The following is a 144179-nucleotide window of genomic DNA, read 5'->3' on the forward strand; positions in this document are numbered from 1 at the left end:
GAAAAGAACTTTTGAGGGATGTGTACAGGGAAATGTGAAACAGTTAAAGGAGCATAAAATAGAACCATATGCCTATGGTAATGTGAAGATTGAAGTTCTTGGGAAATTTCACGCATCAATAAAATATAAAGGCAGAAGTTGTGATTCAGACGTTTATGTCACACAAGAGGGTTCATCCCTATTAGGATGGGGCGAAAAGCGTAAATTTGGAATCAGAATCCAGCCAAACGCTGAAAATCCAGTTACGGTTGCAGAGGTGAAAGACAAATGGGAACAATGATTCCCGATGGTAGTTAAGGAAGAGTTAGGAATGCTAAAAGGATTTTAACATGAGATACGTCTAAAAGCTGGAGCCATCCCAAAAGTGCACAAAGTGAGACCGGTGCCTCATAATCTCAGTGACAAGGTGAAACTGGAGATTGAAGCACTGTTACAGAAGGGAATTATAGAGAGAATTGAGAGTTCAGAGTGGTTGTCATCCGTGGTGGTGGCTGCGAGGTCCAATGGGGAGATAAGGATTTGTGTAGATTTGGAGACCTAAACCCCACCTACTTATCCTGGGAGACCCGAAGGCCCGCCTTCCACTCTCGAAAAGATGTTTGGTGGAGGCTGTGAAGAGTGCGCCCTTGCCAATTGATAAAGACCAGGTGAGATCCATTTTAGGGTTAGTGGAATACTATCACAAATTTGTGAAAGACTTTGCAATGATATCTGCACCCTTAAGATTACTGCTGAAAAAGGCTCAAAGTTTGTGTGGACTCCAGAGTGTGGAGAGGCTTTTGACAAAATTAAGGAGGGAGTGAGCAAATCACCTTCAATTGGGAAGTTTAATCCCAGGGACAAGAGTGTTCTGGTAGTAGATGCTAGTATTTTGGGTTTGGGTGCGACCTTGGTACAATACGATGAGCAGAACACAGAAAGAGTTTTAGCGTTTGCTTCAAGGGTGCTAAGGGATTCAGAGTGTAATTACTCAGTTATTGAACGTGAAACTTTAGCAATGTTTTGGGCGATCAACCATTTTAAATACTTTTTGTGGGGAAGGAGGTTCATAGTTAGGTCTGACCATAAACCCATGGTACAATTGTTCGAGAGTGGAAGGTGGGCCTCCCAGGATAAGTAGGTGGGGTTTAGGTCTCCAAATTTATAATTTGATATAAGTTATCTACTTGGAAAAAAGAATGTGGTTGCTGATTGCTTGTCCAGATTACCAGTAGGAAAGGAAGAAGAGATTAAGACTGTAGAAGAGGAACAGTTAGTAGTGGCAGAGGTGGAGGGTGCTGTAGGACGGGAAAGGTGGTTACAGGCAGAACATTTGGATACAGACCTTAAATTGATCAAAGAGTGGACAATAAGAGGATGGCCAGATAAGAAGGTGCTGGATAGAAAGTTTGATGTGTGGTAGGAAATCAAAGAGGATTTGAATATCTATGAAGACAAGTTAAGAAGGGGACGTTGTGTAGTTCCTCCGGAAACACTTAGGGCCATTTTAATTGAACTGGCACATCAGGGGCATCCAGGGGAAGGGGCCATGAAGAGAAAATTAAGACAAAGTTACTGGTGGCAGGTATTGATAAAATGGCAGAGAGGCATGTAAAGGGTTGTATGGTGTGTCAGACAGTTGATAAAAGCAAAGTAATTAGAGAAACTCTGATGATTCCCAACACTATACCAGACCAGCCATGGACAAAATTGGCAGTAGATATTATGGGTCCCATTGCAGGATTAGGTGAAGGTTTAAGATTTTTGTTTGTTGTAGTGGATTATCATTCTAAATGGATAGAATGGGAAGCTGTTAGTGAAGTCACAGCCAAGGATTTGATTTTACTTCTTGAAAAGGTTTTTCTTAAAGAGGGGGTACCTACTGAATTGGTGTCCGATAACGGAGTACAATTTGTAGCAGTGAAGAGTTTCTTAAAGAGTTATGGTATAAAACACACTAGAACTGCTTCATATCATCCTAGAGCTAACGGCCTTGTAGAGAGAATTAACAGGTATTTGAAAGGGGGATTACAAATGGCAATGCGATTGAAACAACCATGGAGGGAGGTGCTAAACCTGTTAACATGGAACTATGTGACCACGCCGCATTCAATTACGGGTGTTTCTCCCTTTCTCTCTATTAAAGGGAGAGAAACTGGAACAACACTTTGCCCAGGATGGCTAGGTATGGCGAAGGTTGTTCAAGTAGACAGAAATCAAATAATGAGACTTGTTGCCCTAGGACAAGAAAAAAATAAAGAGCAGTTTGACAGAAGAGAAAAAGTGAAGGATCGAGATTGGAAAATTGGAGATTTGGTCTATGTCAAGAATCCCAGGTCTGTAAATAAATGTGTGGAGAGTAGGTTTCTTGGGCCGAAGAAGATAAGTGTGGTGAGGAAGAGTGTAGTTATTTTGGAAGGAGTGGAAGTGTGGTCCAAAGGAAGAATTGCAAGGGTGATTGTAGAGTGGGAAAAGATATACAAGGAGGAAGTATGAGTGGAAATAGCCTCAAGAGTAGTGAGAGGTTGAGTGGAGGGACCTTACTGACTGGTGGGCATGTCACAAAAGAAGATAAAGTTGTTGTGGGTGCTCAAAGGTTGAGGTCAAAACCAGCATGGTTAGATGATTATGTATATTAGGAAACTGTTTGTGTAAGTTATATCTTTTCAGGTTGCTGTATAAGAACTTCCATTTTTAACCAATGTTTATCCTTGTGTTCAAGTTTCCCTTTTGTAAGTTTTACCGTTCTAGTTTGCTGCATAAGAGTTTCCTTTTTAACCAATGTTTATTCTAATGTTCTAGTTTTTTTTGTTTCTTTGGGGAGGAAGATATGTAGAGAATTGTATGCTTGGCTCGTGGTCCCGTGGTTGTCACGCATTGTCCTTGTTATTCTTTTAACTCGGGCATCGCGTTACAGTCAGGGACCGTTGAAGATGGAAAAAGAGCAGAGTGCGTCTCCGGGCGGGCTCGTTTTATTAAAGGGCTCATTTTATTCACTTACCATGTCTCCAGACCATAATTTCATACAGCTTGTTTTGTACTTCAGAAAACTTTACATTACAACACAAAGTATTGTCTTTAATTGTTCACTGAAAAAGGTGACGTTAAATGATGATGCTCACTCAATTCAAAAGTAATCAGGTGCCATTCATGGCCACCCATGAGAAGGTATGAATGGGTTGGATGGTTATAAGGCTGGGAAAGAGTTTGAACCTTGAAGGACCCACAGAAAGAATTAGGGGAGATGAGACAATGTGTAGGATTGTGGTAAACATGGGCACCCAAAGGCGTAGGCCAGAAGACCTGTGCAAGGCAACAAGGGTATGTGCCTGCTCACGTGCCAGTACTAGAAAGAGGAACCTCCTTAAGGGTCTGCTATATGCTCAGTCTTATGTCTGCACAGGGGTGAAGGATAAACACTGCTTTGGGAGCACTTTCTTTAACTGCTTGTTTGGAGAAATGAGGGAGACCAAGGATGGAGCGGTTTCATTTTAAAGTTATTTATTCTAACATTGCTATTCTCATAAATGAATATGATTTGCAAGTGAATTTCTACATTCAGTATTTAAAGGTGAAACATATTAGTTTCTAATGAAAATGCAACTGGAAAAAATATAAAATGCACTCTTTTAGAAAGTGAATATCCGTCTAGCACCCACTCGTAGCAAAACATTTATTTTTTAAAAAGGAGGGGTAACAAATAGAAATGCCAAGACCAGCATTGTTTCCAACAAAAAAATGGCTAAAATCGAACTGAGCCAGATAAAAACCTGTGGCATTTAGATGCCCATCTCCAGCTGTGGCCCAGTCTCTCAACCACACCCGCCCCCAAATCTTACCTCCACCCACCCAGGCCTGTGATCCGACGGAGATGGGCTCCATTGCAAGCCTGCAGCATTGCAAGCCTTGCGATAAAAGAAATGGCAATTCTCCTCCAATAAACAAAGAAACGGACAATTAAGCCCGAGAGTTAATTAGAGAACAGCTCTCACCACCAAATCTTGCGAACTAATGGAAAACTCTCAGCATGCAAAATGGGGAAGCAGTCCCCTTCCTTTCTGACGGGATGTGTGTTTAAGTGTGGCGGAGAAGGAGCCTCCTTACACTGGCAGATGATTGTCAGGGCTTGTTTGGGCAGACCGGAAGGTTGTGGCATGCACCACAGCTTCTGCTAGTCTAACCCATGGTGCAGAATTTCCAGGCCTCAACCCCCACCAGTGCTAGTGCCTCTCCAGCCGCTTAGCTGCTTTTCTCCCTCAACCCACTTTTGCTGCAGTCTCTGCTTGCTATAAGGTCTCCTCGTGCTGCCCATTTATGCATAGAACTACGCAGCATCCACGCTCACACCCCACAAGCATCCTCACAGTGCACAGATACGCTCTTACTACACACACATGTTCACATTGCAAACAAAAGCTCAAACTGCAGACACATCACACTTTACATGCACAACCCACACTGCGGAAGAATCCACACACTATACGTGTATTTGCACACTATGCATACACCATCACACTACTCTACACAGCCAGAATATGTCCAGTGACAGACATTATGAGTGGAGTAGTGTGCACCTGGAATACTGATGCAGTCTGTTTGTGGAGTCTGTGTACTCTCTGCACACAGGTAGGAGATGACAGCAAGCCTCATTCTATTCCGGGGATAGTCCCAGTCCTGGCTTAACCTTTGAATTCTGAGGGTCGCTGCGCCAGCTGCATCATGTTTGGGCTTGGGCCTTGCTGGCTGGCTGCAATTCACCAGGCCCCGCCGCCGCTGAAGGTGAGCAGGGGCCCATTTCCTTGCCAAGACCGGGGATCAACCATGCCCCCTGATGCCCTCATGGTACAAATGCTGGGCCCCCCCCAGTGCCACCTGCCAGTCTGCCAACGCCACCGGAGGAAGCTGAACGCGAGGTTGCGGGTTAGACAAAGAAGCCCCATATGGCGAGACTCCATGTGTCACCTCCACTAGTCGCTATGGCAAGACACAACGAAATAATTGAGTGCTGTGTATATGCAATCCGCAGAGCATTCCACAGTAGCTCCAACCCGGACACCACCAGCCTGCATGAGTTTCATGTATTCGTTATTCCATTGGTGGAATGCAAGGCCACCAGCAATCCCACAATATCCCGCAGCAGCCTCACCTCCGGGAGAAAGCTGATCGAAATATCCACACCTTTGCTTGAGAGTGAGTGAGCCTGGACGACCTCCACCTATGCAGGACCGCAAAAGCGCATAGCTACCAGCATGGAGCACAGTCTTCCCTCTTGCCACGCCGCCAAACTGCTCTCCCAGACACCCTCCACTGAAGACCTGCACCACTTACTCCAGGTGCAGTAGCAGAGCTTCCAGGTGTGTGTCTTTGCCGCTCTCGCACATCATCCGTTCAGGTCAGGGTTACCCATAGCCTTTTAACTGCAGCCTGCCCAGTGCCCATCATGCTGACTTTGAGCAAACAGGTCAAAAAGTCACAGTGGCTGAGCGGCCCTCCCCTGCCTGCAGCTATTCTTCCCCAGGAAAAGTATTTCAATTTTAGGGCTTGTAAATGAGGTTACATTACAAGCACCAGGTGGACCAGAGGCTGCCAGTTACGCTAACCTGGCTCCCACAGAGGCGTCAATCTGGACTGGACTGCTGCGGTCTCCACCGATGCGAGATGACGGACTGGACTGGCCCACCTAGCTTTGTTCGCTTGGCCCGTAGGAATATTCTTCTGCAAGTGGAGAAAGGGAATTAACCACCCGTGGAGTTGAGCGTAAATCCCCCCACCCCGCTGTTCTCCCCACTGATCACCTTGGATGTTCCCTCTTATAGTCTCACCTGATGATTTGAAAAGATGAGCTCTCCATCCTGCATTGAGCACAGGGGCGCGTAGATAACCAGTTGCTTCACTGGCTCGAAGGAATAGGTGAGTTCCAGGACAATATTGACTCCGATGTTCCCGGCAAGACACCGTAAGTATCTAGTTCGTAAGAGTTCAAATGCCTGACTTTCACTCTTGTCCGATTCCTTGCAGGTTGCAGCTTGACCCTACTGAAGAGTTCCTTGTGGCAACCGGTAATGTTCTGGTAAGGATTTGTATTATCCAACACAGTTCGATAAAGTAAAGTCCATATGTAACCTGTTGCTTTCTCCCTTATTCAGGCGCTGAGAGAGAGTATGAAGTCTCGGGGAATAATGCCTCCGGCGGTAAAATTAGGTAAGTCTTTTGTGGTGAGGAGGGTTCCCCTTGTTAGTCCCTTGTTTCACCTTGCTGTCCTTTTGTTTCCGCTTAGGGGCCGGGGTTCGGCTAGGATGCAGTGGAAGCTGCGCCGACCCGTGAAGAAGAATAGTACCCCCGGTGGTAAAATTAGGTAAGTCTATGGGGGGGATTTCCTCTGTGTATTCCCTTGGCTCACCTTGCTGTTCTTGTCTTCTCCTTAGGTGCCGGAGTGCGGCGGTAACATGCAGGAGGATGCAGTGAAATGTGAAGATGCTGCGAAGGCCGGTGAGTTCAGAGTGGCGCTGCAGCAGGCGAGCGACGCGCATAAAATAACTTCTTTCTTCCAGCTCGAAGGCGCGATGGATCGGGAATTCAGGTAAGGATCAAAGGTATTGCTCTTGTTCTAACCTTTTCTCCTTCTTTCTCTATTTTTCTATGAGCTCCAAACTCGAGGCGGGCGTGGCAGAAGACTGGATGCAGACTTGCAGGCACGGTGAGCGTTACGCTGCTGGATGCAGAATAACGCGAAGCATGTGCTGCTCTTCGGGCGTGGTTTAAATAGTCCCCGGTAAGTATTCCTCCCCAGCCCCACCCGAGTAAAAAAATAGTCCCTAGGTAAAATAGTCCCTTCCAAGCCTCGTTTGGCTTGGAGATCTTGCAGCATGGTCTGCATCAGGTAAGTTTTAATCTATGAGCCTGGCGCCTATGGTGCCAGGACTGACTCTCCATATGAGCCTGGCGCCAGGACTGCACCCAAATAGCCCCTAGCGGGGGTTGTTGGGCTTGCTTGGGGTAACTTGATGCCTGCTTCCGGGGTTGCTGGACTTGGTCTGGGTCCCCGGGGGTAGTACAAAGTTATCTTACATGCAAAATGTATGTTCAGCACAGGCAGGGAAGTGCAATTTTGCCTAATATATATGCACATCAGGTGCAAACTTCTCGCCCATGAATAACATATGTGTAACCTGAGGCCCGTAAGGCTTACTAAAACATGAAGAATGTATGCACCGCATGGGCCTCCCTGCTGCAAGCGTCCCCTCAGAAGGAGAGTATATGCGCGGCTGGGGCAAGGCCAATGCAAGCTACCTAACACCCACAATAAATTGCACAGCACAGGTACATTCCCTCGGATAGGCAACACAGCACCGACAGGGTGGCCCACACTACTCCCTAGATTGCCATGAAGGAAGGAATACTCTAAAACAAGTGAAATCCAGACGCTTAGGATTATTTTTAAGATGCATTCAATTTTGCAAATGAAATCTAATTTGATCGCAGTTATGCATGCCATTCTGCTCTTAGTGACGTATGCGGTTCGGCTCAGTTTGCTTGCCTTTTACAATTGAAACATGCAAATAAATCACGTCACCACATACAAATAAAAAGGAATGGCAACCGCTGGCGCTGCAAAAAGCAATTTAACTCTCAAGTGATTGAGACAGTTATCATGTAACGCAAATGCAAATACTGCAACTTCAAACAGGCACTAACTTGCAGACCTACAGCTTATTTAATGTAACCTACCCATTGTAGAAAATGTAGAAGTGAGAGATTCTGCGATTGGTGTATATTAGGGAACAATCGCTTCCCAAAGTGCTGCCCTGCCCTCGCGACCCATGCACATACAGACACGTAGTACTCTCTGCCCTTCTGAAGCAGTCTACTTCGCTGAGCGGGCGTATTACCTTGTTCGCATAGCATCATCGTATCTGTTGTTTTTCTACTCACTTGTCTCTTTTTCTCATTTACTAAACACCTTTGCTCACGTTTTTACACAAAACTAACTGCCGCCCATTATATGTGCAACATTATCCATTCTGGGGACACTAGTCAAGTCCTGGTTTTAACTTTGCATTCAGGGATGTGTATTCCTGGGTTTATAATGGGTCAATCCAAGATTACAACTCCCAGAATGTAAGCTAAAAACAGGATTGCGGAAGTGTCTCCCGCATGGAATACACGTTGGCATCCATGCATCATTCGTAATAAACCTTGCTGGGTGAATCCTTTTTTAAAACATTTGTGAGTGCTCGTGACCCCAGGATCTTGTCTTTTTCACCAGTCACCATATATCCTATGGGGAAGTTTGAGATTTTAAATCCTAGAAATATTTCAAAGCATAACTTGAAATTGGAGGGAGTGCTGCAGGGATGGGACAACATTGACAAAGGAAGGAGCACAAGACAGCAGATGATAGTTCTGGTAAGAGTCAAGTTGAAATGATGACATCTAGTCACTGGACTCAGTATTGTCATGATGGGAGAAACAGAGGGAAGACAGAGGATGAGAAACAGGGTATAACCATCCGGTATAACCAAAACATATGGAACGTGGTAACCACATCTCTCTTACAGCACCAACAGAGATTGTCTGGCCGCAACTTAAAGGGCCACATTTTCCACGGGGACCAATACATATAGTAGGATGTCCTCTGCTGTGTGTATCTCAGATTCTGGTCAATTTTAAACCTACCTGGATCTGCACTTATATGGTTCCTTTCAATGTCAGTCAACACACATCCCAAGTCAGAATCCCAATTAACCCTGCCAACTTTAGACGATAGGTTGAAACTAGAAGGTATTAGAGGTTTACATAGCAGAGAGGCGGGAAGCGCATACATTTAGACAAAAGAAGAACCAACGGGAGATCATGCACACTAGCATTTGGGGGTGAAAGTACACCTCAATAAAAGCATCATAGCGACAATGTTAAGTGAGCTTCAACTTATACTTGAACCGCAAAAATCTCAATATCATGCCTAGGTTGGCCAGTATGTACCTGGCCTAACCGCCAAATACCAGCTCTTTGCCAATTACATCAGGAAAGAGGGCAATTATCAAGTTGCCTGGCTGAGTTTTTCCACAGGCATGAGTCCTCACAGAGCAAATACCCCTCCTCACCCGAGTCTCATTACATTTCTTCCATTCCTTTATAACTGGCTCAATATAACGTTAAGCCAAGCGAATCAGAAGTGGCTTATCCATGAAAAGCAAACAGTCCAACGGGGTTGGAGCCACCGACCGTCCTCAGGAAGGACCCAATTCAGACAATCAGCACAATCCAAACTGAGCCACCCATGCAGTGTGCGCAGCATGAAAGCAGTATGATATTGTCTAATGTTAGGACAACCAAAGCTTCCCAGGTGCACTGGCCTCAGAAGAACATCCATTGGAATCTTCGACTTGCTCCCTTGCCCCCACAAAAACCTGCTGAACAGTTTATGTATCTCCCGAACCAGTGTCCCCGACGGGAGGAGGAGCATGCTGAAAACAAACAACAATTTGAGGAGCGAAGACATTTTAATTGCACTAATCTTACCCCATAGAGTCAGACACAACTTTTCCCATCTACGACACAGCACATCTATCTCAGCAAACGTCCCATCTACGACACAGCACCTCTATCTCAGCAAGCGTAAGTCTAATGTTGCAAGCCAGGAGTTTGTCAACATATCTATTGACCCGGATGCCCAAATACACAAATCTGCCGACTACCCATACATTCCGCTCCACATCAAACAAGCCCCTATGACACGAGGGCAAGATCGGGCAAGGATTTCTGTTTGCACCTGTTTGTCCTTCTAAGCTCCCTCGAGCCCTAAGATCACATGCCTGCTCAATATGTTACAGATTAAGTTATCTGAGGTACCAGGGAGCACACCCTCGACCCCAATGAGCAACAAACATAGCATCCAGAACTAATTAGATCACTGCTGTTTGTCACCCAACAGGGTACACGGGAATTGCATTGGGAGACACTCACAGCATTGGCTGATTGTATAGTCATACTTGGTGCAGTTTACCCTCAGAAAAACTGTAAATAAGTCAAACCAGAGCACGAAGACTGTGCACAGCTCTGCCCTCTACAGGGGAAAATGCCACACTGCAGTCACCCCAGCTCACTAATTTAACTGATCCTTGGGAGTGATGTCCCTTTCAGAACAGGAAAAAATAAAAGATTGACCTCTGCATGCCCGGATACAGCCACAAGTGAAAAAACACATGAATGGCTAACACACATTAATGCTCCTTCAAACACCAATTTAGATTGGGGCAGTCACAGAAGATTCCACAAACAATGGCGAAGCCAGGAGAGGGGCAAGGAGTGCTAGGCTAACCCTACACATCCTGGTATGATATTATATGATATGGCATTTATAACACCCCTGTACAAAAGTGTTTATAGGCTCGATGGTGCACTCCCTCAACCTCAGACAACCTGCTTGTAGTCTATGCTTGACACAGTCATGCATCTTGCTGTTACACATGAAGTGTGGAACATTGTCAGTCTCTCACAAAAGGCATACACGCCAACATGCCTCCTGTCCATGAGGAGATGCTCATGTTTTCCTGTTTGTCTCTTTGCATTTCGGCACTTGTAGATAGGGTTGATGTTAGGTCAAAGGTCACATTATTTGCTTTCATGTGATGTCATCATCATGCCAATACCTGTTTTTTAAACTTCAAAAATCCTACCTCTTTTTGCTCACAGAATGTTCACAAGTATGTGTTATTCTAAGTGGTTTAGGGCTCTGCAGAGAAGTAGAGCTGGGAGTAAAGCTAGTTTTAGCTGCTGAAGGGGCAGCCACAACTGCCACTGTTAATAAGTGGTAAACACAGTCGCCAAAATCTGTAGTCTGTAGTTATGCATAAAAAGCAGCAGCCTACTGTCCAAAAGCCAAGGGTTCCCAAGTATGGTGTGCAAGTATGATGCTGCATATGTGTGTTTGTTTGGCTGAGTTTGATGAATGTGTTTTGCAATGGCATTTTGTCATTTATGGTGGACAGCAGCTTCCTGAATTGTTCTAAATCGAAATACTGGAATGGAATATATTGTGCTCATGGTATCATGAAAGTCCTTTAGAATGGCTTTACTGCTATATATTGTGGTTCTATGTCATTTCATCGCCTGTCATTTCAGCGCCTGGCATTTAAACGTGTACATTCTAACGAAAATGTTCATCGAATTTGACCCCCCCAAAACCTCCTCCCCCACCAATGTTTACCTATTCCCTACCCCCCACCCCCAAACCCTTATCTGCCTTTTCCCACCCCCACCCCCTAAAAAATGTGATGAACATTTTCGTTATAATGTGCACTTTTAAACGCCAGGCTTTGAAAGTACCGGCGATGAAAGGACGCTGTACCTATATTGTGTACACGGCATGATGAAAGCGTTTTACAGTAGAAATGATGGCAAATATTGTGGGAATGAAAACCAGACAGTGCTTTACAGTGCTAATTCGGATATATATTGCGGGCACAGGCATCATGAACATGTTGTCAAATGCTCCTGTGTACTGCTGGTGGCCCTGCAATCTAGTGTTCTAAAAAAATCTGCTGTTAAATGCACCATTTCCAAACGTAATTTTAAATCTTTTCTCGGTGGAACTTGCCCCTGACACCCTAACATTAGTTAGGGCTCTCTTGTTACACTTGCACGCTTGTGCTAAATTGGGGGAAGAATCACACATTGCCACTGAAAATATACTCTAGCCACCACTGACGGTAAATCCTTTAGGTTGCCAGTGCCCCCTCAGGATCCACCCGCATTCCCTAACCCCCCTGGAACCAAAAGCTGCCTCTGTCAATGTCCACATCTTTTCGCAAAAGATGCCTGATGCAAAAGATGGGACAGATTTCAGAGAACTGCAGGGACCAATGTGCATAATGGTAAACTTTAAAAAAAAAAGGGGCCAAACTTGTATTTTAAATGCTGTCTTCCGCTCATCCCATTCTTGAATCCACACCAAGTTATAGACTGCCTGGCGATTTGATTTAGTAAATCTCTAACTTTATCAGTGAGGTTTATGTGATGATGTCAGGAGGACACCAGTGTGGTGCAACTGATGCGCTATGTGTTCCACCTGCGCACAGACAGCCATGGACGCATGCAGGCACGTGGTGTTGCCAGGAATACTCAACGCGCTAATGAAGGAGAGACCCTATGTGCATGGGTCGGTATACTCGTGCAGAAGAACCAAAAGACCTTGCTCTGGTGCTTCATGCTGTATGCTGGACCCTCCCGCTCTGCTATCACGGACCAGGAGACGCCTAGAGAGGTCTCACTGCTGGGGACCTCAGTCCCTGAGGAATAATACAGAGCACAGCCAGTTTACTGTGAGCCCAGCGCAGGAGAAGGTAAGACATCTGGCAACAAAGGTGGGATGCGGGTCACCTCTTGGTTTGCTTGATTCCCAACCCACACCCAGGCTGTGGGAAGACCCTGCCACAACCTAAGCCCCATACAAGAATTTGAGACTCTGGGTTCACCATCGGCCCTATGCCCCAAATGGGCACCATGGGTAGGAATATTAGAACTATGCTTCTCTACCCCAAAAGAACACAATGATTACTCAAGGAAATCGGCCATGGTGTTCTATGCAGCATAGGTGTACACAAAGTCTTCAAGAAAGTGACATCTGTTGACAACTCACATAAGGCGGCAAAAAGATAATTGGCGGACTACTTGAACCCCCAATGCGAATGCGGATTTTGAGCATTTTCAACTCTGCCAGGCAAAGTAGGTGGTGCATGAACCAATCAAAACTGTCGACATGAGACTGTGTCCCCTTGCCTCCATGTCCATCCTCGTTGACGAAACAGACAAAGTATGAATACAGTTCATCCAAAGGTGCTATCCCAACAAACTATGAAGGCAAATTCTGTGAGAGCTAGGCCTTCCTCTACAACGTATTCTCGAACTTGCGCACACTCATGAGCTGACGGCAGTAAGAGCAGAGAAGAAGGAAGCGGCCTTCCAGAATGTTGCGTGACAAGAAATACATGCCCTAGCAAGAAAGGAATTGCATTGAAAATTCATGCTCGAATATTTACGTTCAGGGGTAATACCAGAAAGCCCACAAGTACTGAATATTCCAAGGGTCTTCATTGACCACCCCAGATTTTAAAAGAACTTTATTGGGGTGGAGAATAAATGCTCCAGAGATTGGATCATTTTGCTCATTCAAACATCGGAGGAAGAAGTGAGGAAGCATGGAGAGGTACTTAAAACCATAGAACAGAAATGTCTGTATAATGCATTGATAACAGATGCCAAATTGAAATTGGAAAGTCTGAATGAAGAGATTCATACATTTAAACAACTCAATATGGATAAAAAGATATGGAAATTGCGAAAAGGTGTGTCAATTTACAGAGAAAAGTAGACATACCCTTATTTGAAACCTGAATATTATGAGGAAGCCAACAAGAGACAACAGGGTCAGATGTCAGAGTCTGGATACAGATTGCAGAAAAAGCAATTTGTGACTGTCTCTGACACGAGTGCTAACTCCAGTGGGAGTGATTTTGAAGAGGTTTTTCAGGGAAGTCGCAACTGAAGAAATTATGGGAATATAGATCAGGGAATACGAAGAATGCAATGGAACAAGAATCAGCGAGAACAGAGATGCTGACAACCATATTCAACTTGTCTAAACATGCCTTAATTTTAAATGAAATATCCCCTTTCGAATATAGGATTAGGATATCAAAAAAAGTAGTACCTTTTGAAACAGAAATTGGATTAGATAATTTTTTCAGAAACATTAGATTGAGATAATTCTTTACTGGCAAGTCCTTTGATCAGAGAGATAATCTCACAGGTTTTAAAAATCCTTCCACTTTTTCTCCTCCTTCCTCCTGTCCAGAAATTGAGACTTTTGAAAATAAGATCATAAAAGGTATGCAAGAGATTGGACAGAAAATTAGCAGTCCAAGAGATAACTTGTCCTTAGGTCAGAGAGCAATAATAAGGTCCCTGCAGAATGATAATGACTTAGTTATAAATCGTGCTTATAAGGGCGAAGGAGTGGTTCTGTGGGTTGTGAAACCTTATGAGAAAGAAGTGTTACAGCTTCTAAATAATATGACAAACTATGTCAGACTTGAGGAGAATCCCACAAACCAACCCAAGGGTGACTTTATTTGACATACTTCCTAAGGTGCACAAGGATTTGACCAATCCACCGGGAAGACAGATCATAACGGGGATAGGGTAGGTATTACGACTGTCAGTCTAGAAAAATAGATACCTCTCACGACCAATGGCAATGTATCATATTGGCCGACAACCAACCGTCTCATGCACTAAACGTCAGAAATATAGACTCATACGTTTGACCAATGTGCGGCCATTTTGATGTAGCTAGAATCGCCATTTTGTTCACTAACGTTTGCTCATTGCTTTTTGTTCAAAACTGCTTAGCTGAAAGCTTTTCTGCTTATTCTGCTTATTCTGCTTCACTGATTACTTTGTCGTTCTAAGCGAAAGAGCAAGGCCGCAAGGCCGGGAGTTATTCGTTGAAACATAACGTAGGCAGCCCCAGAGAGGAATTCCCAATCCCCTCCCGCATATAGCCTTGGAGGAGAGCAACACAGCATTTAATCATTTCACTGATGCCAGCCAGTTTTGTAAATATGGTAGAAATTCTAGAAAGAAACAGCTAAAGGCTTGAATTATGCGTTTCTTACGCCCCCCCTTTCCTAAGCCCAGCAGAGCGTGCTGACTCCCAGGACACAAATAGCAAATAGTAGATAGCAAGGCCTGGAATGCGACTCTTCCCCCGTACGCAGCTTGCCTGCAAGAAACAGAAGCACTGTGTTCTGTTCAACAAAGAAATATGTCTCTAGACTCGCAATGTTGCATATTGTTGCTAAAATAGATGTTTGAAGGTGTCATATTCGACGAAATTGGCAATCATCAGACCCAGTTCAAAGAAACTGTACAATGGGTGTAATGAACATGTCATGACTGATTGCAGGATGTCCATTTTGTATATATGTAACTGATGTATGTTATTTGCTCTCTTGTGTCCCTCGAGCTGGAGACACACGTCGTGGGGCATGAGACCGAGTTGGCCAACTGAGACTAGGGACCCCTTCAAGATGGCACCCGAATAGGGACCCTCCCCCACTTGTTCCATCGTGTACGTTGTAAAATAAGAAAGGCGGACAGAACGGCGAGGATGGGACGATCGAGCCGGGATCAAGAGGTGTTCGGGGCGCCCCTGTGTAAGAGATGAGACTCCTATGCAGATCTGCACACATCTGATCCCTGATCGACTTACCCGGCCAGAGAACAAGGAGGCGAGGGTCCCGAAACGAGGCAGAAGCCAAGAGACGCAGACACAATGTCATTGGTTGCGTCAGTATACGGACAAATTGTGTCTTGGAAGACCAATTGACTTATCAGGTGAGTCGTACCCCAATTCAAAATAGCCATGATATTGGTTGAGAGTTGACTTTGCAAAATCAAACGTCCAGTGGAAGGTTGATTAGCTGAGGGTAAGGTTAAAACATGCCTGGGGTATTGTCCACCCAAGCAGGGTTTTTCCGCTGCGGTAGACAATCTTTGGAAGATGGCCAAGTTGCACCACCTGGTGGAACGCCGGCGTACGAGATGTATGTAAAGCATGGTATGAGTGCGATAATGTTCTGTGAGATTTGGCATAAGCAAACCAGAAACCAAGAAGATTTTCAGTGGCCGATTAATGGGAGTTTTGAGATTCAGAGTATAGATCACTTGGAGAAGGTGTTGATAAGAAAGAAAGCACGTCCCGCAGCATTCAATATTCTTAGGGACTGGAGAAGGGAAGCTATGCTTCGTTGGAGAAGTAGAGAGAAACATGCGCGCAGGCATAAATCAAAAACTGAAATTGCGGAGGAAAAGGAGGAGGAGGAGTGGACTGAGAGTCTGAGAAGGACAGGTAGAAGCGAACAGTTGAACATAGAAAGAAAAAACCCACAACGAGAATTGCATATAGCAGATGATTTAATAGAAAAAATGTTGACAGATACAAAGCGGGGTCCAAATCCAGAAAGTAAAACAAACACGTCAGGAACCACTGTTCAGCCCCCTCCTGTTACCCAAACCCCTGCGCCCCTCCCAATTGTTCAAATCCTAGCACAGCCCCAGACTGCGCACATAGCACCTCCCATTAGCCAGCCAGTACCACAACAGTCACTTCCCGTTCCTGTTATCCCATCCGCACCTCCCGCCCTAGAAACAGACACAGTCCCCATCCGTCCCACCCGCAGTTGAACTTGAAACTATGGAGGCGAGAGATGGGACTGTACAAAGTGGATGCACAAGAGTGACCCGCAGTACGATCAGCAAGGAGAGGAAGTGGGAATTGCAAGTTCAGGCAGAGATGTATATAGATTGGAACGATGGGATGACAGCATTGGACTCGATGTATGACTTCCGAAGAAGCAAGAAGCAATGAAAGACAGGTAGTGTTGGAATGCATTGGTGAATATTTAGTGGGAAGATGGAAACAGTTAATTGGGAAATTACTGCCACAACGATTGTTAGATTTAAATGCATTAGCACGTTGTAGAGAAAGAGATGAAGAAGTAAGGGAACATGTATATGGACTTTTTGAGCTTAAAAATGAACTTGATAATGAATATGCTGAAATGTTTACCCCACCTGGGTATAGAAGCAAGGACGCTGGGAAAGGGAGGACGCAAAAGACGATTGTTGATGAGTTATTATTGTTAAAACAGATTGGGGAGGATTTGAGAGCATGCTTATTGAAGACGAGAGTGCTACTTCAGCAAGTAGCGGGACACAACAAGGGAGGGGGAACGCACAGGGAAGGAGTAATTCAAATATGCATGGAGGACCGTTGGGGCAGAATCAGTGTGCATACTGCAAAGAGGAAGGGCACTGGAGAGCGCAATGCCCACATTTTCAAAATAGAACTGGGGGTGGTCAGAGAAGACAGCACCGGGGGCACCCAGGAGCAAATGGACCGAATAGAAATAATATGCAGCAGCACCAAAGTAACCAAGGAGGTCGGAATCAAGCTCAGCATCAGAACACTACCAACCACAGTCAGGGGTAGAGTAACCAACAACATGGGAATACCCAGAATGGGGGAGCTAGAGGAAGGGATGGGAACATTTTTGATACACAACAAAATGCGTATTACAGCAATAGCAGTGATTACATATCGGACGATGTGTTATTCCCTCAATAGGACAGCCCAAGACAGGGGTCGGAACCAGTGTCTATTCCCGTGAATCAGAAAGGACCCTATGTAGAGATGAGAGTCGGGGATACAGAGCACCGTTTTTTTGTAGATACGGGAGCGCAGAAGTGTTCAATAGATCATCACTTGGTTCCAGATATACCACTGTCAGGGCAAAAGAATATTTCTGTAGGGTTCGCAGGTACACCAGTAATTAACCAAGTGTCCCAATCAGTCCCAGTAACAATAGGTCCATTCACTGAGCATTGTCCATTTCTCTTAACAGATAATTGTGGAGAAAACCTTTTGGGATTAAATGTATTGAAAAAACTAGGTGCAGTAATTCATTGCACTCCCGGTGGTGTGTTTTTAACAATTTGGCCACAAGATGCACAGGTGTCTGAATCTGTGTCTAAACCTTTGCCAGGAGAGTTGAGTAAGGTACCAATCTGTATATGGGCAATAAATGACAATGATGCGGGATGGGAGACGCTGCATATTCCACAGTACAGAATTTCAGCTGACTGAGAGCAAGGATTGAAAAGGATTGTTTCAGATTTGGTGAAATTAGGGGTAATCGAGGAAATTGCGGGTAGTACATGCAAGAGCCACATTCTTCTGGTATACAGGAAAGGAGATAACGAGGTAGCCTATCGTTTCATAATTGATCTGCGCGCGTTAAACAAGGTAGTCGACCCTCAATTTCCCTTAGTGCCAGACGTCACCACCATTTCGACAATGATACCTGCATCAGCGGAATATTTTAGCGTGATTGATTTAAAGAATGCTTTCTTTAGCATTCCAGTGATCAAGGACAGTAGATATTTGTTCGCGTTCACTTTAGGAGGACGGTCATTCACATTCACGCGCATTCCACAAGGATACATGGAAAGTCTGAGTATTTACAGTAGGGCATTGAAGGAACAACTAGATATGCTAGAGCTACCAACAGGTTGTGTATTGCTACAATATATAGACAATCTGTTGATCGCTGCAGACACAGAGAAGATTTGTAAAGAAAGTACCATTTTACTATTAACACACTTAGCAGTGCATGGCCACAAAGCCAGCTTGAAAAAATGGCAGTATTGTCGAAAGGAAGTGGCGTATTTGGGTTACTTACTTTCGAAAGAAGGGAGAAGACTAACGCCAGAGCGAATAGAGAGCATTTCTGGTATGCCTATTCCAAAAACACAGAAAGGAGTCAGAGCCATAATAGGCATGGCTTTTTATTGCCGGCAGTGGATTGGAAACTTTGCGTTAATTGTGAAACCAATGGTGGCATTGACGAAAAAGGATGCTGTGATGCCTTTGCAGTGGAATGAAGAATGCCAGAGAGCATTTGAGTTGTTGAAAATTGCATTATGTTCTGCTCCAGTTTTGGGCACACCAAATTATGAGAAGATTTTTAGACTGTTTGTATGCGCAAGTGAAGGATGTGCATTGGCTGTTTTGACACAGGAACAAGGTGGAAGAAATAGGCTGTGCGGCTAGTTTTCTTCCACGCTGGACCCTGTAGCGCGCACACTGCCACAATGTTTGCAAGCTGTTGCAGCAACTGCTGCGTCAGTGAAACAAACGGAAGGGATGGTATTGGGGCACACTTTAATTTTGATGGTGCCACATGCCATAGACGTTCTACTAAATAGAACACAGACACAACACCTCACCTCTGCTAGACTGACTAGATATGAAATCATCTTATTCGCGCCCCACATCCAAATTATGAGGTGTATCGCTTTGAATCCAGCAGAATTAATGCCACTGCCCACAGAAGAACTTGGTGACAACGAATCACCTCCCCATGATTGTTTAATGGTTACTGAGGAAGAAACAAAGGGGAGAGTTGATTTAAGTGACACCCCACAGAAAGAGCCAGATGGAGAGTAATTTTGTGACGGCTCCTGTTTTAAATTACCTGATGACACATCAACTGCCACCTATGCTATCACTACCCTACAGAGCATTGTAGAAAGCAAAAGAATCCCCTACAACTCGGCACAAGCTGCAGAAATAATAGCCTTGACCAGAGCCTGTGAGATTTCTGAGAATTTAAACGTGAACATATATACTGATAGCTAGTACACCTTTGGCATGGTTCATAACTTTGGCCGACTCTGGGCTGAGAGGGGTTTCTTGACATCACATGGGGCCAGAATCCAACATGGCCCTTTCATTGTACGATTGCTGTCTGCACTCACGTTTCCAAAGCACCTAGCAATAGTGAAATGCCAGGCGCATAAAAGAGTGACATGTAAAGTGGGAGAGGGAAACGCATTTGCAGACAGGATTGCGAAACAAACTGCCACTGATTTAAATACCAAAATGATGACAGTACAGTCTGAGGAAGTGCCTTGCATGATAGAAGATGGGATTGCCACTGTCAAAGAAATGCAGGCTGAAGCTACTGCAGATGAGATGCAAGGGTGGGCTGAGGGCTTTGCTGAATTAAATTGGGTGGACAAGGGAACTAAAAACTGGATGTTGCCGAATTCCTATGTAAATTCAGTGGTCACAATGGCCCACAGCCCTACCCACATATGTGCCAAGAAAATAATCCAGCATCTAGCTACGGTATGGGAGAATGTAAACATACAAAAAGAATGCAGAGAGGTTGGTCCAGAACTGCATCACATGCTTACAGCATAATGTAGGAAAGGGAACGGTGACTCCGACAGGAGGTTTTGGCCCTCCCTCTATGCCTTTTGAGGTAATCCATTTTGATTTCATAGAAATGGAGCGATGCCAAAACTTGAAATATGTTCTAGTGGTAATATGTGCATTCAGCAAATGGGTGGAAGCATATCCTTTAAAGGACTGCACGGCAATGAGCATGGCAAAAGTAATGCTAAAGGATTATTTTTCCCGGTTCGGCCTGCCCCGTGTCATATGGTCAGATAACGGTCCACATTTTGTGGGCGCAGTGATATTACAGATATGTGCAGGTCTCCAGATTGTTAAGCGATTCCATAGTTCGAGACATCCGAGTTCGGCCGGTCTTATTGAACACCATAATGGAATCTTAAAATCTAAGATCAGTAAGATATGTGCAGAAAGCAAGTTGAGTTGGGTGGACGCATTACCATTAGCGCTATTGTGCATGCGCACATCAGTACAGGCAAGGACTGGGCTCTCCCCGTACGAAATTGTCATGGGGAGGCCGGAGAATGTTTGGTGCGCACCTCAGCCTAAGCGGCTTTGTGAAGTTGAGCATCCTGTGCTTAGTACTTACTGTGGCCTTTTAATACAAAAATTGCGTTTGATTCATCAGCAGGTGCAGGAGGCTTTACCCGTTAGGTATACTGGTCCGGGGCACGCGCTGGAGCCAGGAGACTGGGTGCTACTTAAAAACTTTGAACGAAAGACATCGTTAGCACCCAGATGGGGTTGCCCCTATCAAGTACTTCTGGCAACACAAACAGCGATTCGTGTGGAAGGGAGGAAGACGTGGATCCATGCCACGCATGCTAAAAAGATCCCACCGACGCTGAAAGACTTGCCTGACCGAGACGACAAGAAAGAAACAGCAGCTCCAGAATCGAAAGAAACTGTTGCCAGTCCCTTACTACAGAATCTGCCTAAACCTGAAGTGAAGCTTGAAGCGAATCCTGGAAGGATTGCTATAAAGGAGAAAGGGCAAAGAGTGCCCCAACGTTGGCCAGCTGAATCTGCATCACTGCGGGCCGACACACAGCGTGTGCCACTTTAGCGGCCACCAGCATCTGCCATTGTGCCACTGCCTGAAACGAAATCTGAATCACCACTGTGGCACCCACGGCCACTTGTTATTGCGCCACAAGACTCTGAGTTTGAGTGTGGGAGTGCACCGGCACCATTCACTGACCACACTGTACCAGGAGCTAAACAGTAAAATCTGTGGCTTCGCAAGAAGGAGTGATCGAATCTGCATTTCATTGATCTTTCATCATTGCCTCTGGTTCCCATCACGGATGGAGAGGGAACTGGAGGTCTAGAGGAGAGAAGCGTGAGAGTTGTGCAAATCGGGCAACTCAAGACTCGCGGCTCCTCAGTGCGATCATAAAAATCCATGTGTCCGGAACCCGAGTGAACAAGCGGGGCGCACGTGGTACAAGGGCAATTGATAAACTGCTCTGGAGTTCTTTTGAGCAACATGCAAATGCATAATGATCTTGCCTAAATGAGTAAGCAATCCAGGCTGCTAAGAACTGGCAAAATGAACTGTTGACATTTATCTAACTTATTGACATTCGGACGAGTACCACAAGGAGAGATATTCACGACGGCAGAAGAAGGACTGTGAGAGAGAGAATGCCAGAACCAGCTTTAGCCTCCTCCTGCACCGCTGCTGATAACAAATTAGGTATAAAGACTGAAAAGTTAGAAAAACACATTGTCGAAAAAACTGTATGCTGATCTTAGCGATAGTTATGTGGGTTATGAGTATGTTAGCACCAATAATGACAGCGTTGATACTATGGTATGTGGAAACAACGCACCCATTGAATATGCTCTTACCAGTAATTAATATTTCCACCACTGAGAGCCTGGTTCATGTAATTACTTACACCTTGTCCCCAATGGAAGAGAGGCACAGAGAAGGATATGGGAATAATACCCTATTGCTCATAATGAACATGACACATGCAGTTTTAAAGACAGATAATTGCTGGATATGCGCCCATTTACCACAGCATGCTGGGAAGGGAATAGGCTGGTATGTGCAGCCATTACTATTAAGTTCTGCATGCAGTGCATCACTGAGTGCATTATTTTATGGGAAATGGAATAAGAGTGATACGGGTCAATTAGATAAAACAAACACGAATGAATTTGAGGAAATAATTATGAGACCTGTAGGCTGTTCTATATTTCATAAAGCACGAATGATAATCCAAAAACCTACGCCTAAACCTGTACGACGAGATAGATTGTCTCCACCATCCAAAACATCAGTAATCACGTTTCGTGCTAGAGCAGAAGAAAATAAAGATGCAATGCCCCCTTCCTATACAGTGAATTATAGCCCACGAACTGTCCCTTTTTGCCTAAAGAAGAAAGGCTCCTATTCAGTAGGAACGTTTACTGGTTGCATGAAAACAGCGGTTCTCAAAAGAGAAGTAGAACCAGTGTATGTAGGTGATCCCGTTTATTTTATATGCGCAGAAAAAGTGTATCGTTGGTTACTCAGAAACTGGGGAGGCACATGTTATTTGGGTCTACTGTTCCCAGGAGTGTTCCTCTTGGAGACAGCAGATGTAGCTAGGCTATCCAGATCTAGGCCACGAAGAAGTACAGAAGGCTCTTTGATTACAGAAGACTTAGCAAAATCATTCGTACCATTTCTGGCCCCAGCAATAAATTCCTATAACATAAGGCAACTATCCAGATTATTAGAGAATACAATAAACATAACAACAGATATACTATACAACATGACGTTAGAAGAAAAGGGGATTAGATTAATGACGTTGCAAAATAGAATGGCTCTTGATGTAATCCTGATTGATCGCGGGGGAGTTTGCAAAATCGTGGGATCAGCGAGCTGCATATTTGTAAATGACTCCTCCCCTACGATTTTTGAAGCGATGAGAAAGTTACACGTCCTGTGTTCTGAACTCCATACCATAAATGGTAACTGGGAGGTAGGGTCCTGGTTCTGGGAGATATTACGTGCGTGGGGATGGAACTAATTGCAATACTAGTAGTAGTGTTCGGAATATTTATGACTTGCTGTTGTTGCATGCACTGTCTGCCCCTAGTTTGCACTGAGATAAGTGAAGAGTGTATGCGTATGGTAACCCAAAAACAAACATATGGCCAAGATCATAAAGATACTCATGAAATGAAAACAATAGAAGAATTCATGGCCATAAATATTGGTGAGAATGAAGTCGCATATAGTGGCATGCCACATTCAGGTTCAAATTCAAATTCAGATATTTCAGACACATCATCAGAGGAGGATGCAATGTATGGATAAGGCGTTTGGCAATCGGCCAAAAGAAGGGGTTTGTCAGTCTAGAAAAATAGACACCTCTCACGACCAATGGCAATGTATCATATTGGCCGACGACCAACCGTCTCATGCACTAAACGTCAGAAATATAGACTCATAAGTTTGACCAATGTGTGGCCATTTTGATGTAGCTAGAATCGCCATTTTGTTCACTAACGTTTGCTCATTGCTTTTTGTTCAAAACTGCTTAGCCGAAAGCTTATTCTGCTTATTCTGCTTATTCTGCTTCACTGATTACTTTGTTGTTCAAAGCGAAAGAGCAAGGCCGCGAGGCTGGGAGTTATTCCTTGAAACATAAAGTAGGCAGCCCCAGAGAGGAATGCCCAATCCCCTCCCGCATATAGCCTTGGAGGAGAGCAACACGGCATTTAATCATTTCACTGATGCCAGCCAGTCTCGTTGATATGGTAGAAATGCTAGAAAGAAACAGCTAAAGGCTTTAATTATGTGTTTCTTACGGCCCCCCTTTCCTAAGCCCAGCAGAGCGTGCTGACTCCCAGGACACGAATAGCAAATAGGAGATAGCAAGGCCTGGAATGCGACTCTTCCCCTGTACGCAGCTTGCCTGTTCTGTTGAACAGAAGTACTGTGTTCTGTTCAACAAAGAAATATGTCTCTAGACTCGCAATGTTGCATATTGTTGCTAAAATAGATGTTTGAAGGTGTCATATTCGTCGAAATTGGCAATCATCAGACCCAGTTCAAATGAACTGTACAATGGGCGTAATGAACATGTCATGACTGATTGCAGGATGTCAATTTTGTATATATGTAACTGATGTACGTTATTTGCTCTCTTGTGTCCCTCGAGGTCTGGAGACACACGTCGCGGGGCGTGAGACCAAGTCGGCCAACTGAGACTATTTGCTTTGCAATAAACCCTAGCTTTTGGGAATACAACCTTGTGTCTGGCGTGTCAGTTCGTGTGTGGTGATTTGCCTTGTTTCCACTTCGCGAGGGTCCCCTAGGGGCCCCTTCACAACCATTACACAATTATCTGGATTTTTTCTTGAAACCATTTGCAAGCCAGATGCGCTCATATGTAAAAGTCACTACAGCTATGATATTAATACTGAATGAACTTAGTGTACAGAAGAATTATATTTTGGTTACACTTGATGTGGAACCCCTTTACACGAGCATACCGCAGGAAGACAGTCTGAGTGTAATTGAGAAATTTCTGAAGGAACACACTGATGAAAGCAGGTTGGTGGCAACACAATTTATTGTGGACTGTGCGCAACTAGCATTAATTGAAAACTTTTTTTTTCGTTTAACCAATGCCTTTACAAACAGGTGAAAGGTACCAGCATGGGGGCCACGTTTGCTCCAAATGTGGCCAACTTGTACATGGTCAAATTTGAGAGACAGTTTTGGATCAGAAAATGTGTTTGGACAGAGGATAGGTACCTGGCAAAGATTCATAGATGATATGTTCTTGGTTTGGAAAGGAGGGCGAACGGAATTAGATTCATTTTGAGAATGATTGAATCATGTAAATGCACATTTGAGATTCACAATGGACTCAGATGAGAAAAAGATTGCCTTGCTCAACAGATTGATCACATCTCAAGATAAAAAACCCACAGACCATAACAGTCTTCTCCATTATGGTAGTTTACACCCCAAGGCACCCAAAGACAATCTTCCATGTGGACAGTTTGTACACATCAGGTGGAATTGCCCCACTAGAGATGAGTTTGATAAACATGCAGGGATTTTACAGCAGAGATTGGAAGAGAGGTCATACCCGAAAAGGGTTATAAAACAGGCTAAAAATGAGAGCTTGAAATCAAAATAGAGAGGTTCTCCTACAAAAACAGGAGAGAGCTAAGAAGGAGATGTTGATGTGTGTCATGACCTTTAGCCCAAAAAGTAATCTATTGTGGAGCTTAATTAGGAAAAATTGGCAAACCTTACAAATTCCAGGGTTTACGTTGAATAGGCCCCTATTTGTATTAAAAAAGAATATGAATCTGAAACAATCTCTGGTGCACACTCAGCATATACCTAGGGAAAAAAGGAGAAAGGACCATTGGGCAAGCCCTAGGTTTACCACCTGTCAGAGGACATTATAAGTGTGGCAGGTGTTCTGTATGCCCACTAACTAAGAGCTTCAAGAAGATTGATCTGAATGGAAGAGAGTGGGAGTTCAGACAGTTCACGAACTGTAAAAGGAGTAATATCATCTATGGGATTAAATATCTGTGTCACCTTCTATATATTGGCAACACCAAAAGAGAAGTGAGGCAAATAATTTGTGAGCACAGGTCCTGTGTTAAAAATAAAGTTCATGATAAGCCACTTGTGGAGCATTTTATACAGAATCACCATACAAAGAAACATATTTTCTGGTGCGTGTTACCAGTGGACGAGCCCAATCCCAGAGGAGGGAAAGTTGATGCTGCTTTAAGCAAGATTGAACAGCGATGGATCAGGAATTTGAACACAATGGATGAAGGAGCTCAATATTTGTATTGAATGGAAAACTTTATTGTTCTGTTGAAACTCTTGTAAGCTCTTGTGTACATGAAAAAAACAGAGCAAGAAACATTTCCCCATTTGGTTCATATGTAAAATGAAAGCAGAGTACATCTGGTTTTATTTTTAACATAGTGAATGAGAGATTATGACTGTGTCTGTGGAACAGTCATGAAGTCATCATGCTGTGATCATAAAGATCGATACCATGAAATTCTTTCAGCAATGTGAACATTACATGTAAATATCATACGCCGCTATATGAATGCGGATGTGTTGAAGGACCAAAATAGAATTAACATTTCAGCCTTTTGGCACGCTACTCCGACGTTCATGAAGTCAGGTGACAGCTCTGTGTTGATGCACGGAGAGAGAGCATCAGTGCTCCGTGGCAAACCGCAGTAGAATGGACTTCGAAGATGCAGAATCGATCATGTACTCTGCGTTGAGAAAGCATTTTATGGGCTTTACAAAGAATCTTTGAAAGGTGGGTGAGAGTTGACTACCTCAAGGATGATGTATATGAAAATGGATTCTTTCAGTAGTGTGAACGTTGGATGCAAATATTGTATTCTGGTGCGGAACGAAAGCGGACACATTGGAGGAAAGAAACAGAATTATCGTTTCAGCCTTCCAGCACGTTGCCGCAACGTTCATGAAGTTAGGTGATAGCACAGTGTTCACATACAGATAAAATGTGGAAGTGCTCAGTGGCAATCTGCTTTAGATTGGGTGCAGGAGGAGGAAAAATTGAGTACATCCCATGCGTTGTCTTGTTCATGTGAATGACAGGCTTTGTCCCATTGTTGAAAGGTAGGTGCAACCTAACATCTATGAGGATGTAACAAAGGCTAGTAAGTGGATTTAAATGACACAAGGTATTAAATCTGACAGTACAAAGACCATATTTAGAACATTTCATAGACAGTCTCTAGAAAAAAAGGTTGTGTAATGGGTATATTTGTATTTGTATTTTTGTATTTGTAGCGCGCACTGAACAGAATAAATCGTATAACGGCGCAGGTGACAGTAACAATAGATAAAGGATATAGCTGGATCCATACCTGACCCCCAAAATAAAGAGGGTTCTCTATCTAAAGAGGAAGATCTTTAGTACTCTGTGAAACTGAAGAAGTGAGCTCATTGTCCTTAGCTCTAGTGGTAGGGAATTCCACAGCTTTGGACCAAAAAAACGAAGAATCTTCTGTTGCCCCGGGATTTGTATACCGAGAGAGGGATAGCCAAAAGATGACAATCACTGGAGCGTACCAGTTTCACAGGATGATACGGCTGAATTAGCTCTCTCAGATTCAGGGGGGGCAATACCATTTACACACTTGAAAACAAGGTGTCTTAAACCTAATACGGTCTTCAATTGAGAGCCAATGTAGCTCACAACGAAATGGAGACACATGAGCGGTTTTACTCAGTTTAAATACCAATCTAAGAGCTGCATTCTGTGTGTTCTGGAGTCGCTGGAGTTGTTTAAAGGGGACACCCAGCAATTGACTGCTGCAATAGTCCAGGTGGGCGCTGGTTAATGCACCCACCACAGACGCATGGTCTTCTTTAGGTATATAGGAAAGCACTTGGCGCAGCAGTCTCAATACAAAGTACACCACTTGAATCTTGGCTCCCACCTGGGCTTCACCCCACCAAGGTCCTCCGGCCAAACACAACCCAGATTTTTTATCTTGGATACAAATTTTAGGCTTTTGCCTAAAAGCATGGGGATAGGCAACTTCTTTGCTGTGTTCAGCAGATGCTTGCGTCCGAACAAGATAAGTTCGGTCTTGGCTGCATTAAGCTGCAAATAGTTTTTTGACATCCAGCCACTTACTTCTTCCAAGCACTGACCTAATTGGCTGAATGCTTCCTCAAAGTTAGCAACTCGGATAAAAATCTGGGTACCATCAGCGTACGAGTGGAAATTCAACCCATAGCACTTTAGGATTTCCAGAAGGGGTTGGATATACAAATTGAACAGCAGTGGAGACAGGGAGGATCCCGGCGGGACTCCACAGTTTAGCTTAATGAGGTCCAACAGGAACTACCCCAGTCTCACTCGCTGTTGACGATCAGTTAGAAAAGACCTAAACCAGCCTAATTCCAGGTCAGAAACCTTACTTCCTGCAATAGTTCCAGAAGGATTCCATGATTCACAGTGTCAAAGGCCGCGGACAAGTCCAACATAACCGGGAGTGAAAGTTTGCCTTGGTCCGCGGGCTTTAGCAGTTCGTCCTGTACAACCAGGAGCGCAGTTCCAGTACTTTGGGCAGAATCCAGATTGGATTCCAATACTAGTTCATGTTTGAAAAATTGGTGCAGGTGATTAGTAACAACCTTTTCGAGGATTTTGGCTGGCCAAGGTAGCCCTGAAATGGGACAATCATTTTGAAGAATCTCCACATCTAATGATGGCTTTTTCAGCAAAAGTGAGACAATTGAAAGCTTTAGACTTTCTGGAACAGTCTCACTTGTCAGTGATTTATTGACAAAAGTAGTAATAAATGGGGTGAGTTCCTGCGCCATTCTCTTTGCTGCATAAGCTGGCAAAGTAGATAGAGAATCAATGGTGGGTTTAAGAGTCCTAATAAGTTGGAATATATCATCTTCAGCAACTGGATGGAACTCAAAAATGGGTGCTAACGTCTGATTATGTAGATCATCCGACTTGCCTACTCATTGACTGTGCAAGGACACAGGTGGATTTATATTAGAAATGGATGACCTTTAGAGGTTACACCAGATAAAATGGCGAATGTTGAATTTTCAAATCTTTTTTTGATATCAACAGGAACAATGAAATCTCATAACACGTGGCAACAGAGAGTGCAGCCAGATGTTCTGGAGGACTCCTTAATAGGAGCACATATGAAATAAGGTAATGAATAGTGGTTGATCTATTACATGTGGGACCATGTGATATGGTGTTTAAATATTGTTCATATGTGTCTGTTTTTAGGTGTCTGGACTGAATATTCTGTTACGATTTAAGAAGCACAGATCTTCAATCTTTGTTGTTAAAATGTGGTGTATAAGGGGCACATATAATGTCTTATAAATGTTCAAAAAGAGATCTGGGAGCCACTCTACCAAGAACATACATGGCCAAATAAACTGTTCTTTGGGAGGGTGCCCACTCAGGTGGAGGGTCTGCAACCACGTTTTAGTTCACTGTACCTTTCAGAGAGAAGAAATATCCATTTGCATATTAGTCTTTGTCCCACCCACTTGGGCAGTCCAGCACCGAAATGCTAGGCAATTCTCCTCTGAACAAGAGTAACAAAAGCAACCCCAGACATGTGTTTCAGCCTAGTCAGGCCACATCAGTAAGGTGAAGCTGTGCCTGCCTAAGCACAGTGGACAAGGGGTCCACGTCTGGATAACCCTGGATAACCTAGGGTGAACTGCCAAGTTCCTAAATACAGGAAGAGGTCTGGGAGCCCCTCTACCGAGAACGAACATGGCCAAATAACCTGTTCTTTGCGAAGGTGCCCACCTGGGAAGGTCTGCAACCGTGTATTATCTCACTGGACCTTTCACAGAGGAGAAATTCCCATTTGCATATCAGTCTTTGTGGCGCCCACTTGGGCAGTCCTGCACCGAAATGCTAGGCAATTCTCATCTGATCAAGAGTGCTAACAGCAACCCCAGACACCCGTTTTGGCCTAGTCGGTGTCATCAGTGAGGTGAAGCTGTGCCTCTCTAAGCACAGTGAGCAATGGGTCCGTGTCTGGATAACCTTGGGTATTTTAGGGTGAAATCCCAAGTTTGCAAACATACAAAAAGAGGTCTGGGAGCCCCTCTACTGAGAATCGAGAATGGACATGTCCAAATAACCTGTTCTTTGGGAAGGTGCCCACTCGGGAGGGTCTGCAAGCACGTTTTAGCTCACTGTACCTTTCAAAGAGGAGAAATATCTACACATATTTTCCTCTGCTTACCGCACAACAAACACATAGTCATGTGTCCTCTGGGGCGACAGCCTACAGGCGTGGTCCTCCCTCTCACATTTAGCTGGAATTTGACAGCCACAGGTACATCAAAGCATCTCTGATGGTGGAAGGCAACACCTTCCTCCGGCCATGGCAAGCCTAATTAAAATATCAAAAGCTCCATCGATCCGCCCTGTTCTATTGTCAAAGTTCTGTGTGGTGGCAGCGCATACTGATGAGAGTTAAATTAAAACAAGCCTGCAAAGAGGCCTGGTCACAGAACTTAACACAAGGGACAGGAAACACCAACACCTCTTTGATATGCAATGTGTCAACCTGAAGCTAGCTCCCACCCCTCTGTCGGAAGGGCAGTGAATGGCATGTCTGGGACAACTGTTTTGTTTACAGTAGGCAACGCCTGCAGGGAGACCCCCTTTCAGAGGTAAGAAGTATGTGAATTGATGGAGACAGAAAGACTGTTCTCGCCACAAACTGCAAGGGAGACCTGTGCTATGATCAGAAGCCACAGAGAGCTCAATTAACCACAGATACACTTTGATCCACAACAGCCAGGAAGATGGGTGGGACTCAGTAGTACATGTTGTCTCCTCTTACCTTTCCTGTTGCAAAGCACTCTGGTTATGACCTCATGGATAACAGACGATTGTTGGTGGGGACCCAGGATTGGTTCCTTACGGTAGGCTTAGCCTGCACCAATCACTGCGGCCCATTTGGCTTTAAAAGAGGGTTGAGCCCTTCTTTTGGCAGATCATCCGACGTCTTCGAAAGGAGTAGGAAGACAAACTCATTTGGTTCCTGGCTGAAGATACAGTCTGCCGTACAGCTTCTGCCAGTGAAGGAAGGCCAGGATTTCCAAGAGGGTAGCAAGATCCCTCCCCTAAACAACTTCCAGGGAACAGAGGGAGATACTGGACTCCGAGGACCCATCTAGCAGCTCCAGAACTAGTACCCAGGCAGCACACAGTGTGCCCTGCTAGGTTCTGCCAGCAAGCTTCCTATGTGGGAAGTGCCAGAGAGTCTCTGGACAAAGGACAAGGCTTTTGCCTGCAAACACTCTCCTCAGTTTTGGGCCGTCCGCCTTAAGGGATGACACGAGCCCTGCAAAGAATCTAGGAGGAGTGCCACAACAAGCATCAAACATCGTCCATCTTTTAAGGACATTTTCGAGGCAGTCGAGCCCTTGATCCGCGACTGGATGCACCACCTACTGTTGTTACGCTGCAGTCACTAAAGCCGCCCAAGACACCTCGACTAGCTTTCCAGATCTGCCAACCAGCACAGAGACAACGATTCTTGACCCTGTGCTGCCGTGTAGGCCAGCCTGCAGCCGTCCGTCCAGCCTCACTTGTCTGCCGCCTGATACCCGCAGCTGTCTCCGTCTCGAACTGTGTCGCAGGAGCTGTAAAGAGTCCTGGAACCGACTCAATGCTACCGACCATCAAGATCATCTGAAGCACCAGGTGCATTGTGGTTCTGTCCCCCTGGTCCTTCTCCGAAGGCCCCTAGTGACATTTACGACCCCTTGCTCCCTTGGTGCTGAAACCAAACAACCTTGAACAGTTAAGACAAATTGCTTTACTGACTACCCTCCAGTCAGTACCCAGAGTGCATCTCTTTCCATCGTGAAACTGTCTGTCCTCTGTGTTCCTTTACAGTGCCGGTTGTATTTTGTAGTGTCCTAGAATAATCTGTTTTAATAATAATAAAGTACATCTTTTTATCCAACCTTGACTGGACAGTCCATTTTACAATTGGGTAATAATTGTATTTTCGCTGTGTTGCAACTAACCATCGATCCACGACCTTGCGGAGATAAGCCTGCCGTCCCATCCACGTTACCAAAATTGGACAAGGAGGTTTATAATTGACTTGTGTTTCCAATTTGTTTGGATCCCTTCTGGTGTACTAGAGGCGAGGGACTGATTGATGGTTTAGAAAACCCTGAACCATTGGTCACCCAGAAGTTGATTCGTCACAGATTGTGATCTCATTCATCAATGGCCTTCCTCCAACTACTAAACCCGGATACCTAGATTACAACCCCAAGTTCACTGCTAGCAGCAGGTCTCATTGAAGCCTTCACTAGTTCAACATTGAAAACGCACTTCCGCCCCTCACCAAAGGTCCGTCCAACTCTGCAAAAAAAACTGGATATGAAACGGAAAGCAGCAAATAGAACCCACCTTTCACCTCCCTCCATTGTAATTAGGCCCGGGCCCTGCCCATTTACTGAGCAGTCTCACAATCCCACGTGGAATTACGGAAGTGAAATTTAATGTCATCTCGGCGACAGGAAATTGTTTGCATCTCGTGTGCTTTGTGCTGCGTAACACGTCTCTCTAGACTAATAAAAAGTTTCCAGTCGTGAGGGTGCACGCAGTCGGCTCGCTGGAGGACAGGCAGGAGGATCCGCTGCACAACGATGATGGCAAGTACTCGTGCCTGCACCGACTCTTAACCAGTTTCATGTTTTATTTCAAAGACTTTATTGTGCTCGTGCGTGCGCGCTGTATCTTTTCATGGGACAATTTCTCAGTATTACAAGTAATGATTTACTGTACAATTGCGAATTTTGAAAGTACAGACAGGTGAGACGTACTGTGCGGTGCGCGCAGGTAGCACGAACCGCAGGCAGGACACACGTTTGGGTTATTTTCAGGGAACCGCCAGACCACTGTCGAACTCTTTAGGTGTTGAAGTCGGTGCCATGACTGATAAGGGGCAGTGAAATGTTGTGGATACGATGTCGCCTCTGGTGTGTAATCATTAATGGTCATTTTCAATAGAACAGTAAATTACACGCAGGGCACTGCCTCTGTTTGCACTTAAGTTCAAAACGTCTCCTGCGTGCAGTTTTCAACTTTTCCACCACCTAGCAGAAAAACATATAGTAAAACATAAGTGAAATCGTTTGGAATCGGCTTTTATCTTCATTTTTCCACTATGATTTGGTGAAAAGGGACGATTTGGCGAAAAAGGTGAAATGCCTCTCACAATTAAAATGTTGGAAGGCATTTACAATGGATTCCTTTGGAATCCATCTACATTTACCATGTGGTGATTTCAGAGGGATTCCATAGGACTACATTGCCACCAGCTTGATATGCAGTGCTGGTGGTAAGTCAGCCACATTTGCAGACATGGCATGTTCATATGCCTGACCAATGCAATCACACTCGCTTCTCTTTCACCACACTCCCAACGCAGTAGCACTTGCACTCCCTAAGCAATGTCTCACTAGTGTCAAAATCACCTCCACAATACACTCCACTGTCTTTTCTCCTGCTGGTCTCTTGGTCTGCCACCTCCTCCTCCTCTGACCTCACTCGAACAACCCATAACTTCCTAATTCCTGGTATCTCTTTAAACCCCATCCCTGTCCTCTTTTGGTCTGCTGTGCCTGGCCAATTTGGCACTGTCTTCCCCACCATATGGCGGTTCATCTTTTGCAATGTCCCAGTTCATGTTAGGGGGGTCTGGCCTGACCACCCCTAAGGTAAATCCTATTTTCATTTGGTGGGGTATTTCTGTTGTGTCTCTGGTGGTCTAGGGGGCATGCACCAGTCTCCTTCCCATATGGCCCAAAGCTGGTGTGTGGTGCACAGCTTTACAGACAGCTGCAAAAGCTGCTCTCGCTCCTCACTTTGTGGTTACTTCGCTCAGGCAGCATTGACATGTCACTCCTGCAGGACTCCAAGACAGTGTGCCGGGCCTCTGATTCTCTCTCTGGTGACTCGCCCTCTCACATTTAAAAATTCCTTTGCTTGGGCCGCTGATAATTCTCTCGCTTGCAGATACTCTTCTCCCACGTCTGCAGCATTTCTGAAAAGCAGAGAAAATTATTGCCCAGCATTTGGAGTTTTTGGCCTATGGTGAAGCAAATACGTACTGTATATAAGTAAACTGGCACATGGGGAGGGGACAGGAATTGGGACCATCCACATTGCCATTGTATCCCTCTTGGGTAGGAGGATCGCTGGATTCCTCCCTGGTAGGCCTCCCACCCCAGGCTGAGAGGGGTTCCCATCCCTTCTTGACAAATTCACCATATTGACCTTGTCACACTCTATGCTTAATCACTTTCTGTGATTAAATGAATACTGCTCTGCAGGAGTACACACTACTACTGTACCAGCAGTGCTGCAAATCATACGGTAAAAGAGACACGGCCAGACTGGTATACCTCCTTCGCCTTTTGTGATAGCGTCGGACAAGGTCAGGCAAAACTCTTGTTGGGAAGTGCAGGGGCCTGCGCGGATCCCCAACAGGTTTCGGGTGAAGTGGAGGCCCAAGAGGAGATTATAATTGCATGAGGAAGTTGTAGGGGTATGGGGGGCAACAATAGAAGTGGTAGATGGGGCACATTGGTAGTTGCGCAGTGAGTTTCGTGCAATGGACGAGAAGCCATTTTGGAAAGCAGCAGCCATTTTCTAATTGGGACCTAGTGTCGCACAGTAGTCTGGTTAGTGGGCCTAGCATTAGAGCATGAAAATGTATGTGTGTAGTGACGCGCATGGGCTGGATCCTGGGGGTACATGAATCGTCCTTATCACTACGGTTGCAGCCTGAAAGGAATGTGCCCTGCAATTCCATTTGTGGGCGAGAGCATTCGCCCACAAATGGAATTTGTGGGCGAATTGTGGAATGCTGTTTATCCCAAGAGAAGGAGGGCATGAGCCTCCGACCCCCCCAGCCCAAATTCTGAGTTATGGCCCCCAGATGCCCCTGTCCCAACACCCCGGCATTCCAGAATACCAGCCCTCCCAGACCACCAACCATAAAACTGTTAGGTGGTCAATCTACTTGAAAGATAAGAAGTACAAGCCCTGTGATTTGTACTTCGAGGTGCTAGGGGTAAAGCAAAACATATCTAGAACAGGGGTGGGAAGAATAGGCAAGGCACTGAGGCAGCTCAGCTGGTATCGAGTTGGAGGTTGGGAGATCATCATAACCTTGAATGTATCTAAGACGTTCCCCTGCGCCCACATCTGCTGTACCAGGTGAACAATTAGGTCTTGGTTAAAATGTGTTGCTTTGTTTTCTCTATACCAATCGGAAATGTTGGAACGGATGACGTTCAATGAAGATCCCCATGTGGAAGAAGATGGACTGAAGAAGCTGGGACCAATGACCTGGCATCCCGTATGGAGCAGGCCACCTATGTATAGGGTCTCGCCAACCAGCGTCCTGGATTTATCACCTATGCAACGTGTGTCCCTGATGACGTCTATGCTTATAATGCTTTATTCATGCTGTTTAGAGCTAGAGTACTCAGTGTTAGCAGAGTTCTTTGCTGGCACTCATTATATTTTAGGGACTAAAACTTGTTCTCCTTGCAAGAGCTGTGTGCAATAGGCCCATAGAGCTGGGGGTTACCCAATAGCACTTTAAGATGAGGCAGCAGCACCTATGAGATGGATGGGGATGCAGATTAATATTCTTGCATCAAATCAATAATGACAACTCAATGGTTTGGCAAAGGGTGTCCGTTTGATGACAAGTACAAAAAACGGGGAGTTCATGGATATCAGCAATCCCTCAGGATTCCTTCTCACTTCAAATCCAATTAATTGCATAAAAACACATCATTTATACTTTAAACCTGTAATCGTTGACGTGTAATGCTTAAAATCTGGCATGCAATTTTATCGGTTCTAGGAAGGTAACTTTAATATAGGTGCTATATCTGTATATGGTAACAAAGTGAGGGGATTGGATAAACAGTGTCAAGTGGGGTATCTAAGCCCTTCCTTCAAAATGGCTACTGTAGACGTCACTAAAAGTATGACGTCTCATTGGTTCTACTAACTATAGGACCCTAGATTACTTAGTCCACTATGATTGGGTTGGCATCAACCCCACTCATACTTTTCCAGTAGCTTAGCAGCATGCAGAATAGCAGGCCAGGTGCAGGGAGTTTGTCTGCACCCCCAGCCTCCCTCCAGTTATTGCAACAATCAATCATCACCTCAGTGGTCATGTGTCAATTATTTCTTTGTATTTTGGCCTCAAGACTACTTCTTGGTCGGGAAAAGTTAAGGCGTCTGGGCATGGCACTACTGCATGTGTAGGTGTGAACGTTTCATCCCTTCTGCTTGCTCGGTCATGTGATTTCGACACCGTGAAATCGTCTTATTCTCGCATCTGCCTTCTGTGGCTTATCTTGACCTTTCAGAATAGGATACTCTGTTCTTCTCTTCATTAATTGTATCCACTGTTGAGCTATTTCAGCTGATACAACCTTGGCTTCTTGGCATGACTTGCCTTCGTCTGACTTTCTTTCTGTCTTTAATTGTTGATTTGCTTGCTGCGAGGCTCTCCTCTTGAGACCTTTAATAACCTTTGGTTGATTCTGCTCTTGTGCATATTGGAAGTATACTTGTATAAAGTGCTCCTTTTGAGGTAGATATGTATAGGTGGCGCTTGCCGCAATCTATCCTACTACTAAGCTTAAGCAAGCCTCGTGAATTCTTGCTTCTTGCGGTAGCTTGCATATGTACACGTTTTAACTGGCTGCATATCCTCATCACGTTCATGGCATACGTTTCTGACATTTGACATCAGTTATTTCACTTTAAAGTCAGGATGTCACTTATCCATGATGTTTCGTCTCTTTTCATCATTCACAGGTCGTCATATCTTCTATATGTGAGTCAGTCCGGGTTCTTATGATGTCATCATTCGTCTTCTTTTAGTATCTTTTTGGCTTCTTCAGGTATTGCATTTTGAAAATCATCATTCTTTCTCATTTGTCGATATGGTTTTCTCAATGGGTACCTCACTGTCCAGGTTTTCTTAGGTGTTGGTATTTCAATAGGTGCTGTCAGTCTGATAGGTACTGGACAGAGCCCAAATGCGGGTCCATGCTGGTTTATTTGTTCATCATACGTCACATATTTCGGTGTGAACGTTCGTGGTACTTCAAAATGGGTGGCTAGAGTGCAAATCGTGCTTGGGACCTCCTCTACAGCTGTACCTTTTTCTCTAGGGGATTGTATTTTTTCTGGTGTGAGCGTTTAGGGGTTTATCTAAACTCTTCAGAAGAGATGTGCGCTGATAACAGTAGTAGTCCAAACAAAGTAAGTACAAAAGGCCTTGTTACGAGTTTGATCGGACATGAGTGCTAAATGTGGTGTTTTACGGCCAAATTTGTTTACCATTACTTCCACTCGGTCCCCTGCCATTACTACAGAATTACAAGTGGTGGTAATGCAGTGCAAATCTAAGTTCAGGATTTACCTCCAGAAATATGCTGGAGGTAAACTCTCTGCTTCAAGGTCAAACTCTGAATTCGGCAGTGCAGTGAAAGTGGCTGTAATTCCGTGACTGCCAGAATAAGTGACGTAACAGAATTATTGACACTTTTTTGCTCCATTGCTGAACTCCTAATAAAGATTCTATAAATATAAACACTTTAATTAAACAATGAAAATGCATAACCTAATTAAAAACACTAGAAAAAGCCCTTCCCTGTAAAGAAACACAGAAAATACAGACCGCTGTGGAATGGAAGTCTGGGTAGATGAACAGAAATATACAGGCACTAAATTGGCATTGTCAATGTTTAATATTTTCTTGGAAGAAAATGCTGAGATGGGTGGGCTTATAGTCAGAAAGGTCCAACATATTGGACCAGGGGGCGGGGCCTCTTCACAGAACCCTAGTTTTGTCTTTGAGGCTCAACCGTTTTGAACCAGGCTTTTCGGTATGAGCCCAGTATGTCATGCCCCAATGATACAGTGCTGTTTGGTGGTGGCTTGTGGGTCTAAGGCGCTGGAAATAATGGCTGGCAGTGCTGGGAGTTCAGCAAACGGTTGGATATAATCACCCTCCTCTCCTGGAACACTAGAGGACATACACATTACAGACAAGAAAGAAACAGGACTGATTATAACCCACAATATGATGTGATTGCATTACAAGAAACTTGGTTACAAAATAACTTCTGCATGGATGTTTATAGTTTTATAACCCGCCCAGCACGTAGGGGTAGGTTAGGACGACCGATGTGTGGTTTAATATTTGGGGAAAATCCTCACATTTCGTTAAAAGTAGTACTTGGTGGGACCGACAAACGAAAATGTACTATGCAGGGAAATTTGTCTGAGTCTTGGAAATTATATAAGTGCTAATGCATTGCAAACCATTATGTTGATGATCACGATTTATAATCCATAACAAATCCTAGACTTACCTCTCATTCAAGAAGTGATCATGCAGCCATCATCCTTAGTATGGAAATATCGGTACGCAATAACTTTAGGAAGCTATCTGGAGAATGTTTGTGTAATCTCCAAGGTAATCAAATAAGGTGGCCCCAGGGGAATATGAAGAAATTAAATAAGCAAATTACTTTGGGCTCCTTGCTTGATACCTATTATGAGGAGTTGGGTGGAAACATGATCATGGAAAGAATATCGCAAACAGTAAGATCGGTGGTTAAAGATATAAGAAAAACTAAGGCCAATTCTAGTGCATCGAAACACATTATAGTTGATTGACATATTGCTTGCAAAAACAGGGAGTTAAAAAGAAACATACGTGCTCTGGCAAGTGCTTACAACATGGATATAAGTAATAAAAGGTTAAAAATAACTGCACGTAAATCTCAGTTTAAAAATTGGCTGCACTGCCATGAAAATGCATTAAATTCGGTCCAATGGCAGCTTATGTATAAAATATCAGCACCCGGGAAAGGCGCGCTGACCAATCAGGATGCTGGAAACACAGCTGTATTGTCTGGTACAAGATCACATTCCGAGCAGCCCGGGTGCTGCTAGGCCTTCGCCGCTCCTCCTTCCCTTCTACAACCCCCTTCACCTTTTAGCACCCGTGTAGTTTCCTACGTGGGTGCTAAGTGTGCGTACATTTAAAAATAAAAACCTTCCTTGGCTCGCGCCCCAATGCTGCGCTGGTGTTTCCCAAGTCCATTTTCAATGTTGATGATGTCACAGTCATCAACATTGAAAACGGACGTGGGATCCACGGCGCAGATCCGAGGCACACACAGTAATGCGCGTTTCTTTTTTTTAATAAATACACACTATAAACATCCCCGTAGGGAACTACATGGGTGCTAATGATAATAAACACTTTGGCGGAGGGCCCGAACCTGCTGGTAACAACCCCACCACCCGCTTTAAGGGACCTTTGCTTCACTCAGGCCCTTAACATGGGCGGCGGGCCGGTACCAGCAGGCTCAGCCAACCTCCTCGGTATATATCGCCCCATTAGGAACCAATGATTCCAACAAATGTTGGCAGTTAATAAATCAGTATGTAACATATAGTAATAAGCGTAAAATTAATCCGGTGTCGGAAGCACAGTGGAAGCAGCATATTTGTTTAACTTTTTATGATCCCTAACCGCTCAGACAAGAATGTAGAAAAGCATATTGTGACTAATAGTCCGTATCCCTTTGATGAGATCATATTAGTTCCCTGAGCACAAGGGCCGGGCCAGATGGGCTTACAAATAAAATAATCAAAAGTAACCCGCCATTGGGGGCTCGGGTTACAAATCGATTATTTGAAAGGATATATAAGACAGGCATTATACCGGAGTCATGGAAGTAGTCACACATGATTCCAATATTTAAAAAAAGGTGAAAGAACGAACCCTGTAAATTAAAGATTAATAGCCAAGCAAGATGTCATCAGTAAAATTACCACATGGATATATGAATACAAAATATTACGCCCTTGCCAAACTGGTTTTAGAGCAGAGCATGGGACTACCCACAATATTTGGATTATAAAACATTTGATTGACAAAATAAAGAAGATTAGGGGAGAAAGACTATTACTGCCTTTTATGTAATCCAAGGCTGCATTTGATACTGTTAATAGAGCCTTCTTATGGGAAAAAGTAGAATCCTAGGGAATCCCAAAACATTTATTATACTTCACTAGACAACTATACGAAGATACTTCTGTTAGCTCCCATACCTAGTTTAACCAAATGCTATCAGATTGTATACATACTAACAATGGTCTGAAACAGGGATGCACCCCGGCACCAACATTGTTCAATCTGTATATGTCTGATTTGGGTGAAATGTTAACTTAAGTAAAAAACGTCCCACCTAAATTAGGGGCAAGACACTTAAATTGGCTAGCTATGCAGACAATCTTTTTATAATGGATAAAACGCCAGTAGCTTTACAGAGATCCATCAACTGCCAAGCTGAATATCAAAGATTAGTACCCTGCGGGAGGGGGGGGGGGGTGGCAGCCTCTCAGCCAATGAGAAGGCTCAGAACGGGGGAATTACCAGCAGTAATACCCCCGCTCCAAGCCGCCTCACGGCTGGAGGCTGCCATCTGACCCCACCAGGGAACAAGGTAAGTGTGGTTCTCCTCCCCTCCCTCCTCTCTCCTCACCCCTCCTCCATCCCTAGAATTTACTCCACACCCACAACCCCCATTTACCTTCTTTAAAGTCCATTTCGGGATCTGACGCGCTGGGAACACTTCTGTCGCCAGCACGTCCGCTCCCGATCTGCAACAGGGCGTCATGGAAAGGAAGAAGGGACTACAAGTAGTCCCTTCTGTCCTTTCCATGGTGGCCATATTTTTTGTTTACTTTTTTTAATGGGTGCCATGGAAAGAGAGAAGAGACTACGTGTAGTCCGTTCTCCCGTTTCCATGGCGGCCATTTATTTTGTTTACTTTTTTCAATGGCTGCCATGGAAAGGGAAAACAGACTACATTTTCTCATCCCAGCCATTTAAAAAAAAAAAAAAGATTATGTTCCAAAACGCTGGAGCATTTCGAAACAGAAACAAAAATTCTTTTAGTACCCTGGTCTTATGGGCCGGTGTACAACAATAAGCCCCTGATGGCGGAGTGGACATTACCACTTCAGGCAATGCCCTAGGGCATTCGTTAAGGTCCTCACTTTACTCGGGCCTGTATCTCTGGGCCCCGTGGCATTACCTGAAGTGGTAATGCCCACCCTGCTTGGTGCTTATTGCTTAAATTAATCACCTACAAACAAATGTTTCGAAAACTTAAATCATGGCCATTGGAAGTGCTCTGTTTAAAAATACATTTTGTTGGAAGCTGGATGGGAACGGGATAGAAAGGGTCAACAATTTAATCTATTTGCTTAGTTCAGGGAATTGTGCTGGTTCAAAAGCATTTATACAGAAAAAAGGTCAGCAGAAATTCACATGTGTAAAGAAATGTATTCAAAATGCTCGAGGAACATCGGTCGAAGGTTTGCTAAAGTTATATCAGTGATGTATTGTACCTTGTATATCCTATGGTTTGGAAGAATACAACGAAAAGGATCTAGAATGGTTAAACATCATGGAAGGAAAGCTATGGTGGAGGACTTTAGGTTTAAATAGATCTGTTCCAATCCAAGCTATCAGGTTGGAGCTTAGCCTAACGGCCCTGATGACATAATCTCGCATTAAGCGTAGTCTTTGGGTAATCAAGATGACATGTGCCGAGGAAAATATTCCTGAGGAGATAGGTTTCATTTTCCCTCTGTCAAAATTAAAAGGCTGTCTGTGTCAAACCTATGCTTGCCCTCACTCTATAGAACAATAATGTGTAGGGAATTGGATAAAAGAACATGGTGTATCAAAGTAATATCAGGATGGCACTGTAGTTGTGTTACAACTCCCTTCCCCAAGTTGGAGCCACTTGGGATCTTCACAAGTTTCTCCGATTTATACAGTTCACAAAAAGGCTTTTCTGGACTTTCCTCCTCCAAGTCTAGACCTTCTTGTCTTGCTACTGTTCGTCTTTTAACAATTTCTTTAACAATTTCTCAACAGGTCTTTCAAACTTCTCTAACCCGACTCTGGACATTTGTAACATAACACAGTTCAGTTTCAACAATATCTCAGGCTTCCCCCACCCGAGTCAGGACCCTCTTAACTTCAGCACAGTTCGTTTTCATTCAACAATATTTCACTTTCACAAAACTTGATGGGTTCCCTTCCCCAACCTTCTTGAATCTGAGTTTCCACAATGCGTCATGTCAGAGATTTTCGAAACCGCATAGTTTTACATGCACCTATGCGTGGCCACTCCAACACTTTTGCTTCCTTGTGATTGTGCTTCCCACACTGTGATAACACAGTTCTTTGAACTTGCCCCATGAACACTAGAAGTCCCACTCCCTTTTCACTTTATACTGAAAACACAATTCTGTTTCAAACAAGCCTTCTTTGTGTTAAGGATACCAATCGGGCATCACACACAGGACCAAGACACTTGGTTTTATCCTGTGATGTGGCACTCAATAGGAATGCTTTTTCTTTAAATTCAATTAATTCAAATTGAGCCGATACCCGACCTGTCTCACACCCCCTTTTACAACTACCCCGGGTCACAATGGACCATGAACCAGGCCGGTTGGTGAAAATACAATATTTATTTGTTTTTAGAATTCGCAAAAATCACACAAATTTTAATATTGGGCAGCAATCACCAATGGGGTGATAATTACAATAAAAACTTCGAACTACACTTGTTAACCTATTCTTTCTTCGTATCTGAGCCAATCAAGCTGTACGATAGCTATATTTTTACACAGAGTATAAGCTCACATATGCTATTTTTGCTTTAGTTATTTTTTGATACGTTACAAGACATTCCACTCAACACATTCAATATGATTCTTTGTCCTTAGTGACATATATCAATTGTGTCCATTGATTGATCAGTTCATCAGATGTGTCCACATTGGTTAATTACTCTTTCATTAGTAGAGTTGTTCCTTAGTGGTTTTTATCCATTTTGTCCTTAATGTCTTTACCTTATTGGTTGTTCATCAGTTGTATCCTGATGAATTAGTCACATTAATTGGTTGGTGTCCCGTATCCTTGTTAATTATTCATCAATTGTATCTTCATTGATAAATTCATTTCTTGTTGTGTCCTTATTGGTTACTCATCAGTTCTTATTGGTTATTCATCAATTGTATCTTCATTGATACATTTAATTTCTTGTTGTGTCCTTATTAGTTATTCATCAATTATGTGCTCATTGATTAGTTTGACTTTCATGCTCATTGATTAATTTGTCTCTCATTCATCAATTTTATCTTCATTGATAAGTGCATTGATTTTTTTGACTCTCAGGTTACATTGATTAATTTGTCTCTCTTAGTTTGTCTATCGACACATGTTTCTCCATGGGTACATCCCCATGGTTCATCAGGAGAGAAACTATCTGAAAAAAAGGTTTACATTGCATCACATTTCACTATTACACATTCATTTTTTGCACCTTATTGTACATTCAACTTAGTGTTATTGTTTACAGCGTATTTAATGATAATAGTGTTCTTATGCTTTCCTTTTGTCCACTTTGTACTATGGCACAGGTATAGATTAATCCTCCTTATGGTCGGGTGGTTTACCTATGAATTAATGTGTGGGCATGGTTGTAAATATTATTTAGTTTTTTCCTTTTTTTCCTTTTTCCCCTTTCCCCAAATATTTAATTTGTATGAAAGGGGCATTAGGGTGACATTTCTCTTAGAATAGAAAGTATGGGATAGTGAGGCCTCTAAGATGTTACAGCAGTAAAAAGTAGAGTTATCCTTTGTTATTGTTATGAAAATAGGTTTTATATTTCCAGAGGCACTGAAAGTGTCCCATTGTCATTAGAGATTTCTGGCAGGTCCAAGCCCATTTTTTATTTAAACAAAAGAAAAGTATTGTCCTCTTACCATTGCTTTCTAATATTTAGATTTATCCCATTCACTAATGGTGGTTTATTCAAATTTTAGCAAGAAAATTCACCAAATGTCTAAGTTATTGGGCAAATCCCACCCAGGTGAGGGTCAAAAGAATGAAGTATTAAAGTTAAAAAGTTTAAATGTGTGCAAAAACCCCCACTCCTTACGTTAAACAGAGATTTTTCTCAGGAGGCGATTGTCCTCAGCTCCCTTCCCATGCTGAGGACAATTTGTATCTGCTTTCTTTTATGTGCGGCAGAGTCGCGGCGGAAAAGACGCCATAGTGCACGTTTGCGCGATTACGTCATCACGCTTTTACATTTTGTGGTGCCGCCGATCCTAATTGTTGGTTTATTATGATTTTGATTATGTTTTTATAAGCCATTTGTGTTTGCAAATTGCGGCCCCTTTTATCATGAAAAAATTGACATTCGGGTATCCGTTCTTTTGTTTTTATTCTACTTAATTGAAGCAAATAACGTACAATTGGCATTTCCTATTGAGGGATAGATTATTGATATTATTACTCTAATCATGCCATTTCTTAATGGTAATTTTTAACCACTCAATGGTCGGTCTCTATTGGAACTTCGATTATAATTGTAAAATTATCATTTACATAAAGTACTGGTTATTTCAAGAGGGTGAAAGGATATAGAAGGAAGAAAAAAGGCAAATATTAGCCTACATTTGTGTGTCATTGATGGAATACTTTGTTTACAGTGTGATGTTTTCAAGAATCTAGTGCAATAGTGAAACACAAAAAATAATATATTTGTCATGCTGTCATGCATCACACTGTTGGTCACGAAAAGGTCCGATATACCTAAATAAATACCTATAGCGGCAATCAGTTTACAAAAAATATAATCGTTCAGATGATATTTCTATTAGTGAGTGCTTTTGCTATAGCCAATATGCCATCTCATGTTCTGAGTTAAGTCCTGATGTGCAAGGGTCCATATTGCATATCAATTCAGACTCTTTTCTTCTTAGTAAATGTTCTCTGTTACCACCCCTTGGTGGTGAATTCACTTTTTCCATTCCTACAAATCTGTTTTTATTCATGTCTTGTTCAGTGTGTTCCAAAATGAAATGTGTTGAAAGTGGGTATCGTAGATCGTGATTTTTGATGGTTCGTAGATGCTCTAATAGTCTCATTTTTAAAGGTCTTATCGTGCTCCGTATGTACATGTTTTGACATGCACATACAATTCCGTAGACCACATATTTGCTATTGCAATTTATAAATTGCTTAATTTTCCTTTTTTTGCCATTTGGAAGAATTTGTTCTTTGGTTCCATTTTGCATCTGAAGGCAGATTTTACAGTTCCCACATCTATATGTGCCCGTTGGTGGTTTGATATTGAAAAAGCTACTAAGGCTGCTTGGTGCCTTTTGGTTTGAGGTTGCTTGGACTGATCAAATCTTTTAGTGTCAGAGCTTTTTTGAAGATCATGGAAGGTGATTCTTCAATGTATTTTTTGATGCTGGCATCAGTCTTTAAGATATTCTATTGTTTTTTGAGAATATCCTTAGTGGTCATTACATCGCTACTGAATGTTGTTATATAGTTGACTTTAAGCAAAGTGTCTTGGTTTTTAGGATTGTCGTTCAGAAAATGTTCTCTTGTTACATTCTGCGATTTTAAATAGGCTTGGTTCAGATGTTTATGAAGTAGCAAGGGCAAAGGTCACATGGGTAAGTACAAAAACTGTTCAAGTACTTATGGATTCAAATAGATGTGTAGAGAGAAGAGGCTCAGTCAGATAACCAAATATAACTTCATATTTTAATAACAATCAATAACATCATAATAGCATAAAAGTACATGGTACATTCACACAATAACATCCTTAAAATTCATTCAATTCTATAAACAATGCAAAAAGATTTTTTCACATTTTTAAAGAGAAAGCTAGAAATTGAATCTAAAAGCAACCTATCTATTGCTACTTAATGTGACACATAACCATCTGTGTTGCCTGGCACATAGCACTTTTGGCACTAAGCACTTTTTGTGATAGCATCTTTACCTTGATTCAATTAAATCGTTTATAACTAGATGGTTATGCGTCACATTAAGTTTTGCAGGAATTTCTTTTTTAGTTGTTGCGCATGGTACTCAAATTTCTCTGGTGAGCTGCAATTTCTTTTCACTCGTAGGAGCTCTCCATAGGGGATATTTTTGATTATGTGTGCAGGATGATTACTGTCCGCATGTAGTATGCTGTTAACTGCTGTTTTTTTAATATAAAGATTGGTTTGGATCTTGCCTTCTTCAATGTAATGTTCTAGATCTAGAACTCCATGTATTCCATGAGATCTGCCTCTTTGCCATCCCAGATCATGAGCACATCGTCAATGTATCTTCCCAAATACACAATGTTATTCTTTTCTGTGAATGGTTTATGAGTCCAGGCATGGTTTAACTCAATTGTCCCATAAATAGATTTGTGTACGATGGCACGGATTTCGTGCCCATCGCTGTTCCTTGCAGTTGTTTGTAGATGATTGAATCAAACATGAAGATGTTATTATCCAATACAAATTTTAGCATCTTCAGTATCATAATCAAGTTCTGAGTGCATAGAAAGAAGCAGCAGGTAGTCAGGGATAAGAGGCAGCAAACAACATCAAAATCCAACCTCCCCTCACAAAATAAGCAAATAAAACCCAATGCAAAGTCCTAAAATGACACGCAGATTTTGATAAATAATTAATTACATGTGTGTTAAATAAACATATGCATTTTTTTAACACAGTATCAGGGATGTTATATCACTAGCAACTATCAGGCAAAGTATCACAAAAGCGTACAGTCCATAAAGCATATTGAAATGGAAAACCCAGTGCAGCCGAATTCACAGGTGGAAAAGTTGCCTTTTTTCTAGTTTGCAGTTTTAAATGTAAAAACGGCTTTTTCAAAAAACGGATGAAAAACACTAAATTGGAACGCGGTTTTTGGGCAGGGTGATGGATGCACAGCCCAGGGACAATATGGAAGTGAAAGGAGGACTATAGCTGGTGAATTGATAGAGATTTGGAAGGTAGAGTGAGGTTTGTTTTTAGGAAAATAGATCAGTGAAAAAGAGAAAATCGGTTTTAAATTGAAAGACTGATTTTACTTAAACTAGATTTAATGGCTAAGAAAAGATGAACGCCACCTGTGAATATAAAAGTTACGCTGCAGTTGTAACCTTTCACGCAGTGTACCCCTTTTACTTAGGGAAAATTAATGTATTTAATTAAAATATCGCTAATAACTTATGATCTATGCAAGACAGAAATTAAGAGAAAAGTGGTGCTAACGCTTGGAGATCAAGGGCAAGATGCACAAAGAATTCTGACAGTTGGACAAGTTGTCAGGATGTGGATAGGGTAGCTTAGAGAGTGGAACAAAGACAAAAATCAAGATTTGGTGGATGGGGTAGACTATGTGGTATACTATGTGTGATGAGATGTGGATACTCACAGTCCGCTCTTAAATTTGGGATTAGGCACAGTCAACCGGGTTCTGGACTCCAGGGCCCGGTTCACTGGACGGCAGACTCTCCTAGCGAAAGACAGCTGGGCAAAGGTCTGGTCACAGCACAGCGGTGCCTCAGCGGGATGGAGCGGGTAAGCAGGGCAAGCAGTTATTGGGCAAAAAGCCGGTCTGGTTTCAGGAGGCTTCCCACAAGAACACTGCAGCTTTTCCTCTGGTTATTGGGATTTTTAGATATGTGGTCTCTGGATTGAGGCGTTGCTGGGATGGTCAGCAATGCTTTGGCCTTTCAATGGAATCTGGAGTCTGGCAGGATGAATGTGGAAGATCAGGAGCGCAGGTAAATTCAGGAAAGGGTGTGTGTCCAGAGTCCTGTCAGTCACCCTTTATATAAAGCATGGTGACATCATAGAACTATCTGGTGGGGCAGGCTTAGCTGAGCACGCCTCTAAACAATTGGATTGGTCAGGGGTAATGGTTGACGCCTTGCTCTCAGTTGGTTGGGTTTCAAGGGCATGCTGTCAGATTAATGATGTGAGTTTTACAATGGCCAGACCCTCCCACAGTTACTTTTGCTAAAATCAATTTTTGACATAAATGGCACATTTGTACAGTGGTAGCATCTTAACAAATTACATAACCAGGTTACATATTTTATGCAGTACATACCAGTCCAACTCTGCAGTCTGTAAGACATTGTTTCGCCCTTCTAATCATTTTTGGTCATTTTTGGTGTGAAATATTCGGCCTAAAATTCTATAACTTTTTACATGTGTGTGGATTATCATTAGGCATTTCATAAAGTCCTTTCGAGCAGTCTTAACCAGCTGATGGCGAATTGGATATTTTTTAGAAAAGAGACCTTACTGTTTGGATAACAAAGATAAATTGGAGCTGCAATAGAGATAACTGGTTGCATTCAGACTGCCAGATGCATAAATTGACTGAAGAAAAAGGTTTGTCCAGTCCTTAATTCTAGCACTGCAAAAATTTAAATGGTTATGTTCATGATTCAATCAATTTGTGACTATGAAAGAAAAGTTTTCACGATTCCATTTTCATAAGAAAAAACCATTTTATTATGGCAAATAGTTTGCTGATTTATATTTGTCTCATGTTCCGGACAGTTCCCCTCGACACGTGTTTCCCCATAGTGCATATGGTTCTCCAGGAGGGTTTATACAATTAACTTTTGATTCTCAAACAGATCTACAAAAAACTATTTTTAAAGAATGAAATTATGAGAAATGAATGAACAAATAGATAAAAATTAGAATCAAGATAGAGGACTCTTGATTCATTCTTTAAACCATATGCACAATGGGAACACTTGTCGAGGGGAACTGTCCAGAACATGAGACAAATGTAAATCAGCAAACTATTTGCCATAATACAAACAAAATATCAATCCCAATTTCCCCCAAGTAACACAAGAGAAAAACGGAATTGATTGGCAAGCTGTCAAAATGATTTAAAAGTTATCTTGAGAATGGAATGTGCAAAAACACTAAATATGGTCTAGATTGCTGAAATTGTTTAAATTATCATGGGAGCCACTTTAGATAGTTACAGGCAAACACTAGCAATGATTTAATACTAAGAAGCAATGTGAAATCTTAAAACTGAGGTCGAAAGTAAGAAAAAGCTTTTTAACACGTGACAGAATTTCCCTAAACAAAAATTTGCGGCAAACTTTTCCATGCGCGATAATCGCGATTATGGGAGTACTGTATGGATTGGATGCAAATTAAAGCTGTGGGCGTTAGCTACAATCAGACGTTGAAATTATGTTTCTAGCATAAAAACTGAGGAAGTTATGGACGTTTTATTGGAGGTCATTTTTCTGAGACAGGCGCAAGAAATGGAAAACAGGAATGCACTTTTAAAAGACAAATGGAATTTCTTATACTATATTATGACTATAGAAAAAGAGAATCCCAAACATGAATCTCCACAGTCCTGGCCAGGGACCCTTCACGTGGTGGATACTCTCTTTCTGGGATTCAATTTATTTATTCACAACACTAATGATTTATGATTTTAGAAAACAAATGAGAGAAACTTAGCGCAAGAAAAGTTCTGACAATTCAAAAATACTCCTAACACTACCGGTTCTGAATACAAGAGAGGATGGAATTAAGACAGGGATTACTATGGACAGTACATATGCTAGTGACCCAGTCCTATCTATAGATACTCCCTATATGGGTTTCAAAAGGAACCGTCAGGGATCCTGGTTCTGCGACGGACTGCTGGGCACACCGGATTGGACTGGGTCTGTTCACAGCACGGGACTGGATCGGGTTGGCAATGGTTCTGGTCACAGCACGGCACAACTGGATTGGATCTTTTGGTTCTGGTGATAATTCTTTACAGCAGGGAAGCAGTACAGCACAGCCCAGCTGTTTCTTTTGTTCCCCTTAGATTTCTAGGGTTGGTTCTGGTATTTTAAGGCCTAGCTGAGAATGTTCAGCTATAGAATGAGCCTTTCTGCTTTCCAAGTTTCTGCAGTCTGGAGCAAGGAAGATGGATGGTTTGGCTTCAGGGTGCTCCGCCAGCAATCAGTTAGTGGGTGAATCTGTGTATCCTTTGTGAGTCTGAACTGTCTTTATTTATGCTTATGATAAAGGGGTGTGTGTGCTGGGTTATCCTAAGCGCGCCCCCTTGCTAGGGATTGGTCAGGGTCTCCTCTCTCCCTTGATAGAAGGAGAAAAACAGTGTGTCATCATGATGATGTGGTTTTACGAGGCCTAGAGTCCACCCCTCGCCTCTTCATCACAAAATCTACTTTTGGTACAATACATATTTACAAATGTGCAACCTCTATAACAATAACATCTATAGATTACATATTTTGTGTAGCAGATACGCCTCTAAACCTCGTCGCTGTAAGATCTTGTGTCTGCTTTTTACAGAATGTTGCCCTTTTTGTCCAGAACGCAATCTCCAATTTCGTAGCAAATTTCCACAAATGTGCGCATTGAATATGGGCATAAGTGTATGAAGTTTCATGCTTCTATCAAAAATACATTTTGTGTAATATCACAATTTCCACTGTTACTTCCTAGAACATGTCAGAGTTCTGGCGCCTTTTCACCCGTGCATCCAGAAATCACATTAACAATGCTGTTATTTCTATAATTTTCACAATTTTACATAGTAAGTTATATGTATTTAAACAAAATGTTCTTTGTGCATGTCCAGCCACAAATGGCTGTTTGTCTCCGCCTCCTTCTTCTCCCTGCAGCACAGAAGCAGTCTCCACCCATTTCCTCCTGGGCCCAGGCCATTTTACGACCCTTCACACTTAGCCTACCTTTGACTGGAGGAAGTCCATTGTCTTCGTCCCCTGGCAGACCAAATTCTTCCCCCACCCCATAATCATCACATAGGTGAGATTTCATGGTGGAGAGAGAGGCCTGGCCTCTGTGGGGGGAAGCTGTTATACTGGTTTAGTTATTTCTGTTGCATTTTCTTTCTTGGTTTAAAATAAACTTGTGATTCAAAGCAAGATTTTGGATTTCCTTCAGCAAAGCATTGCTTTTCCCCCTGTGCTCCATTTTTCTTGTTGGGCTGCCCAGTGACATGTTTCAGGAGTGTGCTCTCTGTTCCACCACTGACAACATGCATGGCAGTTTGGGCTGCTGTCTTTTTGTGTTCCAAAGGGCGATTTGCATAGGTTTTGGCACGCATGAGAGTTTTGCGGCCATCTTGATATTTCTGGCACCATCAGAACACAGGGAGGCCGCATGGCAGAGCAAAAGTGGGTCAATACATCCCACAAAAGCAAATGGTCAGCATCGTCCTCCAAATATTGTCATGCCTTTCTAGGCTACCCCCCTAAATCCAGGGTTTGTCATGGAGTTTTTCTTTGAAGCTTCTTGTAGAGGTCACAGGGAGGTGTGATTTTCTTTTTCACATCCTCGTGTCCCAGAATTTCTATTGTGAGAGGCCTCTGCCCAGACGAAAGACTGATGTGTATGTGAACTTTCTTTGTCTTGGTCAGTCAAAGTTTTCCAACCGGGTAATTATCAGCCAGGTGTCCTGGAAGTATATGCTGGTTCCTTTTGGGGGAAGCCTTAGCTTAGCCAGCAGGGAAAAACCTGTTCTGGAGCTTTCAAAATCCAGCCATTGCAGTTTAATTACTTTTCTTTTCTTTTGTCCTAGATCAAAACAGACCTGTTGGATAAAACATCCCCTATATGTTTCATTGCAACAAACCCCTTTACATTGCTAGGCACAGACAAGTGTTTGTTTAGCATGGTACTTTTAAAAAAAGGCATTTTTGTTTCTGGTTTGCAAAAGCCCATTTTTACATGTGTTAAGCCAGCTGGCATTTTCCTTGCCTCAGCCAAGAGTCTCTTCCCTCTGCATTTCCACATTGTTTTGTAGCCATAGTTTCTTGTAGGCAGCGATTTGTTTGAAACACAGATACACTGAAATAGACATGGGCCCAGAGCCAGGGATCCTCTTTGTCGCATTGATCTTTGATATTTTGTATCCCAAATGTAAAGCGTTTACTGTGTGGCTGAAGTAAAGCTTCTTTTGATTCCTTCAGAACTGAACAACAGCATGTCATTCAGGGATACTGCTCTTGTCTGCTGGAGCACAATGTGAACGGGTATCTCAGAGTCTCCTTAATAAAATAGTGTGATGAGGAATCAGAGGAAAAAGCATCAGAGCGGCATAATTTTTGTAATGTAAATATTTCCCTTTTTCAATGGGAACTGTGGGTTTGCAAGCAGCAGAGCACCGCTGCTTTGATTCGCTTCTTTTGGGTGCACCCCAGAACACAATGGCACCTTTCCCTGTGTGCTCCTGGTTCCAACTCGCCCATTTTGTGTTTGGCAAGATGGTGCAGCCATCCTTTTGTCATGGCTAGGCGCAGTTTTGACGCACTGGTGCCCCAAGGAGCCAGCGCAGCCATTTTGCTGTTGACTGCCAAAGCGCAGCTTGGTTATGGAGAAGAATTCTGTTGAGTGGGTCAATGTAGCCCACAAATTGATATCGGCTCACTTTTTCCATATTTCATGGCTTCCCTGTTTAGGCTTTGTGTTTTGCTCACTTTTCCATCTTCGCACAGCTCCCATTCACTTTAGGGAACTCCTCATATTTCACAGAGACTTTCGACAACGTGTTATCACACACAGGCCCTCTCTGTTACTGTGTTTCCTTTCATTATTCATTTCATGGTTCATCACAATAGAAGCTTTCTTTTCAGCGCGTCTACTTTCATACGCATAACCTTGCTTGCAACTTAGTAATTATTCGCTCCTTTTACAAACCGGGCTCTCCCTCTGTTTGAACTCACCGGTTGTAATTGCTTTAGCACGTCCTTCACTGTTCATCACACCGAGGTCAGGGTCTCTCCCACCTGCCACTCAGGCACTCCCAGGGAGCCTTGCTAGCCAGGCGGAATGATCTCCCTTTGATAAACCCTTTTGGCTTCTTGGAGACACAGCTCCCTCACCACGCTTTCTCCTGCCTTGACTTGCAGCCTTTTAGTGTTTCGGCACCCTGTTCTCCTTAGCCTGGTTCTCAACATCTCTCGTACAGCTCACCTCCGATTCGCCATCCAGCTTGTTCTCCTTCTCATTCATTCTTTTGCTTTTGGTACCACCCTTTATACTTTGCTTTGGGTTCAATAGGTTTCATGTTTTTGTGATTGTAATTAGTACCCTGACCCTGCCTGGCCTTGCTAGTGGGTCACGGCCATTGAGCATGCCGGTTTGCCTCTTTTCGCATCATCCTCTTCCCAGTACTTGGGAAGTCTAATGGGCAATAGGAGTCATGGGAGTTGTAGTATCCCATACAAACAGATGGTTAGTCGGGTAAGTGACTGTCAGGAAAGTGGGGATACCATGTCTCACCCTCGGGCACTTCCTCCCCAATCCTCAAGGACCACATACCCATGTGATCCTCCCTCGATAGTGTGCCCCCAGGTTCAGGATCCAGTCGTGATGGACCTCCCCTGGCCACCTGAATAAGGAATACCTGAGTACTGGGCAGTAAAACACCCTTGTGTTTTTCACAACACTCTTGGAGATTTCCACTTCAGCCGAATGGAAGAGCTTGGAACTGGTAGTGGCTCCTGGCTACCGAGAACCTCAGGAACTGATGGTGACTCTTCCATGTTGGGACATGGAAATATGCATCCTATAGGTCAAAGAAGGCCAGGAAATCCCCTTGCTAAATCAGTAGAATCAGCCTCTGAAGACATTCCATCTTGAAGTGGCGAGTAATGATGGAGAGGTTTGGGATCTTCAAATCTATAATCAGCCGTAACTTTCCCTCTGGTTTAGGCATGAGAAAAACAATCTAGTAAGTTACTTGCCCTCACTCCTTTGCAGGAACCGGCCATATGGTTTTCTTCCTGAGGAGATCCTGAATGGCCTGATGCATCGTGGTTCTCTTGGCTCTGTGTTTGGGTAGGGCAGTCCGGATAACACCTAACGGAGTCGGAACATCCTTAAACCCGATACACTATCCTCCATCTCACCATTCAATTTGCCTAGGGATCCGAGGACTGGCAGAGCCACACCCGTCAGAATGCCTGCAGGTGATCCCCACCCGACCAGGCATCAGGACTTCTGTTGTTTCTGGGGAGAAGCCGGATACTAATTTCTGGGAACCCATTTAGGTCTGTCTCTGCCCTGTCCGCATGTTGCAGAACCGTAAGGATGGGGCTTGCCTCTAGAGTAGAACAGTGGCTTAGGTTTTACATCCATTTTCTTCCTCAGTTTACCAGCATGTTTGTTCTCTTCTAGGGTATCACCGAACAAGGTATTCCCCTCCAAGGGGATCGTCAAGGGGATCTTCATAGCTCCCGACTTCTGATGAGTCTGTATGCAAGTCCTTAATATGTAGATGGTGTCTGCCAGCAATAGTAAAACTCTTGGCCATGCCAGAGGCTTTGAACCCATCATAAGCCAAATCATAAAGGAATTTGACTTGCTTCTCAATGTATTGGAGAAGAGGTGCAGGATCCAACCCTGCTCGTATCGCTCTTGACCCAGAACACACAACTCCCAGTGCTTTCTCAACAATGTATGATGAATACAGCAAAGGTTCTCATAGAAAGATGTGCACCGCCATAAGCTTTCCATAGAGCCACATCAGCCTGTCTGTCAGTGCCATCTTTGATTGCTTCATCTGGAGCCATGGAAGAGCGGCCCAACAGACTTGGCAGAATAGTGTCAATTTGAATAGTCTGAGGGAACAGCTTCTCTTTCCACTGTAACAGATATAACTAAGCAAGGAATTTGGGGACTGCAACCCTGTCAGGTTCTCTCTATTTGTATAGTATTTCATCCCTGAGCTCTGTTAACAGGGTCAGGCTTTTCTTCAAAGTCTTCTTAAATTGGAAGGAGGAATCCTGGTGGTGGCGTCCATAGGCGCAGGTCTGGTTGAGTGAATCCCACATAATGAGCCACCTGGATTAGAATTGAGGCCACAGAGTCCTTATCCAGATATGTTCCACCTTGTTCCCTGTCTCTGAAAACAATTGAATCTCATGAGGAAAACTCAGAGGAAGAGGAGAAGGAGGAAGTGTCTGGGGAGAGACAGGAAGCTCAATGCTTCTTAAATACCTTTTCCTGAATAGATCTCTTGAAAATCTGCATTAGCCTCTTTTAAGAGAACCCAGACATCCAGCACTGGTTATTGGGCCAGATTTTCCCAGATCCGAGATCCGTCAAAAAATGTCTCCCTGGAAGAACTATTTGTGCCTGTTAATTTAAACAATCTTTGTTTGTTCCTGAGGCGGGAATTCAAACTCTCGGATCACCAGGACCAAAGTCGTGTGACTTAACCATTAGACTACAGGAACCTAAGGGAAGAACACTTGTGCGTTTTACTGTCAGGATTGTACTCAGCCGGCAATATTAAAGAACAGCTTTGTCCATTTAAAAGATGTGCACCATTTCTAGTTTGCAACATTACAGGAAACTCCTCCTTTCTTACATAATGTATTAATTAATCTCCTGAAATGTAAATGTTTTTTATTGGGGGCTGACGGGGGTGCTGAGAAAAATCTAATCCTAAACACCCCCGCTCTGCACCCCGGCCCCTGGTAGTTAATAATTTCAATTTCCAGCACTGCAGACACCTTCCTCCTAGATCTGTCCGGGGAAGTGTTTTCTTTTCTGCGTGCGCTTCCCCATGCCAAAGTACAGAGGACTGCTTCCCAGCATCTCAGACACCACCAATAATAAATATATCAACCCAGGTCCGCCAACAGCCCAGATGAAAACAACTCCAATTACTATGGCAACACGCCAGCATGCAGGTGTTTGCCTTGGAAACCCAAACCTCCCATATCGTCGAGCATGGAGGGATTGAGCTACATAACGAAAACAAATCGTGCAACAGTCCCCCCCCCCCACCTCGAACCCTTTACCCATGCCTTTGGGTAGCCAGGGCCCCAGCATCCGGGGGGGGGGGCTGTGGAATGGGAGCAGCCGCTTCACCGGGTGCTGTCCCCAGCAGCAGATCTCTATGCAGAAGGCCAGCACAGCTCCACTGTACCACCGTTTGTGTCATTTCCAGCGTTTGGATGCCTCGCCCGGAGCTCCGCAGGGATGCTACTTCATCATCCCCTAAAACGTGTAAAGAAATGAAAGGCAAACAGGTGGAAGTACCACGAGAAAACGGCACTTGCCAATGCTAAGAAGCGAAAGTGGTGCATTTTTGGACGGGGTGCACATCCTGTTGTGACTGGCTTATGGGCACACGGGCCAGCCAGACAGTTGCTGGGAGCACCCAGCAGGGAACCTTGTTGCTGTGGCCATACAGACTTGGACTGTTGCAGGGATCACCCTGATTGCATGATCACACGGCTAGACATCAGTTGCTGGGGTCTCCTGGGCTGGCAACTGGGCTGTGGTCACACAGCATGACAGTGGCCTGGGGTCCCCCAGGTTACACATACTGATCTGGGGGCACCCAGATGAGTGGTGGCTGCAGTACTCTGGTCACACGGTTTCAGTCTGCAGGCCAGCGCAGCAGGGACGTGATCACACGGCATCAGCCTGCAGCCCCAATAGATGAGATATAGGACAGCAGTGCCATTCATGGAGTCTGTCGCTGTTCTGCCACACATGCCAACTGAGACTCCTTTTATTAACAGGCAGGCATTGACACATATTCTTAAAGGGGCAACACCACATATCCTCACGTGACGTTAACCCAGCTGAGTTTCTCACAGATTGGTGAATTTTGAACAGAACCAATGCTTCTCCTTGGACTCCCCTTGTTGTACCATTCGAATATCTCGAGGATCGACCCTCTGCCAGGCTCCTGATGCATATGCTTCAGAACTGGTGACGCTCATATTTCCACATTACGCCAGAGCTGGGGGATTTTTCTCGCATCTTTTTCGGTTTAGAGATCACGTGTTTGAAACTGTAGCTGCTCACAAAGTTAGTTTTGTTTCCCATACAGACCATCCCTGTTCTCTGACATGAGGCCTGATAAGTGCTATAATGACCCACAGTACTTGTAGCTTCCGATCTCAGTGCATTAAATTAAATGATGGCCTCTTTACTAACACACTGATGGCAATGCCCTTGTCAATTATTGCTGTAAAAAATGTATCAAGCTGCAAACTTATAATGTTTGATGATACAGGCATTATTTGAGGCTAATCTGGTAAAATAGACGTAAACAAATGTTGTTATGCTATTCATATGCAAGTAAAAAAGCTGGTTCATGGCACTAATAACGACAGACAGCTAACTACAACACACGAATTTAGGTACACAATAGAAATACAATTCTGGAGAAAAAAGCAACCATACAAAAACGAGGAGTGGAAAAAGGCAGATCATAAAACGAACACAGTAAACAATATGTCACCTGAGAGGTCAAGAAATTGGGCTTCAATCTTTTTTAAAAAGCGTCAAATAGGCACAGTGCCTAATATTGTGGGGAACGGCATTCCACACACAAATTCCTTCCACTCTCTGAGAGGTTTTCCATCCATGTGCACTTTTCAATGTCTGTGTTCCTTTAGCTAAGAGCTTGCAGATCAACCAGGCTGCTATTATAGCAATAGAACACGAGGAGGGGGGCATTACCCGACCAGTAATGCCCCCCTCTGAGGGTTGTATTGCTATTTATACTCCCAGACAGTGGTCGAAGTGAACAAAATGAAGTAGTGGAACTATGTGCCCTACTGGCCTGCACCCACTCCTCACAAACCCTATTACCATGCCCCTTCCCATGCACAATACAAACCCCAAACTCATGCATCTGCTGTTTAAGGGAACATTCAGTGCAGTGCACTGAAAGTGCAAGTTTTAACTTCTTCCACCACTTTTATTTTAAATAGAAACCATTCCAGAACGGTTTTGCTTTAAAATAAAAGTATAGGAACTGTAAAACTTAATTTAAAAAAGTAGAGGAGCACTGCTCCCAACCGCTCCCACCCACTTCGACCACTGCTCCCAGACATTTTCTGGGGCTACTAAAAGCAAAAGAAGCTCGTACGGAGCTTCGGTGTATGTCGACATCTGCGTTTGAACGCAGAGCCGACGCGAAATGGCCTTCAGCTGTCAGGAATCGGAATAGAACGAGAAGACTAGACTTCTCGTTCTGTTCCGTGCAAAGACGGCTTGCGGCCATATTGGATGGATTGGAGACCACTGAATAACATGCAAAGGTGGTCTTCTAGTTTTAAAATAAAACAAACACAAACATAATGTTGCTGGCATGAAGAAAGTAGAACGGGATGTTAGGGAAACAGTACACGGTTAACTCGCTCTATCTTTCGAGTTTCAGCAAACTTAAAATGGTGGATATCGCACATAAAAAAAGAATGCTGCAAATAAAAAAAGAAAGTTTCTGTCGCACTGGAATGGAACACCGCTGCTCGAATGTCTTTGTGCTTCAGGTAACGACCTGGCGAGGGCCAATCATGTCCCTGCATGAGACATGATTGTCTCTCTCTGGGTACTCATATCGAAACAAGCGTGCCTAATACAAAGGAACCGCACAACTTATCATCTTCCAGGTATGGGTCAAAACTCAAACCTGGATTTGCTCCTCCACCAAAATCAGGCCAAAGACATCTGAGCCAAAGAAATTCATCAATTATCAATGCTTTAGCAAAGTCATTCTGATCATATCACGGACATGCTCTTCTTCTTAGCAGATTCTAACAACACTCACCCTCATTCGGATTGGCGTCTAGGCAAGAAAATGTGTTGAAAAGGCGTTCTGCTCTTTTTCTTGCATCCATGCCATTCTTATGAGGGTGGCCCAGGAGGTTCCTCCCTGCACAGGGTTCCCTGTTTTATGTCGGGACCCACTGGGCAAAGGGTGCAGGCACATAGTTGCTGGGGGCACCCAGCCGCCAATCCAATAACAGGGACCATTCTGTTAGCCCGTGGTCACACAGACGCACCATGGCCTGGGGGCACCCGGGCCATTACATCACACAACCAGAGTTGCCCAGCAGGGACTTGTGACACGGACACAAAGCTGCCTAGAAGGGGCTCTGCTACTTACATTGGGGGCAACGTTGCCTTGCAGGGGCACTGCCATTGTGGGGGGCTATGCAGGAGCAGGCCCTCTGCCTGTGACGGAGCGTTGCAACAAAGACACAGCAGGCAGGAGTCAGATAAAACCGCTCTTCACCTTTATTTACTTAGTCACATGGTCACAGACATGTGACACCAGCATGAGCCCTTAGCAGGGACGTGTTATCTCTTACAGGAGCACAACACTAAACCCTATGCGGGAAATCATGCTGTGGCCGGGATCAACATCCTGATTCTATTGTACCAGATGATTTTAGCAAATTGTTACTGGCCATAATGCCCAAACAAAAAAAGCAGGAGCAATAATGAAGATTACCCCTGCTAACTGCACAGGGAGTCTTGATTCTATTAAAAACTAGGAGGCGAGCATTATGCTTCAACTTCAATTTATTTACTCCTCAGCAGTTTCAACAAAAACACAAGAAAACACTGAAAAGGATCCCCATATCACTTTTCTTTTCTTGAAAACCACAAGTCCCAATCTCTCTGTAGTCCCATCCTGCACAGTTCAGTCATGGCACACTTCCTGTCCCTGGACTCTTCCTCTCTTTTACGTGCTCTCACTGCATTTCTTGAACCTGTAAACAATGTCCAACCAACAGGGCGAACAACTTCAACTTGTCGCAGACTCAACGTAGCTGCATATCCCGTCTGGGCTAATCTGCTTCTCTTAGATCTTGGCACCCACTGAACCTTAACTCTCAATTATTATTCTGGTCTTCCCCTAAGGGTTATACCAATAACAATGTCAGGGTAGTGTTCTTGTACTGTGTATAATGTTCGCCTCCTAGTCTTTCATAGAATCAAGACTCCCTGCGCAGTTACCAGGGGTAATCTTCATTCTATGTCAACACTGGAGGCAAGCATTATGCCTGTTCAAAGCTTTCCCAATACAGTTGTAGCCAAACCTTCAATTGGCTTGAAATAAAACTCTTTAAATGTATTATCGCTAGCCCAATCAGCTGCTTGCATAATCTCCCTCAGAGATACCCCCGCTGTAAAAGCTCTGGACGCCATTGCCCCTCTCACTGAATACGCGCTCCATACATTTCTAAGTCAATACCTGCTATCTCCATCACCTCTCCCACCCACATTGCTATGGGGGCTGTCGCTACTGCCTGAAAAGGCCTCCTATGCACAATTAATAACTGAGTAGCACCGGCTGCTCTGTACTCTGCTGTTCTGTTCTCGTATTCCTTAATGCATCTCGCTACACACCATTTCGGGTTACTCAGAAAATATGGATAGTGTACTGTAGTCTTTCCTGTCTTAGTCCTTTTGACTATTGAAAAGGTCACCCCTTCTGGGCCGAAGGACTTCCTGTTAATCTCAAGCGCCGTGACGTGACATCTGCTACTCGCTTGCAGGATACCAAGCATCGAAGCATCGCTAATTTGCTGGATAGTTGTTTTATTGACAGATACCTATCTTCTGACCAGCTCGCCAATAGGTGCAGCACCACTGTAACGTCCCATACTTTGTTATAGCGTGTGCCAACTGTCCCAGGAAATCGCTGGTCCCCTCCCCCACCGGCGGGTATATCGTGACTCTCACCTGGGGTAAAGCTCTGGCCTCAGCCGGCTCCTCTACCTCTGTGCCCTCTTGGGAATCGTCCTCTGGCCGGGAAGAAGAATTTCTGGTGCTTATTTTCCCAGTACTGTGCTCTGGGATTCTGGGGTCTTGTCCCTCCGGGGAAACAACAGGCTGCACGACCCTGATAGCGGCTGGTCCAGCAAAAACTCTGCCTGGGAAAATCGTTCGAATTGACGCCTGGGCCTTCTCCAGTGAAGTGAAGGTGTCGATGAATCGGCCCATTTGCTTGCCAAACGTCCCCCCAAAGAGGAGAGCCTGTGCCGCTTCACCGGCTTAGTAGGATGCTAGATCACTTAATTTAGGATCTATTTTACGTAGCAAACCTCTCATCCTCTCTGAAGAGATGACGCAGTTTGCGTTGCCTAGTAGGCATACCGCTCTCTGAGCCCAGCTGGCCAGGGCTTCGGGATCAACTTCTTCTCCAGTATCTCAGGCTCTCTCCGCCGGGTCCAGTACCTTAGCTAATGGACCAGATATGTCTAGCACCTTTTCCTGGAAGCTCCTCCAGGCAGTGGAGTAACTTTGCTGAAAAAGTTGGGGGGACATGACATCTGAAGAAAAGGCACCCTAGCCAAATGAATGGAGACAAAATGGTGTGCCATGAAAGTTGGGGGAAACAAACACCCATGCCCCCCCCTAAAATTACACCCATGCCGCCAGGACCTATCAATCAATTTTCGTGGGGAGGTCCGGCTGCGTGCATTCTGCTTGTAGGCTTTGCCTCACTTCTTTGTCCAGGGTCTTCCTTAGTCTGATGGCCATGTACTGTGTTACTCTGGGGGAGGGCTGCCAGTCAGAGGATCTAGGGTTCCAGATACTGTCCGAGTCAAACGTATCCAAGATCCCTTCTGGCTCTTGGTCCAGATGCTTTTCCTTGCAGGCTTTCTTACCTCCCCCCACCAGGGCTCTGCCCCCTCTTCCTCTGCTTTCTCTTCCTCTTTGTGGGAAGATAGCTCACCTTCTGCTGGCTCCTCTTCCGAGCCTGGGTCTTCATCGCCCATATTTTCTTCCCCTGGGAAGGGGTTGTGAGGCCTGGCACTGTCTGCCTACTCATGAAGCCTTCTTTCAGCTTGGTGAAGGCGTCAACTGCCTCTGGGGTCTTCTCTTTCAACCTGTATGGTTGACCCAGGGGGTCAGTAGAGGTTTTCCGAGGGTCCTGTGGGCGTGCTGTCACTATCTTTGGTGCTCTCTGGGGGCTGGCTTAGTATGCATTCCAGCATCTCCAGCCTTTCTTGAAAGTGTTTCACCCCTTGCGCCACAGCATCTATCAGCGAGCTCCCCAGCACTTCCTTAAAACTGGCGGCGAGGTCTAGAGGTTGTTCCTCCTCACCCCACTCGAATTCATATATGTTTGCATGTGCTGTGTGCCTAATACCTGAGTCAGGTGTCTTTTGCACGCCCACGTCTGCGTTGAGTAAGATGCTTTGCAATCACCATCTTGCAGGAGATATTAATTCTCCTTTTCTATTAGTAACCTACGGCCGTATGCACCGCTTCCAGCTCTTCTGAGCTGATAGATCAGCTGATCTGTTATACACGCTGTGTATGCACCGGCAGCTTAGGCCTGTCGTGGCCTTCAATCGTAGTGCATGCCACGTTATTAATCTTTTATTCTTATGATCACCGCCGGGCCCGGCGTTTACACTTCTTTCTCCTTCTCCTCTGTCGCACGATTGATAGTCGTTGCGATGCAGCGCTCAGACTCCACCTCTCCAAAGGTGGGAGTCGGAGAGCTTTGCGTATGCCTAGTCCGTCCCCAATAAGGTGGGGGTTGCTCTAAACTACGGCTGTGAGGCCTGGCGAACCCCCGGGCATGCCAATAATGCGGCACAGGGATTGCCCGTCTCGCGCCGGGTAGTATATGCTAAACCTAATTGAAAAATTGCCACGTACACGCAAGATATATCGCTCTCCTCGCTAGGGTTACAGTTTCTCAACCTCTGGTCGCAGTTTCATTATTCTGCTAACATTGTACGATGCGTATCACAGATAATTCAACATCTATATCTGTATATTCCACATTATCATATCTTTAGCCCTTATTTCTATGTGATAAACAATCAATCATGCAAAAACAATCGAGACGTGATAGAAAGGTACTTATCTGCCGAAGAGGCGGAGTCCAGGGACAGGAAGTGTGTCATGGCTGGACTGTGCAGGATGGGACTACAGAGACATTGAAACTTGTAGTTGTCAAGAAAAGAAAAGTGATATGGGGATCCTTTTCAGTGTTTTCTTGTGTTTTTGTTGAAACTGCTGAGGAGTAAATAAATTGAAGTTGAAGCATAATGCTCGCGTCCAGTCTTGACATAGAATTTCAAATCAATAGTTCTGCGGCCACCATGCATGTAAATGATAGCTGCTCAGATAGCTGCCATTGTAGATCTGTCGCAGAGAGCATACAGGGCAGTGGTCGCATCTGATTCCCCCACATACGTGCGGGTTAAAGACAACGACACCCACGTGATTGCGGTTTACTGTACCTTTCAAACCACAAATGCGATGACTCCATGGTGTGTGCAGAGAAGGATCAGAATGTGGGGAAAAGAACCAAACCGAATGTTCTGCTCTTTCGCCCTAATTCACACAGATTCACCTCGTGCTTCGGAATGAGACAGATTGTGGTAGCTTTGCCACCCTGCTGTACTGGGTACACCTGTACCCTGTAATGTTTCGAAATTAAAGTTGAAAGAGACTTTTAAAAACTGCATTTCAATGCACCACAAGGTAAATTAAGTACAGTATATCTGACATTGGCAACCTTGGACCCATATCTTTTCAATGCTGTAATCGTGGCCTTAATGAATATATATGTGGCGAATCGCACGAGGAAGGTAGTCATTTTTGTGTAAAAAAGGAATGTAAAATGCTGATCAGAATCTCAAAATGATAGCCCCTTCAAAGTCTTGTGTAATGATTTTTGAAAGCCAAAAGGGGCCCTTGCCAGTGTGTAGTGCCTTACAACCCATAAATAAATGCAACCATTTAATTACATACTGGCAATATCCACCACAATACGTACTTCTCTTCCTCGTCACAGTCCTTAACAAATGAGGTGAAATGCCAGGAAAAGGCTAACCACATAAATCAAGCATTTCGAAGGCCAGGCATTTTTTGCATTTCTAAATGTTATGTTATGCTGCTGAGTTTATGTACCACAACAATCACCATCATGTTGGACATATGGCGCTCGAACCTTACACAAAAATTGATGCATTTTACCCCTGTCCAGTGTAACCAGACTGTACCTGCAGAGGAAAAGTAGATAAAAGGGCAAAAGAGATGAGGAGAAGCGGCAATAGTAAATTAACAAAACTGACTAACAAATTGTGACAAGCCGAGGGGTAGAACAGATCATCTACTATTAGATCTTAAGATCTAGTAGATATAATTTAGCTCCAATCCTATGATCCAGACAAGGAATGTTATGTTATGTTATGATTTGTTATGTTATTGGTATTTCAAATGCGCACGGTCGCCCAGGGGCATCATGGCGCGACGATAGCACAGAGAAGGACTAGTGAGTTACAGCAAAGAGACAAGTTTTGAGGAGATGACGAATCTGAAGGTGAATCTCAATACGTCTCAGGGTGACGGGCAGTTAATTCCATAGTTTAGCCGCTGCCACAGAAAAAGCAGCCAGGCCCCCTATCCTAGAAAAACAGAACTTCGGAACTGTCACCAGAAGAGCATTACTGGAGCAAAAGATGCGGCCCGGGATGTAGGATAAGAATTTTTCACGGAGATAGCTCTGTGCCCATAAACTGCTGGGAGGACAGTTTTTCTCCATCAGGCACATCTGCTGTGAAACCTTCTACGAAAACGCCCAGGGCCCTTCAAGTAGACCCCGAGTACCTTCATGACACAACAAGTTGCAATCAGCACCATGAAACCACAGTGCTGACCAAAGTGTACTTGACAAAATACAATGACATAAAATTTGAAATGTTAGCTGACACACTAAGTACCTTTTTGTTGCAATATGATCATTGGAATCTCAGTAAGCCGCTTCCCACACACATCGTCGGCACGTCTGAAAGAGTACTAACTGCACATTATCACGTCCTTCATGGTGTGAAACTAGAAAGACACTGCACTGCATCTGAGTGAAGTTTTGCTATACCCACCCCCAATGTGTAGTGGCATACTGTGCTGTTTTTAAGCTTATATACACTTGTATGCACTTCACAACCAAAGCATTTGTAGAGCAGAGGATCTGGCAATCAAATTTGAAAAAAGGGTGCAGATTTGTCAGCTGGCACGAGACTCTCTGTCAGTACTCTACTTTCTTTTCCAAATGTAAACTTCTACGACCTAAAATGGCCTAAAATTAAAACATGCTGATTGTTTGAAATGTGCAACCGTGTTTTTAAAGGAGAAGTTCTCTCAGGAATTGTATTCACCAAATGGGTAAGGTGTGTATTTTTTAGCATATATTGGTCAATTGCATTTTTTCTTCCAGTGCATCTTACCATTGATTTCCAGACATTTACATATGTGAAACGTATGCGTCGTAAACCGCCATCTTGTGATAATCTAATCCGTTGATCGATCGCCCTAAATTAAAGTGCTCTTGTGGCAATAAATCGTAACTTGCGCCTCTCTAGCTGACATCAGCTTGTCAGACCAATATGGTATAGTCCTTTTCATGACGTTAGTTCACAACGTAGCCAAACGTTTGCTGTCAGCATTTGCGCAATCACTTTCCAAACGCATAACACAGAAGACCCTCATTAAATGTACACACACAGTTAGTATGTTTAGTCGCTTCTCACAAAAAGAATATAGCAAGTTATACTTTTCAATCATTGCGCTGAGTTGGGAATTTAGTAGTATATCTTTATATTTTGTATTGCAACGAAAATATTCAACTGCATAGAATGGAACCATTCAAACTGTTTACGTATGTAATCATTGAAAGAACAGATCATCCATCAATAGGATTTTCAGTAGTCCAAGCAATAGGAATCATGTTATAAAGCACATGGCATTCTGTTGTATAGAACAAATGTTTTGTTTAACATCCGTATATAAGCCGCACTCTCCGGTTGTATTCATTGATGAAATGCAGACATGTTTGTCCTGATGATGGCTACAGCAAATGGGCAAACAGAAGCTGCATGATCATCCCAGAAGATTGAGATTACTGTTCTATTTTTGTGAGGGAGGGATGGGTGGAGGGAAATGGAGGGGGAAGGAATGGAAGGTGAGTATGGCACAACAATGTGTGTCTAGGCAGCGACAGAGCAATGCACAGCCCAAACGGGAGGGACAGACACGCACCTTTGGGCAAAGGACGTGTGGCTTTACAACCTTCAAGTCTCGAGTGATGGGGTACGTAGTCACAAACAGAGATCGAGACAATCAGGCGCAACACTTCAAACAGTGAGTTGTAGGTGGTAGAGGCAGAGTAATAGAGTAAAATGTTTTCACAGGTACAGAGAAAAAAAGATAAACAAATAGAGACAGAGAAAAAAACATTAAGTATTGAGTATCATATATTGAAAGTGAGTTTATGGGCTATATATATATGGTGAAGTATTAAAACATGGACAAAAGTTGATCTAAATATATTATTTGTTAAAGAGTTAGATATATAAAAGAAAATCTGATAAAAACCAATATGAATAATAAAGACAAAAAACGGATCAAATGATTCGTCCATGTACATTCAGACAAATCGACAGAGAAACAGAGAAGACATAATGAAACATAAACATGTTATAAAAAATGTCATGAATGCAACAGATATGCACAGACATTTTAACATGGTGATTACTTTGGATATTTGAAAAGATTGACAGAAGAGAATAAAGATTTTCCAGAATAACTTTAAAGAAAGTCTTGATTCTATTAAAGACACATTGGCGAGCATTATGCTTCTATTTCTTTTATTTAAAGTCCATATAGAAAGCTCAGCAGCAGGATTTATGCACCTGATGTATAGTAACATTACATTGGTAACTTGAATGCGTGCAGAAATCCCATATGAACAAACATTTGAACATAATAACAAACACAGTCCATAGAAAAAATGAAGTCACTGTGAAAAAAACTCTGTTTCCCATAAGGCTTAGCCAAAGTCCATAACTGGTCACTGCAACATGTGACCGCAACAGCCAATGAGGTATAGGTAGTCCCTCCAAACAGGAGCTAGCCATAAACCACTTCCTCTTTCGATGCTGCAAACCATAATAGACGAATAATCAGATGTGTGTGTGGTTGTGCTTTGCAGCTGTGGACATTGTGTTGAAACTCTGCTCCAGTAAAGAGGACTTGTCCGATGTCCCTATCGGAAAATGAGAAAAACATCAGAGGGTTACCTGGTATGTATAATAACCCTATTAGATGAGTGGCAGGGAAAGAAATTAGCCAAGTTAATACATCACTTTACATTGTTTACGATAGAGCAATAATCGTAACCTTCCAGATAATAGATTGAATAACTGTGGACCCTCCCGTTATTGTGCTGTTTAATTTCTTCATGTCTTTAATAGAATCAGTACTTTCTTAAAAGTTATTCTGGAAAATCTTTGTTCTATGTCAAGACCGGAGGCTCCCATTATGCTAGTTTAAAGCTTACTTACCATTACAGTTGCAGGTTGCTCTACCGGTTTTAGGTAGAATTGTTTGAAAACAGACTCTCTTGCCCAGTCGGCCATTCTCATAATGTCCTCTAATCCGACTCCTACTTGGAAAGCCTTGAAGGCCATAGCGCCTCTTACTGAGTGTTTGCCAAAATGACTTGTGTGTCCCCTACGCTTTACAACGTCTTTACGATGCCCCTGTTCGACTTCCTTGACTATCTGGGTTTTACGTATACAAACTATGCGGATGACACCCAGATACTTATTCCCATCAAGTGGTGACTACGCAACTGACAGTAAAACCCTTAATGAAATCTACTCAGTGATACAAGCTTGGATGGCGCAACACGGTCTTTGTCTAAATGATGAAAAAACTGAGCTGCTAATCCTTGGTACACACGCTATACTGAAGAAACTAAACACTGCCTTCAAATCATTTACTATACATGGCAACTCCATTACCGTCTCCAACAACACCAAAACACTTGCCATTTATCTTGACGCCACATTATCCTTCTCCAGACAAACCAACACGGTAGCAACATCATCCACATATAAACTAATCACCACCTGCTGGCCTTTCATCACTACACCTAATTGTATCACACTTGCCAGAACTCTAGTTCTGTCCAAAATTGATTATTGTAACGCCCTCTACTTAGGGACTTGCCGCAAAAATATCAACAAGTTACAAGTAATTCAAAATAATGCCATCAGGGCAGCCCTTAACATCCCGAAGAAGTCGCATATTTCTGAGACTAGACGCAACTTGCGTTGGCTTCCGGTGGAGCACAGAATATCGCTCAAAACACTTTCTTTAACACACACAGCTAGGGCCAACCTTGCTCCAAACTACCTTACTAACCAACTCACTTCACATACGTCTTCACGACCACTTAGAGCAGCCCAAATACACACTATGTCCATACCGAGATTCAAACTCCACAACTCAGGAGGTGCTAGCTTCCCAGTACTGCATCAAAGTTAAGGAACACACTCCCTGCTTCCCTTAGATCAGAACCCTCTTTCCATTTATTCAAGCGCAACACTAAACGCTGGCTTCAGGACATGGATGCAATGACAGCCTAACCTCATAGATCACTAGGTTTGTCTTCATACTGTAGGAACATTCTGCCTCATTTATTGTATGCCTATATTTATTGTATTTCCTACATATTTATTTGCTTCTCTTGTTGACTTGTCTGCTTACCTGACTCCTCTCTCCCATTATCTCTTGTAAATAGGGAGAGCGAGTGTCTCCTGCCTTGAACATGATTGTAACGCTATGTAACCTATATGTAAGATGATGCGCCCGGTTGCCCATGGGTCTGGCTGCGCTTTACAAATAAAACAAAAACAAATACAAAATACAAATAAACTAGTATCTATTCCCGCTTGTACGAGAGTCCAGCGTACCCAGCGAGCTAGGGTAGCGGCGGAGACCGCTTTATGTGGTTTGCAGAGTGCTATCAAGAGCTGCCCTGTGTTGTTGGTCCTAAAAGGTGCAGTCACCTCCTCGTAGACCTTTAGCCATCTTACTAGCCATAGTTTCAGTTGCTCGCTAAAGGCAGGATATGAAAACACTCTTGAGTGTCACTTTGTTCTTCTAGATATGTGAAAAACGATTCTGTCTGGAGAGAAAGATCTGCCTGCTAGGTCGAGAGCTCTGACATCAGAGACTCTTCTGCAGGAGACTGGGCATAGCAGAGTAGTGAGCCTGCCCGAGAGGGCTGTACGGGATAGTTCCTCGTTACGAGGCCAGGAAAGAAAAAGGTTGAGTACTGTGTTTGCGTCCCAAAGTTTAATGTAGCGGGCCAGAGGCAGTACTGTTAGGCGTATACTTTAAGCAGTCTGCATACGAGATGGTGTTCCCCTGCTGGGCAGCCTTCGACAAGATCATGGCTGGCTGAAATTGCCGAACAATAAGCGTTCACTGTTCTGTAAGCCAGACCACACTCCACTAGTGAAGCTAGGAAATTCAAAATCTTTTCTACAGGTGCTGAAACTGGATGGAGATCCCTCTCCAAGCACCAGCGTGTCCAGGCGCTCCAAGAGTTGGTGTATCTTTTGTACGTTGACGGAGCCCAGCTCTCATCAATGAGACTGACTGCCTTGTTTGAAATGCCGGGGACCCACCATCTTGCCCTAAAATCCTCCAGGCTGCTGAGGTCAACGACCCGCTTGGGAGAAGGGGGTGGTGTTGACCTGGTGGACCCGACAGCAGACTCGGAGATTGGGGTAGTAGGATTGGAAAATCCAATGAAAGTTCCAGAAGAATTGGATACCAATTCTGCGAGGTCCAAACTTGGGTTATGAGGACTAGCTCTGTTTTCTCCTGACGGGCCTTCGCCAGGGTCCTCGCTATCATAGTGAACGGGGGAAAGGCGTAAGCAACTCCCCCGGTCCACCGTTGTAGAAAGGCGTCTGTCAATACAGCTGCTGGGTGTGGCCTCCAGCTGTAAAATTCCAGGAGCTCGGTGTTGAGGCGAGAAGTAAATAGGTCCGTGGAGAAAGGGCCCTGTGTTTGCTGGAGGCGCGTGAAGATCTCCCTGGCGAGTCTCCAGTCACTGGAGTGGCAAGAGTGCCAGTCAGCCACTTCGTTTCTTAGCCCTGGGAGATATTCCGCTGTTACGGATAGCTGGTGTTCCAGACAGAAATGCCAAAAATCCTTGGCTAGCTCTGCCAGAGGTTTCAATCTGGTGCCACCCAGATGATTGATATATCTCATGGCAGAGTTGTTGTCCATCTTCAGTAAGATACAACAACTCACTCTGCCTCTGGTGAAGCTCCAGGCAGTTTATGTTCATCTCTAGCTCCTGGGGAGACCATGATCCCCCCGTGGCCACGGGGCTGCATCTTGCTCCCCAGCCTGAACAGCTTGCGTCCGATTCAATCACTATGTCGGGAGTCGAACCAAAGATGGCTATGCCGTTACAGGCTTCCATATGTGTGAGCCACCAGTTGAGCTCTGTTCTTGCTTCGGGCAAGAGGGCTAGATGCTGTGAATAAGAAAGGTTGCATCTCAGTTGTTGACGTTTCAGCCTCTGTAATTGTAGCGGGCTGGGAAATATTGTCTGTATGGATGCTGACAGGAGACCTATTACTCTCGCTAACTCCCAGAGGGAGATGGCATTATCTGTAGGTGCCTGTGGGTCTCTCTGTGAGTATAGTGTATCTTGGGAGTTGGCAGACGGAACTTTGAGTTCTGAGTGTCCACTATGAACCCCAGAAATTCCAGGCTCCTGGAGGGCATGAGTATTGATTTCTCCCAATTGATGAGGAAACCTAGGTTGTGAATAGGTCTATGGAGAGCTGGGCTTGATGCCTTGCCAGGTCCTCAGTCTGTGCCATGAGAATAATGTCGTTGAGGTATACGATAAGCCTGACGCCTTTCTCCCGGAGATGTGCTACGACCGGCCGTAGGAGTTTGGTGTAGGCCCAAAGTGCCGAGGAGAGCCCGAAGGGCAAGCTCGTGCATTCCCAGTACTAATTCCTCCATGTGAACCTCAGGTGACTCACACGTGCTTGGTGGATGGGCACCACTAGAAATGCGTCCTTTAGGTCTAGGCGAATAAGCCAGTCGGCCGGTCTCAGAATATCTCTGAGCATGTGAATTCCCTCCATTCAGAAGTGGCGGTAGCCAATTAAGTCGTTCAAGGCTCTGAGGTTTATTACGGGGCAAACCTTTTGCTTCCTGCGTACCAGAAATATTGGTCTGAAGAATCTGCTGTGGTCTCAGCATGAGCGTATGGGGCCCTTTAGGTGTAGACTGCAGACTTCGCTGCCTAATGCTAGGGTGTCTGAGTGCGACATTACGATCTGTGTCGGGCGGCGCGTGTATAAATACTGGCCAAAAAGTTCTAAGCAGAACCCACTTGCGGTGTCTCTGACCCAGGCATCTCCTGTTAAGGAGTCCCACGCTTGCGTGAAGAGAGCTATCCTCCCTCCTATGTGCGTTTGCGGTGCTGCCGCTGCCTTGTTTACACTGACCTGAAGCCTGTTGTGCTGGCCATCTTGCTGCCCTTCTCCAGCCGCGGACCCTTCCTCTTCCTCTGGAAGGGAAAAAGGTGTCTGTTCTGTCCTGCCAGTAGGAATGCTGGTCTCTTTATTGCTGGGACTTTCTGTCGAAGGAGTAACGGCCGGAGGAGCGGCCCCTGCCTCGTCCAGCCCAAGATAAAACCTTAGTAGAAAAGACTCTTTTTATTGAGGCTTCTACTTTATCTAAAGCGGTGAATGTGCCTACACAAGTTTAGGGTCAATTTTCATGAGAATACCCTTCCTGCACTCTGTTGAAATGGCGTAGTTGGCATTACTGAGCAAGCATAGGGCTCATTGGGAACATCCTGATAGGGTGGATGGGTCAATTGGTTTCCCTGTATCCAGGGCTTTGTCAGCGAGGTCCATGATTTTAGCTAAGGGACCTGTAATGTCTAGGACTTTGTCCTGGCAAGACCTCCAGGCTCTATCGATACCTTTTTTAGGGTCCTTGCTGTTCTTACCCAGGAAGGTGATCATTTTTTGTGTCCAGCTCAGGAGTTAGGGCTACCTTCCCTGGGATCTCGGGACTGGGACATTCCGCTTTCAGCTTGGCTTGGACCCCTTTTTCCAGGGGCCGGAAGTGCCTGTCTTTAATGTATTCCATAGCCCTGGATGATGGAGCCCAGTCAGATGATCTGAGGTGAATCAAGTCTTCAGGAACAAACATTCCTTCGAGAGCAGAATGCTCACCAGGTTTCGGTTTAGGAATGGGGATGCCACATTCCCAGATGTGCTGGGACTCGACCCTGCATCCTGTTCCTCCTCATCCTCTGTGAATTGAGGTGTCTGATCATCGTTGTGATACCCCTGATTCTCATCATCGTCATCCGTGCCCTGATGATACTCCTCTGGGCTCGAGGGTCTGCACCTGCTTTATCTTCCTCCCGGTGAGAGGGTCCTGGATCGGAAGGGCTCTCTTTCCTGGTCAAAAAGGCTTTCTTGAGCCTTGAGAAGGCATCTTTGATAGCGGTCGTGGCTGAGGTTGAGGCTGATTCTGGCTGGCTCGGCGGGGGTGTGGGAGTCAAAGAGTCCGCTTTCCTCTTTCGAGACGGTGTCCTTCCCCCTTCAGGAGCGCTCTTCCTCTTGTGAGCTATCTGTTTCCCCTGCCTGGGTGCTCCCTTTAGGTGTGCTTCCATATTGTCCAAACGTAGTTGGATAGGGAGCAGCATGTCTGCCACTGCTTTCTTAATAGACGTCTCCACTGAGGAGCCCAGCAATGTTTTGAAAGTGTCTGCCAAAGCCACATCTTGCTCTTCACATTCCTCCTCCTCCTCCTCCTCTGACCATTCCTGATCCGTTTGGAAGGTGCATTGAGCCATCATATATATTCTGAATTTGATTATAGATAATAACCCCTTTTTTTGGTTTTTTGTTGTTGTATAAAGTTTGTCAGTGGAAAAATAAAATAAGCCTTCTCGTGCTTTCCCCCTTTTTAAAAGAAAATTAGCAGAAATCTAATAAATCAATGGATAATGCTCTGTTACAAGTGTCTCCGGTACTCGCTGCACGTTAGAATCCTTTGAATCAAAAGAAATGCGTCAGCGAGCGCCGGAGATGAGGAAAGGACCAAGTGTGTGAAGGCTCCCTCTGCTGGCATGTTGCAGCAACCAGCGAGGGCCTTGCTTGAGGTAAGCGTATTGCGCGGCCTCCTCTGTTCCCACGAAGGTAAGAGAAGGTGTGGGAGGAGGGGCGCAAGTGAAGAGAAAATAAAAAAATCACTCGGAAGAGTAGAATAGAAACCGGAGGCACTGCATGTATAATGCAAATCCTCTGGCACTCCCTGGTAACGCGGGAAGTGTATTGGAACTGCTGCAAGCCTGTGTGTAAAAATGCCAGGTCTCCGGCACCGGCTGAGGAAATCAGCTGATGTCAGGAAGAAAAGGCTGCGATAACCATGCTTTTCATTAGTTTTGCTATGGCAGGGGAGATTCCAGAGCCGGGCTGTGGTTGAGCCAGTCCAGAAGGATCAGCTTTGGGAGTCTAGCGCGAGGGGCATACAGCAGCCCCTTCTGAAAGCTCTGTGCACTTTGGCCACAGTCTCCTGCTGGTGCCCTGTTGGCCGGTCCCCTCCCCCGCAACAAAAGCTACCTCCGCTACTGAACAGACTGCGCATTAGTGCCTCACCATGCATGCGTATGATGAGGAGTTCCAAGATTGCAGACCGGCCTATTCAGGGATTGGTCTGCGGCATGGAGCAGAAGACAAGGAAATCATTAATTATACTTGAGTCCTTGCCGCATGACAAAATTCAAGCAAAAAAACATCACAGGTGCAGCTCATAGATAGGAGGATTCTAGGGGATGGACTGCATACCTCAGTGTCATACGTATATAGAATATACCGTCAATGAGTTGCACATTAAATAGGAGCTATGGATGTGGGTACAGGTTTGGCAATGGCTGCTTAAATCGGATCAACATAGTCAGGCTCATGGAAACCTCAATGAGACCATCAATGCTCAACACTGTGGAATGTACACACTGGATAGTTTTTAGGTATATACCCAGGGGTGTAGCTAGGTCTGGAAAAGATCAGGGGCTAAGCTAATGGTGGGACTGGTGGGATTCGGAGCTAGCTATAGCCTTTTGGTTGTAGTCCCTGAGCTCCTATCAGGGGCTACAACCAAAAGACCTGGGGCTATAAACCCTTCACCCCCCCACCCCCGTAAGAAATCACAGTATCATTCAGAAAAGTATAATATATTCCAGCGGTGCGAAAAATACATATTGGAAAACACATTAGTGTATACATTCAGCTAACACAATCAGTACAGATAAGACGCTCTGTCTATTAGAATGTAATTCCAAAAGGAGTAATTCCATGTGACTTCAAAAGGAGTAATTCCATGTAATTCCAAAAGGAGTAGCCTCACGAGGTAAACCAGTGTGGGTCAATTGACCCTCATGAAGAATGTGATATGTACATTTAGAAAATTCCTATATTCGGGACATTCTAAATCACAAAGAGACACAATCATGAGTAGCCAATAATATGTAAAGCACACACAGGCATCAACAACCTAAGGTTAACATAAACAAGTGGTGCAGCATATACATAAATCCATTGTTCCTAATGACCAGCAGGCAAAAATTAATTGATATGCAAAATATAGTTATAATGTCACCATGTAAACGTAAAGTCATCATCATGGTATAACAAGTGATCAAGATTAAGGGGAGTGGGGTGACACAAAACACGTAAACAGGGAGAAGAGGAGATAAAATAAAAGACCCAGTTTGTCATGTATACACCCACATATTACCAATCATCCGCAGCCTTACTATACAAAATGTATACTCTTGCAAGCGCTGGGGATCTCTGTTCTTTCCTTGCCCCTTCTCCGTCTTAAATCACAAAGAGGTAAAGCTACTAATAGTTAGAACTTCTTAAGTGTACCAATTTTGTTAGCTAAATATATCCACTTATGTGTTTAACAATATGCATTTTTTTTCGCACCGCTGGAATATATTAGACTTTTTTAATTGATGCAGCCTATAGATAGCCTGGTCCGAGAGGAGGCATTAAGGGTTCATAGAAGCCAGGGAAAACGATTCTCTTTGTGAATGTTTGGAGTAGCAAGTGACAAGTCGTGGAGGGGCGAGGGGCAGAAAGAGCTAAAAGCGAAGCGGGAGAAGGTGCAGAGAGGAAAATGTGCAGGAGGTAGAGGCAGTGCAGAGAGGGGTGAAGGTGCAGGGGGTGACGGCGAGGCGTAGAAAAAGCTGAAAGTGGAGGAGGTAGAGAAGGTGCAGAGAGTAAAATGTGCAGGAGGTAGACACGGTGCAGAGACAGCAGAAGGTGCAGGAGGTGAATATCTGGGTGGTGCTGAAAGTGCAGGAGGAGGTGGAGGTGCAGAGACAGTGCTGAGGGAGCAGGAGGAAATAGGTGAGAGCCGAGGAAGCTGGAGGAGATGAAATCACAGACAGAGCGGCGGGATTGGAGTATGAGGTGGCCATTTCGCGGGAGAGGAAAGTACAGAGATTGGAGAAGGAAAAGACGGAGGTGGACTGGAAGAGTGCAGAGTTTAGAGGAGGAGATTATCACGAAGGAGAAGAGAGCACAGAAGGTGGGATGAGGGAAATTACAAGTAGGAAAAGAAAGTGCGGCACAGGTCAGAGGAGGCAAAGCTCAAGCAAGACAGGAGACTGCAGAGAAAGTTAAAAGGAGAGACTAGGATGGAGAAATGCAAGAGCTGGAGGAGGAGACACAATCAAGGAAAGTAGAGAAGGTGGAAAGAAAGCGAAAGGAAGAAAGAGAAAGAAAAGGAGAAACTGGAGGTAAAGAAAAGGAGGATGGGCCAGTGGAACAGTTAGAGGAGAAGGACAGACACCCAGGCAGAAGGATAGCAGATATCTCCTTGGAGTTTCTGGGCCAGTAACAGTCAGTCAATGAGACTACGTCCATCTACTCAATGTCTAAGAGAGGAGGGTGCCTATGGCTGAAAGACAAGGAGGTTAAACAGTCCTACCCTGCTAGCCTCTCCACCAAAACCAAGCTTGGGTATGCTAGCTCGAGAAGCCAGGGTGGATCACATGGTTGCACAGGTAGTGGAAGCTTCTGAAGGTCAGGATGTTAGTCTCACCTAAGGTTTATTCCTGATGCATTTGGATTACAGCCATCCTTTCTGACGTAATGAGCAGAGTCAGCAGGTGGTGGCTTGAAGGAACTGGTGGCTTCCGGCCAAAGGATTATCCAGTTTAAGCTGATTCATCTTCAATATTTTTTCAGGTATCTGCTCCCGCTATGGTCAGCTTTTCATACAAAGAGAGGCAAAGAGTATTCTAGCCTCGTGTGTCATCAGCGTTCATTTGCGTGAAAGTGATCCCCTGTGCCACATAATGGATGAGGGACACCAGCCAGACATGTAGGTTCAGATGTTATGAGGTTGCAGGATTCAAAACTGCTCTGGAGAAGGCCAGGTGGCCAGGTGGCAGCAATCCTCAATATGGAATGTGTCCTAGCAGTGTGTCAGACATGAACGCAGCAGGCATTTGTGTAGCAATGTTGCATCTGCTGTCTGAGGTTTCAGGCAAGGCAGATCCTGGCCTTTCCTGGAGACCAAAATACTGTGTTGCTTCCTGAAGGTACAACTGTTTGATAGTTAGGTGTGGTTCTGCGCCATGATCCACACCTAACTATCAAGCAGTTGTATCTTTACCTTGACTGATCAAGGGACTATCAGTCATAGTTAGGGTATTGCGGAAGGCAAACTCATCATATATTGAACACCTACCTCAGACGCACATACTTACTATTTTCCTTACATTCTGCATTTTGCTTCCTAAAGGGTCTTCATACTCTGTTCAACCACATGACAGGTGGTCGTACTTGCTCAGGTGTTTGTGACACCGTCTCCAACACTTGCTCCATCCACCATGATGGCATTGCACGTGGAACCAGGGGAAATCCACACTCCCTAAACAATTTGTACAGCATGGCGAGGAAATCATTGTGGATCCGTCCAGATTTGGAAACAATGAAAGCCATGTTGATGCTTGGATGGGGTTCCACACAGCCCAAATAAGGTTTCATTGACTTTAACAATCAGTAAGTTGAACAAAGTTGGCACCCTCAACTAAGATACTAGGTGGGCTGACACACTCCAAGCTTTGCCTCTCTTTCATCGGAACATCAGCGCTGGGGTTAAACAACAGAGGATCTTTATTAACACAAACCCTACTTCTAACACACATAGCTAAATTCTGCTAGCAGCATCTAACCTTTACAGGTATACGAGTTGGTCAAAAATGTGGATTTTGAATCTGCAAAACAAACTTACCATGTTGAGAGGATCAGCAAGCTCCAGTTTCATATCAAACCCATGAGTTAATGGTGCTCATGGGACCAACACTGAGGCCAGGCGCCGCGTCAGAACGCTGCTTGCCATGTGTAGCAAATCTCTGCACACCGGTTCCTCCGATTTCTTCTATGTTCTAATTTCGACAAATGTACACTATCAATGAACAGTGAATTACAAAAAATCCCATCAAATACATTTCCCACATAACTTCGATAACCACAATCTCAGTGCTGGCCAGGAAACCGATCAGATGTTTGATGGAGCAACAGTGTAAGTGGCTCAATTACAGTAACTGATGGTCCCGGAATGAATACAGGAGGACTAATCACCTTGACCCACTCCTCTATCCCATTTCTAATCTGTTCCTCCAGTCATCTGTCAGTCAGTGTAGTATTTCAAAATCACTGACATTTATCACACACAACTCCCCAGAGACAAGGCTGAGTCTATTGCTTGAAGATTCTCCCTATTCTGATCATCAGCAAGCCATAAAAAACAGATAAAAAACCTCTGAAATTGTATGTTTTGGGGCTTGCTCCTCCTTTTTAAGAGGAGGGTGCCCTGGGAGTTTAAGAATATGCATTTCTAGACTTGGTCATTTTAGTGGAATCCCTTATCAGAACACTTGCTAACGCAGGCTTCAACATGTCTGGGGTTTTTTGTGTTTGTGTGCAGAGGGGACCTAGCCTAGCAGTTTGGGCTAGACTGCTCCCATTAGTGGTAGGACCCTGACTGATTTGCATATGGCTGGTCCACTTTTGCAATGGCGCAGATGGGCTAAAAACAACGGTTGTGGAAGGTTGCAATGCCAGAGGCTAAGATTAATTAATAGCCTTGGACACATCACGTTTTTGGTTATAGTTTGTTTTCCTAAGTGAGAGAATGTTTGACCAGGCGTGGGTGCCCTGCTTGCTGCAATATATGGAACCAAGATGCACCTCACTGATGAGGCCCAGCAAGTCCAAACCCTGCCCTGATTGCTAATGTTTCTGTGCAGAGGTGACATGGCCTAGCATTTCGGGCTTGACTGCTACCATTGCTACTAGGACAAAGACTGGTTTGCAATGGAGCACATGGGCTAAAAACAATGATGTGGAAAATTGCCAGAGAAATGCCAATGGATAAGATTAATTCATAACTGTCCATCCATACCCATTTTTAGTTTTGGGTATTAGGTGGCGCCGAAAGCGCTACATATAAAGCCAAAATTATTGTCATTAAAATAAGAGCTTCACCATGAGAGCTTGAAATAGGGGCTTTGGTGGCAGGTTTGTAATGCTTTTCAATGCAGGTTCACATATGAGGAGGGATATTATGTAGCTTTGCTATGTGTCCCACCCATTCAACGCCCATCGTCAAGTGAAATCTATAGGGTTTTCCTCCCATCCCACCCATCTCCTCCCACAACACACCTCTTTTTGCACTCTTTCGCTGATTTTCTACTGTGTGGTGAATTTGTCAACTATTTTTCCTTCCAAAATGGCAGCTGCGTTGTTTTAATGTTATTAAAAAGTTATTTACCTTTATTGATGCATTCAAATATATTTACTGCAGCTTTCAAGCTATGTTACACATTGTACTGTATTTTGTATTTAAAATAAACAAGGTACTGTACTACTTAGGTTTTGGTTTAAAATGGTTCTGAAAATGCCCATTTACTGATTTGTGGGGGTTGCTCTAGTGCTTTGAAATGTAAGCAGTAGCTAATTGGCTCTCCAGTGTGTTAGTGATGTCACTATTATGTGATTGGCTCCACAGCATGTGTTTTTTCCTACACGGCAGCCATTTTATCTCACTGAATCTGAGTAGGGCTCTAGGACTGTAGCTGCTAGTTTACTATTAGTCTAGGACAGTGGGGGATGCTTATTTAGGACGGTGGCGCCACCTCCAAACCCCCAGGGAGTGCAGAGAAAATAGTGCTATGTGCATTCATTTATTGTATTTGTTCTCTGACTCCCAACACACAGTGCAGCATTGTTGCTGCACTGTTTATTAATTAAACAATTGTCATGTCTGCTGGGCCTGACCCACAGGGGCGCATCCCATTTCACACAGTTTTCGCAGTATTGTAATACTGCATGGAGCTCATGCTCCACACAGTTAACGCAATCCATTAATGTAGGAGGCTGGCAGGGAACTAGACCTAAGGCCCCGCCAGCATTAATTTCTGGGCAAACATCATCATCTTCTGCATAGTAACACATTTCATTGGCTGTTTGTCAGCCAATGAAATATGTTATGTGACTGAGTGTGGGTGGGGTTAGGTGGGTGTGCAAGCCTTCTCACTTGTGGAGCCCAGAAGACGAGCGCAGCGAAGCCACCAGCCAACCACGTGTGTGCGGCCTGGCCTTGTCTTGTGTAGCACGGTACGAAAAGTATTCCCCTGGCCTGTACTGTACCGCGGGCAGCTGCTGGACTACTCCATTCAATGGAGCAAGGTCCCGCTGTCTAGTGGCTCCCCTTCTTGGCAACCGAGAGGCCGCGGCAGAGGCAGGCCTCCCTTCATACAATGCCAGCCTGACCATGCTGTCTGCAGTTTTCAATGCTCTGTCACTCTCCTGTGAGGAAATGGCCATGGAGGGGGAGAGGAGATAGCGTCAAACTTACTGAAGTCTTGTGGTCACTCATGGCTGCGGCAAGCACTTAACTCACACATGGACATGTTTCTACTACGTGTGGTTGCTAAACACTCTCAGGTAATGATGCAGAAGGCGTGCTTTGTGCTGCAGGAGGTCTGTCCATGACATTTTAATGTTACGCTGTTGATGTTTGTGTAGCTTCTGGAAATGCAGCAAACGGTGTCTGGCAACCCGTATTTTTTTACTGCCTCTCCTTTTAAAGGTGAGAAAAATCGTACTGTGTCCCACAGCTAAATTGCTATACACGTTCAGCCGGGCTACCGGGATACCAGCACCCTTCACTCTGTGGATGATGATCTCACCGTAGCTACTGGCCACCTAATATGAGAGCCCTGGTGACCCCACAGAGCCAACCCCCCACCATCTAGCCACCAGGAATATAGGCTATGACACCATACCGGGAAGATAAAGCTCAATGCCAATGCTGCCAATATCACTGGCAGGCAGCAGACAATCTTATCAGTGAAGGAACATATCTACAGTGGTATCAGGGACGGCGTCTGTTCCTTTCAGTTGAAAGTGGCCTCGAGCTTAGGTTCGGAGCACCCAGCAACTGCACTCGTGTAGCGGCCAGTCAGTTGTCTTATAACCTGGCAATATTTCTAGAGATTTAATGCACTCGCCTTACAAGCTCCGGTTGGTGGAGCCCTTTTTGCCGTCACTTCTCTCAGCGAATACAGAAGTGTTATCTCCTCTGTGCCTATTAGCATAGGTTGTTCCATATCAGCAACTTGCTTACAAAGGAGTATGCACAGCTTTTCAATGGGCATTGAGTAATTGCAACACCATAACGATTACGGCGGGGTGTTCTTGGCAGAGCAATCATTTACAGTTGGCTGGACCTTGCAAATGCCCGTAGGAAGTGCCCTGTGAAGTGCCTGATAAGTGTGACCTCGCTGCTGCATCTCTGTCATCTTTTCTAATTCAACATTCTCAAGCCTTCTAACTACGGCCACGCCCCTTACTTCTGCACCGCCCTACAAAAAGAATGCACGCGCGCCGTTAGGAAGTGCCCTGTGAAGTGCCTGATAAGCCTGACCTCGCTGCTGGATCTCCGTCATCTTTTCTAATTCAATGTTCTGAAGTCTTCTAACTATGGTGTGTGTTCAGCAAAATTAACTTTCACTTAGACTAACATCCATATATCACTTAAAGTGATATATTTCTTACATGTAGCGTACTAAAACGCTTTATTCCTCTTTTACCTTAGGCGATACCCTTACTTCTGCACCGCCCTAAAAAAAGAACGCGTGCGCGCCCCTAGGATGTGCCCTGTGAAGTGCCTGATAAACCTGATAGGCATGAAAGGCACTAGGGCATAAGGTGTGTGTTGAGTTGTTAAATGTATCACAGATGCGTTCCATACAATTATGACAAGCATAAATGAGACAAGATAAAAAATCACGGAGAGCAATGATGATGCATCTGATCTTCTTTTATTCCAGAATGTTACTGAACCTTCGGCGGTAGCCCCACCTCTATTATAACACGTGGGGCGCAGCCCACCAGAACAAGAACAACAGAAAGGAGACTTGGCTCCTTGACAAGTGATTAATTAATAACAATAGAAAGGGGACACAACATCTCCCCCCATCCGCTTAAGTGGCTAGTTGGGATTATCAGTTCATTTCTTCTATCCATCTGGATGGCTTACGTATTGTTCTCCTCGAAGGGCTGCGTAGCAGCAAGGGTGCCAAAGTGGGAGTAGTGTCACTGTCACTATCGTCAGCATCTCAGTCTTCTCCTCTATACTCAGAGTCTATGTCTGATGATTTGTCTGCTGCATCTTTCGTGGAGACCCCGAGTTCTTGATCTCCTTCAAGGGTTCTGAAGAATGATGAATTCCTCGTGATGGTTCCCTGTGGGTTAGCCGCAGTTATCATGGACCCTTGTATGTGGGTTACTGTCATGGGTTCGGGCTTGAAGGCCGGGGTTTCCTTGGCCTTTTGAGTTTGTCTGACCAGTACTTAATTCCCTACTTGGATGAGGGTCGGTCTAGCTTGTCTCCTGTGGTCAGCGTATTCCTTCATTTTCATCTTGCTCGTCTTGTCTTTTGCCCGTGCGTCGTCGATGATGGTGGCGGGCATTGTGGCACTCGGGTTGTGAGGGATCCTTGTCCGTATGATCCGGCCGAACATTAAGGCTGAAGGACATTCGCCTGTTGAGCTGTGGGGCGTGTTTCTGTATTCCCGCAGCAGCGTGCAGATGGCTTGCATAAATGACCCATTGGTGATGGAGAAGATTTGTAATGTCCGCTTGAGATTACTCTTGAACTTTTCTACCATTCCGTTGGCTTGTGGCCATAGTGTTGGAAGCCTAGATGTTCTGCGAACATTACAAAATTCTGGCCACTGAAAGGTAGCCCATTGTCTGATTTCACCGTCGATGGGATCCCGTAATCTGCAAACGTTTTGTCCAATGCTGGTATCACTGCTTGAGCACTTGTGGAGTGGATGAGATGTACTTCCGGGAAGCGAGACATTTCATCGACGATCACAAGTGCATATTTTCCGTTTGCCAATGGTCCAAACATGTCAACCGCCACTTCGTCCCATACTTGTAGGGGCATTTCCGGGGGTTTTAGTGGCGCGGGAAATGTGCGTGGAATGACTGCTTGACATGCAATGCACTTGCTCAAAAGTGTTTCTACCTTCTCATCCATTTTGGGAAACCACACTTTGGTCCTGAGTTGTCGCTTTGTTGATACCACCCCTCGGTGTCCTGAGTGAGCGATGGCTAGGATCTGGTCTTGCAGACTGGATGGTATGACAAGCCTGTTTTTTTTCAGTCGTAATCCATCAGGAGAGGTGGATAGCGTGTGTCGGATGAGTTTGAAGGTGTGTAACTGCTCTACTTCTTTGGTTGATAGATTTTGTTTGTTATGGCATCTCTTGTGCCACAGACCAGACTTTAAGCACTCCTGAACAGCTTGGAGCAGTTTGTCGCTCTGCGTTGCCTCAAGTAGTTGGGCTGCGGTGATGGATTTTGAGAGCGCATTGTTTATAAGGTAGTTGATGTACTGGTTTGCCTTGACTGACTGACGTTCTTCCTGGGCTGGAAGTGGGTACCTGGACAGGAAGTCCGCTGGATTGCTGTCTTTCCCCAGTCGGTGAATGATATTGAATGAGTATTCCTGTAGCCTCAGCCCCCATCTGGCTAGTCGAGGTGGCATTTTGTCAGTGAGTTTGCCGTAGATGGTGGTGAGCACCTGATGGTCAGTGACAATGGTGAATGGGCATCCGTATAAGAACAGGGGATAGTGTTCCCAAGCCCACACAACTGCTAGACTTTCCTTTTCTGGTGGGAAAAGGGACATTCGGTGTTCGGTAGACTGCGACTCGCGTATGCCACTTTGTGTCTTGGTGCATTGGGTGGTGCTCCTGGTTTTGATTGCACCAGGATTGCTCCTAGTCCCACAGGGCTGGCATCTACGGTAAGTTCTGTGTTGTATTCGGGGTCATATTAGGCCATGCAGGAGGCGGACGCGATGCGCCTCTTGATTTCCTGGAAGGCATTTTCGCATTCGTTTGTCCACTGAAATTCTTGATTTTTTCCTGTGAGTAGTCTAAGAGGGGTGCTTACCGATGCAAAATCTTGGATGTACCTCGTGCAGTAACTGGCCATTCCTAGAAATGAGCGTACAGCTGATGTGGACATGGGGTTGGGGGCTTCTACTAGTGCTTGTACCTTCTCTGGGTCTGGTTGCAGGCCATTGTTGGAAAATATGTCTCCAAAGAATTTTAGAGTGGTTTTGCTAATTTCGCATTTGTCCGGGTTGAGTGTGAGAAGTGCATTTTCAAGCGCCATGCATACCCTTCTGAGGGTGTTGTCATGTGTTTCTTGAGTGGTGCCAAATATCAGGATGTCATCACTATAATTTAGGCAATCTGGAATGTGTTTGAGTACTTGATGGATCTCGTTTTTAAATATTTCGGCAGCAGATGACACCCCGAAGCTGAGTCTTTTGTATCTAAACAAGCCAAGATGCGTTGAGAAAGTGGTGGTGTACCTTGATGATGGATGCAATTCAAGCTGATGATGACCTTTGTTCAAATCCAACTTGGAGAATACTTTGGAACCATGCTATAGGTGCATCATATCTGTCATTCTGGGCGCGAGGTGCCGCTCTCTTTCAATGGCCACATTTGGGGCCTGCATGTCTACGCAGATGCGTATGCGGGTTTTGTTGTCCTTTTTGGGCACCGGTACGATCGGTGATACCCATGGCGTCGGCCCAGATGCTGGCTCGATAATGTTTTGGTGTAGTAAGGATTGAATTTCATCCTCTGCATGTCTCTGGATGTTGAGATGAATGCCTCGGTAGTATTGAGCCGTTGGTGGTATCTGTGGGTTAATATGTAGTTTAATTTTCCTGTCCTTTAGTCTGCCTAATCCCTTGAAGAGGGCTGGGAACATTTTTTGTATCATGTCCTTTCAGGTTGGTGGTGTAAGCGGACATGATTTGGTACATTACGTGAATGGGTCCCATTTGTATGGCTGTCTTGAAACTGAGTATGCTTCCACCTGGGACTTCTCCCTTAATGACATACATTTTTACCTTTTGACACTGGTCTTTGTATTGGCACGTGGCAGTGAACATGCCTTGGCAGTTGAGTGGTTTATTGGAGCCGTATGGATATATTACAATGTCAGCTTGTTTAAAATCTTTCTTCTTGGTGAGGGATCTGTAAAGATTGTCGTTGATTACATTTACTCCAGTATCAATTAGAAACTCTAGATTCTGTCCATTTAATTGAAGCAATAGCATTGGGCTATACTCGATAGCTGCTTTGTTGCCGATGGCATGAACGTAAGCTCTTTTGCGGTCCCCGCTGGATGAAGATGAGTGAGAGACGCATCTCCCTTGTGGTGATTCGTCTAGATATCGAATTCTTTGTCTCGGTTTTCTTCTTTGAGAATTATGTCTGCTCGTGTGACGGCTGGAGCTGTCTCTCCTCTCTTCCCGTCATCAGAAGGTGTGTGATTGATCACGTGATGAGCTGTGAGTGCGACACCTGCTAGGCATAGAAGGATAACTCGTGTGAGGGCGCGGGCTTTCCCGCCTCGAATTGCATTTCTTTTGTTCTGTCGTGTCACTCGGGTGTGAATGGGGCACACTGTGGCTGCCGTGGCCGTCTGCGTTATTGTGATGTTGCCAAGTGATTCAGTCTGCAATGCTATTGCTGAATCGGCTCTTGCTAGTTGGAGTATTTCTTCCAATGTTCTGCTTTTCTGGAGGAGTTTTTTGTGGAATTCTGGAGAACCACATCCCGCAATAGCTTGCGATTTGAGAGCTTCATCAGTCGAGTCCCGATCAAAGTCACAATATTTGGCTCTTTTTCGTAGTCTCATTATAAAATTGTCCATGCTTCCACTTGTGTGGTGGTGGGAAAAATGTGTCTTTCGTAGTCAACATTTCTTAATGGCGCAAAGTAGGTATTCAATGAGTCAATTATGCCTTGAAATTTGTTTGTGTTGGCTTCAGGCATTTCAAAGATGATGTCACGTACTGTGGGTCCCAGTGAATGTAGTAGGATGCCTCGTAGGCGGCGTTCTTCTCTCACACCAGAAGCATCTATGTAGATGTAGAGTTATTTCAGCCACCTGGCCCACCTGGATGCTAGGCTGCTGGTGTCTGACATCTCAAAGTGAGGCACTGCTTGCAGTTGTAAAGACTCTGTGTTCCCCTCTTCCCTGAGGTTCGCATGTCGTGATGTGGAACTGGACTGAGGTCTTTGGAGCCCACTGTCTGAGTTGCCTTCCGACATGGTGATTGCATGTGTGAATGACTCGATCAGTTTAGGGACTAGACGTGACTGCTTTCATCAGTGTTGTGACACGCTTCTGATTGGTGCTTGATGAATGATGAGTACTGCTGTTTTAATAAGTCCTTGGATAAGAAATAGAATGCTTGCCTTGTGTCTCACGTGTGCCTCGTGATGATTAGGACGTTTGTTTCAATTTTCCTCCTTGACAGTGTTTTGTGATGAGGGCCCTGCTCCATAGTAGCACGTAGCATGGAATGCAAATGCTTGTGTGACACTGCTTTCCTTCGCGGCGGCACCGTTGGGACAAATTATTCCCCTGACGTTAAGAATAAGGCATGAGAGATGGAGTCTTCTGTGAGTCGGCGCGGTTGCGTTGCGTGCGACCTTCGAGGGCTGCGGCCCTCACCGAATGCAGGGTCTTGGTGCCTTGCCTCCGGATGTGTGTCGAGCACGCTTCAAATAATCCTCGTCGCCATTGTTGAGTTGTTCAATGTATCACAAATGCATTCCATACAATTATGACAAGCGTAAATGAGACAAGATAATAAATCATGGAGAGCAATGATGATGCACCTGATCTTCTTTTATTCCAGAATGTTACTGAACTTTTGGCGGTAGCCCCACCTCTATTATAACACGTGGGTCGCAGCCCACCAGAACAAGAACAACAGAAAGGAGACTTGGCTTATGGACAAGTAATAATTTGGCATTTATATAGCGCTACGAACCCTCAGGTATCTGAGCGCTGCTTATTATTACCCACGGTGTGTGGTGCTCATTTATCGACCTCGGAAGGATGAAACGCTGAGTTTGGCGCTGCCGGGTTTCGAACCTGCGTTCGCAGGCTCTACACTGATGTCAAAGCGAGCGCTCTACTCGCTGTGCCACTTGACAATAACAATAGAAAGGGGACACAACATCGTGCAGACTTGCCTTTAACTAATTTGCCAACGGGCGACAGACGCAGCATGTCCTAATCAGTGCAGCACTGAGGAAATCAAGTGTCTGGCTGTCTTTCACAATTTGGTAGTGACTTCAGTATTGCCCCTCGAGTGAACCGATGTTCAAGTGCTGATAATTCTGATTTACCTAGACACAACTGCCTGTGCTCTGCCCTCAGTCCGAACTTACGTCCAGTGAAAAAATCGTGGTAAGCCCTGTTGTTAATCAGAATACCTCATGCACGAACACGAGCGTATGCTGCACAAACACTTTGAGCTTTTTATTTTCTTGTTTCTATTTCTGCTCTGTGGTCGCTGGAGGCGGCCATATGAACTACAATAGTAGGCGGTTCTTTCTCTAACAGTTTGAGGAAGCTGTAATAAGGATTTTATTAAGGATTGAATGTAAGTGCTATATCTTTGAACTTCTAGCATTTGCACATGTTTACAGTCCAGCACGTATGTACTGACAGGTAAAAGAATCGAATCTCATTGTCTTTTTGTTCATGTTATACACGTGTACAATGTCATGCTGCAAATTATGTTTTGACTACTGACAAGGTATATTATTGTGCGGACAAGCACAGTATTTCCATTTTTCACCACCTATAGTGCATGAATACTCAAGCTTGTATTTTACGCATAATAGGGCAATGAATTGATTTTTGAAAAAATCAGGTAGAATTTTCTTTTGGTAAAACAAATAACTTTTGCTATGGTAAGAGAACTCCGTAGTGGCAGGCGCCTTACGGAGTCCTCAGCACCCGCACTGTTCTAATGGAGGGCACCTCTAGCACATCACCAATAACCTCATCTGCATCTGGCATGAATTTACCCATGGATAAACAGAAATGTTCTGATGAGGACATGAATTTGGAGAAAACCATTCCAGAATATTTAGGCGTAACTAGCAGCCCTTCATATACGCATGCTTGCACTCAAATACATCATTCTTCAACCTCCAATCAGGATGCCACTCTTTATTCTCTACAGGAGATGTACGATCTAGAGAAATCTGTCATGCAGACCCATTTAAACAATGTGGGGCACCCACTGAGAAGGTTGTTGTCCCTCAACATGGCTGAACTTAACAACAATCCCATTTCTGACATTTCTATGCTTGCACCCGCTGTGATGGCAGAATTCGGGAAATGTGTCAGGCTTTCCTTGGGTCCAAGCACTCCTATGAAAACCAATTCTAGGGACATGGAAGAAATTAGTCTATTCTCCAAACAGAATCCTTTTGTTAAACTTCCGAGACCCACTCTCACATCTGTTCTTTTGAAAAACAAAAGTCATGGGAATCGTCTTGGATAGGTATCTGTCCATACTTCACAGATACCTATCCAAGATAAGGAAGGGTTAACGGATTGTTTGTGAGAAGACCTGCAGCCTGCTAATAACCTGCAATCCGGTATTTTTGGAAATATTGAGGATCAGAGAACTTCTTTGAGTATTAATGTTACGATCGACCCTGATGTTCCTCACACTCACTCATTCCCCGTAACTTCCAGGTTGTATAACAATACAGCGCGTAGCACTGCCTCCTACAAGTAGGAATGCACTCTGAGAGTGTGTTCTCTAAAACTGTTGTGTTAGCATCATTTGTATCATGGAGGCCTAGGCTTAGATCTCCCAGCAACATGATTTTGGAACCAGGCTTGGTGTTGCGGGTGAGGAGGTGTGTGATATCTTCCTCAAAGGAAGCTATTGGGCCAGGGCGTCTGTACAGGAGGTGAATCAATAAGGTATGTGCCACTGAAAGCGGTAGTTTGACCGAGAGAAGTTTTCTCGAGGAGAAAGGTTTGCTGGAAAATGTTCTCATTGAGGGAAGCAGAAGAAAAGAATAACAATAAACTGTCAGACGGAAATTGAAAAACAGCCCTTAGTGCCACGCAGGAACTGGAGCGATGGCTGACTACAAAAGCAGAAAGATCCCTGTTCTTTACTAGGCAGTCTTATTGGGAATTTGGTGAAAAAGCTGGGTTGCTACTAGCCAGTAGACTTCAAGGGTTGAAGAAAACAGGAGTATCCCTTCCATTGTCACAGAGCATGGTATGGTCTTGACTAAAAAGGCTAACAACGTGGATCCTTTCAGGGACTTCCATGAAGTCTTATATAAACTGGAGGATTCGGGCACTGAAGCTGACAAAACTAAATGTTTAGAGGGGCTGGTGTTGTCTACTATGCGAGATTCAGATGTTGCATTGATAGATGCCTCGCTTACCAATGATGATTTGTTAAATGCAATTACTAATATACCCTGAATGACAGGTTCCTGATAGAATTATATAGCACATTCAGCGACTTGTTAAGTCCAATCTTGTTAGAAGTCTATTTAGAGATTATAAAAAGAGGGGAATTGCCAGAAACTATGCAATTGGCCCTGATTACATTAATTCCAAAACCGGGCAAAGATCTCATTATAGACAAATTTCTTTACTTAATGTGGATGTTAAATAATTAGCGAACATCTTTGCCACCAGATTAAGTCTCATCATGCCTTGAATAATTCATAAAATCACACATGGTTTTATTAAAGGTCGATATAGCCATGATACTATGAGGGAAGTGATAGATGTTATACATCTGAATAAAGACTCATCAGAACCATTAATGGCAGTGAGTATTGATGCTGAGAAGTAATTCAACTGTGTTAATTGGACATCTTTGCAATTTATATTGGAGAAATTCTGTCTGCTGTGGCCCCCGTTTTCTTGTGGTTCTTCCATGCTTCATATAGTAGGACAAGAGCACAAGTCCTGGTAAATGGATCAAAATCTGTAGTTTTTCAAATTCAGCGTGGACCCCATCAGGGATGCCCATTATCTGCTCTTCTTTTCAACATTATTATTGAACCCTTGGCAATGGCTATTAGTCTCAAACACAATGTTAAATGCGGCAATTATGTTTCACAAGTCTTATATGCTGATATGCTTCTTTTCCTCTCTAATTAAAAAAACTCCTTCAGCAACGTAATGGACATTTATCTTAGCTTTGGAAGAATATCGAACTTCAAAGTGAATAGAACAAAGACAGCAATCTTCCCGACCACTCAAATGTGCTTTAGTTGTGTTCATAGTCGTGAGTTTCACGTGCCAAGGATGGATTTACACATTTAGGGGTATATGTATCAAGAGATACTACACTCTTGCTGGAATGCAATGTCCATATTAAACTCAGAGAGATGGCTTCTGAATGTAAGAGGTGGTTCAAAATTAATCTCACAATATGGGGTAGCATTGGTATCATCAAGATTATTTTGTTGGCCAAAATATTGTATCTCTTTAACATGTTACCATGACCCCTTTCAAAGAGATTGATTAAGGAAATTCAAAAAGTGTTCAGTGGTTTCTTATGGGGGAGTGGATCTCATCCAAAAATGGTGATGTCTGTCCTTCTACGATCTGTGGATCGGGTGGATTTGGCTTCTCTGACATTAAAAAATATCATGCTGCTTTCTCTCTACGTAGCCTTCATCACTGGCTTAATGTTATTCCAGAGAATACGCCCATATGGATGAATATAGAACGAGACTCAATTTCTCCTATACCAATAGATTGCTTTCTAACGACAAACAGTAGTCTCGGATGGAAAAAATGTCATCTACTGTGTACTATGTTACCATAGAATAGAAATATGCAAATTAGTTACTGGAACCAAATACGTGTTGTTTGGAGAGTTGTACATATGCAAGAACCCAGCAACCATGTCCAATAATACAATGTTTCAATAGCGCTCTTGGCAAACCGCTGGCATTTGGAAGCTTAAAAATATCCTTAATGGAAATTCAGTTGTGGACTATGACTTTCTGCGATTTAAGTACAAGTTACATGCTGCAGAAGTATCAAGATTTATTCACTATCACGGAAGAGTTCTCTCTCTGAGTCAGTAATTTACAGACATATTTCTGCTGTTTCTGAGTCACCTATGGATAGGTATGAGCAGAGAATTTGGGAGTCTGAGATAGGTGAAGTGATCTCCAATTGTGACTGGTTTGAGAATATGTAAAATTATGAAAAAATGTAAATTGGACCTGGACTTGCATGACACTCAGCAGAGAATTATCCACTGCTTATACTGGTCACTGTGGAAAATGAAAAATTGTAAACTTTTACCGTCGGACACTTGCTGGTTCTGCAAGGAGGTCGTCTCAAATACACATATGCTTTGGAGTAGTGATAAGATCTACCAACACTGGGATGAAGTTCTTTGTCGCATGGAGTTGACAATACAATTAACATTGCTTTGTGCCCAAATGTTTTGTATACCGGGCCTCTTTCTGAGGGACATGAAATTCCCCGCTGGAATGAAAATCTTGGTGTTTAAAGCTCAATTACTAGCGAGAAAGCAAATTCTGAAAAAAAGAAAAGTAGTGAGAAGTCTCAGCATGAAGATTGGGTCCAATGTATGTTGACACTGTCAGCTAGAGAGAAAGTGTTCCTATATAAAAAGAAAATTGCTTTACGAATATCAGCTAGTTTCGTACAGGGACGTCATTTAGGGGTCACCAGAGGTCGCAGGAGCGACCTCTGCCGATTGGCTAGCGACCTCTGCCAATCTCATGCACCCTCTGAGGGGCGTGGCCAAAACACGGTGCCACGTGTGGGTACAAAGGCGGCCCCCGTGGTGTTGACACCGGAATTTTTTAGAACGAAGTGCACGAGAGGCAGAGGCAGTTGTATCCTTTCGCTTCACCTTCCCGTCTGTCTGTGTGGGTGTGCTCCAGTCCCCTCCCCTGCAGCATCCCCTGCCTCTGCAGCTGTCCAGGAAGACGCAGGGGAGAAAGGTCGAACCGCAACCCCGAATCAGCTGCGTGACTGGGAAAACGTTTCAGACAAGGAAGGGTTGGAGACAAGATAAGACCAGAGAGAAAATCACTAACACTGGCACAGGGAGCTCAACGCAACGGACAGACACAGAAGGGGGGTTGCGTTCGGCAGCAGGTGGAGTTCAAAGTCAGGACACCTGCTCCCTCGCAAGTTTCTACTCTATGGAGTCAGAGTTCTGATCCGCCTGTGCTATCTCTGCGCTGCATCCGCCCGGTACATCATGGCGGGGCGCCTGCTTGCTGATCTATCCTGCCCTGGACTTTCCTCAGGCCTTTTGCGCCCATGGACCTTCACCCTGACTCGGCCCTGCCTGGCTGCAGGGCACTGGCTCTGCTTTAGCCGGTGTGTAGTTGGGCGAGCCCCTCTTGGGTTTCTTTCATCACGTTCTGCATGCCTTTCCCCCCTCTTCACTGATGATGGCTGAAGCATGGCTAGAAGACGAGGAGGAGCTGAGGGAGCTTCGAGACGTCAGTAACCGGAGAAACAGGAGGACCAGCGCCAATCCAGTAACAGGTAGGGACGAAAGGGCTGTAAACTAATACCCATTAATAGTCTTGTTAAAATATGTAATATAGCGGCACAAAGGGAAAGCTCTGCAATTACTGCATTATTTAATGAAGACTTTAAAAGGGGCATTATTTTTGGTTTACCAGACACTAAAATCTGCCCCTGTCCCCCCAGAATGTGATTTTACTGTGTAGTGCTGTTGAAATAACAGTGTGGATCCACATAGAGGGGATTTGGTTCATACACTTCCCATGGCAACATGGGCCTTGACACACTGCTACACATGATGATCCATTCTTGTATGAAATGTCACAATACAGTGATATCGTAACCATATTTGTCTTAGTGTACTGAGGGATAATGCTTTATGATGCCACATCCTGTGATGTCATGTGGGGGCAGGCTCAAATGACAGCACTTCCTGTGATGTCACTCTTGGGGGCATGGCATTGTGATGTCACTTCGGCTACCCCTGGTGTTTTGGTGAAAGGACGTCCCTGGTTTTGGACGCCTTTAATGCCCTACATGCCTAATTACTACATAAACTGGTTACTTTACTGTTAATTTGTGGTTCAGATTGTATGGTCTTGACTTAAGTCTGTCGTCCCTTCTTTACTTTCCTATTGTTTCTCCTGGTTTGTCTGGTGTTTGTCTTGTCTCCCCTGTAGTTCGATTGGTCTTAAGAATTGTTATTTTTTTTTTAAATATAACAAAATGTAAATGAGAGGGAAAGGAGCGTAATTTACATTATGGTTAGGAGTTTTTAAATGTATATACCGTATAGCTTCATGAATTGCCTCGGTTATACACATTTGCTTTTGACCTGTCTTTTGGCACTGCTGCATTGGTATAATATTATGTTAATGTATCATATGTCATCACTTGACATTAAAAGAATTCAGTGTGATTTTGTTCATAATGCGGAATACCTCCTCATTAAACTCAAAACTTCCCCCAACTCTTCCATTGCCTTCCACCTCATATATCGCCCACCAGGCCCACTAGATGACTTCCAAGAATCCATCATCCACTCTCTCTCCCACAACTTGAAAACTACATCCAAAGTAGTATTACTCGGCGACCTCAATCTCGGCCTAGGCGATCCCCATGATTCCAATGCCTCCACACTTCAGAAAGGACTAGCCACCCTTGGATTTCTTCAAAGCATCACCAAGCCCACTCACATCAAAGGTCGTACACTGGACTGGGTTGCACATCACAACTGTCCTATCCCATTCTCCACCACCACCCCCTTACCTTGGTCAGACCATTTCTATATCAACTTTCACATTTCCACGTCTTCAGCTCCCTCCAAACCCTCTATCCTCCTCCCTGCCACTCTTTCCAGGAGCTCCAAGAAGCTGACTAAAGACACTCTACTACCGCACCTTCTAGCTCCAGCTCTGCAACCTCCCTTTCTAAATGATCCTTTTCTCCTCGCCAACACCTTCAACCAGGTGATTACCACTGCGGTAGACATCATTGCCCCCCTTACAGCCAAAAAAGCCAAGAAAACCAAGCATTTGAATGCCTGGTTCTCCCAAGCACTCATGAATCTCCAAACCAAAAAAAGGGTATCACTTTCCACATGGAAAAGAAACCCTACTGAACTGAACAAAACCGCATTCAAGACGATTGTGAGGGAATATAAAACAGCCATCATTCATGCCAAAGCTGATTCCTACAATACTAGGATCAACAATGCAAAATCAGGGACCAAAGAAATCTTCGCGATTTTTAGGGAACTGGAATCACCCTCATCTCCACCCACCACAATTGTTAAAGATCAATCATGGTGCAACCAAATCCAATCTGCCATGTTTGACAAACTGGACACTTTGCACACCAAAATTCTTGCCCATCAAGATGCTCTCGCCTCCCTCATAGCCTCCCACACAGCACCCCCCACTTGCAATGATGACAGCCGGACACGGTTCCGTTTCTATTACAAATCCTGGACAAAGCAGCCTACCTGCAAGTTCAAAAATACATTGAGGACAATCACCTTCTTGGACTTCGCCAATCTGGCTTTCGTCCTCGCCATGGCGCAGGAACGGCACTACTAGATTTGAAAAACCAAATGGATGACCTTAGAGATGTAGGCAAACCTGCTCTCCTCCTGCTACTAGACCTCTCCGCTGCCTTCGACCTCGTTGAGCACAAAACCCTATGTCACCATCTCACCTCCACGGCAAACTTCTCTCCTAAGGCCTGCGACTGGATCAACTCTTTCCTTCAGGAGAGAGTAATGAAGGTCTTTTCCGAATCGGCCAATGCCACTCCGATCCCTATCAAGTGTGGGTCCCACAGGGCTCATGCATAGCCCCTACACTGTATAACCTTTTCACCAGACCCTTGTTCAAAATCTTAGACTCTCTGGGCATCTCATATATTAATTATGCAGATGGTACCCAGGTGCTCATACCTCTCACAGGAGACTATCTAGCTGACTCTAACACCCTCAACCTCATCTACTCTACCTTACAATCCTGGATGGCAGATAATTGGCTTTGCTTAAACAGTGACAAAACAGAACTCCTGCTGATAGGTTCCCCCTTCACTCTAAATACACTTGCCAAAGAATACCATACATTCACAATTGATAACATCCCTATCACAGTATCACAAACGATCAAAACACTTTGCGTGTACCTTGAACCAAGCCTCACCATGGACAGGCAGGTCAACGCCATCGCATCCTCTGCAGTTTACCAAGCCAAACTGATTAACGCTGTCAGACCATTCCTAACCCAAAAGAACTGTATCACCATAGCTAGAGCCCTCATCGGCTCTAGACTGGATTACTGCAATGCCCTCTTCATTGGCACATCTCAAAAGAACCTGGGCAAACTTCAGATACCACAGAACAACGCCTAAAGGGCAGCCACTGGCCTTTCACGCAGGGAACACATCTCCACGATCAGAAGACAGGCACACTGGCTACCTATTAAGGAAAGGGTCGTCTTCAAAACACTAGCCCTAACCCACAAATGTATTCACGGCCTCGCCCCCAGATACCTTACGCAAAGGATCTCCAGACAAACAGCCTCCAGACCTGCAAGAACTGCATATGCTAACCGCATCACAGTACCCCACTCACACAGAGTGCGTGCTGGAGGATCTAGCTTCCCAACTATGGCTGCCACTCTTTGGAACAAACTCCCAGACCAGATTAGATCTATCGAGTCCCATGCCGCCTTCCGCAAGGCCCTAAAGACTAGGCTCTTTGTCTAAAGAGCCTATTCCTCCTCCTGTATAATGTTTCTACTACTGCTATAATTTGAACTCGACACACCCTGTATTGTAGAACATTGTACACTGTAACTCAACTGTATAAATAACTTTATGTTGTCAAGCCTCACATATTGAGCCGCTTATTGTAACCCACAAGCAAGCCTCCTTATGTATACCTATAGCGCCTCGTTGCCTAGAGGGCTGCAGTGCGCTTTACAAATCCAAAAATAAATAAAAAATAAATATGTAGCTGTTTGAAAATCAGTAAATAAATATAAAAAATAAGAATATGGGAAAATGTTCCCAAAAGTAGATCGTTGGTATACTGCAAAATCACAAACAAGTTCAGCGACGTTATCGATTCATGGATTTAAAGGAAAGCCTCTTTATGTAGTCACGGGACTCTGAGGTTAGATGGAGAATACTTTTTACCTACATTTGGGGGTATATTATTTCTTATAATACTTGTGTGACGGATCCATCAGCTACCCACAAATATGCTTTCATAATTACTTTTATTCTTGGTCTCTCTTTTCAGACTATATTCGGTACCATTTTCCGTGCTTCATCTTTCATTCCATCACTTTCTACTACTTGTTTCCCAAACTGTTTTACTCCATCTGTGGTTTTCTTGATTCAACTTTTCCATTTAGTGTCTCCTCTCATTTCTTCTATAGTATGACATTTTCTGCATTCTGTCTCGATTTTGATCTCATTATGTCTATTTTTATCCCTATTCCAATCAATGGTTTTTTGAATTATCTCTCTTTCCCCAACTCACATCCCCTGTGTTTTCTCTTTTTTTAGCATCCTATTTTAGATTCGGCTGTTAAGCGCCACCTAAAAGCCGAAGTTAATGCATAGGAGTTCAGCTAGGAGGTAGATGGGATGTAAAGAGGGAACACAGCATATGGGTGTTTGGTTATTTACCTACCCATTGACTGATCATGGCATGCTACTTTGTATGGTCATTCGTGCCCTCTTCCTGCCTCTCCCAGCCCAAACACACCACTCTGGGATCTCTTTGAGCTAGCTTTATCAAGCACTAAGATCAAACTTTATGCTGTGAGGACCTGCCAGTGTTATTTCAAAGTAGTCTTCAGCGAGTGAATGGCTCCATGGTAGCTATAAAGATTCTACTGGGGCAATAAAAAATCTCTTAACAAAGTGTGCCTTCAGCTACTGGATGTATAAGCTATATGCACATGCAGATGTTACTATTTTATGGGCAGGTAGTACCATGATGGCAAATGCCTACACAAAAGCCAAAATTGTTGTTTTGTTTTAGGCATCATTTGATAGATTAGGTAAATTAAAGTATGTTGTGATATTTGGGTACATAAAATATAAATCGAATTTTGATACAGTGCTTCATGCCAGATTCCTCCAGCCTCTAAGAGCAGTAACAATCTTCTACCTCAATGGGACTAAATAGGCCTATTTATTTGCATTTTTAAAGTGATCAGACAGCCCGGGGTCATCAAGGTGCTGTTACAGGAATATGTCTTAGTTGCGTATTTATAATGCGCTTAATACCCAGAGGTTTCTAAGCGCGGACCCGGGGATCGAACCTATGTTGCTTCGTGTTGTCTTGTTTCCAAGGCGAGCGCGTTGCCGCTGATCTATCCTCCGTATGATCTAATCCTGACGGATTTACCGGCGGGATACCGCCAATCCTAAAAGAGACCCAGTGCTCAAAACAAAACACACCAAGAAAGCACACAAACACAGACTGCAGTTACTCCTGGTTCTACACACATCAACAGCTGAGCAGAACACCTGTGTCATCCCTCTTTGCACCCTAGCCAACCAACTCCCAATTTTCCTTATACAGCAATAGGAGTCCCTGGATACCATGCAAATGGCAGCAGTGTGCAGTATAAATCAACATAACTTAACCTAACCAGCCGGGATATTTAAACATGGTTGTATTTCTGTGGGTGTTTCAGGAGCATAGTTAGTACTGATTTGAAAATGAAGCCCCCGACAAGTGTATGGTTAGATGGGCTGAATGAGGGCAAGAGTGTATGGAAGAGACGGAATTAAAATAGGAGCGATAATCTAAGGTGGATGTACATGTCATTTTATCAGGGCTTTTAGAGGTGTTGGCCCCCCTCCCCCTTCGGCTGACTCCCACCCTGACACAGCCCTCTCCACTCTCCACTCTGCTATATCTGATACCCTTGATATCCTTGCCCCTGTCATGAGAATCCGCCTGAAGCCCAAAGCCAAATATAACTCCTGGTATGACTCGGATCTCGTCACCCTTAAGCGCAAGTGCAGGGTGGCAGAGAGGAAATGGCGTGCTTCATGTTCATCCTCCCCTCCTCTATTCCCTGCTCTCCCTCTGGCCCTTCTGCAGCCACCCCACCTCCCTCCTTCTCTGCCTTTCCCCTTTTTTCTGCTGATGAGGTTTCGAGACAAGTCTGATCTTGTCAAAGCAGGTCCACCCCTGTTCCTCCCAAACTATCAAGGACCACATCGACTCCCTGGCGCCTGCCCTGGCTGACTTCTGCAATCACTCCTTTGCCTCTGGAGTCTTCCCATCCCCCCTCAAGCACTCCCTTGTGCACCCCCTTCTTGAGAAACCCTCTTCCGACCCCTCCTGCCCAGCTAACTATCGCCCAATCTCTATCACTCCCTTCCTGGGCAAGCTCCTTGAGAAACTGGCCATCTCCCAGCTTAATCTCCATGCTGAATCTGTTGGTAGTCTTCATGACCATCAGTCTGGCTTCAGAGCTGCCAGAAGCACGGAAACTGCTCTCCTGAACATCCGTGAGGACCTGCTCTCAAACCTTGACTCTAACATCCCTTGTGTTCTCATTTTGCTCATCCTCTCTTCTGCCTTTGACACTGTCAACCACCCAATCCTGCTCAACCGTCTCCGTGATAACCTGGGTATCACTGGTCAAGCTCTGGCGTGGCTGACCTCCTTCCTCTCCAATCGACCCTCCCAGGTCCAACTGGGTTCCTTCCTCTCTGACATCTTTTTCTCTACCTGTGGTGTCCCCCAGGGATCTAACCTCTCCCCCTGGCTGTTCAACCAGTACCTGGCACTTCTTGCTCACTGCATCGCCGCTCTCTCTCCCAACTTTCAGTGCTATGTGGATGATACCCAGCTCATTTTCAGGCGACCCTCGGCCTCCTCTTCCCCTTCCCTCATCTCTGACTGTCTTTCTGCTATCCAGGAATGGTGTGCCGCCAACGACCTCTGCCTTAATGCCAGTAAGACTGAGATTCTACTTATCGGCACACCCACTCCCTCCTTCCCTGCAGCTCTCTGGCCGGCCTCCCTTGGCCCTCTTCCTGCTCCTACGTGCAAGGCCAAAAACCTCGGGGTCATCTTCGACTCCACACTCTCTTTCTCTCCTCACGTATCTGACGTCTCTAAGAAGTCACACTACCAGCTACACCTCCTCAGAGGTATCCTTCCTTTCCTCTCCTTCCCCCAGAAGCTCACTGTCTCCAGAGCCCTGGTTCTCTCGAAGCTGGACTACTGTAACAGCCTCTATCTATCCGCCCTTTGCAACTCATCCAGAACAGGACTGCGAGACTTGTCCTTGGCCTCAAGCCCAGGGACCGTATCTCTCCAGGACTGAAATCGCTACACTGGCTCCAAGTGGCTGCGAGGATTAAGTTCAAAACCCTCTGCATTGTCCACAAGGCCTTCTGGGGCCTTGAGCCAAAATACCTTCAACTCTCTCTTCCTAAATATCTTCCTTCTCGAGCTCTTCGCTCATCCACCTCCAACTACCTCAGGGTCAGCCACTTCTCCAAGCAACGAGCTGGGGGTAGATCTCTCTCCGCAGCAGGGGCCTCCCTCTGGAACAGCCTTCCTGCCTCCCTGAAACTTGAGGAGAACCATCTCCGGTTCCGGAAGCACCTCAAAACCTTCCTCTTTGCTCTGCCTTCTCTCCCTCTCTCCCCTGCTAAACTCACTGAACCTGCACTGAATCTGCAACTGGGCCACTCACCGATCTCGGTCCTTGGCCCAGCCACTCTTCCCTGCACTGCCTACCTGCACTACGGGACTGTCTCTGTATCCTACAGCCCCTTCTCCCAGCACTTACCTTGCACTTGCCACCAGCTGGCCCTATTATTTATCTTGTATTCTACTAACCATGTACTGCACTTTCTTCGCACTTGCCACCAGCTGGCCCTATTATTTATCTTGTATTCTACTAACCATGTACTGCACTTTCCCCTCTCCCCTTCCCCTTGCACTTTTCCCAGTCCCCCAACCCTTGCACTTGCACGATCTGAATGACACCTGGCCTAGTAGGATCGTTGTCTGCCTCCCCTTGTTCCCCCCTGCCTCGTCGCGTCTTGAAACACTTGTGTATAGGCGCGTTACAAATGCCATATCATATCATATCATATCATACTACATATGTTTTTATTTAATATGGACTTACCCAAGTTTTACAAAAATTGGATGGCTTTATGCTGAATGGTGCAGGTCCTATCAAATGGGTATCTGGTCATTGCATTGAATGAAATAGCATCGAATGCCATACCAGAGAAAAAAAGCATCGAATACTTTTTTATTTTTAAGGTAAAGGGTTTAGTTTAATTAAAATGGGTTTTAAAGGTTAAGAACTGCACCCCCATTAAAAAAACACGAAAACAATGCATTTGATGCTTTTTTTCCGATGCTTTTTTTTTCTCTGGTATGGCATTCGATGCTATTGCATTTTACGCAATGACTAGACTAGAAACTATGAAATGTACTACTACTAAGCAAAACAGAACCAACCTGGAGGCACTCCAATGCAATAAAGATTTTTCTTATATGCGTATTAAATTTAACATTGTATATTCCTCTTGGTTGTTTTTTTTATCAGAAAGGTACACAGTGCTCAAGTAATTCTCAGATAGAATATTGCACAAAAGTAAATAAAGGGATTATGTGATAATATGAGCAAACTGCAAAAAGAAAATAACTGTGAACCTAGGAAATTTCAAATGCCTTACAAAGTCCATTCATTCATGTCATGGAGAGCACTTCAGAGGTAAGAAGTCTTCTGCATAATCGCAAAAAATGTATCCTGTTAAGATGGAAGACAAAAGAGGCACCGACATTAAAGCTGTGTCTAGCCAAAGTGGCTTATGTGAATGACAAAGAAGAGGGTTCTGTGCAAACAGTGTTAACCACATCAAGGCCTATATACATGTATGGGCTCTAGAAAACACGTCTGAAATGTACTGTCATAATTACAGGAAAGTACACATCTGCTAAAATGTTAGTACTGCATTTGCTGTAACAAAATAACTAGATAAGAAACGACTACAAAGCTGTTGATTACAGGTGAAATGAACAGAATATGTATTGTAAATGTCGGTATTATCTAAGCATGTACGTTGAAATGACGCACCCCTTGTGTACAACTGCCATCTGTTAAATAAAGTAAAAAAAAAAAAAGATAAGATAAGAAGTCTTCAATGTGTCTGGAACACATTCGTAATCAACCAGGGGTATAGTGCCCCAGCCCTGCAACAGGTAAACAGACATTCAACCGCCCCATCTGCTCTAATTACTTATTTTAAACCCGTGTCTGCTCAATCTGAGTAAGTTTATGCTGACGACCTGGTACTATCGGCTCACAAAACCCACCGTTTTTGAATGTTTTAAACACGTTTGAGGAAGACTGCTCACCATCCTCCTGCAACAAGCTGACTTCCTCCAATATAACAATTTGCCAACTAGAACATTTCCCATGCCTGCTTAGCCACGCTTGCACTTGTTATGGTCATTACCTCCAGTCAGTGGCAAGAAAGCAAAGTAAGGAATTCATGCACATTACAAAGCCTGTTTCGAATCCAGCTTTGAGCCCATACTGCAAAAAAATATGATGATTCAAAAAGGAAATAAGAACACTTGTTATTACAGCGCTTAGAAGCTGGAAGAGTCCGTCAAGAAGCACAATATAGGAACACAATACTACCATTCTTATTGTAAACGAGTCATTCCTCCAAATTGCTGTTGATGAAATTACTACATTATGACGTGACCTATTTAGTTACTTTATGCGCACACTTTAAATAAGGGCCCACGCTCCCTAGCCAGTCTTATGATGCAGCTCCTTTGATCCGAATATCTATGAAAACCTTCCTCTGAACAGGTAAAAAGACAGGTGCGTAGCTATTGAATATTGAAAATGTGTCCCACTCAGCTGCTTGCTCGTAGATCCCAAAACACTTGGCTCCTCACAGACTCCAGGAAGCCTTTCAAGACTCTACTCTTCGAAGAACATACCATCTGCCAGGCGCTGACGTCATTATACTATCTAGTCATAAAATGGTAAAAGTTGCAAAATGATGGATTGACATATGACAACAGTGACTAGAAAAAGTCTATCGAATGCCTATACACAAGCCCAAACTGTTAGCTTTGCCAATGCTTGTCAATTTATTTGATTGTATCCCTATTCTGTCCATCTGTTTTAGCTCGGTTCTCCACATTTGAGCATTTCCCCATCTTTTATACCCTTTCTCCATCTGCCTTCCTTTTTCACCACTATTGCTCATCACTCCCCGAGCCCCAAACAGTCTTCTGTGGAAACAAAGAGCACTTGGCAACCATAGCAACGAATCACTGGGAGAGGACGAGAGCTGGCTGAGTGATGGAGCTGCAAGCAGAGCTCTGCAATGTCACCTGTCAGCAGAGACAGATGCTTACAATGGACTAGTAATGTGTTCTTCCCATTTCAAACAAATTGAAGCACAACTCAAGGGTGGTAATACAACAAAAGATACGCATTTTGTACATTTGTTGCACTGTCCTGTAAATTAAAATGTTTACTATATATTTAAGCTCATTGAGGTTAAGAACAATCTTATTCGAAACTTATTGTATCCTATTTTTGTACAAAATTGAATAATTGTTTTTTGCTGTTTATGTTTAGATTTTCCCAGGAAAGTTGTCCTATCTGAATCTTGCTCTTCTTGTGGTGAACGCTGCACAGATGGTCTGGACCAGCTTCCCTCTCTACTATCCGTGTGATAACAACTCCACTTGGGTGGACTGCCGACATAGGAATTTACTAGTGGTTCCTCCTATCAAATCTCACAAAGTGACTGATATTGACCTTTATAAGAACATGTTATCTCTGATAACCAACAACTCGTTCTCAGGAGTGCCAAATCTCCAATCCCTCAATTTAAGTTGGAACTGCGCACCTGGCATCTTGCGGCCAGACCGAGAACCATGCAAGTTAAGGATTGACCGAAATGCTTTTGTGGCACTTCACCACCTGCAGAGATTGCACCTGGCAGCAAATAGCTTGACAGAGGTCCCAGGCCTCCCTTCCAATTTGCAAGAGCTGAATCTGGATATGAACAATATAGTCATGCTAGACTATACAAATATTACAGGGATTTTTAACCTGAAGGCATTGTATCTTGGCATGAACTGCTTTTATGAGAACCCATGTCATTCTTCCCTTACAGTCTCGAGGGATGCGTTCACTGATGCAAACTCCTTGGAATTACTTTCAATAAGATTCAACAACCTTACACGAGTACCACTAGGCCTCCCATCAACTCTAGTCACTCTGGACCTCTCAGAAAATCAAATACCTGAGATTAAGCCCTCAGATTTTGACAAACTTAAAAACCTGCAGCACTTAGACTTGAGATGGAACTGCCAGCGATGTGATCATGCTGCTCAGCCGTGCTTCCCATGCTTAAATAATTCTGCCCTTCAGATTCACCCAGATGCATTCCGCAACCTTACCAAACTTAAAGAGTTGAATCTCAGAGGTAACTCCCTACAAAATCTGCCTGACAGCTTATTTGAGCCCTTAACCAGTTTAATAAATTTGGAACTTTCTGACAACTTATTGGCTTTTGCCATTGCGAACGGAACCTTTTTCTCTAAACTTTCCAGAGTGCAGAGCCTCAGCCTGAACTATAACTACAAGCCTCTGAACACCTTTTCAAAGCTGACTCTTTCCCCTGCCATGAGGGATATGCACAATCTGAAGTATATTTCAATAGATGGATACTTCTTTAAGAATCTAGATGAAAATGGCATTCAACCTCTTTTGAGTCTCCGACAGCTGCGATATATCTTTTTCAGGACCAACTTCATTGAATATGTGAACCTGGCTATCTTTTCCAGATTTCAGTATCTGAGACACATTGATCTGTCTGAAAACATACTAAGTCTTTCCAAATCCTGTGAGGCCCTCCAGGATAGCACAGATGCCATGCCCATAAGGCTTTCTCAGGACATGACTTTGCCTGGATTATACACGTACATTGGTGATACCAGAAAAGATACGCAGAGTCACAAGCCCAGTTTGTTTTATTTTGACTTCCCTGCTTGCAAAGACTACAATAAAACTCTGGACCTGTCATTCAATAACATCAAGAAAATTGAACCAGAGGACTTCAAAGGCCTGGAAGACATTGAATGCCTCAACCTGAGTTATAATTACATTAACCAGCGCCTGAACGGGAGTCAGTTTCCATTTCTGAAATCATTAAAGCTCTTAGATGTAGCCTACAACCGATTTGACTTGTACTACAACAAGAGCTTTAATGAGCTTCCCAATTTGGAGGTGCTATACCTTAATTCCAACCAGTTCCAGTTTATGATTCAGGGTTTGGGTCACAGTTTTAGTTTCCTTGAAAATATGACCTCCTTGAAGTTCCTGAGTTTATCATATAACACAATAGGCATACGAATCTCCAAAGAGCTGAAGTGTCCTTCTCTACGGGTATTGGTTTTCAGAAATAACCGTTTGGACTTGATGTGGCAGGGAGGGAAAAAGACCTACCTTCAAATCTTTTCTCATCTTGCTCAGTTGGAGATTTTGGACATTTCACATAACAATTTGGAAAGCATCCCAGCAAGTGTGCTTGACACTCTGCCTGAATGTTTGAAAAATCTATATGTAACACATAACAAGTTAAGGATTTTCCATTGGGAAAATATGAGTTCCCTCCGCAGTTTGGAAATCCTGGACCTTAGCCATAACATTCTAACATATCTACCTTACAAAACAGTGTCTTTAGGAAGTAACCTGACAACTCTCAACCTCGAGTTCAATCATATCAAATCCCTAAACAAAATCTTCTTCGCCAATTTCAGCACCCTGAAATTTCTTTGCCTGTCAAATAACAAGATTAAGTTGATAAATGAAAACAGCTTTTCAGATGTTCTTCTTCTGAACCTGCAGTTTCTAGATGTGAGTGGAAACCCATTGGCTTGCACCTGTGAGGCACACTGGTTTATACAGTTTTTAAAGACTACGAGAATATATATAGAGCATGTTTCAAACAGAATGATATGTGATACGCCAGACTCCAAACGGGGACAGTATCTGTTCTCCATCGACCCTCGCTCATGTCAGGATATATATGGTAACGTGGCATTTACACTGACAGCTTCTTTTGTTATTGCTTTAACAGTTCTGCCAATTTTAACTAAGCTTTATGGATGGGACATCTGGTATGGCACACATATCTTTAAAGCTGTACTCAGAAAAGGATACTCTTCTTGTGCCAGCATTGAATGTTATGATGCATTCATAGCATTTGACACACAACAGTATGCCGTGACTGACTGGGTCTACAATGAGCTTGTTATCTGCCTGGAGGAAAAAGGAAGCAGAAGGTTCAGACTCTGCCTAGAAGAAAGGGATTGGCTAGCCGGCAAGTCCAGGATTGAGAACTTATGTGATGCTGTTTACAAGAGCAAGAAGACCATCTTTATTCTGGCAGCAGATGGATTTTCATCGGGCCTTCTAAGGCATGTCTTCTTTATGACTCAGCAGAGGCTCCTGGATGAGAAGGTGGATGTATCAATCATCGTGCTTTTAGATAAAGGGATGAACATGTCCAAATACCTGCTTGCCCGGAAGAGAGTGTGTAAAAGGTCAATAATTCACTGGCCTTGTAACCCAAAAGCTCAGCCTTACTTCTGGCACTCCTTGCGTGTCCTTCTGGCACATGATAACAAGACATTTTATGATTCAAAAATACAAAAAGGCATTGACAACTAGAGCAGATCCACATCTTGCTTATGGAAGTATAAAGTATGCATATTTATTATATTGGATAAAGTGTTTCCCCCCAGACTTGACCCTTGGTGAATGAATAGAAGCAATGAATTATTTGAAGATCAACCAACACAACACTGCTTCTTCAAATATTAGGACTGCCCTCTAGAGCATTGCCTCAGCTAAGCTTTAATTGTCCCTTCCATTCAGTGTTTTATTATCTAGCTGCCCAAAATCCGTCCCCAAAAATAACTAATCAGTCTTACATTTGAGATTTCCTCAGGGGTGGCAGGACAAATTCCTGTTTTTAGCAGTACATGAAAAGAAAAGAAATTCAATTATTTTTTGTGGAAACCAATGCAATGGTGTTTTAATATCCATAGTTAGCAGTACATGAATCATTAATTTCTCCACTAGTTTTGAAGCTACAAAGATGTTGGAGGCCGAGTGCTTCTGAGAAGAAGTAACCAATTCAATATTGAGATGTCATTGGTACATAAACACAGCACCGGGCAATAGTTGTGGCACAAAATGCACTAGGTTCCTTGTAATAGAGAGCATTTTGAGCCTGGGTTCTTGCCCTTTGACCTCATTCTGGACACAGTAAAATCTAGCAATATGTCTTCAATGTACTCTGTGCAAAAGCCAATCAATTTGTCAGTCCTGTGTGCCATTTTCAGGTTAAAGAGGTTCACTGTTCAAAAGAGTGCCCTACTACAAGCAGTTTGTGCAATGATCTGGAGGGAATGGAAGCTTTATGTTCAGCCTATGAGACAGGTGCAGACAACAAAATGTACATTTATGTGCACATATTAATTTATTTAGCATCGGTATAAAAATGTTACAGTATGTGGTATAGTATGTGGCTGGCAGTATATCATATTTTGACAATGGTTGATTAGCAAATCAGAGGGTTTAAAACAGAAATATTTGTGATGTAGAACATATTTCAATCAGGTCCCAGGGTGCAGCTGGAATGAGAAGTGAGCTCAGGGTGTCCTCAGATGGTTCCAATGGAATCATGGGATTCTTTGAGCCCATGAGAACTGTGTGTTTGATGAAAATACGTTTGGTATGTGTCAGATATTGGTCTTTCTGCCCCTAGAACTACACGCCATTGCTAGTGGTTGTAAGAAAATGAATATTCTTTGTGGTGATGTATCCTGGTCAGATTGTAAATGTTGCAGATTTTTTAGGATCACACTACAGATTATGTTTTGAGCCCTTGTTATGTTATGTAATTGGTTATTTATAACACTCACAGACCCGGGGTTCAAACCTGTGTTGCTCCGTGTCGTCTTGCTTCCAAGGCGAGCACGTTGCCCCTGAGCTATCCTCCTGAGCTATTCCCAACCTGACAAACCCCGCACCCAACCCCACACCTATCTCAATGAGGCCTTTCCTCCCTCGATCTTCTCCTAGATGCTTGTTCATTGAAATGCTTTGCTGCCGATAATTCCATCCCATAGATTAATGTCATTATTATATAATTTTGCCGGATGGACTAGATAAACAAAACATTTCTCTTTCTTGAAATCATTCATATGCAGTTGGAATCCTCATCTCTTTTTTGTGTATCCATAGATATGCCAGGGCCTCATATAAACGGACATTGATGAAAACATAAGGATTTCTTGCCACATAAGATCCTTAAAAATGGGTCTTTGATAAAACATTCTTCTGCACGTTTCCTTGACTTGGTATTTTGTTTACAAGGCACTAGTGAATCTTACATTTTTTATTTGCGTGTCATTCTTCAAGCATCCTTTCTTACCAGCGGCCTCCCTGTTCCATTATATGTTGACTTTTGATTTCTTCATCTACTACATACAATCATGCTTCCGCTTCTGGCCAAAATTTCACGTCTGTTTGTTTAGCCATAAATTCATGCTCAGGTTTTTGATGTTTTGTCTCATCGTTGGTGTCCAAAATGTTCTTACATTTCCTTAAATAAACTGTATTTTGGGGGGACGTGGCTTGCCAATGTGCGATGTGCACATACTTTCGCGGAGCTCCTGTGTTGCATCCGAAATCCTGATGAAATCCGGCTCTTAATCCGCACAAACTTGCTCGAGACCGGCGTGACTACTACCGGAGAAGTGGATGCCACGAAAGATACTGCGACGTGGGTGACACAAGATCAGCTTGCCCCACACAACGGAGTGGGAAGAGGAACGTGAGTGGCCTGGACTGGAGGCTTGTCCCTGCACACAGTGCAAAGTCAGATACCATCCCCCAACGAAAGGTGGTGGGGTGCCGAACCGAGAGGGGGCCACTGTGGGCCTCGCAACGACGAGCAGCGGGGAGAGAGACTCGATGAGGCGGACACCTGAAGGCTGAGGATTGGAATTGCTAAAGTTGCGTGCTGTATACACAGAGCCCGACAACCCCGAGGACGGGTGATACATGTGGCGCTGCCCGATGACGGGACGCACATGCGGCGGCGTGACGTTGTACGCAGCCGCGTGCAGTATAAATAAACGGGGCGTTCCCGGCCGCGGTAGTGCGACCGGGAAGCCCGAGCCATAAAGACGTGTGTGTGTGAGTCCTTCGTGTGCCTGGGGGTTTACGGGAATCGCCGGGGGTCTTTACACACCCCCAACGGTGGCGACAAGTGGGGATGTGATGCCTGGGCCCGGCGGTGACGAGTCTGCAATTTTTCTCTCTGAAACGGAGTATTGCTGAAACTTCGTTTCGTGCCGTAGGCCGTGCATCACCCACGCGGCTGGCGCCCGTTTTGAAGACAAGGCCGTGGAACTCCACAGAGCTCCGGTTTGGGCAGTGAGGGGCATCCAGGCCTAATTTTTGGACACACTGCTAGCAGGCAGTTATACCTGCATGCCTATGCCCGATTTTTGATTTGTTTCAAATTTTGGGTTTCCTACGTCGAGTGCAAGCAAGAAGGAAGGCTGCAATGGCTGGGCCTGCATAGCCCACAATTCTTGCTTGTCTCAATTTGTGGGCCAGCTGAGGGCTGAGGCCTTCTTCATCCTCTTCATCATCTGACTGGTGGCCCTAGCTTTCTTCATCTTCTTCATCATCACGGAGGTGTTGCAGTTGTGTTTTTTTTGCATCATCTGACTGGTGGCTCTGCTGTTTTGGTCCTTTTCATCATCACGTGGTGTGTTTGCAGCTGTTTTCTCCGCTGGTGAACTCTCCTGTACCTGGATGAGGTTGGAGTCTGAGTTGCGGCCCCCGTCTCACATGCTGGGGGCGCCTGTGCGCTCAGACTCATGAGAGACACTGAGGATTTGGACGGCGGCCAAGCAGCAGCGGTACAGCAACCTCTGGTTCAGCAGCCGCCACATGCTCAACCAGGCCCTCTGCCACCAGCGCAGCCGATGGCTGCACCTGTTGTCCAGCCGGGACCTCCTGCCATGGCCCATGTACGTGCTCATGAGGCCTTGCAGCCCATCCCGGAGTTTGATGTCTCGGGCCCGCCTTCTAGCTTGTGGCCCAGATGGAAGAGGTGGGTGGAACGCCTGGACATGTACTTTCGAGCTGCTCAGGTGGCAGACGACGACAGCATGCTGGCAACCATGCTCTACTCGGCAGGGCCCTCAGTCTTGGAAATCTTTGAATCACTCCCACCAGGGGATGGGTCATACGGTCAGGCAAAAGCTGTGCTTCAAGCTCACTTTCTGCCTCTTGCCAATGCGGACTATGAACGTTTTGTAATGTTGCCCGCCAAGCAGAAAGAGGATGAGACTTTGGACACTTTCTATGGATGCCTGCGGTGCCTGTTGCTGGCCTGTGCATGGAGAGATGCGGATGACATGATTAGGACCATGCTCATCCAGGCGTGCTCCTCTGGCAAGCTCAGACGCCAGGTATTAAGGGAGCCCGGGCTCACGCTCCAACGTATACTCGAACTGGGGCAGTGCCATGAGGTGTCTGAAGCAAGGGCGGCCAGAATGGAGGCTGGGTCGCGCCCCATCAAGACAGAGGAGGTGTGTGCCATGTGGCGTGGCAGCAGAGGCACCAGAAGGCCTGGCGGTGGACCCAGTGACAGAGCTGGAAGGGCAGGGGAGCCCTGCCAAAAGTGTGGGTACGATCTGTCCCACACGACGGAGTGCCCCGCGGCAGGAAGAACATGTGGAAGGTGTGGGCTGCCGGACCATTTCTCGAGGGTATGCAGGGTGGCCATGCCGGTGCTGGTGCCACGAGGCCCGCCCCGATCCGGGCTTCTTCCTCAGGGTAGACCGCTGAATGTTGCCCAGGTGGACCAGGGTGAAGAGGAGGCCCAGGCCGAGGAAGCAGACGAAGAGGAGGAAGAGAACGTTTTCTTCGTCTCCAGTGTGGCAGTCCTGAAGGGAAAGAACAGGCGACAGCCGAGGTGCGTTGTGGAGGTTAACCGGTCTCCAGTACCAGTCTTGGTGGACACAGGGTCGTCAGTCAACGTGATGGCCCGGGGACACTACGATGCCATGGTCCTGCCCCCCAAGCTGGTTGCACCAAAGGCGCGCATATTTGCCTTCGGTGGTCTGGACCCCATCCCACTGGACGGTGCTTTTGGGGCAAAAGTGGAACACGACGGCTCGCAGATCACGGCACGCTTCTACGTGACGGCGGTGAGCACCAACACCCTGCTAAACTGTGCAGCGGCAGAGGCCCTCGGCATCTTAAGTTTTGCGTACTCTGTCTACCTGGAGGACATTAATGACCTGCTGGAGCAGTATGCCTCATTGTTCAGTGGGATTGGACAGATGGCTGGTGATCCAGTAAGACTACATATTGATGAATCTGTGCAGCCCATCGCCCTGAAAATTCGCAGGGTACCCTTTCACCTTCGTGAACTGGTGGACAAAGAGTTGGACAACTTGGTCGATTTATATGTAATTGAGAAGGTGGAGGGTCCGACTCCCTGGGTGTCCCCGATTGTGGTGGCACGGAAGCCCAAACAGCCAGATGCCGTCAGAATTTGTGTCGACGTGAGGCTGCCGAATAAAGCGATTAAGAGAGAGAGGCACCTCAACCCGACAATCGATGACATCATTGCAGAGGTGCAGGGCGCTCGTGTCTTTTCAAAGCTGGACCTCCGTGCAGGCTATAACCAGGTGGTTCTTCACCCCGAGTCGAGGTATATCACCACCTTTACCACACACCGAGGACTGTATCGCTACAAAAGACTACGTTTTGGTGTGTCCTCGGCGGCTGAAGTTTTCCAAAACATCATCCGGGGCGCCGTGGCAGATCTGGAGGGCGTCTTGAACATCAGTGATGACAACCTGGAATTTGCAACGACTGAGGTGGACCACCTGCGGCGGCTGGCGAAAACGTTTGAAAGGCTGCAGTCACTGGGCCTCACCCTCCACAAAGACAAATGCAAATTTCTGCGACCATCGATAGAATTCTTTGGCTTCGTGTTCAAAGAGGGTGGGGTGTCGCCTGATCCAAAGAAGGTCCAAGACATTAAAAAGGCGCAGCCTCCGGAATCCGTGTCTGATTTGCGGAGCTTCCTGGGTATGGTTACATACTGTGGACGATTCATCCAGAACCTCGCCTCCAGGTCGCAACCGCTTAGAGCCCTGACGAGGAAAGAATCCACCTGGAACTGGGGCCCGCTTGAGCAGGCGGCCATTGACGACATCAGAAGTGCGCTAACGGCAGAGGACACCATGGGCCTCATTACACGGTAGGCGGTGAGCCATGGCGCTATTAGCGCCATGGCTCATGCCGGTAAAATACCGACACCGCTTTGGCGGAAAGGGGATTTACCGCCCCATTCCAAGGTTGGAGGGGCGGTAAATCCCCCTTCCACCATTGCCCTTCCCCATTCCCATTTCTGCCCCATAGGGCTCTATGGGAATGGGGAAGGCGCTAATTACGGCACCGCAATTTTGCGGTGCCGTAATTAGCTCCGAGGTCCCTTAGCGGGTTGGATTTTAACGCCTGCAAAAAGCAGGCGTTAAATCCCCCAACCCACAAAGGGACCTCGTAGTAAGGCGGTAAGGATTTACCGGTATTTTACCGGTACCAGTAAATCCCTACCGCCATCCGTGTAATGAGGCCCCATGTCATTCTTTGACCCTGCGTTACCATCGGAGATCATTGTAGATGCTAGCCCATTCGGGGCAGTACTGACGCAGATTGATCGTGATGGGGGTATCCGCCCGGTGGCCTACGCCAGCAAGGCACTGTCGGATACCGAGCAGCGCTACTCGCAAATCGAGCGTGAGGCGCTGGTGGTGCTCTGGGGCTGCAGACACGTCCGGCTCTATGTTCTTGGACGCCCGGTGATGGTGGTGACGGACCACAAGCCGCTGATTCCCATCCTGGCGGGATCATCATCCAAGCCGCCGGCGAGGATTGAGCGGTGGATGCTCGCTCTCCTGGAATACGGAGTCACGCTGGTGTATTGGCCCGACGCGAACAATGCGGCGGACTATCTTTTGCGACACCCGGGTACGCCTGGGGCAGGAGTCCAGGGAGACCAGGACACATGTGCAGAAGAGGCAGATGAGCATGTCCGTGTGGTGGTGGAGGCGGCCACGCCAAATGCTATGCCCCTCGAGTAGCTGGAGGCAGCCGCAGCAGAGGACGAGTGTTTCGGAATCCTGAGGCACTCCATGCAGCAGGGATCCGGGAAGTCAGTGCTGGAGGCTCTGGCGGGTCGCACACAGGAGGCCAGAACCAGTCTGGAACAGGTGTGGAAGGTCCGGGAGGAGCTCTCCTTTTCAGCCTCCGGCCTTCTGCTCCGAGGGGACCGCATTGTCGTGCCTCAGGCCAAGGTGAAGGAGGTGATTACTCTTGCCCATCGTGGTCACCAGGGTGCCGCCAAGACCAAGGCATGCCTCAGGCTGAAAGTATGGTTCCCGGAACTGGAACGGAAAGTGGACGACTTTGTAGCGGCCTGCGTCTGGTGTCAGGCGGCATCTGTTACGCTCACCTGGACCCCACAGGGGTGTCGATCGGACCCGGACAGCTGCGGTCTCCGTCAACGTGATGCATAGTGCAGAGATGACTGTCTGGACTGGCCCGCCTAGTCTTGTCTGCTGGACCCGAAGAAGTATTTTCCTGCAAGTGGAGACAGGGATTAGCCACCTGTGGGTTTTAGTGATGGCCTCCCAACTGTTCTCGCTCTCCCCCACTAATCACCTCCGATATCCCCTTAGTAACCTCACCTTATGTTTGTAAAAGATGAGCTCTCCATCCTGCTTGTCTTGCAGGGGCGCGTAGATACCAGTTACTTCACTAGTTTGAAGGTGTTGGGAGAGTTCCGGTAAGTATTGACTCTGAAGTCCCTGGCGGGATTGGTAAGTATCAAGTTCAAAGAGTTCAATGTGCCCGATGTTCACTCTTGTCCCCTTCCTTCCTTAAGTTGCAACTGAGTTCGTGAGAAGAAGGTCTCGTAGCTGCTGCTGGCGTTCAGGTAAGAGTCTGTGTTACCCAACGCTGTCCGTTAACGTGTTGTTTTTCTCCCTCTTTATAGATGTGGTATATGAAGATATGGAGAATACCGCCGGTGGTAAATCAGGTAAGTCTATGGTGGTAAGAGGTTGTATTTGTTGATTCCCTTGGCTCACCTTGTTATTCTTGTGTCCCCTAGGTGCCGGAGTACGGCGAAGAAATGATGGAGACAGTGCCGGATCGAAAGATGCTGTGAGAACTGGTGAGTATGGCGCCGTGCTGGAGCTGGCGAAGCAACGCGTGCAGGACTGATGTACTTTCCAGGTCCGGAGATGAAATGGATCCAGAATCAGGTGAGGAATTTGAAATAAGTTTGTTTTCTAACCTTGTCCTTTTCTTCCTCTTTATTCTAGGAGCTCCGGATTCGAGGCGGGCGTGGCAGAAGACTGGATGCTGGCTGCAGGCACGCGGGCGTGGCCGAAGACTGGATGCTGGCTTCAGGCACGGTGAGCGTCACGCTGCTGGTTGCAGAATAACACGAAGCATGTGCTGCTGTTCGGGCGTGGTTTAAATAGCCTCCAAAGTAGTACCAGGTAAGAAGTTCCCCAAGACCACACCAGAGTAAAAAATTGTCCCTGTAGTAAAATAGTCCCATCCAGGCCTCATGTTGGCTTGGATTTATTTGCAGCATAGTCTGCATGAGGTAAGTAATGTCTATGAGCCTGGCGCCTATGGCGCCAGGACTGATTTTTATTATGAGCCTCGTGCCTACGGTGCCAGGACTGAACCCAGACAGCCCCTAGCTGGGGCTGCTGGGGTTTTTGTAAATGTCTGGACGCCTGCTCCCGGGGATGATGGGCTTGATCCGGATGCCCGGGGGTAGGCATCATGACAGCGTCTCCTCTGCAGCGTGAGCCAGTCATCAAAGCCATGCCTCGAGGGACGCGACCATGGGAAGTCGTTCATGCAGACTTTGGCTCCACCACGAAGGGCACCTACTTCCTGGTGCTGGTCGACGAATACTCTCGATACCCGGAGTTGGAGTTTGTGGAGTCGGTGGCGTTTGAACATGTCGTAGTGGCCGTGGAAAAGGTGTTTGCGGCCCACGGTTTCCCCCATACACTGTGCTCGGACAACGGGCCACCGTTCCAAAGCGAGCGGTTCTCGGAGCTGATGGAGAGCTGCGGGGTAATCCACCGGAAGATCACGCCCCTCTGGCCGAGGGCCAATGGAGAAGCCGAGCGGCTAATGAGAACCCTAAATAAGACCTTCAGAATCGCCCAAGGCCAGGGACAGTCCCTCCAAAGGGCTCTCTATCAGTTCCTGAGGGTATACCGCACCACTCCCCATGCCTCCACCGGGGTGGCACCGGCTGAGGCGTTATTCAAGCGGTGCCCTCGTGGACTGTTACCAGAGGTGGGTGAGAAGGAGCCGGGGGTGATCGACAACCAGCAGGTCGAGGCAGACCGGCAAGCGAGGATCGAGCAGGAAAACATCCGGCGAGGGCTTCGACTGCAGCGCCTGGAGCCGGGCAATGAGGTCCTCATCCGAAACAGACACCCCCATGGAAAGCTGTCCCTTCCATATGAGCCGGAGCCGCTAGACGTCATTGCAGTCAAGGGTTCTATGGTAACTGCTTCCGACGGAAGGTCCGCAGTAACACGCAATGTGAGCTTCTTCAAGAAGCTAGGCGACCCGAGGACTGACCCGCCCCCCTACCCGGACTTACTGGTGGCCCCGGAGGACGGAGGAAATGCACCCTGCCTGCCTGGATCCCCGGCCCGGGAAACGGCCACGGACAGATCACCTGTGCCGGATGTGAGCGGGAGGTACCCCCAGAGGACTGGGCGAGGGAAACCCGCTCACCTCAACAACTACGTATTGGGATACTTGGTTGGTCGGCCCGAGGTTGAGGACAATTAAGTAAGGGGACCCGGGCGGATGTGAATAAAGGGGTGTTCTTGAAGTTGGGTATTAAAGTTGTATTGTGTTGGTTTGCAGTGTGTAGTTCTTAAATGTTTGTTGTTTGTCCTCCCGAAAAAGGAGGAGTGTGGCGCTGCCCGATGACGGGACGTGCAAGCGGCGGCATGACGTTGCACGCAGCCGCGTGCAGTATAAATAAACGGGGCGTTCCCGGCCGCGGTAGTGCGACCGGGAAGCCCGAGCCATAAGGATGTGTGTGTGTGAGTCCTTCATGTGCCTGGGGGCTTACGGGAATCGCCGGGGGTCTGGACACACCCCTAACAGTACAGGCACAAACAGCGGTGGGAATGGCCATACACGGCTCAGAATTGTGTGATCCGCCTGCAGCTGCACGTGGGCGGAAAAAAGAAGGAGGGAGCAGAGCCAGAACCGAAGGAGCGGTCGGAACAGGGACAGAGGGGAAGGTGAGAGACAGGGACACGACCACTCATCCTGGGGCCCTGAATAACCCCTATCCCTACTGAACTGGTCCACAGCCATATCCATGTGTGCAAAGAGTGACTGATTAAGTGGCTGAGCAAGGCAGTGGCTGGCTGGAGGGAAACAGGATACGACGCGGGAGATAATCGAACGTCCCTGGGACATAATAGTGCATGCCCAGCATTGGAGTGCTAAAAGACATAAGGGAAAATGAACAGACCAGCAGTGAAGTGAGAGGCAGGGAAAAAGTGCAGTGTAAGCGCTCCTGAGACCTCGCGCCCAGCCACGGGCTACAACTGGTGCTCCCGCCACCCCCTGTGGAACATTAAGCAGAAGAGAGGGGGAACATAAAGCGGAAAGCAGGGGGTGCCAGTGAGGGAACCCAAATAAGGCAAGGTGCTGGGGATAACCTCCCCATATCGGGAGTACATGAACCAACATTGGTGCGATGGGAAGGACGGCCTGCCGTAACTTAAACCAGGGAGAGTGTCATACTGTGACCACCCTTAGGATGCCAGGCATGTGACTCAGTGATTGCATCGGAAAGGTGACACTGAGAGGAAACAGGGAAACACGTGATCAAGGAACGATCATTATGCTTGTGCAGTACCCAACAGCATACCTTGCACCATAACCTTGATAAAGCTTGGGGTCAAGATGGTTAAGGGGCAGCAAAAGATGGAGAAATATGCAGAAGCAAAAGACAGACTGCACAAACAAGCAGGTCCGGACCAGGCTGAGGAGGAAGGACCGTCTGGAGGGAGCGGAGGGGGAGTGACCCTGGATACATTAATGGAGGTGATACAGGCAATTAAAGTCTCCCTTGAAGGAAAAATTAAAGAAGTAGGGGTAGATGTCTCCCTAGTGAGAGATGACCTCCGCAAGGTGTGTGAACGGGTCACGGAAGTAGAACAGAGGGCCAGCACAGTGGAGGACTACATTCAAACCCTCAAAAATCAAGTGGCAGGCCTGGTGGGGGCGACCAGAACTTTGGTAACAAGAGCGCAGGATGCAGAAGGCCGCTCTAGGTGGTGTAATATTCGACTGGTCAGGATACCGGAGAGAGAAGAAGGCCCCAGTGTGGAATTATTTGTGGAGAATCTGGTCTTGAAAGTGTCTTGAAAGTGTTGGGGATCAAGGGACTGTCTACATTTTTCACGGTGAAGAGAGCTCACAGGGTGGCGGGTCGGCCCCCACCACCAGGCGCCCCACCAAGAGTAATGGTGGCCAAGATTATGAACTTTAGAGATTGCAACGCTATTCTACAAGAAGCCCGCAGGATAGGCTTCTACAAAATCGGGAATACAAAACTGCACATTTTTCCTGATTTCACACTGGAAGTACAGCGACAAAGAAGAACATACGATGCAGTGAGATGCTGATTCCGCGAACTGAACCTGAAATACATGAGGTTTTTCCCGGCCAAGTTGAAAGTGATTTCGGGGAAGTCATGGTTCTTCACGTCCCCGAAGGAGGTGTGGGACTGGCTAGATGCTCTGTCGCAAACTGGGGAGTCACAGAATAGGAGGGGGTCAGGAGAAACACATCCCGGAAACAGGAACTGAAGGTAGAGGGAGAAACCGGATGATGTATGGGGAGAGCCATCACGGAGCAGTCACCTAAGGGGAACAAAGGAATGAAGGAGGGGTGATTTAGATGGGATGGGTGAAGACAGGGGCAATGTGAAAACCCCCCACTCATACAACACCATTGGCCACTGCCGACGAGGAGAGGGGAAGAGGAGGGTAACGTTAGCCAAGAGGTCTACGTGTTGGAAGTGTTGGGATGGAACCCAAGGGGGTAACACCCACGGACCACAGTTGGGGAGTTTGATGGAAGGAGGGGGCAAGGTTGGGAGGTGGGTGGGGGAAGGGGAAGTTGAGAGGGAATTGGGGCTGATAATACCAAGTTGGGGATGGGTATTATCTGGAGTATAATTGGGAAACAGGGAGGAATCAGGGGACCTGGCGAGAGACCTCATTCTGGAAGGCACGACACTGGAAATGAGATCATGAGAGGGGAATGACAGCGCACTATGGTAGCTAGAGAGACTGGGGCACGGCCTGGGAGGTTGGGAGGAGAATGGAGCAGAGGGTACCCCGGAGGGGAGGGACAGGGAGCGACTTTAACCGCTAAGATGGGGGAGCTGAGAGGGCTGAAGTTTGGAACATGGAACGTTCGAGGACTAGGATCCAGACAAAAGAAATGGGGGGTGGGAGAATTTTTGAAACAACATGGGCTAGATTTGGCCCTGATACAAGAGACACACATGGGCAAGGGGAACTTGGCGAAACTGGGTACGATGTGGGGCAGACAGGTGTTCAGTACTTCCTACTCAACTCAAGCGAAAGGGGTGTTGATCTGGGTGGTGAGAGAGGTGCCACTACAGGTGGAAAGAATGCTGAAGGATGAGATGGGGAGGACAGTGATGCTGGTGGGTACATGGGAAAGGCGCATATTATGCCTGGTGAACTCATACGCAACGAAAGTTGATGACAGAATACTTCCCATCGGTCCTACACATGATTGGGGCACATAGAGGGGAGATGATCATATGGGGGGGATTTTAATTGCTACCTGGATGCATGCTTGGATGGGACTGGGGGAAGGAGACCCAGTAAAAAATATATGACAGTCTCCAGGTGAACTGGATCTGGTGGAAGTATAGAGGGAAAAGTATAGGGAAGAGAAAGGGTTCTCCTACTATTCGCGGATGCATGGATCGTATTCGCACCTGGATTACCTCCTAACGGGAAGGGAATACTATCAGCAATTCGAAGGGCCAGAATACTTGGATCACACCTTTTGGATCACTCCCCGCTGGCCATTAAATTGTTGGGGAAAGGGAGGAGACCCCCCGTTGTGGTGTATGCAGAGAGATGCATTGGGGGATGGGGCATTTAGGGAGGAGATAGGCAAGGGGATTGAAACTTCGAGTTAAATGAGGGATTGTGACGTTAATGGAGATGCTCTGGGAAGCCTTCAAGGTGAATATAAGGGGTGTGTGTCTCTCCACGACAGTGGGGATGAGAAAAAGACTGCAAGAAACGCTGTGGCAGACCGGAGGACAGGTGGCGGAATTAGATAGGGAAGCAGCAAGGGAAATCCAGGCAGGAAATAGGCTGGTGCGGCACCTTGAACTTCACAAGACCCAGGCAGACATGCCACTCTTCGATAATAGTAAATAAATGGTATAGTAGTAGATAATAGTAAACGGGATGCCCGACTACACAGGGAGGGAGATAAAGCGGGGAAACTGTTAGCGTGGTTGATAAGCAGGGACAGTCCAAGACGAGTTATAACCCAAATCAGAACCAAATTGGGTGAAATAGTGGGCACCCAGGAGCGGATTAATGAGGCCTTCGCAGACTTTTACTGGGAACTGTATACTAGCGAAGGGGGCTATGTGGAGACAGAGGTGGAAGATGTACTAGATGAGGTTCAATTACCAAAACTAGGGGATGATATGAGTGAAGAACTGGAGGCCCCGATAGAGGAGGGAGACATTAGATGAGCGGTACGCACTATGAAGAAAGGCACGGCTCCTGGTAGTGATGGGTTCCCAATAGAATTTTATTTTATACAGAATGTATAGACCTCCTAGCCCCAAAACTCAAGAAGGTATACAATGAGGCATTTGAGAAGGGGAGCTTACCAGAATCCATGAGGGAGGCTATAATAACTGTGATTCGGCAGATGGGAACGACCAGTTAGACTGCATGTCGTACCGACCCATATCCTTATTGAATATTGATGGGAAAATCCTGGGGAAGATCCTGGCGGCTAGAGTGGCGAAGGTAGCATTGAAGTTGGTCTACCCAGACCAGTGTGGGTTTATCATGGGCGGAAATACATCCAGTAACATCACTTACCTCCACCATGTCATGAATCACGTAAAATCTCAAACACAGCGATCGCCTCCTTTGATGCCATGAAAGCGTTTGATTTGCTGGAATGAAAATGGCTGTTTCTGGTGTTGAAAGAGTTTGGGTTTGGGAAAAATATTTGTAAATGGCTGGGCCTGCTATACAACAAACCGTTGGCGATGGAACAAACTAATGAATGGGTGTCCGGGAAATGGCTATTAAGCAGGGGGACAAGGCAGGGGTGTGCGTCAACCCCAATATTGTTTGCTTTGGCCCTAGAGCCCCTTCCGGAGTTCCTATGGCAGGAAATGATAGAAGCAGGGATAGAGGCAGGCGGTAGGTGGCATATAGTGTCACTATATGCGGATGAACTACTTTTATATGTAGCTAATCCGCGAGAGAATCTCCCGATGCTACTAGAAATACTGACAAAATTTTGCCACATGTCCCGCTTTCGAATCAATGAGGGTAAATCGGTTTTGTTCCCCCTGGGGGGGTTACAAGGATGCCTCAGGGAAGACATACCGGCGCTGGGGATAAGATGGGAGGTGGAATCATTTAAACATCTAGGCGTGCAGATATTCCACGAGATGAAGACACTTTTGTACATAACACGTGGGAGGGCATTATCTAGAATAGGGGAAACGATACACTTTTGGAAAGACTTACCACTTTCCCTGATGGGTAGAGTGGCCCTCTGCAAGATGGTGATCCTGCCGAGATTGCTTTATTTCTTTGCCAATATACCATACGTGGGAAAATAAATATTCTTTAAAATGCTGGACAGTAAAGTGGGGGAGTTACTGTGGAATACGGGGAGAAGAAGAGTGTCCTTAGCCATACTATGAAGACCTAGAGGGGAAGGTGGTCTGGGTCTGCCAGATTACGAGAAATACTTTATAGCAACACAGCTACAGTCAGTGCTGGAATGGGGACAACCGGGGGGGAGGGGACTCTGAAGGGATTGGTGGGGAACCTGCCACCTTATTGGAAGGGGTTGAGTTATTATGGAACCCTATGGGCAGTACAGGGACTACAATTGTATTTGAGGCAGTTAGGGGAACATGCAAGAAATATACCCAGAATAAGGGACCCGGAGGTCTATATGATGGCAATTTCCCTGGGGGGTGGACCGGAAATTACGGCAGGCAATTGGGAGGGCAGGGCTACAGAGGTACAGAGGCTCTGAGATAAAGGATGTGAGGTGGTGGGAGACTTATTTGAAGAAGGGAAATTGCTGATCTTTGCAGAATGTGTCACAAAGTATGAGCTGCCAACTGGCTTATTTTTGGCGTATGCAGCGGTAGTCCGTAGACTGGCAGAAATGTGGAAAGGAATTCCAGAGGAACCAGAAACAACCCCACTATTATGGGTACTATTGGAACAAACGGGAGGCAAAGCAAAGATTTAACTCATTTATAAAGCCCTACTGGAAGAGGAACCAGAAGAGGAATTAAAAGTCAAAGAGAAATGAGAGGCAGATATGGGGTATCAGATACCGGAAAAGGAATGGGTGGGACTCTGGGAGCGGGTCCAGAAGGCGTTGCAAAACGCCCAATTTCAAGTGGTCCAATTTAACATTTTGCACAGAACGTATATCACGACCAAACTACGGGCGATGAATGAGGAGCTGACAGATGAATTCCCTAGAGGCAGCAGAGGCCGGGCGGGGTTCTGGCACATGATATGGGACTGCAAAATCATAGCAGGATATTGGAGTAAAGTAATTGATGGGGTAAATACATTGCTGGGGACAACATTGGAATGTAACCCGAGAATATGCATCTGGGGAATCCTCCCGGGGGGAAGAGAAATAAAGTAAGGAATAAGATGCTACAGTTCTTACTGATATTAGCCAAACGCCAAGTGGCTATTGCATGGAAAATCCTACAGGGTCTAGTAGTCACAATGTGGCAGGCAGATGCGCGCAGATGGGAAATGGCTGAATTGGCGACACTACAAGGGGCGGGTGCTGAAATGGTGGGAGAGGGGATAACAGTATGATTGGGGCAACTGCTAAATGACCTATCGAAGTCCAATGACTTGAAACCACCATGAGATAATAACTGAGGGAATTGGATGGAATGGAGGGTAAAGGATGGAATCGGGAATATTCGATAAGTTTAGGGGATCCCAGTTGGGTAGGAAGACATGAAGTGCTGATCATTCAGAGGAGGAGGGGAAGTAGGAGGAGGTCTTGCTGGATGAACTGAGAATAAGAATAAAGGGGGGATGTTACATTTGCTGTTCTTTTGTTACTGAGAAAACGCAAATAAAAAGTGTTTTAAAAAATAAAAAACGTATTTTTCAGCTTTTCACAATATATGATTCATTGTCCTTCATCAATATCAATTCCTTCATTCTCAGAGTCTCTTTCGTTGTGTGACATTTTATTAACTTATGGATATTTTTCGCACTTTGTACAGTACTTGTAATGGACATTAGTAATGTTGTCCAAGTGATACAAGGCCCCTTATTTTGGAGAGAAGACTGTAAGGAATTTACTTTATTTCTTCCCCCACAGACAGTCTCAGATAAAAGGCATATGGTTTTTGTTACAAGTCACCAATGAAGCATCTGGAAATGTTCAGTATGTGGGTCCAACTAACAGTTTTACAGTGACACTAAGAATATAGTACTGTACATCGTGTGGCTTCACTGTGAGACTTTAGAACCTCTGATACTGCACAAAAACTGATGTCTTTCGGCATGATTCCCTCACCTCCCAAAACCTCCTCCCAAGGTGCGTTGGTAAGGCGAGTGGACCAGGACTGTTTGGCAGGACAAGGGCAGGCATATTCCTTCATGCATGCTGTGAGAGGTAGGAATAGCTGGGGCAGACAGCTGCACTCTGGAATGCCTGGAAAAGAGGCCAAGAGTAGTCAGTAACCAAACTTGCCCAAAGCCCTCCTCACTGCTTAGGTACTCAGGGTCACCCGCATCTCCCAAATTGATCTTGGTGAAGCCTGTGGGGGTTTTGAACACTGGCTGAGAAACTCTGTAGATGAGCAGGCACAGCGTCATGGACCATGCAAGAACTTGATCGCAAATAGCAGGAATGAAGCACAAGAATGGCCACTGACAGACCAGGTCTTTCACCTGGATCATGGCAGCCAACAAGACACTAATCATGAGTGACATTGCGAGCGAAGGGCCTAATTATAGAGGCAATTTTTGTAAATGGAAGTTAAAACTGGTGGCCTGTGTCTTCAGATGAGGCCTGGCCACATGCGGAGAAAGTTCAGACACAATTAACTCTTGGTGTGCCTCTGATGGCATGTGGAGTGAGTGTTCAGTGTGCGAACCCAAGCTGATTCCTGACACTCACTCTATACTGGATCTCATAAAAACTAGTAATAGTAACACTTTTTGGGGTCTACTGTATACAGTGACAAAATAAAATTGGTGGATCGGGTCAAAACCAGATGGCCAATTGACTGAAGGATTTACACAGTGGATTGATGTGTTGACCAGGTTCCCAGTCGATTGCGGATACACCAGGCATGGGCTCAAATAACATTACAGAGAACAATGGACACCTGAGCCTGAAAGGACAGTGTGCCCATGTGTGTTTGTAGCTAGGACATGCAGATGCAGGTGCTTCATACCCCATTATATGGCATGGAACGACTTAGTAGTGATATGATAAACAGCATCTCAGCAGGCCGCCGTGTATGGTGGCATGGCAATATATTGGGGCCAATATAGTGGTGAAATGTGTTTGTGAGATGGCTGATTTGACTGATAAAAAAGTGATATGTACAAATGCCATACTCAAGTATAGTTTGTGTTTTTTACAGTAATGTTTCGTATTATCTCCATAATTTTTCTTTTATTCCCTCTTGCAGTAATTTCGAGATCTATTTGCCTTTTTGCTTTTTTTAAAGCGTGGCATTCACCCCCCATTGATCTTTGGTCTTACCACTGCGTGACTTATTTTCTGTTGATCACCTTTATCTCAGTCAATGACAAGGGCCACCAAGCTTCATGGACTGGATCAATAAGTGATCCTTCTACTGAGCTCCTTAAATCATCAGTGTTAATTTAACTATTTGAACTCATTAATCCTTGAGGGCTTACCATGAATGCTACTGGGGAGTGAGAAGAGGAATGAGGTGATTCACAGCTTATGGCTTTGTTCAGTTCCTTCTTATGTATAATCTCTATGATCTAGTTAATCGTGACTATGATTTGTTATCTTCTTTTTAAAGATGATATAAAAGTGAATGCCTGCCAACCTATCAATTGTGTTAGCAATGTTCATGGATCACAGTGTTCTTTATCTTGACCTTCATATAAAAGAACTTTATCACTTATATTGTGTTTTATTAGTCTGAGTTCTGCACCCTGCTCTACATATTGATCCAATATTTTGGTGATGATTTTATGAATTCATTTAATGACTGGCTGAGACTAAGCTTTTGTCTTTACATTCTTAGTCAGACACATATTCTGTTTATTTTCCTTTTATGTTGATGCTACATCTATCTATATTCTTCTTAATGATTGCTCAATAAATTGTCTCTCAGTAATTGCATGGCTAAATGCCTACTTCAGGTTTTACTCTAAATACAAATGTATTACTCGTATTAGTTACTTACCTGTGGTTGTTATGATCTTTCAGATAACTACCTGCTTCCAAACCTGAGTCCCACGATTAATTCGATCCTATTGCACACACAGCTCCTCCACATTTTCCTTCCCATCCCTTCTTGAGCATCCTATCTATCCCTCTCTTTCATCCCAAATATCTACACGTCTTTGCTCCTCCCTATCACTACTGAATGTTCTATCAAACTCCTCCTTTGCCTCTCTGAGGGAAAATGTACTTCAGCACCATAATCTATGACAGGAGGTGCTATACAAATGCAAGATAAGATAAAAAGTACTCTCTCTATCTGCCTTCCTGCAAAACAGTTGTGGTGGTTCTAAAGACTGGAGGGGGTGTCTGTCCTCCTGTTCTCTATATGGCAGAGGAGAGGCACAGAGGACCCCAGCCAAGATACTCTATAGGGTAGCTATGGTCGAGCAATCAAGGCCTAGCTTCTCAGGAGGTGATGCAGGCTGGTTCTTAAGTACAGTGTAGTCCCCAAGCACCCACAAAGGAATGTCCACACACTGTATTAGTGAAAACACAGTCTTTATATAATTAAGGTTCAAGGTTATATACACAATCACAATAACTCACTCTGTGCTCAGTTAATCTACAATGGCAAATATATACACAGTTCTATGTGGTACCACAATTACTATCAGATTATGTTAAAGTGCATCAACTGGACTTAGTTTAAATGTCACACAAATCAAGTAATAAAGAGAACCAACAATAGACATAGGAGGAAAATCAGTTGGTTAGAACAATTGGCAGAATACTGACCCCCTACCACCAGGTACAGTTCTGTATGGGGATCCCCCATTTAGGCAACCTGTAAATAAAGATATATATTCAATATGAGTCTTATTTCCTTCTAAATAGTTCTACAACCCCAACGTACATGGAATAGCAGAGTTCGACGTCGGGTCCTCGACAGATCCTTCTTGAGCGGCTCCCTTTAGAGCAGGAGCCACAGATCATTGAGATCCCACGATGAAAAAGGGTGAACACTGTCGTTGCGGCAGCAGCTTTGGTTCTTACGGTGCTCGATGATGATCGGTCGAAAACGTCCTGCAAGCTGAGGCGTGCAGTGCACCTCGACAACGAGTGTTCATTGCTGCAAAGAGTCAATGAAGAACTTTGGCCCAGCAAGGGTGTCGGGTCGTCGGCGTCTGGCGTCGGCGAACGGGACGGGACCATGGCTGGCTTCAGTAGCTTCCTCTGCATCTCTGAGGTCTTCAGGTGGTGGAAAACCCACCAGCGGATTCTCCTCGGTCATCGGCAGCCTTGACTTTCTACGGCAGGACGGAAGCAGTCGGCGAGGATGAGCAAGGAAGTCCTTGGATCAAATGTCTTAGGCAAAGGGAGCACTGCTGCTCGGGTTGGCGACGGTGGACGGCTGTACGGTGCTTCTCTCTGTTCTCCTCTGCGGTCCCCTTCTCCGGTCGGCTGCCTTTCGTAGATCTATCTACCAGGGAGCTTTGGCAAAGATCAGCTGGTGAACGAAGGTCCCTCGTAGCTCGAGAAGAGGTCCCCTAGCCAGGTCCTCTCTTGGATCAGTTCCGTAAAGGCACAGCAGCTTTCGGATTAGCAAAAGACAGCAGCAGCAGTTCTTCTTCTTCCAGTGGGATTCAAAGTTAAGCATCAGTTTCTACTTAGCTTCTGAACGATTTCTAGCAGTGAGAGGCCCCCAGATATACTGTTGATCTCTCATGCACTCTGCAGGGTCACACTCAGGCAACCAATCACTCAGAAGGGTATTCCAGCAGCCAGGCAGCCAATAGGCTCACGGTGCATTGAGGCCATTCTTCCACATCCAGAGACTCACAACACAGAATGTGGATTCGGACAAGCACTCTGCCATTCAGCACTACACACTGCATTCATACCAGTTTCGGGCAGGGATGTCTCAGTCATTGTGTCAAACACCAGATACTAGACACCCATAACACAGAATGCGTATTCGTCACACACTCCATTCACCCAGGTCCCACCCCACGGGTGTACCCACAACATACAGTCACTGGGAAGGCTCCAGCCAGTCGGGCCTGGACTTCCTCACAACACCATATATGGAACTTCCACCCAACAGTCAGTCAGGGGGAAGGGACAGAGTCAGGGCTTCCTGGGACTTCGGGAAAAGTAAGGTAACAGGCGATAGAAAACAAGAGGGCCATCTTGTTTCCTATCAGGAATCCACTGATTCCAATGACAGGGCCTGGTCATCCCAAAATGGATGATGCTCAGGGCACCTGTCAATTCAGGACGAAGCTGCCACCAGCCCGTACCCTGCTCTGTGGCCCACACACAGGTGCCTAACAACATACACTAGGAGTGCAGGGTCGTACTACCACCCATGGGTGCCAGAAGGGTATTCCAAGGGTCTGTTCACCAAACCAAATACAGGAAGAGCCGCACTGGCAGGAGTCCCACATGAACTCCTGCGCAGAAAACAAGAAGGAACATACATGATAAAGCAATGAAGGACAAGGATTCGGAGGCCCTGTCCCTCTGATGCATTTCCAGCATCAAAGTCGCCCCCCAGCCCCCAGACTGAGGTTAGGGTGTCTAATCTCCCACGAGATTGACGCTCTCATCCAGACGGTCAACATACCTTCTGGAAAGGCCATCTGCATTATCATGACTTTTCTCTGGTTTATGCTCTATGGTGAAGTATAGCCCTTGCAGGCTAATTGACCACCTGAGCAGTTTCGGGTTTTCATCCTTTATCTGCATTAGCCACTTCAGGGGCTTATGGTCTGTTTGGACATTGAATGTAGACCCTGGAAGGTAGGGCCTAAAACACCTAAGGCTCCAAACTATACTTAAACATTCCTGCGACGATGTCGTCTAAGTAGGCAATACAAAAAGCCTCCAGCCCACTGAGTGCATGATTGACTAAACATTGGAAAGTGACAGGTGCATTTTGCAACCCAAAAGGCATGACTCTAAACTAGTAGAGTCCCTCAGGTGTTGAGAATGCCGTCTTTTCCTTGGCATGGTCCGTCAGAGCTATTTGCCAATAGCCTGAGGTTAGGTCAAAGGTGCTCACAAACTTGGCAGTACCTATAGTGTCCACAAGCTCATCAGCCCTGGGCAAGGGGTGAGCTTCAGTTTTGGTGACGGCATTGACTACTCTGTAGTCCACAAAGAACCTCCAATCCTTGGTACCTGCCTGGGAACTTGCTTTGGGGACAAGGACCACTGGACTGGACCAGGGACTGGTTGAGGGTTCAATAACACCCAGATGCAAAATCTTGGCGACCTCAGCCTGGATGTGGTTCTTAACTACATCTGACATATGGTAACACCTGCTTTTGACAGGCAGACTGTCACCAGTGTCGATTTCGTGCCTACACTATGTGTAAGGCCTGGTGTCAGTGAGAACAGAGAAGCATATTGCCAGAGCAAAGCCCTGCAGGCCCTCTGCTGCTCTATCGTCAGATCAGGAGAGAGATGCACTCCCTCTACTGAGCCATCCTGAGAGTTGCTATGCAGCAAATCAGGAAGGGGCTCACTCTCATCCTCTTCTTGCTCTGAAGCCAGCACGAGACATGAGACTTCAGCTCAGGCTTGAGCCTGTTAACATGGAATACCTGAGGGGCACCCCAGGGACTCCCATGTCAACCAGATAATTGACTTTGCCCATCTTGGAGATGGTAATGAAGGGTCCAGTCCACTTATCTGCCAAAGCTCTAGGCTTGGTAGGCTCCATCACAAGGATCTCCTGTTCTGGAGTCCAATCCACTTGCAAGGCTTTAAGGTCATGACAGTACTTGTTCAATTCCTGGCTGGCCTTGAGATTCGCTGTCGCCTGACCCATCATCTGTGTCATCCTCCGTCTGAGGCCTAACACATAGTCCCCCACTGGCTTGGCAGGACCTGGAGGGGTGGCTTCCAAACCTTCTCTGATCAAGGCAAGGGGCCCCCTCACTGGATGTCCAAAGAGTAACTCAAAGGGGCTGAAACCAACACCCTCTTGATGTACCTCTCTGTAAGCGAACAGCAGGCACGGCAGGAGGAGATCTCATTTCCTCCTTAGGGGCTCTTCCAAAGCGCCTAGCATGCCCTTGAGAGTTTTATTAAATCTCTCGACCAGACCATTGGTCTGAGGATGGTAAGAGGTGGAGAACTTGTAGGTTACCCCACACTCTTTCCACATGGTTTTCATGTAACTCGACATGAAGTTGGATCATCTGTCAGAGTCAACCTGTTTAGGGAATCCATCACGGGTGACAATGCCCAGGAGAGCCCTGGCAACCACCTTGGCAATAACAGTCCGAAGGGGTATAGCCTCAGGGTACTTGGTGGCATGATCAACCAAGACCTGGATGAACCGATGTCCAGCTGAAGTGGGAGGTTCAAGGGGACCGACAATGTCGATGCCCAACCTCCCATATGGGGTGCCAACCACTTGCAACAGCTGCAGTGGGGCAATGACACTGCCTCCAGTCTTGCCAGACAACTGACAGGTTGGGCAGGTCCTTCTGTGGGACTCCACGTCTACTCCCATCCAGGGCCAGTAGAAATGGGCAGAGAGCCTTTGTTTTGTCTTCTTGGTACCAAGATAACCAGCCAAGGGCACCTCATGCGGCAACTGCAGTAGGAAGGGCCTGTAAACCTGGGGTACCACCAACCTCTTGAGTGCACCAGGTTCAGGCTTAGTGGGCTCACTGACAAGAATCTCACCCTCCCAATATATCCGGAATGTCCTAGGTACTTCTCCCTGAGCTTGGGACAGGACCTGTTTCCTCAGACCCTCGAGAGATTGGCACTCTCTCTGTCCCCTACAGAAGTCAGCCCGGGAGGCCCCCCTTCAGCCAACAGGCATTGAAGGTCGGGGTGGTACTCGGGGTTGAGCACCTCTCCCGCAGGAGGGAATTTTGCCTCGTCTCCCTCGGGAGTTGAGTTTGGGTTTACCACTGGACCCAGCCCGTCTGGAGCATGAATTCCAATGGGTGCTACGGAAGCAGCAGGAAGAGAGGGGGTCCCTTTCGCAGAGGCGGCCTTCTTACTCTTCCGTCTTCGTGCCATGGGTTTCCCTGTCAGCGAGGGTACCGGACCCGGTGTGACCTGTGATCGGGTGACCGCTGCAGCAGCCATGGGTAGACCATCCGAGATCATCCCCATTTCCACCAAATCGTTTCCTAACAAAATGTTAGCAGGTACGTTGTCCTGAACCAGGACAGGAAGCTTCGCTGTCTTGTCTCTAATTGTAATGTTGACTAAGGCTACAGGTGACAATTTGGGAGGCCCACCAGCTAACCTGGTAGTTCTCAGAGGAGCACCTGCATAGTCCTCTGGCTTGAGTAGGGTCCAGGCCACCAATGTCATGCTTGCCCCAGTGTCTCTCAAGCCAGTAGAAGGCTGGCCATTCAAGAGGACACTTCTCAAAAACCTACGGGTGTTCTGTGGGATTGTCACCAGTACTTCTGCGTACTGGTCCCAGGCACCAAGGGACATTAGGGAAATCTATACAGGAGTACCAAATGTAATTCCTGTAGAGGAGGGGTGGACAGTGGCCTCCACCTCAGGCAGGGGATAAGGGTAGGTCAGGCTGACAGCCTGGACTCCAAGTGCCTTACCTTTACACTTGGGGGTCACCCTTTTTGTGATCCAGAGCCCCACAGTCCCAGCAAGTGCCAGGAATGCAGGGTACCGTACTGGAACCCCTTTGCAGCAGGCAGACCACTACTCTTACCCCCACCCACATAGGACTTATCCCCACTAGATTTTTGGGTCTTAGGAGAGGAAGGTTTTGGCTTATTCAACTGTGAGTGCTTTTGGGACTCCTTAGCGTTCTGAGAGGTCCCCTTTTCTTTGTCCTTGTCCTTCCCACTGGAGCCCTTAGGGGACACCCGGTGGGAGACCCACTTATCAGCCAGCCTGGCCAGTTTAAAGGGATCTAAAATGTTCTGGTCAGCAACATACTGACGCAGCTCTGGTGAACAGGCTTCAGAAAAATGCTCAATAAACAAAAGGTGTGACAATTCAACACAAGTTTTCACCTTGTATCCATCAATCCACCCCATCATGTTCATATGTGCAGCACTCACTCAATCAATCCAAGACAGATTCTCTCTTTTCTTAAATTCCCTTAACCTTTTAAGGTATTGGGTGGGTGTCTTGCCAAACTTGACAATCAAAGCAGACTTCATGCACTCATACTGACCGCTTTCTTCCACACTCAGTTTCAGAATACAGTCATACCCAGTCTGAGGCACTCTGCTTAACAAACACTTAGCCCAATCTCTTTTATCAACATCATAAATTGCACAAGCCATCTCAAACACATCAATCCATTGGAGGATATAAGAACCCTGTGCACACACACCAACCAAATCTTTCATACATTTGGTGGCTGGGGACCTGACACTCTCAACTGGTTTCGCTGAAGTCTCCACTGTAGCTTTCTCTAGCTGGATTTTCTGACATTCAGTGTCCTTGTTTTTAAGTTCAAGGTCCTTGTCTTTCAGTTCAAGATCCCTATCCTTTAGTTCCAGATCCCTGGCTTTAAGGATCACTTGCTGTGCCAACTCCTCTTTCTTAAGCTCAGCTTCTATTTCCAACTTTTTATATTCAAAAGGCAATTTCATCCTTAATAATTCAAGTTCCATGCAATTCCCCGAAGAAACATTGCTGGGGGTCGGAACAGAGGCAGCAGGAATGGTGACGTTCCCAGAATCAGATTCAACAACACCCCTAGGGGGTCTTCATTGGTTACATCCCCCCCTTCAAGAGCTTCACAACCATTCTGGTAGTCCACCTCTTGACTTAATCATAAAGTATAATTCCCTGGCTTCACAAGCACCAGACCCCCTCACCTGCGACACTCCCCACAGGCAGCCCCCTCCAGATGGGACACCATCCCACAGCCCTCTCACCTGTGACACCCCCCACAGGCAGCCCCATCCAGACAGGACACCCCCCACAGGCAGCCCCCTCCTGACTGGACACCCACCACAGGCAGCCCCCTCCACATGGGACACCCCTCACAGGCAGCCCCCGCCAGACAGGACACCACCTTCCAGCCCCCCTCACCAGTGACATCCCCCACAGGCAGCCCCCTCCAGACGGGACACCCCCACAGGTAGCCCCCTCCAGACTGGACAACCCCCACAGGCAGCCCCCTCCAGACAGGAGGACACTGCTCCCAGCCCCCCTCAACTGTGACACCCCCCACAAGCAGCACCCTGACAGTCTGACACATTACCACTGCAATGCATGTCTGTAGCTCACCTGAACCTCTGTGGTGTGACAGCACCATGAATTGCAACATGAACATGGATCCTGCAAATCCGAACAACTGGAATCACCAGAGGTCCATCCATGAGTGGAGCATCTGCTCACATGCCCTTCCAGGCCTTAATCATCCCCCAACATACACATGTGACAAGTGAGTGCAAACACATGTGCATGCTACCCATGGCACATTGCCAAGGCATCAAAGCACAGTGACACAATTTGTGCCCATGACAGAAGCAAACATGCCAAATGTTGTTGCAAGATCCACAAACAATGGGCAGGCGTGTCACAGCCTGAGCATGAGTGAGCTGGGTGGCAAAATACCTGTCAGGGTCCAAGATGGCGACCAGGGGGAGGAGACGTGAGTGAGTGTCTCTCCCGCTGGGCCACGACAATAAAGACATTTAAAGCAAGCATTGGTCCAGAAGGCAGCCAGAGATTACCCCGACGGGGAACAACCTGGTGGGGGTGTTAACCAGGGAACAATCGGAACACCGCAATACGGCCAGGAAGAGACAGAGAGGCTGGGCACAGTGTGGGCAATCTTAACCACCCGTGGAACACAGGCCGAAAAACGGCGCTGATACAAAAGGGCACTGGCGCAGCAGCAGGCTGACACTGACAACGGGGAGGGAGCGGCCTCCCCCCACATCCACTGGCTTGATGAGTGGACCCAAACCGGAGAGAGCAGAGGGGCTAGTTCGAGGATAAACACTGTAACACCAGACGAAAACAGACAGCAGGCAGGTACGGACAGCAGAAGACCACAACACAGAGGAGGGCCCTTCCCAAGACCCATGGGACCGTAACGTGGAGGAGAAGGATAACCCGGCAGTTACTGGAAGACAGTGTCACGATCCCATTATGGGCCCGGTGCGGTAGGGCCCAGGGGAGAGGTGTTTTCCCCCAAGATAGAGTAGGGAGGTGGTGGACAGGTGTGGTGGCTGGCTGGTGTAAGCGTGTAGAAAGGAACAAGGCCGCAATCTGCACCAGCGGGCCTACCAAGGGAGAGGGAACGCCTGGCACGTGCAAAGGAGCCGAGCACGTGCGAGGAACCAACGCCACTGGCAGTCTAACGCTGACAGGGCGTGGCCCAGGGCTATAAAACCATGCCCTGCACCGCACCCAGTGCTTAGTGTTTCTTCTGCTCTTTGCAAGAGCAGTGTCTCACTTACCGCCCCTGCTCTCAGTGTATCTGCAAACGACTTTACATGGATGGGAAGCAGTGGAAACTCACCTGAAGAAACTCACCTGAAAACGAGGATCCACGCCCCCACGTAAAGACTTTGTCTCTGCGTTTTATTTTTTTCCCGAACAGCATCCAGAGTCGACTGGTGGGGCTGCTCATCTTGGACATTGGTTCTCCATCGCCTGCTCTACTTGGTTCTTCCTCGTTTCTCCGACTGTTATCATTCCCGCAGTATCAGAGGACCTGAAAAGCAAAGCAACAGTGTGAGAGATCCCATTCTGTTCTTCGACTGCCGCCCGTCCCAGTGCCTAGTGTGGTCACCTGCGCATTGAGTCCAGATTTGTTCCTTCAGCATCTCATTGCGGTGTCGGCCTTCAGTCGCTCAGCTCCTGTGAAGAAGAAGGACAAAGACATTGTAAAAGTAAGCTCAGTCACTATACAGAACAAGTTTGCAAGCACAGCAAGTTTGACACCCATGTTCAATCAAGACTTACCTGTTTACCACGTTTAATCAAGACTTACCTGTAGTCGCAAACATTACGGTGAGCAGCGCTCGCTTCGCGCCAGCCAGCCAACCCATGCTCTGAAGGGGAGAGGCAGAAGGGAAGGCCCTGCACTAATACTTACCCTGTACCTACTTTTAGGTCTCCCAGACCTCCAGAACAATACATCCCAAAAGTCCCGAAACCACCCAGGTCCATCCCAACCTCACGGTCCCCTGGGAGTTAATCCCCAGTCGACCAGTGGGGGAAGGAGTGACTGGGGCGAGCGTCAGGGTGAAGGTAGCCAGGGAGGGGGCTACACATCGGTACAGACCGTACCAGGCAATCCTGCAGGGCACCAGAGGTAAGTGTAACAAAACGCTAAACCCACGTCACAAGCCCTGCCCGAGTAGCATGGATCCAAGGGTAGACCAGTTGTCAACACTTTTGGGGGAATTGCAGGCCGAGGTGCACGCGGCCCGCTCAAAGACAAATGCAATCAGGAGGGATGTGGTAGTCAATAGAGTGAAAACCGAGAATTTGGCCTAGCGGCTATTGGTCGCTCAGGCCCGCCAGGTTCCCCTACCAGGTCCTTCAGACAGAGTAGCAGAGGGGGGTGCCCCAAATTCAGGTCACAACACCGCCCTCTGTCCCCTTAGCCCATCCCAAATGCTTCCTAGGTGACCCCCACGCCATATGTATGAACCAGTGTAGATTGCATTTCCTGTGCCGACCAGGGGCCTTTCCCTCGGACCAAGCCAAGGTGGCCTTTGTCTTGTCTTATCTGGGGGGTCATGCGGCTAATTGGTCTGTACCGCTAGTGAACCAAGATGACCCCGTCTTACATAACTTCGGCGCATTTCAGCAGGAGCTGGATATACTATTTGCCCGCAGAAATCAAGGGGCAGCCTTAGACGGAGAACTGCTGGCCCTACGGCAAGGGTCCCAAGATCTATTGCTATACGTCACGACATTCACTCGGCTCGTGGCTGACACGTGTCATGATTCCTGCCCCTCATGTCCCCAGCCCTCCAAGACGTCAGGCTGGAGCCAGGCCACGATCACCTACATGGCCCTCAAGGACCTCTCCATCCCTCCAAAGACCCACTTGGAGTCAGACTTGACGCTTGTGGCACCAGACTCACTCACTCCCATAGGATAACATTGGTGATTGGACTTGTAGTGCTTTGATGGGGACAAGATGGATGCCCCCACATATTTCGGATCCTAGAACTGCATGTGCAGTCTAGTCTTTTGGGTGTGGTTCAGCCCAGAGACACCTGGGATATCCAGAGACTATTTAAGCCACGCCCAGGCTGAGAAACATGCTTTGTGTTTTCTGCACCTGCAGCGTGACACTCACCTTGTTTGGATCGGTCTCCAGTAGGCCTGCATCTTTCTTCTGCGCTCAGCTCCTGCAAGAACAAGAACACCGTTAGGAACAGCCTTACCTTGCGGTGCTTCTGCCCATCATTCATCGCTCCTTCTATTCTGCGGGCATCTTCGGCGGTGTCATTCCCATCCCGGCACGCCGCTTCCTAAGGAAAAGGGAAAAGAACAGAAAAAAGGCATTAGTAAGCATTCAGCAAATCTTCGCTTATTTTTAAAGACTGTACCAGCTTCAAACGCTTACCCGAATCCCAGCCGCTCTGGGGGAACTCTGTCTGATCCATCTGCAAGAGGGAAAAGACACTCCCGGTTAGCGTGGAAACATCTAGAGGCGCTGCATACCACGCTTCTCACCGCATTTCTTCTTCATAACCGGCATCCACGCTGAAAACGTTGCGGCACCTAAAAGACACAGAAAAAGAACTCAGTTCAATACAAATACGAAAAGGTCGCATTGCGCATCGTGCTCTCACTCACCTTCAGCGCTACTCATCTCAGCAGCACGTCGCCATCCCTGGATTCCGGCCATCATCTAAGGAAGGGAAAGAACGAAGTTAGAGAACTGTTCAAAAGACTCATTATACTTACCTGTCGGACTCTTGCCAGTGAAGTAACTAGGCAGCAACGAGCCTGCATCAATCAACGCGCCCCTGCGCTAAAAGCAGGAAGGAGAGCACACTTTCCAAGAAAACAAGGTGAGCTGTGGATCAAAGTGAAGGGTTGGACCCCGGAGAAGAAGGGGTTCAAGCACACAGAGACAATAGGGAGTTAAACTCTACAAATCCTGTGTTTCAGGCCTAGTCTCCAGTCGAGTAGACTCCAGGGAAGGATTTGAGGTCGTAAGAGGTCAGAACAGGCTGAGTGACGTCCCCGTGGATACCAGGTGAGCGTTACAGAACGAATTGGCCAGAGGAGAAAAGAATCACCCTCTTCTATCGAAGCCTCTGGGGTGAGCTCTGAAAGAGGTTCTAGCAAAAGTAGTCAACCTACCTGAACGCTGTGCAGACTATATAGACTTATTGATACAGTTGAATCATCGTTTGCAAGAGAGAAAGGCAGACCGAACAAGGGCGGAAGCCCGGCCCGTATATGTGCGCCCGCGCATAGTACAAGTGGTTCCCCAAGAAAATACCCCATAACCCATGCAGTTGGGGCAGTGCGAGGGGACCACTCTCGAAGGAGGAGAGAGGCGCCGGCAGCAACAATTGTGTCTATATTGTGGCAAGGCGGGCCACCTCCTGAAAGACTGCCTTAGTAAGGCGAGTAAACGGGCCCTAGGTGCCATTGGGGAAGCAGTGACCAGTCCTGAGGATCCCGCACTGCTGTCGGAAAACTCCTGCACTCGACAAGAGTAGGGATCGGCTTGTTGAGGGGAACTAAAGTACCCATGGTCTCACACCTCACCTTACCTGTCAATCTGATCAGGCCAGGACAACCTCACCGGATGTACACCCTGGAGGCTTATACTGATTGCGGGGCCATCGGCAACTATATCGATATCGGAGTAGCTCGAAGACTGGGCATATCGGGGCAGCCAAGGGGGAAGATAGACAACATTGTTTCAGTGGACGGGTCTCCACTGTCATCCGGACCCGTAACGCAGTGCACAGAAGAAGTGGAACTATTGTGCAAAGACAGCCATGACTTTTGACTTGATCAGTGCCCCACCTTTTCAACTCATACTTGGCATGCCGTGGCTAGAACGGCATAATCCAGTCATTAATTGGAACACACACACAGTGACCTTTCCGTCCGAATACCTGCGCATGTGTTACCCGTACCTAACTCCAGTCCATAGAGCGCTAAAGTTGGGAGCAGCGGCCTCACCCAACACGGCAGGACAATTACCCCCCAGGTACCAAGAGTTTTAGTACGCGTTTCAGAAAGAATCAGCCAACACCCTTCCACCACATAGACCATACGATTGCCAAATTGATCTAATACCAGGGTCCCAGCCACCGTGCAGTCGCATCTATATGCTCACAGAAAAAGGGAACCAACATCTGCGGGAGTATCTAGACCAGTATCTGGCCAATGTGTTTATCTGGCCGTCCAAGTCCCCGGCGTCTTCAGCCCTGTTTTTCATACCGAAGAAAGAAGCGGACCTCAGGATGTGCATCGACTATCAAGGGCTCAATAAAATCACAGTGAAGAACCGGTACCCCTTACCGTTGATTCCCACGCTACTGGACCAAGTTAAGGATGCAAAGATATACTCCAAATTGGATCTGTTTGGGGTATACCACTTATCCGCATTAAAGAGGGGGACGAATGGAAGACGGCCTTCCGCACGAAGTATGGACTGTTCAAATACACTGTAATGGCCTTCGGGCTGTGCAATGCCCCGGCGGCCTTCCAGTTCTTCATGATGGATGTGCTGCGGGAGTAATTGGACGTGTGCCCCATGGTCTATATAGACGATATATTAATCTACTCTGCGACCGAAGAGGAGCATGTTCATCATGTAAGGGCCGTCCTAGAAAAGCTCTGCCAGCATCACTTGTATGCAAAACTGGAAAACTGGAAAATTGCTTTTTCCACGTAACCACAGTAGAGTTACTCGGCTTTATACTAACACCACATGGCATCCAAATGGATAATAGGAAAGTGGAGGCAATTTAGAACTGGACTTCGCCTACATCGCTCAAGACCGTGCAAAGCTTCCTGGGCTTTGCTAACTTCTATCGGCAGTTCATGCCTGAGTTCTCGGATATTGCACATCCTATCACCTCGCTGCTTAGGCCTTTAAATGGTCCCCGGAAGCTGAGCGAGCCTTCAAACAACTCAAGACGCAATTCACAACGGCACCCATCTTGAAGCATTCGAACCCTGAGCTACCATTCGTGGTTGGAACAGATGCCTCCAGTGTCGCGATGGGAGCGTTGTCTCAAGAGGACCCGACGACCACCCACCTACATCCTGTGGCATTTTGGTCGAAAAAGTTTTCACCAGCGGAACTAAATTACTCTATAACCGACAAAGAGTTACTGGCCATCAAGGCAGTGTTCAAGTGGTGGCGCCACCATCTGTTAGGCGTGCGACATACTTTCATGGTGTACACTGACCATCAGAATCTGCAGTACCTGCTAACGGTGCAAGCCCAGTCCCCACGCCAACTTCGGTGGGCCCAATTTTTCTCGGAGTATGACTTTGTACCATGACTACCTGAGAGCGGGTCATCCAGGAATCACCAAAACCATAGGGAAGATTCAGCAACATTATTGGTGGTCTACGTGGCAAAAGGACGAGTTTTGCTACATCAAGACTTGTGATGTATGTGCTCACAGCAAGACGCCTAAAACCAAACCTTCAGGGTTGCTCCACCCCTTACCTTTACCGCATTGAGTCCAGCTCTGTTCCTTCAGCATCTCTTTGCAGTGTCGGCCTTCAGTCGCTCAGCTCCTGTGAAGAAGAAAGACAAAGACATTGTAAAAGTAAGCTCAGTCACTGTACAGACCAAAGTTCCAAGCACAGCAAGTTTGACACCCATGTTTAATCAAGACTTACCTGTTCACCACGTTTAATCATGACTTATCTGTTCACCGTCATATCCTGTGTGTCGCAGCCGGCCTGGACCACGCACCTTTAGTGAAGTAACTGGAGGATGATGCATACCTGAGGACCGCGACTGTAGTCGCAAACATTACAGTGAGCAGCGCTCGCTTCGTGCTAGCCAGCCAACCCATGCTCTGAAGGGGAGAGGCAGAAGGGAACGCCCTGCGCTTATACTTACCCTGTACTTACTTTTAGGTCACCCAGACTCCCAGAACGATACATCCCAAAAGTCCCATAACCACCAAGGTCCCTCCCAACCTCACGGTCCCCTGGGAGTTAATCCCCAGTCGACCAGTGGGGGAAGGAGTGACTGGGGCGAGCGTAATGGTGAAGCCAGCGAGGGGCCAGCCAGCACAGCCCGCATGTCGAAACGAGGAAGGGTGTGGAAGCCCAGCTCTATATAAGGACTACAGAGGAACTGGCCCCCATACCCATTGGGAACCCTTGAAGCTGCCGCGCTGCCATGGCAAGGAAGTGGGACAGAGTACGAAGAAGCAGTCCCTTCCCTCCCCATCAACCAACGGGGAGCAGGCACACAGAGGTACGGGGCACTCTGGGCCGGGGTGACCAACCATAGGACCACTAGATAGCGAAGAGGGAACCAACGCTAGTGGCAGAAGAGGACACTTAGATGCTTGACTGGGGAAACAGGCACTCCCTGTAGGCACACCGAACGCAGGAGCATATTCGGCAGCAGCAACACTCCGACCGGAACCAAGAACAGAACACATTAGTCAGCGGAGAGGGAAGCAACAGCAACACGGTAAGGGTCGGGCAGGGAGGGAGCGGAGGTGGACAGAAACTCTGTCAGCACCCGGGTGAGGGTCGTGAACAGTATCCCTCACCCATCCCCCCCCCACCGACAAGTACTATAGCCCGGGGAACTTACAAAAAAGGGACAACATCATAAAGACAGAGTGATCCCCACACAAGGCAACTCAGGACCCGAGACGCTCGCTCAGGAGGAAACCCCCCTAGCGGAAGGACCCCTAGGGGACGTACCAGGGAGGACAAGCAGCATACCAGGGAGAGTTCCGACAGAGATGGGGCAACCACAGGAAGGCCGCAAAGGCCACTCAAGCGCCTTGAAACCAGTCAAGGAGCCCTGCATAGGTCAAACCAAGCACAGACCCCCCTGGAAAAAGGAAGAAAGAGGAAGATAATAGAGGAGGGGGCCGGGACCCCAAGGCTACGCAGCCCATGGACACCCTACCCCGCAACAGGGTTGAAGCAGGTACCCAGGCAAAAGGGGCCAGGAAGGCACATTCATACCACCCACCCCCTCAATACGTGCCTACAGGGACACTAGAAGGAACCGCAAGAGGATTCCCTAATCAAGGGACTTCACGTGAGAGAGCAATCGGCCCCTCCTATGCTGCATATAGGATTGGAGATATACCTACAGAGACAGCAGAAAAATACCTAACTAACCGGGTCCAATCCGGCCACGGACCAGCCAAGGGGCAGGTGGCCAATCAACGAAAGGACGTGACCCTCTCATCCCAGAAGTAGGCAGCAACAAGAGGGGAAACTCACACAGGACGCAAGAGAGCAACGACCATACACCCCGAAACCCTCTGAAGGCAATAAAAGGGGGGAACAGAGAGCAGGGCATAGACCCCAGTAGGAGAAGACGCCATAAATGCAGAACAAGAGGCAACACTTAATAGCATTTATGTCCAAATCAAGAGGAAAAGGGGTACAGGAGGACATGCAATCTTGGTTCACGAATCTCCAAGAGAATTTCATGACCACAGTGCAGGATCAATTTGCATCAATCAAAGACGAAATGAAGCAGGCGGTTCAGGAATTAAGGACAGATTTACCCAAACTAGAAGAACGGACGGACATTCTCGAAAGGGTGGTGCAAAATTTGGAAGAAGAAACACAGCAAAACAGCAAGACACAAGAACATCTGGTATGCCTCAAGCACAACCTAGAACTGCAGTGTGGGGACCTGGAAAACCGCTCCTGCAGATCCAATATACGGATCAAAAATATGGTGGAATTGGTGGAAGATAAGGACCTCAAGGAAGCTGTCCAGGAAGTGTTTAAGGACATTCTGTCAAATGAGGACGAAGAAGAAATCATGATAGACAGGATTCATCGAGTAGGCCCACGCAGGACGGGAGAACCAGGAGCACGCCCCCGCGATATATCGGTCGCTCTATCCTCATACCCCCAGAAGGAGCAAATACTATGCAAAGCAAGAGTAATGGATCACATCAGAATGAATGGGGTGGAAATTCAGTTGTACCAGGACCTAGCCCAGGTAACACTGCAGAAAAGGAGGGAGATGGCTCCGGTGGTTAAAGAACTGGTCGCGAATCAAATAAGATACAAATGGACTTTCCCGTTCTGACTTCTATTCACATGGGAGGGCAAAGAACACAGAGTGACCACCTGTGAGGAGGGGATACATATCCCGAATATCCTAGAACAAGAGAGAGAGGTGGAGAAGCAAACAACTAGTGAAGATCCACGAATGGGAATGGAAGACGATTCACCAAAGGAAGAAACATAATGGCTGCAAGAAATGAGTATGGCAAGACAGCCGGCGGCTCCCGTGCTGGCAGGGAAACAAGATACCCAACGGGGGAAATAGAAGCAGTAACCGGAAAGGGACAGAATAGAGCTACTAACCAATGACCAGAAAGCAGTTGCGGCCTGGCTGGGGACCTCTACCGGACTCCGGGTGAGACTTCATGGGGTGAATGTGGGGTTTAGGATTGCCCACACAGTTATTCCTGAGTATGCAGAGTGCCAAGAGCAGTGGGCACCTCACCCAAGCAATGTTAGATCCCTGGGCCCCCCTCAAGACAGTTATAGGGGTGTTGCGGGGTTTACAGGTTGGGGGGGGCTAGGAGGAGGAAGGCAGGGGTTGGGGGCTGGGAGGTGGAGCCAGGAGAGAGGAAGGGGAGCGGAGACAGGATAACAGGGAGGAACACCAGTAGGACAAAACAGAGATTAGGGCGGCTGTAAATTGTAACTTTTAACGTGAGGGGTCTAACTACCCCGGTAAAAAGAAAAAAGGTGGAAAGTCTCCTCCATAGAGAAAGGTACGACATCCTAATGCTACAGGAGGCGCATGTCAGATCTAAAGATAAAGGGAAACTCCACCTTAGAGGATATAGACACCTTATACAATCCAATGGCGCTAGAAAAAAAAGCAGGAGTCCTGATGGCGTTGCAGAATAACTTGAAGATACAGGTACATGACACACTAGTAGACAAAACGAGGAGATATCTATTCGCGAATGTGACACTCAAAGGACACCCATTTACGCTAGATTCAATATACGCACCAACAACGGACAGGATGGATTCATGAGGTAAGCACTAGGAAAAGTGGAAGAGTTTGCAAAAGGAGAGATAATACTAGGAGGTGATCTGAATTTAGCTTGGCAACCCAACATAGATAGAAGCGGCAAGGGACACCAAGGTCAGGAGGCACAGACAAAAAAACTCAGCGAAAAGATGGAAAATATGCCACTCTGTGATGTGTGGTGGGAGAGAAGGGGCCAACAAAATGGGTTAACTCACTTCTGCCATGGTTACCATACGATGTCCAGGACAGACTACTTTTGGGTGTCGGTGGGGCTAATGGGGAGAGTCAAAGGGATAGACTGAGAGCCCATCTCGATATTAGATCACACCCCCTCTGGGCTTGATCTCCCTACCAGGCAGGAACACAGGGCTCTGGAGGTGGAGACTTCCGCAAGAGCTGCTCCAAGATTCCATAATGGAGAACAACGTACGAGAAAAGATTACAGAGTACTTCGCCCACAATGACACAGAAGAAGTGTCACTAGAAACCACACGGGAAGCCTTCAAGGCGGTAATGCGAGGCCACATGATAACCCTGAAGGCGTCCAAGGATAAGCAGAAGTTTCAATGGGAAAATGAACTGGAGCGGAAACTATATAACAAATAACTTGAAACCCCACAAATAATTTGAAGAAGGCCCTGAGACATGTGCAGGGTCAAATAGAAGCACCTCGTACAAAACGAGCAGAGAAGAGTTTACTATACCTTAAACATTGGTACTACACAAAGGCAAACAAGGCCGACAAGTACCTAGCTAGCCAATTGAGAGCCAGGCAAAACACAGTAATGATCAGAAATGTCCAAAATAAATTGGGGGAGACAAAGACACGCACAGAAGATATGGGGGAGCGCTTCGAAGACTTCTATAAATCCTGCTATAAGTCGGATAATCCTGATAGCGAAGAACAAGAAATATATTTAAACAAAATTACCATACCGCAAGACAGGGAAATAAGCAAAGAAGAGGTAAAGAATGCCATCGTAGGACTACCATTAAACAAAGCCACGGGCCCGACGGCTTCACCGCCGCCTTCTATAGGAAATATATGTAGATATTCTGACCCCATTCTAGACGAGGCTCTTCAACTCATTCAAAGAGGTGGGGAACATCACAGCATCGATGAATAAGGCCAAGGTGCTGGTATTCCACAAACCGGAAAACAATCCATCACAACCGGGATCCTATCGGCTGATCGCCTTAATCAACCTCGACTCAAAATTGTTCACGAAAATCCTTGCAGGCAGATTATCACCTCTCTTCCCAGACCTGATAGGTCAAGACCAATCAGGCTTCATTCCTGGAAGACAAACCCATGATAATACAAGACAAATCATCCATCTCGTGGAGAAGATAGACATTACCCAGACCCCGGCAATATTGCTATCATTAGACACCGAAAAGGCGTTCGACCGAGTAGAATGGTTGCTCCTCTTCCGCATACTAAAACATATGGGGAATGGGGGAACAGCTTATAAAAATGGTCCAAGCAAACTATAACTCCCCCTCCATCAGAATAGCTATAAATGGAGAAGTCACAGGTAGAGTGAAGATCACCAGGAGAACAAAACAGGGACACCCACTATCCCCGCACCTATATGCCATCTATCTGGAGCCTTTCCTAATCAGATTCCGCGAATGAGATACCTTGAAAGAGATAGAAATGGCAGGGAGGTCTCATAAAGTAGCAGCGTATGCAGGCAACACCTTAGTAGCTCTTATTGATCCCGTACGATCGCTCCCAGAAACGATACAGGAACTGGAAAAATTCGGAGCAATAGCGGGGCTAAAAATAAATAGACAGAAATCGGAGCTATTCATCTTAGCAGGGGACCAAGACAAGATGAGGAGATGGGCGACATCCTTACAACTAAGAATAGCAGACAAAGGGATTACATACTTGGGCATTACCCTTACAGGGTATCAGGTAATAAAATCGTGGCAAAAATGTTGCCAGTAAAATAAATCGCGGCATAAATGCTGTGGTTTGACCCGGTAAAGGTGTACCCCATTATACCATTTAAGGGGAGCAGGGGTTGTGGGGGTGTCCCCCACCTCCCTTAAATGCCATAATGGGTCCAGGGTTTGCAGGGGTGTCCCCTGCATCCTTTACATGATTGTGGTGGCAAAACCACAGCATTTTTGCCGTGATATTTTGTAAACACAGCCATTTTTGCCACAATTTTAAGATATGGAACCCCTTACAGCTCGGGTGGAGCACCTATATGGGGAAAATTATCTGCAGCTACTGGGGAGAATCAAACGAGACCTAGAAAGAAGGAACCCCTTAATGATATTGTGGTGTGGTCGAATGATTTCAATAAAAATGAGTACCTTACCCAAGCTATTTTACTACTTTCAGGCGATCCAGATCAAGATCCCCAAATCCTTTTTTAAAGCACTGACTAAGGCAAGCATGTCATATATCTGAAGAAATAAAAACCTGAGTAGCAATAACGGTACTGAAAGCTCCAATGCATGAGGGAGGGCTAGCCCTCCTGCACTTCCATAATACTATCAAGCGGCGCAACTGTGGGTATTAAAGGAATGGGTCTCAGGAGACCCACAAAAAATCTGGGCCATACAAGACAGGGCACTGGCAGGTGCCATCCTGGCGGAGACCTTATGGAAAGGGAAACAATATAGACACCGAAACTTACGAATTAACAAAGTGATCAAAGCAACTTTAGACATTTGGGACCAGTTGGCCAAAAGGGGCATCCTAACGGAAGACCAAGCCCCGTTTAAACCCATGTTTGGGAACCCAGAGTTTCCAATGGGAATGGAAAAGGGGGTCTTTAGAAAGTGGGAAACTGCAGGCTGCACAAAAGTAGGGGATATGTTCTACAAGCAGAACATCAGATCATTTGAGGATTGCAGATCGCTATTTGACCTGAGAGATACAGTCAGATATACATATGAGCAGCTAAGACACTGGCTAGCGTCACAGACCATCACGCATGCCGCGACGAGACACCTCACCCCCTTCGAAACATATGCCGTGAACCACATAGGCTCAGAGAAACTGGTCCCAACACTATATACATTTATAAACATACACAAAGAGGAGCTCCACTGGAGCTACATGAAAAAGTGGGAAACTACTCTAGGGGAAACTATCCCCAGGGCTCATTGGGAATGGCTATGGAAGAACATATCCAAGCTGACACAGGCTATTCAGATGAGAGAAATGTGGGTAAAAATGGTAGTCCAATGGCACGATACTCCAGAGAGGCTGAATGTAATGTACCCGCAGACGTCAAAGCTTTGTTTTTTGTTTTTAAACATATTTTTATTATATTTCTAAAATTAATACATAAACAACATTATCATTTCCCCAACACCCGCCCCCGCCAGAAGAGCGGCTTTCCCCTCTAATCCCAGGATAGTGTTTCATGATTCGAATATGTCCAAAATTCTTATTTTGTATGGGCACCATTGAGCCATATAGTCGATTGTAAATACGAAAGCATTGATCCCCATTCTTTCTGGAAGGGCTCTTGGTTACCCTGGAGTTTATGTGTTATCCATTCCGTTGTTAACAGTGCCCACACCTTCTGAAAAATAGTGGAGGGGAAACACTTATCTTCTGTTTTGTCCCCGAGATTATATGGTGCCAGGAAGAGACAAAGTGATTGTCTCTATAGACTTACAAGTCAACATTCCCATTGACTGGCACATATATGTCATACCCCGCAGCAAGAGTCATTTTGAGATGTTACCCCTGGTATCCTATGGGAAGTGCTTGAAATTAATTTTTTTAAATTTCTCTCACACTTCCACGGAGGTCAATAGGGTTCTGATAGTGGGAGGCCTTGTGTATGAGAATCTAGGGACTTCCCTTTTCTCCTATGACATCAGGAATGGAAGTGATGAAAACCATAAGAAACAACCCAATGGACAAGAGGACCCCACACATTTTTTATTATCCAAATCCAAAGTCAGATTGTGAACCCATATGGATGAAGAATGACATCTATGGGAAAGCCCAACCCAGTTCTTATCATCCGGCTATGAAACCTATGAAGGAAAAACTCCTTTGTCCCATTGTCTTAAAGGCATCAATTTTTCCCACTGAAACACCCACCATCGATCCAGAGTTGGAAGTGTGACAAAAAGAAAGTAAGAGCTCTTTGGTCATGATATATCCCCAGAACTTAGAAGACCCCTCGAAAAAGTGTTCCCTAGAGCAGGAAGAGCAAGAATCATTCTCCCCAGAAATTCCTTCCCAGGATTCATTAGAATCGGAACCGTCGAGTGATTCAGAAGGGAGCAAATACAAATTAAACCTTGAAAGGAGACGAAGGAGTGATAGTCCCCCTTCTCCACCCGTCTCACTAGAAATTCAGAACCCCTGGTGTTCCTATGAGAAAACACACCCGTTAAAGGAACAAGGTCCCTTAGATCCCCCTATCTCTCCCGGTTCTCCAAATATGAATACCTTAAGGAAAACAGACAATTCTGAAAGCAGAGATGGGAGTAAAAACCCTTCATACGCTCTAACCCCATCTC

General features: G+C 45.8%; 1 protein-coding gene across 1 annotated transcript; it reads left to right on the forward strand.

The window, feature by feature from the left end:
• Positions 1–31960: 31960 nt before the first annotated feature.
• Positions 31961–105954, forward strand: LOC138566624 (toll-like receptor 7). The gene is made up of 2 exons (XM_069644163.1): positions 31961–32027; positions 101168–105954. Exons 1-2 carry the CDS (start codon positions 32022–32024, stop codon positions 104270–104272), a joined length of 3111 nt encoding a protein of 1036 aa, XP_069500264.1. The 5' UTR covers positions 31961–32021; the 3' UTR covers positions 104273–105954.
• The last annotated feature ends 38225 nt before the right edge of the window (positions 105955–144179 follow it).

Source organism: Ambystoma mexicanum, chromosome 2p (assembly GCF_040938575.1).
Source record: "Ambystoma mexicanum isolate Mex_15411 chromosome 2p, UKY_AmexF1_1, whole genome shotgun sequence".
Taxonomy (NCBI): Eukaryota; Metazoa; Chordata; class Amphibia; order Caudata; family Ambystomatidae; genus Ambystoma; species Ambystoma mexicanum.